General features: G+C 44.6%; 2 protein-coding genes across 3 annotated transcripts; one reads left to right on the top strand and one right to left on the bottom strand.

Moving 5' to 3' along the window:
• Positions 1–20,698: 20,698 nt before the first annotated feature.
• Positions 20,699–64,524, top strand: SUSD5 (sushi domain containing 5). Of its 2 annotated transcripts, XM_052793949.1 has the most exons (5): positions 20,703–20,976; positions 29,242–29,419; positions 42,360–42,478; positions 51,108–51,296; positions 61,072–64,524. In XM_052793949.1, the coding sequence occupies exons 1-5, from the start codon at positions 20,883–20,885 to the stop codon at positions 62,352–62,354; spliced, it is 1,863 nt and encodes a 620-aa protein (XP_052649909.1). In that variant the 5' UTR covers positions 20,703–20,882; the 3' UTR covers positions 62,355–64,524. The 2 variants fall into 2 exon arrangements, with proteins under 2 accessions (XP_052649918.1, XP_052649909.1); XM_052793958.1 differs by lacking the exons at positions 29,242–29,419; positions 42,360–42,478 and having other exon boundaries at positions 20,699–20,976.
• A 6,369-nt stretch (positions 64,525–70,893) lies between these two features.
• Positions 70,894–92,880, bottom strand: CRTAP (cartilage associated protein). The gene is given in 8 exon segments (XM_052793969.1): positions 70,894–71,576; positions 81,364–81,447; positions 83,876–84,021; positions 85,587–85,715; positions 87,937–88,108; positions 88,730–88,879; positions 92,358–92,555; positions 92,557–92,880. Coding segments are annotated over 8 exon segments (1,182 nt in total). The 5' UTR covers positions 92,800–92,880; the 3' UTR covers positions 70,894–71,516.
• Positions 92,881–118,506: the final 25,626 nt, after the last annotated feature.

Genomic DNA, 118,506 nt, shown 5'->3' on the forward strand with positions numbered 1-118,506 from the left:
CCCAAGGGATTTCTAGAAATTATCAGTGAAATGCTGTCTGCTTTCATAGAGGTTATCCACTGCAATACGTACTTCTTTGGTACATGTATTATGATGGTGGTTTAATTTTCTGGAGGACAAGCTCTTTGCAGGAATAAAGATTTTCCAGAATTACAATAAATAGACACATTGTGCCTCAAATAGAACAAATCTTTCAACGATACAGAATGGGACAATTACTTTAATTAGTCTAGGGGCAAGGTCCCAGTTTCATTAAATCCATTGGAAAGATGACACTGACATTGGTGGATCAAGATTTGGCACAGTTTAAGATTTCCTTGGAAGTCCATGAACATTTTGCATTCAGTGCTAAGTGGTGTAAAAGCATGTACCTTATGCGTGGAGAGGCCCTGGTCTACTTGAATAGCTGCTGTTGGTCCCATCTGATGCTGCAGTGATGTCCCATGACTGGGAGAAGGCAAACCGGAGTCCTCCAGGTTGTTCCTTGAAGAGCTTGAACATCACCTGCCACTACAGGAAACATATTTATAAGTGGCATCCACGTACAACGTGGATGCTAGGTGCCAGGTCTCACATTCTCATGGCTAGTCGATTCAAGTGTAATGTCTCCTTTCTTACATCGATTAATGTATTATTTAAGGTCACTTGCTGGAGCGTGCCTTACCTCCTATGTTGTTCATCTGTAAGAATATTACCAAGCCTGTGTATTTTTTTGCATCCATTGTGCATGTTTTCTGCAGCACAGTGACTGGCCTATGTGTTTTCTCTTCCTATCAGTCACAGTCTGGCCGACACTGAAGGCAGAAACCAGTCAGAAAATGAGCAGGTGTAGGATCTCTGAAACTGCAGGGAGAAAAGTCAGAATTTGGAGGAGAGTGAGGATGGGTGAAAAATAAGTGTTATACAGAGGAGTGATGACAGCTGGGTGGAGCAATAGCAAGTTTCAAGCAGAAAGAGTTATCATTGTTTAAAGTATGACATTGATGCTAAGCTATTACTACCAATAATGTATACTGTGACTTCATGTAGTATACTCTTCTGAGAAAAAGTATGAATCCTGAAGTGATGGCAAACAAGCTAATCTTATGCAAGGAAGGTAAAGAAAGCTTTTTACATACCAGTTCAATTACTTTGTTGCAAATGCTCCTTTTATAACATTCTGCAGCTTTATCTCTTCTCTCTGATTTTACATGGTTGCACTGGAGTTACCCGTGGTCATCCTCCTGCTGTATTCACTGACTACTGCAGCAGTACGGGGTTGAGGTGTGGATTTGGGAGATAGGATGCGGGAAGAAAAAACTCAAACGGTAGACACCAGAAGTCTCTACATTTCTCAGGAGTGAGCCCTATAGAGCTTATCAATTGGGAAGATAACCATGATTTTAGACTAGCCGTAAAATCTTTCAGACTGCAACACAGTATTCTTCTGAGCACAGAATGTCAGACAGGGTAAAACCAACACCTAAGAGGTAACTAAAGTCACCTTTTCCAGCAGCTGTTTTTCTGAACAGCACGCATAATGATTTAGAATTAGAGAGTCACAGAATGATTCAGCTTGGAGGGGATCTCAGGCAGTCATCCTGTCTGACTCGCTGCTCAGAGTAGGATTGGCTCTGAGATCAGAGCAGGTGGCTCGGGGCTTTAGCCAGTTTGATCTTGAAAACTTCCAAGGATGGAGATGGCACAGTCTTTCTGGGCAACCTATTCCACTGCCTGATTATCCTAATAGAGAAAAAGGTTTTCCTAATATGAAATAAAAACCTCTGTTCTTTCATCTCCTGTCTGTTGTCTGTTGTCCTCCAATCATGCACCACTGTGTGAAGAGCCTGGCTCCATCTTCTCAACAGCCTCCCAACAGGCACTGGCAGGCTTCTTTTGGGTCCACCCAAAGTCTTTCCTTCTCCATGCTGAACAAGCCATGGTCCCTCAGCCTCTCCCCACAGGACAAGCACTCCAACCCTCCCTAACCGTCTTCATGGCCCTTTACTGAGCTCACTCCAATTTATCTTGTACTGGGCATGCAAAACTCTATGCAGTATTCCAGACGTGGTCTAATGAGCGCTGAGTAGAGGGGAGATAATAACTTTTCTGGAACTGCTGGCTGTGTTCCTGTTAATACAGCCCAGGGTGCAGTTGGCCGCCTTCGCTGCCAGGGCTGATGTTCTTTGCTGCTGGCTGATGCTTTGGCTTGCAGACCCCCAGGACCATGAGAGTCTTTTCCACAGAGCTGTGCCCCAGCCAAGGGGATGCCACTTTGTTCTGGCTTTACATCTTCTACTCACCTCTTCTGTTGACATGGTCCTGGAGCCTGAAGGTTCCAGCTGTTCTGCGGATGGATGAAACAAAGAGGGTTTCTTCTCAGAAGGGATAAGGTAGTCTAGGGCTGCAGATTTTGCCAGATGAGCTGCAGCCTTTGTGTAATGGATGCTGTGGAAGTACGTGTGTTGTATGTGTTGGGTCTACAAACAAGGTGTCTGCGTTCCCTTTGTAATGAAGGGAGGCAGGCTCCTGGCTCAGTGAGGCAGGAGTGAGGTGGTGACTATTGTAACAATTTCCACCATCAATCACTTTGCTCCCATGATTTGCTCTTCCTCAGCTGAGGAAAAGTCTGGGAATCTTAATTTCACACCTTCGTTGCATGCCGTGGAATCTGAGATCACTAACAAACAAACATTATCAGTTCCAGTTCCTTTATCAGTCTTTATTTCTGTAGGCATATTTGGTTTTCTTTGCTTGTCTTTTTACCTTTTCCAGATGAAAATGACACTTGACAGCAAGAATGACCATTCCACGCTACAGAAATGAACTAGAAAATGATACTGAGAAGCAAGACATTTGCGTGAGCATATTTGTAGAGGATTAGGCTTCGGGTGGATGGAATGTGCCTGTTGCAAAGGTTCTGTGGTAAAATTTACTGGAGCATAACATTAGGGATTTGAAAGACATGGATAAGCCAAACCAACATATGTGTTTGCAGTGTTTAGAGTGGCATTTACAACACAGGGTGGTAAACCAACCTCATTTCAGAGCAAACCAATTCTCCAGGCACCACGTAGATCAGCAGGAAATTGAAGCCTATGCTCAGAAAAAGGCCAGAAGAGAAACTAGTACAGTTTGATGGACAGCGCAGCACTGCACTAAGGTCATGACAGGAGGTGATGAGGGAGGAAAAGCTGGAAGAAAGTCAATGTAATTAAAGATCAGAGAAAGAAGAGCAGTGGAATTGCCTTTAGATCCCATGTTAAAATTTTTCACCTGCTAAAAATGTATTTTTCAGTAATATTACATTGAAAACAGTAAGTTATTGTGGTGACAAAAATTTATTTCCTTTATTCAAGTTATTTCGTGACAAAAATAAGGTGTTTTCTGTCAATTTTAACATAACCAAAGATTAAGTCAGCTCTGGACTGGCACTTAACCTAGTCTGATGTCAGGGTGTGTCACACTTCAGCTCAAACCAAGTGTGGTCAGAATCAGGTGTAGCTGTAATATATTTAATTGAATTTCACCAATTGAGGCTGACATAATTTGGAATAATATCTTGGCATCACAGTAGCTGTTTAATTGCAGTGTTATTAAAAAATTCTGTAGTCATTCAGTGTGCCACAGCTTTATACCATACATTCATATTCTCAGAGATACTAAATTTAACAGTTGTTAATTCCCCTGTAGTTTGAAATAATACAAATAGTCCAAACTTCTGCTGCAAATTATACATGAAATTACCTAAACCTGTCATTCAAATACCTTTTTAAACATCTACAAACCCAACAGTTGTAGCCCCATAAGATTGTGTGTGTAGGATCTATGCGTGGACGTTTAGGCTAGAAGTTTTAAAACAGGAGAAACTGCAGAAGTAGATATTGAGACCTCTGAAGTTTGGAAACATGGCTAGTAGGTAACTGAACAAGTACTGACTTGTGAGTCAACCTTCTCACCCCTCCTGCATGTTGTTAAAAAGTGGTTTAGTGCTGGTGTTTCAATAGCCATGAATTGTAATTAATTCCAAAGTGCAACAGAACGTACATGCACACAAAGAGAGTTTATTTTGCAATGATAAATAAAGTGAACAGCTACTTCACACTGGTAATTATGTGGCACTGTAAGCCTAGGAAGATAAAATGCTGACTTCCTAGCACCATTATTTTCTTTGAGAACCACTATTTTCTTTCTCTCATTCACTCTTTCTCATCACCCAGATTGTTTTTTTAATGACACAGCATACGTGCATATAATGCTTTTCATCCTGAACAATGCCAAAGTGCCATACAGACTCTGTATTGTATTAGTAGGGCTTCACAACAAATGCATTTTTCTGTATTAGCACTCTCTAGAAAGAAGAGGACCCTGTGTACATGACAGAAAGTACATCAAGAAGACGAGAGCATGTATATTCACATATGATATAAATTGTTAGATCGAGAATGAAGATTAATGTAGAACCTCCAATACTGTCTCTATTCATTTTCTTTTTAATAGTTCAAGTATTTTAATGGCATATTAGTTAAGGTTTCATGATTTGTAGGATAATCAGTAGATATATCCAGGCTTCTCTAAGTTATGGAAGAGAATGAAGTGGGAAACATAAAATGTGCTATAAAAAACTGAAAAATGTCTTTCTGAATTTAATCTCACCATATAAATTGAGTTTTCATTTCCATTTCGCTGCTTTTGTTTTTGATAAATAGATGTCTACCACTCTCCTCCTTTTTCTGTAGCAGGAAGAAAAACACAGATTTTTTGATGATTCTTTTGTAACTATTATTGAACACTTTTTGTTTTGCATTTAACATCCAAAACATTGTAGTAGCATGTACATTGTAGTACTTTAAAGCATACGGTATTACATATAGTAAGGCTTGCATTTGAGGTAAGTGTTACCTATATTTTCTCATAATTAGTTATGAACCTTGCCCTTGATAAGTCCTCTGGGATATAAACCAGCTGAACTTTGCAGCTATTTATTGTCTCTATGGGGGTTTAAATAAAAATTCTGCATAATAGTCTCTCAATCTGAGGGAATTTCAGTTCTAACTTTGACCCTAGCATTTCAGCAAGGTCTAAACCAGGTGGATTATCTATCTCCATAATTACGGTATTAAAAATGCAACTCTATATCCTCGTAATGATGTGAAATTTTTCCTTCTTTGCTTGAATCTTAAGTAACAGAGCTTCTCATAGAAACTCTGCTTTGGTAGGAACCACTGAATAGACCTACCTTTTCCAAAACTGCGGGGACCTGAAAGTGTAACGCCTCTGCAACTTCCATTTCAGTATACAACAAAAAAAATGGTGCACGCTGTATCTCAGTTTCCTCTTTGAAAGGATTTCTGAGCTCTGGGTTTTTTGTGCATCATGTCTAATAGTTCTTGCATACCTCTTGTGTCTCACCCTGTGCCATTGTGTGCCCATGAATATTGGTCGTTGTGTGAATAACACATTTCCATGTGCTCATTGAAACACATCATAGATTTAAATAGGATCTTAACAACAGCCCTATCATGCTGGAAGGAATTCTCCCAGCAATGCCCATTGCTGGGCAAAACTCTGAACTCCTCATCCATAGTGGTAGCCCTACTGATACAAATACAAGGTCAGGCATTCAGCATTGTTTCCTCCTCCCCCATGAGCAGAAGCGCTCAGTGGTATAAATTTAAATTCTCTGTCACAAGTGTGACAAAAGTGGACCTACTGTACTGTTCTCTGCCTTGTGGTTTAGATTATTTGCTCAAAACTCTGGTGACCTTTGCAAGGGTAAGAAGGTGCTCTACTGTGGCACAATGGCAGCCGTCACCGTCATCCTGCTTAGTGGTTTGCCTGGAAATTGCTTGCAATTTAGAAAAGCTTTCCTTTTAATTTAGTGCATATGTGAAATAAATTATACTATGGAATGGTGCTGTCAAATATTTATTTAGTATCTCAGTACTTGAACTCACTTGCCAATCAGATAAAATTAGTTTTGAATTCTTTTATACTGACATCATTTTCTTAACTTACAAATTCACTCTCAGACACAGAAGTAACGAATGTTTGCATTGGCCTGTTGTGAATAGCAGCAATGTTTAGGAATTTTAACGTACAGTTTAGTGTTTTCATAATGTCACTGTGAATCAGTGCTTAATTTTAGCTAGAGACAACTTTGTCCTTAAACTACTTACTTTGTGTATTTCCCTATTTTCTAATTCAGCCTGAGTGTTAACATTGGCTCCTTTTAGATGATTTGCATAGGGTTTCAAAGGCATAGGATTTCCCAAGACATTACTAAGCAGCAACAGTGGCTGCAAAGCCAAGTGTATATTGCTGGGTCAACAAGATTGGCTTTTAACAATCAAATAGAAAACATAATTGAGAATAATGACTAGTATTTTGAGAATTGTTTTAGTATATGTGTTACTGTACCAACATCTTTCCACATAATCCTGATGATTATCTCTCATAAAAATAGTGTATTAACTTGTGAAGTTTATGAAAATAACACCTGCTCTAAAATGTGCTGAAGTCAGTGCAACTAGTTTAAAAATAGCTTTAGTTCTCTGATGTTTGCTTCATATAGGATGATAAATTGTTGTGTTATGCTTTAAGCACTTAGCTGAAAATTTTGTACAGAATAAAGCCAACCATGTAGTATACAGAAGTAGCATCTTATTTGGATTCATTTTGTATTGCTAGAGGTTGGTCAAAATTCAAAAACTAAACACAGACAAAAATGGATCTGTATGGTTTTGCTGAATTTGCTTGCTGAAATGTAGTAAATCCTGAAGATGTAAGAGCTCTAACAACATTGCATTCCCATTGTGTATTTATCTTTTTTCCATGTGTTTTGCATGACTGAGAATTTTATCACTGTCAATTTTCAGTCAGAGAATAGAACACATTTGAATAAGCTTTGCATGGCCAGTGTAAAAAAAAGAAAACCATGCATGAAATGATGGGGAGCAATTAATTCTGAGTCTCCAGTTTTTCAGGTTTCTGACTGGATTTTGTTCCTTGAAGTCTTGTCTGTGTGGCTGCATTACTGATGCCTACATCACTACTGAGGGATCCCCAAAGCAGCTGGGTTCTTGGGAGCATGGGTGGGAATGTTGCTGAAGCCATTAGTGGTAAACAGTAGAAACATGGGAAGGTGAAAACGTCTCTGACCCTCATCTGCCAGGAGAGAAAGAGAATCTCGCTGTGTGTATGCTGACAGCCAAGGGTAAAACTTGAAGAATTAGGTTAATTGGACAGCTAGGAACAAAAAGATTACTTTCTTAAGTGTTGTCATTTTTTAGGAAGAGGCATCACAACAAATCTGTAATTCAAGTGGTTATTTTACTCTTTATTGATTCAAAGCCTAAACTGTGGTTTTATAAGGACTGCTTCTGTTTAACTGAGCCATACCAGCTTTTTACTAGAAGTTATAATGGAAACAGCAATTAGATATAACCATATACAGTCTAACTTGGTAATAGAGTCCAGCTTCTGTGGGGCTATTTACATCTGTGGTCATATAGAACAGCCTGTTAGGGGATTATTCAAGAACAAAGTGAGCTCAGGCTGAAGAAATCCCAAAGAGTACTTTTGTTCTCAGAATTTCTCAGTCATAACCAAGTATGCAGCTTTTTTTTTTCATGTCATGTTATGCACAACCAGACCATAGAAAGTATCGCTTCCACCATTTACGGTGAAGAAGGCCAAGAAAAAAGGCTGAGGAATCAAGGATCTGAAACAGTGGTGTGTGGATGGACTGTAGAGGTTTTTCTTGTGGTTCATTGAAAAAAAAACATTTTAGAACTATAACATGGTAGATTAAGCTACAGGTACCGGAAGGGAAGGGGGTCTGCGAGTAGATATTTTCCTTACGAAGTGGTCTGCTGACTGAAAATCTGGAGCACCATCAGAGTTCAACTAATTGAGCCAGACAGCTTGTTAGACTGTCTTATAAAAGCTGGATGTCTTGCTAGATAGCTTTTGGCACTTTGAAGAACAGGGAGGCAGATTTATGAACTGGACAAATGAGCATTACAGTCAGGAATTTTTCTAACAGTTTGGCTGTATCTCTGAGACCCTTTGACTTTCAAAATGATGCTGCTTCAAAAGCTAGTTTCTGCCAGCTCCTAAATGCACCATTCAGCCTCAGATATAACTGCTGATTTTAAGCACCTTATCTTCCTGTGCAGTTCACAAAAGAGCACGAGGATAAGTTTAGAGTCTGTTTTATCCCCATTTATCCAGTAACATGAAAGCTTCAAAATGGCAAGAAGGTTCAGGAAGGAGACAGGTGTGCCTCCACACAAAGGAGGAACAGGATGATGTTAACATGCGGAAAGAGCTTGATGGACTTCTGGAAAGGTGAACCTGAATCTTCATTCTCCTAGCATTGCTGAGACTTTAGAAACATTCAGCTTCCTCACAGCGTACATCTAGCCATAGTGGGCACGCATCTCTGCAATACACCCATAGAACTCTTGTGTCAGGTTCAGTTTGGACAGGAATTGCTGAACCCCTTCCATGGCTTACTCTCAGCAATTAAGCCCTAACTCACCGTGTCCTGAACTACACTGTCGATTAGTCTCCATATCCTCGCCACCAGCAAGCAGCCAACAGCAGCGCTGCCAAGATTTCTGCACTTGTTTCGGCCTCTTCTGTGTTGAACGTCATTCCAATTCATATCCATCAAACTATCCACCGCAGAAACTGAAACACCGTGGGCAGAGGAATATACACAAAATCAGAACTTCTTGGAAAAACCCCAGTCACTATAATTGTAAATAGCTGTTTTTCTTCTTTGTATGCTATTTCCTTTATGGATTCCACAATTTCTGATTTCCGAGCTTTAGATCAGCTTAGAGTGGAATAGATGGATTTGTGCCTGAAAATGATTGAAAAATAAGTTTGTAGCTGCACAGAGAGGAGCTTGTCATGTGGTATTTCCAGTACGACTTGTGTTAATCAAACCAGAAATATGGTGATACCTAGCAGGGTGCCACACACCTTAGCTACACAAACAGAAGGAAACAACTGAGAACAGGGAACACTGTCAGACTTCTGTAATTTTTCAATGCTGCTACTCCCTCTCCTAACAAAACAAACCAGAAAATGCAAAGCTGATGAGAGTTAAAGACTTTTTCATCCATCACAAAGATCTGGTCAAGTTTGGAGAAGTTTCTTATTTAAGCTGAGCCATTACTGAGATGTCGTTAAGGCTATTAAAAGCAAAGCAAACCAAACACCCCAGACTCAAGAGGAAGACGATGCTGTGGCTTAGCATGTTCCCTTCTCACCCCTGGGAACCTGAGGACAAATAATGCTCACCACTTGCCTGCATTGTCACACTACCCCTCATTTTTGTCATTATTCACTAACTGTGGTCACAAGAGGACATGTGGCCTCGTGGACCAGCCCTAGAAATGAGGCAGAAGAGTGTTTTGGTTTCAGAGCCAGACTCAGAGCCCATCCTCATTTGGGAATTGAGAAAAGAGGGAGCATGGCAGTCACAAAATTCCTCTATTCCCTGTTTTGATTGCTGCTACTTCTTTTCACCAGTCTTTAGGGTGCACACTGCTCTTTTGCTAGTTTGCAGGCAATAGATTTTAACCTTCAGTCTTCAAAAATCCTGCACTAATAGGTAAGAGTAGAAGAGGAAGCAAATGTATGGAGGAAGCTCAGACTGATTTTTGGCAAATCCTCCACTTGATCCGTGTTGCAGTGTTGCCAGTGCTAAGTGTTCCAAAATCATACGTGATGAGGATGGCTTAAAAATAATCAATTTGGTGTTCCTTTTTATTTGCCTTCTGGCTTAAAAATAATCAATTTGAGGTTCCTTTTATTTGTCTTTGGTTTCTTAGCCTTCAGGGTACGCTCGGATAATGTTTTCTCAGAAACCACGTGTGCTAGAAAGCTGCTTTCTCTTTTCCAAATAAAAATTACTATTTCTTAAGTCAAGCCCCAGCCCTATGCTAAGACTTCACATACCAAATAGCATGAGATGTGCAATAAGCTTACTAGAGTTGCAATACTTCATCTTGTTCCCCTCATATTTTGTTTTGTTTGTTGTAGTCCAGGGTAGAATGACAGAGAAAGAAGAAATTGGACAAGTTAATATGAATAAAAACATGAGAACAGAGAGAGAAGGAAGGGCAGCAACTTAATAGATGAATTAGAAAACAGAGAAAGGAAAGCAAGGGTGGAAACAGAGATGAAGCAGGAGGGTGTCAATATTCACAATGGGGAAGATTTAGGAGGAGAAAGCAAAGCAAACAAACAGAAATATCATTCTGCATATACCCATCCTTTTAGCGTGGCAGCTGCTTTGGGGCTCTGGAAGCTCTCATCAGGGCTATAAATAGCTATGCATCTGTAATTAATGATTTGAAGCTGTGCCAATATTTAACCAAGCATTAGCACTGCTAAAGCAAATGGGCAGCAGCATGTGGACTTTTGGACACCAGGTATTTTAAAGCTTTTAAATGCTGCACATTCACGTGGTTCTGCTTATATGTGTCTTCCGGAGGGCAACGTTGACTTGAAATTCAGAGATCTTTAAGAGTGTTGGGTTGGAGGCAGACTCTTAAAATTCTTAGGTCTGTAATTAAATCTGCAAAATTTGTTTTCTTTAGCAGGTATGTAACTCTGCTGAGGCCTGTCGCAGTGTGCTTTTCCATAGCCTAAATGTTTGTGATGCCTGACTTTCAGAAGGTTTAAGGAATAGTCCAGCAAAACACACCAAAGTCTAGCTACTTCTTCAAAGTAGAAGGTTGTTCTTATTTTTAAAATTTGTTCCCCTTTTACCCCCTGTATATTTTTTGCTAGTGTGTCTCTTGTAGCATTCTTGTCCCTTTCATCTGATGTAGAATTGTCTTTTAGTGCTCTCTCTTCTATTAGACTTTTTTGTGTTTCTCTCTCTGCCCCCAAAATCTGAGTTGTCCTACTTAATGTACAGTGAACCGCCTCCCATCTCCTTTTAAATCTGTCATTGAATTTGCAAGATTTCCAGCTGTAACATGCTCTCTTTGTATCCATCTACTCTTTCTTACAGCTCGTGAAATAGATGTGTCATGTTTAGTCCCTGTTTAGCCACTCCATGTATCCTGTGTCCCTATGGAACAAAGAGCAATTAATAAGTTACGTAGTTCAGGAGGCTGGATTTACCTTTGTTGTAGTTGGTGAGCCATACTTAATCTAGGGTAAATGTCAGAATTTTTTTTTCCCAGATTTCAAATGCAAAGCCCAAATTAAAAGAAGTTTCCTTGTACGATCTACCTGGATGGAAGTGTTTTCACTGAGGGCTGAATACAAAACCAGGGAACACTAAGGATAACCATAGAAGTCCTGATACTGTGTCTTGGATGGGAAGCTAAGATTGCTCTTGTGGTACAACTCTGACTAGTCAAGAAGGTTGAAACACTGAAGAAAACAAACTTCTCTCTATTGCATTCAGAGGCACAGAATATTTGCACTTGTATTCATGTGCAAAGCTCTCATGCACTCATCTCACCTCCCCTAAGACTACTTGTGGCAAGTAGTAGTCTTAGTAGTAAGTACTGATTGTGCTCCACGAGGGCAACAACTAAACTGAAAGAGACTAAAAAAGATCAGTCAGATAAAGAGAAAAGATGGATTGCTAAATATGCTATGACCATAGACCAAGCCAGAATGAGCAGGTCTTATTTTAGGCACTATCTATTGGTCAATAAGTCATCATTGATTTAAAATTGGCTTTTGGTAAAGAAACTTGGTCAGCAATGCCTCAGGTAATGAAATTAGATCATAGTTATTTTATAATTAAATACTGGTTTATTTATTCAAATATCTTATCAGATACCTTACTAATTAACCTTCCTATTCCATAACCTTTTTTTTTCTGGCAAATATTGAGCTTTAAATCTAGCTTCATTTCATGCTTTAGAGCGTCTTTTTCATACATTTACTGAAACATATCATATGCTCATTAGGTGCACAGAAAAAATAGCAAAGTTCTCCAAGTGGGAAGCCTTAGCCACAAATCTAATTTTGGATGTATCAGCATATGATGAGGTCTGCAACATTAGATCCATGTCTGGAAATCACCTGTTGCCAGGTCCTGAGTTGCAAAAAAAAAAGCAGCAAGGAAAACATTTCTCCTTTTTTCTCTCCCTCCCTCTTTCTCATACACCCGCATGAGCACACCCACCCACACATGTGCGTGTGCATGCACGCTTGCACGTACACACAAAAAGCTTCTGTTCTGATTCAGTTCTCCCAGCTTCTTTGTACAATTACAAATTGCAGATGTTCCAAACTTCAGGGCAGGGTTCAATTTCATTTGCAAATGAAATATATGATTTATATATTAAAAAAAAAAAAATTAGTCATCTTCCCAATAGCAATATTCAGCCCCTGGACTGGCCTGGGAATCCAGAGTTATTACAAATTTCCTCCTACTTCTAGAGCTAAAATGATCAATTCTTTGAGGACACACAGTGTTGATTTTTCTTTTACCAAATGAGGAAGAATACTTCTTTTCTTTTAAAAATAAATATTTTAATATCAAAAATATACTGGCTACTTCCACTGCTAAGAGTGCATGTTTTGATGTCAGTTTAAATTTAGTGTAACAACATATATGTATTTTCAGTATTTTTTTAGCTAATAATAATCCACTACTATTTTTGTAGCAGGTAATAAAAATTGATGTTTGCAATGTTTGTAGCCTTGCATTTGTGGATACACCGATTACAATTTCTCACGTTATTCAACAGCTGGCCATTTCAAGGGGCTGACATTAAGTCATAGACTGTTAAGACCAGTTACTGATTTTGGTACACAAATTATGTTGTTGCTCAGCCCCAGTTGTCATGATGGCTTGTACGGTGTACTTTAACAGCTGTTCAAGTGTTAGTCAACTCCGGACGATTGGACTTACTGCAAGGATGGAAGTGTAGTGAACTAGATGTTTTGCATGGTATTTGGCGGGTAGTGTAAATATGGTTTGAATATTGTGTATTCACTTTCCCTGACACAAACTGAAGTGTTGCATTGAAAGGGAGAAGACGCAAGGTGGTGTCCCCAAAGTGTAACCTAGCCATTGTAAAACTGATGGCAGGTAGGTCTGCTGTTGTAAGTTGCTTAGGTATTTGATCTTCTTTGAAACAACATTCTCAGTATTGTCATACAGCCCAACCCAACTGCCCCCTGCTCATACCTTTGAACCCCTGGTAACCATCGCCTTGCACAGGATCCTGACACTGGCTTTGAATCAACTGCACTTTTCTTGGCCCTGTGTCTGTCCAGCAAATTGGCTCTGCTTCTTCAACCTTCCCCCAACCCCCTGGAAGAGGTAAGTGTCAGCATGAGACTCAGAAGCTGAAGAGTTGGAGAAAAGATGCAGGAGAATAGATTGAGAGGAACCTGATAAACGTGTTTTCTGAAAAGATGGAAAGTCACACTGTAGGCAGGGAAGTAGGTGGGGGATTGAGAAAAGAGAAATTAGGCTTCCCCAGCCTAAGAGCTAAAGAGCTTGATCTTTTTCTTTCTGTCCTTCTCTCCATGCTTCAGTGCCCCCAACTCCCACAGTAGCTTGGTACCATCTGCATCTGCATTATCTTTTCTGAACTACTCTCTGTCATGCTAATTGCTCCAGTGATCTTTGAATAAAACCCTGCACATATCACTCAGCACCTTTATACTCCCAGATGCTCAGATCCACTCTCCTCAATTAGCCGCATATCTAGGAGACATCTCAGAGACGTGAGAATGAGGTAGGACTGTGAAAGCTAAGTTTGCTAACTGGAGGAAGGGAAGATGGGGAGTGTGGAAGGGTATTTCCTTCCCAAGTATGAATGAGGGTCTATGACAAGAAACACTCAAGGCATTTGCCTTTCTCATATTCTCTATTGTCTTACCAAAAAGTTATAGTGACTTTAGTCATGCTTGGCTTGTGCAAGGAGGAAAGGCATTTCAAAGATTGATATCAACAGCCATGCCTTCATCTCCCTGTACTCAGTTCTGCTGAGTTAGGAAACATGACAACGTTATCCTAACTGCTTCAGTGTGTTTGAGCAATGTCATTTTCCCCGAGTGGAATTAGGAAGACACAGAGCTTTGGAGTTTGCATAAAGCTGCACTTAAAAATACTACTGTTTAAATGCAAAGCACTATCAGAAGTTCTTGCATACGCTTTGCAAACTGCAAAGTGTCCAGGCTGAAACTCACATTTCATGACTATACCATGTCTGGTTACTGTGACAGCCTGCCATAAAACCCTTTTGCTTCAGCATAGCCCTGTGCTCTCTTTGGCTCAGCTGTTTGTTCCACCTTGACCTTGAACTCCAGGCATTGAGGTGAAGAACTTTCTCAGTTGTGCTTCGCTCAAAGCAGCACTTGGTCACATCCCCAGCAGCTGAGAACCTGTGGGGTGGATCAGAGCCACAGGTTGAGCTGCATAAGCATGCAATAAATAAATTTCAGTTGAACCAGTTGGTATCATAAAATGCTGGGGTTTAGGTGGGCTGTATTTCAGAGGTCTGTTGTTTAAATGATTACAAATGGACTGGTAACCCACTCCCAGGAGGCACAAAAAATGTCAAGTCAGTTTAGTCAACATGCAGATTTTTGACCATTCAGCATTTGACCAGTCAGCTTTTAAACACCAGCTGGGCTTTATGGCAAAGCTATGGGTGTATAACACAACATCCAGTTCCTTCACATGCAGCACTAGAGGGCAGAGCTAACAGCTAATGAGAAATTAAGGGTGCCTTAAGGTCCAGGGAACATACATTATAATGCAGTTAAACAAACTTTTAGGAAATAGTTGGAGAAGGAGGCTGAGACACAAAAGCCAAAATATTAGGTGACTGGTAAAATAAATGGTGAATTAATTGCTGGAAGCATGACAAACACTACAACCATGGCCTTGTGTATTCCCCGCGGCCCTGGTTGGGAGTGTTTGCAGCCTGAGAGACGCCGTTTCCAGCTTTCTGCACACCTCCTTCTCCCGTATTTGCAAGGGTCTTTTTGCAAATGGAAGGACTAGACGTATCCCTTTGAAAGCCAAAGCTGAGATGCTGGAGCACAATTCTGCCACACGAAGAAAACTCCATGCCAAATGCCACGTGCCAGAGAGGTGGTACCTTATAAATTTGCTGGCGTGGAACTCTTCCTGCCACAGGCATTCTGGCCCTCCAGTATTAACTGGGTCTCCATGCAATGGGGCTCACAGATGGGTGGAAGGACTCAAGGTCGGAGTGGATGGAGAAGGTGTGGGGATCTGTGATAAATGCTGAAGTTCTAGCTGTCCCTTGTTGGTCCACGTTGACCCAGTGTGTCCAGGTGAAGTAGAGCAATGCCTGCAGCGTGGCACCCTGCTGATGCAGGTACGGGTGCTGGTGTGGGCACCCCGCTTCAGAGGAGACTCCCAGCATCAGTAAGACTCCTAGAAAGGGACTGTCTTTTCTCTGGCTGTTGCCCAGGGACCATGAGAAGATGAGTCACATCCCATGCTTGCTCATGCCTCATGTCCCCGGTCAGCAGCTATAGACCAGGTAGATGCAGGTAGCCTTGAATTTAATTTAACTGCGCTCTCTCATCTAACTGAAGACCATGACTGGTGAAGGTTAGACGGTGGAGAAAAGGAGGGCAAAACTGTGAAATGGGAGTGGTTCATCTGCAGGCTGAAGAGGGAAATCCAGGCAAGGTATTAGATTCTGTCTCTACCCAGACTTTTACGGATGCCCACAGAGACCAAAGAGAAACGATTTGGCTAAACTTGAGTACTTTTTTACACTGCTACCTAATTTTCACCCATTAAACTGCTGCAAGGTTTTAGAAAAAGAAGAAAGTAAAAATTATCACCCTCCCCCTGGCCAAATAACACCAACCAAAACCAGTCGGATGTTTGGTTTACCTCTGTTCGTCAGGGAAAAAATTGAGTTAATTTTGTATATGACTAATATTGCGGCTGCCATTTTATGGCCAGATATCTTCATTCTTTTCTTGAGACTGCTCAGTCTTCAAGAAATGAAGTGTGATTTTTTACAGTTTACATGGCAATGATTTATATGAGGGTCATGGCCTGTCACATGGCAACGCCTGACTCCACATAACATGATGTAAGTGTAAGAATCACAGTCTTTCTCAGGGTCAGCAGCACCATGACACAGGTCCTTGTGTTCGACACACCACCCAGAAAGTGGGGCATATGCCTTTTCCCTTTCTTTTTAATTTTATTTTTTCTTGTCAGCTCCCTGAATTACTTTCAGGTAGTTCTGCACGTTTCTACTTTTTCATTTAATTAGGTGCAAACACTCTGTATAAATAAAATAAAAAGTTCCCTGCAGCTATTAGACTGTTGCAGACTGCCAGACACTGAAAAATGTTTGTCTCTGTTACTGTTGCTTAATAATTCACGTTTTATAAACAAAGAAATCTTTCTCTCCCTCTTTTTTCTTTCCCTTTACCAGTTGGCTTTTGGGGGTTAGAAGCTTGGATACAGCTGCAGAATAAGTTTGGACCCCAGTATACAGTAGGTGTACTATCCACGAATACAATAGGTGTACAGTACTACCAAGGTTTCCTGCCTGCCTTTAGGTCGCACAGACTCCATATCCTTCAGGAGATGTCAGTCATTGCAGTGCTTGTATGTAAATGCTGTGTCGTCTATTAGGTATTTCAGATCCCTTTACATGGTCCTTGGCAAGCCGAGCCATAATTCTTTATGTCCTGTTTCTAGCAGCAGCTCAAGTCATAGACTTCAGGGAAGAAGATGATATTACAAAGGTATCTATAAAGAAGCTTACATTGATTTACTAAGAGTATATCAGAATGGTGTGTAAAGTTGGTTATCTCCATTTATATGTGAAGAGAGAGAGTCTGAAGAGGTTGTGCAGCCTTACAAGTTGACATGTTAGTAAGCTGCTGAACCCAAATCCTCTTGGTTTCCACAGTTCTCACTACTGTATCCAGGGACAGCCATCGCCAACATGTCTGGCCTGTAGGAAATCAACCATTTCATGATATTTACATATATCAACTGGTATCTGAAAGTTTGGATATGATAACTCATACCTGGGCATGGATCACCACAAATGGTTATGGAGTTACCCAGTAGTGCCATCATTTTATGCAGGCTCTGCAGCTGAGTGTAGGGCACATAGCAAGCTGTATGCCTCAGTTATTTCTGTATTTATCTCCTTTCCACTTCATCTGGAGACAGTACTTCAGAAGTTCCAGACTGCATGATAAATTCTAATAATCATGCTGGTTAGAGCAATTTAGTCACCACCTTGCTCACACATTAATGTAGATCTCTTTCTTTAAAAAAAAAATTAAAATTTAAGATGATAAGTAAACCTAAAGCCTATTTTGCATTTAAATTCAGTTCTTCAAGCTGAGTTATGCAGACTGTCAACATCTGAAGCTATTGCATTATGCAGAGAAACAAGTTAAACAGAATGTCATGCTTTAGTGACAGAGAGGTATCTTTTTTCTGAACAGAAACTTCATTTCTATTGTGCTTTATTCTGATATGAAAAGTGACCTTTCCTATGACTTTCCAGCATTCTTCAAAGACCAGATTCTTTGCCAGCTGCAGCACTTTAACAAATCTGCCAACATCTGCCCAGCTTGGCTTGAGATAGCAAATGTTTCTGAGAATGTCTATTTGCTCAAGGCTTTAGGATCCTAGGTCCTTATCTTGCAAAGACTTAAGATCATGTGTTAGAATTTGCAGAATTGGAGCCTTTACATCTATAATGTTTACAGTATATAAATTTTTAATCGCAAAAAATAAATATTCCTAGCAGTCGCTATGAAGAGACCAAATACAATAATCTCTATTGTAAATACACATGTTCCTGTTTTCAAATACGTCTTAGTTCACTTGGATTTCTTTTAGGTGTTTTATTTAGTATTAAAAATCCACTCTAACTTGAATGACATATTCCAGATGTAAATGTATATAGATGCTCTTCAGGTACTAGATGCCCGGTTTGTGTCTGTACATTCATATGTGTATGTATGTACTTTATGGCCCAGTGCCTTCAAATGTCTTACTCCCTATGTAAGAGTTTGCATATAGTGAAGCACTGTTTTATGAAATACCACCATTGGCACATTCACTACTCCCAAGGAAGGCATGATCTAGGAGTTGTGTAAAGCTGCACGTACAATTAATCTTCTGTAATGTGTCATAATACATTGTACATCATACACTGAATAGTTTGACCAGTGTGTTACTGTAGTGCTATGAATGCCAGAGGTTCTGAGCAAAAGGTTATATCTGTTTCTAACCATCTTAACTTCCAGATCTCATTTGGAGTTTCTGGTTCCAAGAAGCCCAATATCTCAAGGCAGGGTTTTTGCCTGATGAATGTTGATTTCAATGCAAAACAATGCGTACATCAATTCAGTACAAAAACTACTCTGCTCAGCTTTATGTAAATCTTCCAAAATACACTAGGAGCAGGGATTTTAGCCGATAGAAATATTGGATTGGAAGGACAGCATTTGGCAGTGAGGTACTCACCTTCCAGGAGTTAATAACTGGTAAGTGTCCTTACCTTTCCACACTTACAGAGTTACTTTACAGTTGAGATGGGATGACAAGAAGCCAGGTCACTCTACAAACAGTTCATGCCTTCAAAAAGGAATAGATCCTGTGGTCTGTCATAATTCTTTAAAATCAGTAAGAAGTTCTACTCAAGAATACAAGCTGAGATTTTCCAAGACAGGAGCCAGAGTGGCAACATGCCTTTACATATATCAACACAAGGAAATGATCCAATTATAGCAAAACTCATCCAACAGACCTTTGGAATTTTAGATGGAAATCCGGAAGATACTGTCCTTTCCTCCAATTGCCTTGGCCAAACTCCTGAGGACAGCAAAGGGCCAAAAAAGTCATCAGTCCTATGACAAGTGTCAAGGAAACCTGGAGCTATTGCTGTGGTCACGTCAAGTCTCTGTTAATGCCTGTGTGTCTTGCTGTGATTACTCATGCAGTTTCATGGAATCTCTTTGCTCTCATTAAAAGTGTGTAGATTCAACATCTTCTCTCATCTTTTTGTATCCACTGATACTTAAAATAGGGGTAGAACTATTAGCATATCGGAGGGTTAAATCTGCATTTTATGCTATTAGCTATGTCACTAGTAAAAGAAACACAAATAAATTCAAAGAATGCTACAATTTTCTGATTCCTTTTCTGTCATGTTGTATGTTAATTTCTGTTGTACAGAGCATACAGTTTCCGTTGAAATAAAATGCAGTTATGTAGTTACATTATGCCAACCATCCCATGTTAAGGATGGAGTAAGCAAGAAACTGCCCATCCATCTAATTCTGGAGGTGTTCCTTACAAATTAGGCTGGCAAGGCAATGTAAAGAAACCTGCTGCCATCCCTGTTCTCTGAATGAACAGAAAATTCAAAGCTACGTGTCTGAAGGCTTTCAGTACAATCATGTGCCATGCATGGGTATAAAGTAGGGGAAGAAGGCTATGATTCTTTAAAAGTCAACAGGATCAGAGCATTATCTGCCTGAATTGCTCAAACGTAGGTGTTTTTAACACTTCCAGTATTATGGTGTCCCTTGCTTCCTTGAATATCGTATACAGAAGTTCCTGAGCCTGAGTCATTTCAGATCGAAACCGAGATTGGGCAGGTTCGTCATTATCAGAAGATGCCTGCAACTACCTACCAGCCGTGTAGGACACCAGGGCCTCTGGTAGTGAGGAGGGTCAGGTCCTTACTTCTGTTCCAGATGGCTCACAGTTTCTAGCAGGCTGAGCATTTTTTGCCCAGCTTCAAATTTCTAAGGGAAAAAATTTTAAGAAGCTGAAATAAAAGCAAAATAGGATGGGAATATGAAAACAACATTTCTGAGCCCTGCTCAGTTCCAACAGCAACACAAAACTATTCCGTTTATATATTTAGCGAAATAAATCCTGGCATCACCACCAGTATGTTTCCTCTTATTGTGGGGGTTTCTTTTGAGTTCTGTTGGGACAAATATAGAATGAGAATAAGGGACAGATGTCAGTGCTGTAAGAGCTAGCGGGAGCTGGAAAGTCCTTTCATCAGCTGCTTTCAGAGCATTCAAACCTGGCCAGCACCATTCATCTGGACCAGGAGCACTGACAGAGACCAGCTCACGGACTCCCGCTTCGACCTTCAGTTCCTCATGCCCGTCCCAAACCCAAGATCTGAAACAGCAGGATTAACCCATCCCAATCCCAATCTTCAGGGAGGCTCGGCTGCCAGGGTCCCATGCCGTTTGTCACCTTTCCTCAGCCTTTACCTGAAAACTGTTGCTCTTGCTGCGGCAGCCCCTGACCCGCCACCCTCAACAATGCACCGCTGGCTGATTTCAGGTTGCGGAGAGAAAACACTCCCCACGTCTGAACCCATCCCTCCGGAGATGCACGGCTAAGCCCACAAACTCACCGCGTACCAGCGCAGCTACCTAGCTGCCCTTCTCCTCTCAGCCAGGGATTTCTTCTGCTCGTTGCTCGTCCTCCCCCCCACCCACCCTTTTTCTCTCTTCCTCCTGGCTTTTACATTTTTTCCACTGTGATCCATTAGGTATTTACCGACAGGGTAATGTGACTTTTCACACCGGCTCTCTGCGTGCACTGCCCTGCAGACAGGGCTGGATAAAGCCTCTCCCCAACCCCAGCTGGCTGGACATCTCCCCCCCCCCAGCCTTCCCCTCCCCTTCACACTAGCCAAGCCAAGGATTCCTCTCTCCCTCCCTCTTTCTTTTTCCACCCCTCCCGCCTTCAGTGCAAACCCAAGACGCAGGATCCTGCTGAGGGAAAGAGCTCCTTGAAATCATCACTGCAGACCCCGCTGCAAAAGTGCAGAGGAGGAGAGAGAAAAAGCCTCGGCAGCCAACCTCCTGCGGCCGAGGGATTTGCGAGCAGGGCAATGGCTTCAGGCTCTCAGAGATTCTCTCTCACCTTTCTCCAGGGCGTGGGATCTGTCTTCTTCATCCTTCAGATCATCTCTGTTCAGGCTGATGGTGAGTCCCCCATTCAGTTTGGGCTGGGTTGCTATGGCTGGAATGAGACCTGTATGTTGAAATGTGTTATTGCAAAAAAAAAACCCCAAACCTTTTTTTTTTTTTTTTTTAATAAGGAACTTAAATACATGCCGCAGTTTGGGTTAGGAAACATCTGATTCAGAGGTTTTTGAGACTCTACAAATATCCTGGGGTTAAGCACAGGAAGGAAATAAGATCCCAGAAGGCTAAGATTATTTTATTACAAATGACAAACAAAATGACAGGATAGTGAACTTTTCCAGAGGAAATAAGAATAATAAAACAAAGCCAGAACATGAAAAAGAAGACTCAGCTATATTTTAGGAGAGGTCTCCTTATAATTAAGAGTATCTTTTCTCCAAAGAACTTCCCCATCTGCCTGCTTCAGATGCTCCCCAAAGTCAATTTATATGGGCAGGTACTTGAGGAAGGGAAGACAAGAAGTCAAAGGCATTTGTAACCTTTTCTGTTCAGTACCACACACGCTGAAGATGACTACTCACCTTTCTGCATGTGAGTTTTGTCTGCACTTCACTGCCGAGGGATGTGATCAGGACATGAATTTGGCTGAAGCACCAGCCACCAGTTACTCTGAAATGGGACTTCTTACTCGCTGATGATAATCCTGAATAGCTGCATCCCTTGAAAGTTTCCAGTAGCCTATTGCCCTTTTAACGATTAAGCCTGTAGTAACTATGACCAGCTTGCCTTAGCAAAAACACGATTTATTTTTGAAACAACTGTGTCTTTTCCTGGGAGAGCAATGCTGAATGGCCACATTTTTTCACTTTCACAGCTGCGATAGATTTATGCCTGAACTCAGGATTTTTTTTATTTCGATACACTAATCCTTTACCATCAATGTTTGCTGCATTATTCCAGAAAACAGATCTTAAACATTATAGGGCAATAAAACCCCCTTCTTTTTGTTCTCAGAGTATTTTTTCCTCTTTAACCTAAATTTATTTCAGCTGATGACAAAGTATGGCAAAGGAAAGGGAGAAAATTAATCTTGCCTATATGTTTCTATCACTTTGTGTAAAATACCATTTATACAACAGAACCCTGTCTTGTAAATTTCAAGAAAATTATTTTTCATTAAGAATAAAGGAAAATAAATGTGTCAGGCAACTACACAGTGTTGCAGTAGGCAAAACTGCAATTCTGATTTTAGGAAACACTCCTTCCCTAGCAAAATGCCTCTGAAATGAGGAAAAAAAATGCATACCCATGAGAGAGGGTTCTCCACAGAACTTAAGAAAAGGGGACAGGACAGGAGTAATTAATTTCCCTTGCTAAGAATGCTTCATCTGAAGAATTCCCTTATCTTTTCAAGAGCAGCTCCCACCTGGTATTATTTCTATAGAATTAATGGCATCTTCTTTGTTCCTAAACAGACATCCTGTAAAAGAGAAAGGGAAAAAAATGTTGGACATCATTTTAAGGCAGAGTTTGTGACAGATTTTAATTGTCACTCAACAGTTTGTCAAATTTACTTCACACATGGTAAAACAATTATAAGAATTAAAGGGTAGAATTTCTGAAGTACATTACAATTGTAGAGCATTATTATAATACTGTAGTATCCATTTTTATATAACTTCTAAGTATCATTGTGAAAAATGTGCAAGTCCTCTATTAACATGCTCTTCAGTGTGTTCTCCTAATATTAATATTCAAGCAAACAACAATAACACTGTTCTATAAAGCGTCTGGCTTATTATATGTTGATACAGAAGAAAACACTTTATGTGAAGTTTAAAATTTACCATGACATCTAGGCTTACATATTTAGGAAGATCTGAGAGTACAAAACAGGATTAATACTTTCTTTTATAACAGATTCTGGCCTGATCCAGACAGGAAACCACCTTCTCATTTTTGTAAGTTGTAAGTGAAAATACAATTGTGCTACTCTCTAATACATGCAAATGTGACTTAAGTGCCAAAGGACCATTCTGGGTGACACATATGTATATGTGTATTTGTTATTTTTAACTAAAAGTTACTGACTGTTTTTCCAGCCTCTGAAGGGATTTTGAATTCGCCTTGTAAAAACTCTGTGAAATTCAGACTGGCCCCTGTTACAGGCAAACCTCCGAAACTGGTTACAATATATTTCCCTAAGGAAGACTTTCACTTTATTATCTTGCACATAAATAATGACAGAGAGCAGGCAATAAAACTGGAGACCATCGAGGTCTGGTGAAGGTGTAAAGCCTCGAAGCTTAATTGATCTCTTTTGACTAGTATTTACCACAGTGCATATTGCTGTAAGGCAGCTAGACTCCAGAAATAGCAAGGTAAATGCCGAAATAAAAGATAGCTTTGTTTCACTTTGCAGTTTTTTTACGATTGAAATGTGCTTGCTCATAGCTGTTGAGGTGGGGGTCAGAGGGACAGAAGGCTCCTCAAGGGCTTGTTCCTGCTCTGATGTACCATGGTGTGCCTCTACTATTAGAGCAGTTACTGGAGGATAATACAGGTTATTGTGATGGGTCTCAATCATACCAGTGCAGATGCAGGCTTTTTAAAATTTCTTTGCATTTGTGCTGGAATAGGAGAACAAGGATGCGGCTTCATGCATCCTGCAGAGGAGTCGCCTCTGCTTTTTTTGACTCCCTCTTTTGTCTTTTGACGGCTGTTAAAATATCCATACGTATGAACCATAGTTTTCTGCAGAGTACTTGCTCTGAGACAGAGCATGTCAGGAGAGAATGATGGCGATTAATCTACCTTACCGAGACACTCCTGAATTGAAAAAAATGTGCTAATTACAAAACTTTACTAATTGTTCCAGAGTGGAGTTGTTCTGTTGGCTAAATTTGGGTTACATGGAAGACCTATTGGTCAAGCCAGTCATCTGGTAGTGAGCATGCATACTGACCGCAGAGCTTGCAAGTGGAAGGATGCTGAATCCAGAAAGCTAGGCACAATTAGGTGAGGATCTAAGATACATACTTCTGACCTAGAACCAGATGTCTGATGTCAAAGGTAGGAAAAAAACCCTACTATACTTTTTCCTTTGGCTTGCTTTGCACCTTTTTTGTAAAGAAAAGGAAAGAAGTATGCTTTTTCTCTTCTGCTCTCTCTAGACACTTGCATTTGAGTAGCAGGTGTCTAAGCATTTCAGGCTCCCACTTGCAAAACAGCACATATTCTTGTATGTTGCAAAAATAAATGCATAAACGATTCCAACTATTTGATGCTAAAGCATGTAGTAAAATTAAAATTTAAGCTCAGACTGAATTTAGCTGAGGAGGAACTCAAAGGTGACCTCCCAATTTTGCTATTTTTCTGATGATGTAATATTTTAAGCAATTTGAATTAAAGAAGACATCATTCACTTTAGTTTCTCGCAGAAATAAACTCTACATTCATGAGCACTAAGCAGAACTGGTAATTACCCCAATCTCTGTCTGTACTTGTACAGTTTTACTGAATCCTCCACCCATGCTATTACAATCAAGTCCATTGTTACACACAGCCATAGAAATGGAAATTAAATTGCTCTTGAAGTACAGAAGTGACCTTCCCTTCCTCTGCTCTCTTTTACCTCCATTTGAAGTTTTTAACAGTTACATAAAAATAAAATAGACTCCACATTTGCACGTCTTTTACCACATTTATTTTGTTGAAGCTGATTAGGTTTTATCCTTTGAACCAGTAAGTATCATGTCATGAGATCAGCACACTGGACATGCCTTTTAAAGTGCTTTCATTTTATGTTATTTGTGAGAGACATTTTTATTTCAAAGTATATTTGGCTATGCAGTGTTATGTTTCTTCTCCAAGCATGATACAAATCCTGCTGAAGACATGGTGAACTTTGAACCCATTTCAGTGGTCTTTGAACCATACCTATAGGTCTCAGAAGAACTTCTTTTATCTGTTACTGTATTAGAATAAATTAGCCAAACTCTGTCTTCTTGGTAACCAAGAAAATTTGCTAATTTCACTGCAATTCCTAAAAGTATGAAGAAACAGGTTTCGGACTGGTTTTATTTTTGAAGAGTCCCTTTCTTGTGCTTCCATATATCTGATTGTCGACAGCTCTTCAGTCTCAAAAGCATATTAAGGTCCAGTTGTTAGAAGCTGAGTTTAGCAAAAATTTGGAAGTGGAAATAAGGTGGAGTGAGAGTAATGAACCATTGGAACAGTTTACTATAAAGTGTGCTGTAAATTCTCCATTACTTGGAGTCATTGAATCATGACTGGATGCCTTTTGAAAAGACATGGTCTAGTTCAACCATGAATTTTTGGACTTGATGGTGGAATTACTGGGGGAAATCTACAGTCTAGTTATGCAGGAATTAAACAAGGTGATAAAAATGAATCCTAGAAGCCCTGAGATCTATGCTTCTATGAGTATGTTTTCAATCAGAATATATTGGGGAACTCTTAAGTAAAAACTATATTCAGCTATTGCTTGTTTACAAAATTTTCATGCCAAACAATAATAAAAATTATTCTTTTATTGATATATCAAATTATAATCAATACTCTGTAATAATAGTGATCAGATGATGGGAGAGATTAGTGATATAATATAGGTGAGTTATTAAAGACTGTCTTTGGCTTCAAGTGTGAATTTTTCTTCAGAACTATGAATCCAGCTGTTAATTAACAGTTGGAAGAATTATCTCTTATCATTTATGTCTTACCATTGAAGTTAAAACTTTTTCACTAGCTTCAAAGGGGAACCTGAAGAAACTTACTGTGACAAGGGCATTTTCCATTCTGAACCTGTTAAACTCAAGATGTGCATTAAGCCTCCTGAGAAAGACTACTTTGCATGGATTTTTAGCTTGATCTTGGAACCAAAGGGACTAGCTTTGATTAAAAAAGGCTTCAGAAAAGTACGTAGACTTTTGGGAACAAATTTCCATACCATCTGTCCCATCATCACATTATGGGAAATAAGTGTTATGGGGCAGAAATTAAGGGAGAGAGTTGAGAGGGAGCTCAAACATGGTGGCTCTTCAAAGGTACCACAACCAAAGGCATACTACGTTCTTCACACAAATAAACACAAAGACATGATCCTTCATCCTGTGCCTTATGGAAATATGGAACAGTCTCATATTTAAAATTGCATATTTAAAACAGAATGACAATACATCTCTTGATACTATCTCAGAGATAAAACTGATTTCAACTACTCCACACTGTCATAATGTGCTAGAGAGAAAGGGGATACCATCTGAATGTTTCACAGCCCCAATACCAAAAATTACTATGATATCATCAAGTCTGAGAGACAAACCTTTTCTAAAAAAACTTTCATTAAAACTAGCAGTGATAAAAATTTTACAAATATTTATCCAGGACCCTTAGATCCCCAGCTTGAAAATGATACCACTTTTGCAATAAAAAGTGAGAAAAATTCAATACTTTAATATCTCAAGCATGTTAGCCATGCCACTGCAAGGTGCAGAATTCAATTTCAGTGTTGTAGTCTTACTTATTTAAGGGGATTTCCTGCTTTGATGTGCTTTTGTATTTTTCCTATTACTGTGCTAGCATGTCTCCTGTATTTTTTTCCAGTAAATGCCCCTCAGTAATATGACACAGCTCAGGATACTGGGGATCCAGCTATTCCAGTGGTCAGGTGTCCAATAAGTGAACCTTGCATGCTATTATATTTTCTAAGTAAGAAATTGGGCAAAAAGAGAGTGCACATCTTAGAAACTGGACAGATAGCCATAGAGCCTCTAAAGCTTTGGAGAAGATTCATGGGTCACTCTGGTAAGCAGGTCAGCCTCTTCATCCACTTCTGGCTAACCAGAATTTCCTATAAAGCAGTTCACTGTAATTTTCCCAACCAGTAAGTCCTTCCTAGCTTACCCTAAAACCTATTTGTCTAGATAATTTGGACATCCCAGATACCTTTTAGAAGGACAAGACTCTGTTTTTAATCAGCATCTTCATAGCTTCTAGTAAAAAGTTAATTTATCTTAAGTACTAGCAAACACATAACAGTAGTTAAGGAAAGCTGTCTCAGCCTCAGTCTTGGCTAGCTAAAACTCCTTTAAAAATGTAATTGTTACTTACTGGTCAAAAGACTAAATGATGAACTTAATTTCTTCTTATTATATCTTGATGGAGCTCAATCCTTAATGATTTTCCTTTCTCTAAGTCTTCTAACTGAAATACTAATAGCTGGAAAATAAGGGTTACTGCCATGTCAAACTAACGTTTATGATTTAAGTCAGATGCTATACAAACTTGTCCTATATGTCTTTGATGATGCATCTCAATCCTGACAGTCAAATGGTAAAATGTAGAATATGGACAAGTTTTTATTTGGGACAAAGCCTCAGTAAAGCATTACACTTAATCCCTGCTTACCTTTATGAACGGAAGTTGTTCTGCAACTTAAGAATGGTTGTTTAAACCCATCATCTTTCTGCTTATATTATATGTCTCCCTACACTGTGCATACCTCACTATGTCTATTCATGGCTTTGGAAACAGCAGCCTACATTAGTCTTGTGCATTATTTGGGACATTTTACAAAAAGAATCCTGGCATTTCGGTACTTAGGACTGTAGAAGCTTGCTTTTTTCACTGCTCTGTGTAAATTCCCCTGTTCTAATTACAGTTCATGGTGCTGATTATAGTTGAGAATCAAGAGACAATGTAGTCTAGTGGTTAGGACACTGAGCTGTGCTTCTGGGTTGCATTCCTTGGTCAACTACTGTTAACTGCCTGAGAAAATCACTCTGGGTACTCTGAATTCCTGTTCCTTCTCATTGCTGCTTGTCCCAGTCATTTAAATTGCTATCTGCTCAAGTCAGGACGACTTCCTATTGTGCGCATGTAGAATTCCCACCAAAGTAGGCATCTTCATCAGGACCCATTTGCGCTTGCTAGCTAATGTAAACACAAAAGACATATTTACTTGAAAGAAACTTTGCAATTTTTGCTGCAAGGACTGTGATCCTTCCAGTGGGTTAAACTGTGCATGGGTGAGAACAGAAAGCTGTGAGGCACAGACCTACCCTGTATCAATCAGTTTCCCATATTTAGGGTTAGATTCAGATTTATCAATTTGTTGAAAGAATATGTGGTGGAGGTAGCACTTGGTACAGAATCAGGCTGAATTAGTCTGAAGGATTCCTGATACTGGTCAATATATCCTATGAGTGTGAAGCTAGCTACATAGCGAACACTCAGTATGTGCTGGAAGCTATGCATTCATATAACCACTACCACTAATCTACTTTTGAAATAAGACATACGAAGTGTTAACTGACTGAACAGTGCTTAAAAATTGTCTTCCTGCACCTGCAAGCAACTTCAACCTGTACCTTTGAAATCTAGGAGATATCCTGGGGGATGTTATCTTAAGAAAGAAGAGACTTACAGCAATTTAAATGTCAGCACTGTAAACTGTCTCATCGTTTATTTCTTTTTCTTGAGACATCTAGCTAATGTGTTTAGTCCATAACCCAGGAACTTCTCAAGCTTCATTGCCGAAACCCCAACTGCCCTGTTCCCAGTTGCTAAAACCTCTAACTTTCACCCTTACACCTTTCACAGTGTTAGATAAATTAAAGTGAAATAAATGGAACTGAAAAGAAAAATAACACAAGAAATTGTTATGCTAAATATGTTCTTATGCTCATTCAAAAAAGCCCTCCATTAAGAAAAAAATTGTCTATCTTTCCAGAAAGATATGAAAACAAAGTGGCTTTGCAGCAGCATTTAGGAACAAGTTGCCATAGAATTACATCATTTTGACTTTAGAGAATAAGTATAGTTCTATTTCTGACAGGGAAGACTGGGTTGCAATACTGGCTTTTAGATTTGTGCTTACTTTATAGATGTAGTTGTTATAATGCAACTGTAAAATGCTTAGTAATGAATTCCAGTGTTAGAGCCTACAGGAGATGTTCTGACTTTGACTATATGTGTGCATATGAGAGAGTGTCGTGCTTTCTCTCTCCAGATCTTAAGCACAGACCTATAGAGGCAAGACAAGCTTCACATATGGGCTAGGAATGAATAGGGACTTAGCTGTACTTGCTTTTTTGTTGATGAACAAAACTAAGAGAAAAGCTAAGACAAAGATACTTAACGGTGTTGATAAAATTACTCATTCCAAGGAGTAGGTTGCTCATTAAAATGTACTTAGTAAAAGCAAGAAGGCTTTATTTGGTGATAAATTGCAATACTTTTGTTGAATATGTATTGAGTACAGTACCATGATGAGTGACATGTCCTTTCTTGGTGCTGCAGGGAAAGTGTTTGCGTTTGAGTCCAAGAACAAGTCTCAGGGTCTGGATCTAGCTGAAGCCGAGAAAGCTTGTGTTGACCTGAGTGCTCGCTTAGCAACTGCAGAAGAACTGAAAAGGGCTGTTCTGGACTGTTCTTTTGCTGGCTGCACCACGGGATGGCTCGCCAGTGGCTCTACTGGGTAAGGACAACAGCATAACCCTTCCTGAGAAGTATGAATGACAGTCAAGCAAGTTTTCCTCCTTGACTAAGAATATTACTGAAAAACACTGGCCACAATTCAAGCACCGTGACATATAGCTAAATATGCCACTCTCCCCACAAAATCAATTTTGTACAGCTAATGTTGCAGGGACACAAATATTTAGCAGTCTCAGATCACATATTTTACAGACCTGAAGCAATTTCCTCTTCCTCTTTCCTTCTGAATTATGTGGTTCCTTTTCACCTGTGCTGAGCCCTAAAGGAGCTGGGAGGCTGAGGACACAGTGCTGGAGTTAGAGTCAGTGCTCCCACCGACTCTGTTATTCCCTACTCCATAAGAAGCTCAACAAACAGAGCTTCTTATGGAAACCACGTATCTGTCTCAGGTATTTACACATGTCTGAATAGACAGTAGGCATGTTTGAATAGGTATGACTTTAGATGTGCTTAGATATGATAACGCACACGTGGTAGAAGGTTTGCTGAGAAAGCTCACCAGGGAACTGTTACTGTCCCTCAATGTGCTGAAATGTATTATTTGACGTAGCTCTGGTGACTGAGCTTTGCCTCACATTACAGATAGCATTGCAAGATGTACTGGCCTGCCACAGCCTCGCTAGGAAGCATCGTTGCCTCCATAGAGACTGGTTCAAAGCAGGAATGCACAAGTGTCCTGTAGTGGAAGCCGCTTCCCTCTGTTGATCATAGTTTCAGGAGGCCAAAGTCAGCCTTCATGAGTACTCTGGAAGTCCCAATGACTTTCAGTGAAAGTTAAGATTTTGAGAACATATGTCCACATAGGTGCTAGCTGTATGCCAGAAGCAGCATGGCCCTGTCGCCATGCCACTCTGTTGTGGCTGATGAGGGCTTCCCAAACTCAAGCTAACTCAGACTCATTCCAGTCTTGCACAGGTCCAGCTATGTGACACTGCACTGGGCCAAGCACCTACATCCCAACTGCCCAGTCTCTTCCAAAACGGAAGTCTTCACAACATGCCTCAGGAACAGGTCGACAGGCTTCATATTTGACAAAGAGACCAAATCACAGAAAATTCAGTTTAAAAAAAAACAAAAACAGAATGGAGAAGCTGAGGGTTGGCATGAAAGTCTCATGTCACTGAAGCTGGGACCATACAGGACTTGCCCAGAAGGAGGATGAGTAGATCCAAAGCCCCTTCTCTCTTGAATCTTTCCTTCAGCAGGCTTACCAGCCACAGCCTTAGCGTAATACGTATATTCATTCTCCTGAGGTGCTTTACAGAGTTCTCATGAATTAGAGGGTAATATCTAATCTATTGTCAATGTTCAAAGATGATAAAGTTTTGTTTTGTCAAGGTACTGTTTCCAAGTTTCCAAACTTTAGTGTATTGCTGGATTTTGTGGAAGTTATCAGTTATTTAAGTAAGCATTGGTGTTTGTGTATTTTTAGTGATGAAGTTTCCAAAGGACAGAAAATTGCTACTGTTAATGAAAGGTGATATTTAAACAACTTCAAGAAAAAGCAGCTAGTTCTAGTGATCCTTTTTTTACCAGGTGAAAAATTGTTTGAAAAATTGTATGTACTTTTGGTCATTAAAAAAAGTCCAGAAATCTCTCAGGATATAAGACAGTGATCTAAACCCTAAAAATTTTATTCCTAAGCCAGCTGCTGAGAGGTCATGCAGGCTGAAGAGCCAGGAAAACTATTCGTCTCTAAGATGTGCATGGCAAAGTTGTTGTACAGGTTCTTTTATACAGCCTCAGTATTATGGAAGTAAGGAATGATGATGAGTAGGAGAAGAAACCGTCCCTTTTTTATCTAAGCAATACCACTAGTTAGTCCTGAGAGATCCTCAGTTAATTACTGCAGGCACTGGAGCGACAACTATTAATAGACTTGTTGTGGACCTATCCCTGAATATCTTCGATATCAAAATCAGATACAGTGATAGTATTGTACACATCACACCATGATGATGTGAGAATGTACCCATCATCATACCAATGGAAAGGAAAGGAAGATATCTCATCCCTTCCAACTTTCCGTACTCCATTCCTCCAGTAAACCTGTCTTTAATATGGAAGTCTCTAAACTTTATTTATCAGGAAGGACATTGTGGGGGCACATCAGCATGCCATTGACATGCAGTCACCACATCTGACCTTCACTGGAGAGCTTTGCCAGAGAGAATAGTTCTTCAGAGCTGGAATTTGATACTCTCTTCTCTGTGACTATTTTACCCATGGCTGGGCAAGCACCAGAATGTATGTTACTTGGTTCGCTGAACTGGGTATTTTTGACTCTGGGGAAAAACAGGAAAAGTATAATGCCTAAAAAGGCTACACGGGTTTCACTGTTAGTTAATGCAGCTCTGGAGAAAGAAATGAGCAGTTGAGTGCGAAGTATGCAAACGAGACACAGTTATCCAAGTTGGACAAGCTCAAGTAGAATATAAAGATTTTCAGAGGGATTTAGATGAACCGGCAAAATGACAACAAATGGAGTTCAATGATAATACATGCAGGAGGAATACGCAATCTACTTGAAAATATCTTACAGGGTTCTGATTTACCTCTGTCAGCCCAGGAAAGATATAAGGACATCGCTGTGGACAGCACAACAAAAACCTCTGTCAAACTGCAGCTGTAGTAAAAACAAAAAACCAAGCAAACAAAGAAGTTGCTAGAGTGCTTATGGAATGGGATGGACAATATGAAAAATACATACATATATATACACATATAGGTCAGCCTCCTTTGGAATACTATATATATTACTGTTACTACATCTTAAGAAAGAGACTAAAAGAGGCTCAAAAAAGGGCTCAAGAATAATTAAAGGAATGGAAAAGCTATTAAGAAGAGACTCAAAATACTTTACTAAATTAGTTATTTAGTTTTAAAAATATACCTAAGGTTACCTATTCAATACTTTGGGCATTTACTTCATAAATGGGAACATGACCGCAAGGATAAAGGATAGCTGGTAAACAGAAAAACCTCAATCCACACTCAGATGATTTAACATGGAGAGGGGAAAGCAGGCTCCACAGCATGCCCAGAAGGTTACAGAAGTAGGGAAAATTATTTCCAAAATAAAGGTCTCTTTTCTGGGCACACCTTTTGTTATTTATCTTGATGGACCTCTACATCTTTGAATCTGATGGAGTGGCCCAGGGAAAGGACTGACCTCCCCACATTTGCCAGGTCCAAAACTGTTCAGGACTTTATAGGTTGGATCTAAAACCTTGGAATCCTCCCAGCAGCTGACTGATGTCCAGTGCAGATCACAGAGCTTTAGTCTAATATTCTCCCATATCCTCTTGGACTGTATACATCAGAAAGGAGACGAATAGGAGGGAACATGATAAAAGAAGTTCCTAATTTCAGGAAGAATGCAGTTTGGTTTATTTATTTGGTTCCTGGAAAGTATCCCAACCTTTCCCCTGAGGAAAAATGGATTAGACGTTGGCAGCAGAAGTAAACACAAGCAAATGATGTGAGTGATGTCATTACAGTGTTGCAGATTTTCTGACACGCTTCAGTCCTCCTCCCACCAGACTCAAAACTGAACAGGAGTTCTAGCAGACATGTAAGGACTTTTTCACCTCTAGATCAGTTTTCCACGTTTTGCACAAGTCAGTGATTTGTTCACTTCTGATGGCTATTTTATGGTCTTAGTGAATAATTACAATCCCACTCCTAGTAAATATATCCATCGCTGTTGGCTGTTGTGTCCTTATTATCATTTTTATAGCCAAATCAGGGCTGGAAACCCATGGGAGTTTCTCCTGTTACGACTGAGGCACATCACTGACTCTGCATGAGCGTGTTTATATTGCCTGCTCTCTGGGCTATACCTCTTAAATGGGCAAAGAGGAGAATTTGGTCTGAAGAACTAGCCCAGCCTGGGTGACTGTCAAATTTCTGATGACTCGTATGTAAATGTGGGTCCATATGTAAGTATGCAAAGATTTTGAGATTATAATCCAACATCCTTTGTTGGATCCAGTGAGGTTGTGGCTGCCCAGCTCACTCCAACCTACTTCTTACTGACCCACTGCAGTGACTGTTGCCTCCTCAGCTGTGATGGTAGAGGTGCTTGTCTCTTGTCTATTTTAAGTCAGAAGTGAACAGAGTGGGCAACCAGCTACTAGTTCGGGTGTTAAAAACCATCGTTCTGCAGAGAGTTATGCTGGTGGAAGAAGACGCCAATCTGCTGGTGGAAATGCTCATGTTGTGCTCTCTAATCCACTTTGGTCCCTGCAAACAGGGCTAGCCCAAGCAGCAGTTCTCGACAAATATGATTCAGTTCAACTGATGTAGGATGGAAATTGCTTAAACAAATAGATCTCTGCCAGCAAATCCAAAGAGACAATAAACTAGGTGGTTTTGTGGTTTGAGCAGCCTGGGACAGAACCTCTTTCACAGGCATAAGGGGATGTTTTTGTCTTCCACTTTCAGTTGTTCTGACCAACCCAATTCAGAGTTCAGGGCTGCTTGCACAAGCAAGTCACTGGCAGGTCCAAGAGCTTGGGAACTTTTAGAGAAGAGCCACTGACAAGAGGATAAGGGGTAACTTCTTCCAGCAGGCCAGAAGTAAACCATTTACAAGTCAGTCCTGACATATGTAATTTACAAAGCCTTACACATTGTTACATTTCAGGAAATGAAATGTCGTTAGGCAGGTCTCATTTGTCAGATGACCCCTAATAGCTATTTATACTAAAAATGACACTCTTACGACTTATTTGTATGTCAGACAAGTGAGTCAGTAAAACCAGCAAGCCATGTGCCAGAATATAAATGAAAAAAGGTGGCAGAGTTCTCTGAAGGGCTCTCACTACTATCTTCGGAATTCAGATGTCATACTGGGAAACCTTGTGTCAAGTCCTCCAGCACTGGGCAGCGTGTCCTGTAGGGTCTTACGTTCATTTCTGGGGTTTTTGAAATTTGGAAAGTGAATATGACACAATTTTTCTTATGATCAGCCCTGTGCACAGAGTATTAGAAAGCAGCTATTTATTTTAGAAATTGTAAACATCCTCAACAGCTTGTATTAAGATATTCATAGCAAATTTACTCATTTCCATCACTTTTCTAGGACTGAAAAGCTGAAGCTGTCCTATTCCCTATCCTATTCCTTATTTGTCTACAAAAGAATGAAGCCGTGTATCCCTTCTATAAGGGCTTTGAAGCTCTGCATAGACTTTCTATTCTATGATAGACCTCCTGCAGGGCTGTCAACCTGTTCCTTTGCATGAAATTGCCCTGGGCTGTTTCCTACCCAGTCCCTGGAGGATTTATTTCGGAGGGGATAAGTCTGGAGTAAGCAAGCAGAGTCAGCTAGAATAAGCCTTGCTGTGGGAGTCAGAAGACTGGGGTTCTTTTCTTGGCTGACCACAGACCAGATGTTTGCTGCTAGGAAAGTTACTTCATCTCTATTTTTCCTTCCTTTTGTTAGCTCTTAGGGTTTTGCACTGACTCCTGTTGAATGCTTCTACAGTGTCAAACATAACAGGACCCTCACTGCAGATGACACCAGTGGGAAATGTAATAATAAGACTCAGAAATGACATTTCACAAGACTACCTACTTCTTTTTCTGCCTACTGTGTGGGACTTGCCCAGCACCTGGCAGTAGCGTAATAACAACACATTTCTTGGGAAAGAAAAAAGCAATATCCAAGGAATGAAATAAGGGTCGGTTGCTAACCCTTGCCAGTCCTCTCATCTGTGTGTGTAAGCCCTTGAACTTGTGGGCCCTGTGATATCTATCCAGGTGTACATGCTATAACAGACCCACTTGCCTATTTGCAGAGCAGCAGTCCTAATGATATGTCAGTTTGGCAACCTCTCTGTTTTATTTCAAGGCTGTGCTCTGCTGCCTGATGATAATGCACATGAATTTGCTCCCAGACATGTGTATGAAGTAGGTCAATTAATTCCCTTCAAAAGAAAAATCCAGACATAGCTGACAGGACACGGTCCAATTAAAAATGTTAGAATTGCTTATGAAACTGCCTGAGCAGGTCTTGCACTCTGAAATGCCTTCATGTCACAAACTCTAGTCCCACAGCCCACAGCTGGTGTCATGCTCTGCTAGAAGATGACTTTGTCTTCTCATTGTTTCTTGTCAATCATCTCAGAAAGTCTCATACAGAGAAAAAACAAAGTAATTGTGTTTCAGGAATAGGGATTTCTACATGAAGATCAGTCAAGAGACTTGAATTTAATGTATGGACATGACCAGTTTACTCCAAGGAATGATATCACTGAGCAATGTGGACATAAGCCACTTTGCATCAGCTTTGGGGGTGTGTGTGTGTGCGAAGCTTTTGTTGGCACAACCTGTGAAGGCAACATGGGCAAAGTATGACAGCCACGGTTCTGTGAAGCAGAAGAATTTTTTAGAAAATGTACTTTTTCAGGAAAAGCATCATACAACAGAAAATACATTTTTGTTGTATTATTTTCTAGGACAAGCACCCAAAACACCATCTGCTAAACTATAGCATCACAGTCCTTAGAGTAGCCATTTACTTAGCTGGGACTTGCACTTTTAAATTGTATTTTTACTGGGAGGGTTTTTTAACAAACTTTGAGGGCTTTAGCAAAACTTTAGCAAACTTTGGCACGAAAGGTAGGGGTATGCTAGTGAAATTAGTTAATGCCAGAAGGTTAGAACTCATTGTTAAGACCAAGGAAAATCACAATATTGAACAGGACAGTAAGCCTGACTTCAGAGATGGTGTAAGAGAAATGGGGTGCAATGTAACAGTATTACATGAAGACTGATAGGAATTTCTGCCTTAAGCTAGCAGTTCAGCTGGAAAAGGCAGAACAGGAGAAAGAGCTGGGTGTAGTCACAGAACACAGTGAGCCTATCGTAAAATAAAGTAACTGCCATAAAACTAATGAAAAAAAGGAAATGCAGTCCTCCTAAAAGACATCCAGCAGCTCTTCCAGGAGAGAGAGGGCAGTACTGAAGGGCATTGATGAGATACCACCTGCAATAATGCAATGTAATTCTTGGCATCCAAGCTCAGAAGGGATGAGTTCAGGCTAGGATCAGTCCAAGAAAGCATCTCTCTTATCAGAAGTGATTAAAGGTGATCAGTTTGTTTAGCCTAGCAAAATGAAGAGGGAAAGGGGATACGCTTATTCTTAGCAAATACACAAGAGCGACTAATACCAGGATTTCAACTTGCCGGTTAGTCCTAATGAGGTTGATTTTCTAATTTTCAAAAGAACTTCACATATTTTGCCCTTTTCTAATGTTTTGTCCCATCTGAAAGCCTTTTGTCTGAGAATTGAGCTTCTTTGTAAATTAATAGCATTCAGCAAATATTTTTGTATTTTTTTCTGAAACCCTTTGGTAACTAATCAATAACATCTGTTCTGAACGCCATGATTAAAGTGGAGCCCATAAAATGAAATTGGGTAAAACCAACTTTCTAGTGACACTTGACATGTCTCTGAGCACCCAACTAGTCCAGGCCAGGAAGCAACACGATTGTCCTCTACGTGCACTAAGAATGCTCAAATTATATATACATAGTGATAATATAGTAAAATGGCTATATAAAATCTTTCATACTAGGCTACAGTATGAAAATCTGCATGAATGGGCCATATTTATTTAATGAACAGAGGCCTTACTATTTCAGTAGTTGTATGTACAATTTTAAGCACAAAAGGCTGCATTTTGGTGTATATTTTTGAGAATCTAAAGGATATTGGTTCTGCCTTGGTAAGAGCTCCTTTTGACATTTCCAGTGGCAGTATTGCTGTTGGAATGTCTTCATGTCACACTTAGCAGCTGCTTTCTTTGGGTCACATCCAGCCAAAATTAGCCTCTATAGTTCCCAGTCAATGGACTTTCCAAAGCCCACCTGTGCTCCCCTTCATGACTTTTCAGGGAAATTTTCTTCCCTTCAGTAATAGTGAACATGTCATTTATATTTTATTCCTCATCAGAGCCAGCTTTATAATTTGCAGTTTCCCAAACTACAGAAGGGAAAGACTAAGAATAAAAACCCTCTAGTTTGGCTTCCAGACTACTGATTTTTTTTCCTTCACCTAGTTACTGAAACACAAGTGGTAAAGCTGACCCATGAAAAAATTAGCACAGGATATTAAAGATTTATCTTGACTAAGATAAGTGATGAAGTTTTTAGCTTTCTAATTAGGGGAAGGTTTGTTATAGTCATATTATGTTATGAACCAGACTTTCCCAGTGCCTGAGCTAACACATTGTTGATGATGTTCTTCTGAGTTGAATATATTCATATGCAAGTTCATACTACTATGAATAAATGTCATGAGACCATTCTGACTCAGTTCAGTGAATTTATTGACTAAGACTACAAAACTTACAATCAACTGGCAGATACAGTAGCGACTATAAAACATCCCAGTCCCACCTACTTGTGCTGATGGATCACGCTATGTCATATAAACTCAGCTGTTAACTCCATATGTTTTAACTTGGGTTTACTGAAAAATTTTCAAGTATTACAAAATTGCTATGTAATTATCTTAGAAAGTAGAAGTACCAGTGGATACTACTATAAACAAAATTTATAATTTATATATAAATATTATCTGTTTATTATATATATCTTTATTATACATGCATATATACAACATATAAAATTAGATATCATTACTATGGATCGAGTATATCATTATGATATATTTAATAATATATATTACATAATGGCATATTATGGCATATTGTGAAATAAATACTATTCATGCCAGCTTTTCTGCTATTTCCTGCTTTGAACAGAGCAATTAGAAGTGCAAAATATACCAATTACTCATTGGTTACATAATAGATTAGAAAAAATTTAACCAGCACAAGAGTAAGTGCATGGCTTCTAGGAAGTCTGGTTCATACCTTATTGTGCTATGTATTAAATTTTCTCCTCATGTGTGCACATGATAAATGCAATATCTGAGTCATGGCACAGGAAAGCAATGATCAGCTTGGCCAACCCTGATCTTTCTTTCAGGGTAGGTACAGAGGAAGGACTGTTAATTGTTCTTACTTGGATGATCATATCATGCAGCAGGAATTAAGCTGAGGTTCAACATAGTGCAAAGTCTCTGTGGTCTCTTGTTTTCACACTTGAGAGGAGAAGAGGCATCATGAAGCAGGTTGTCCTTCTAGGCTGGGTAGCAGTGGACTGAGAAGATTCTCAGTAGTTTTTGGCTTGGCTTGTCAAGGAACCAAAGGAGACACCATCAGGCACGTTCCCACTTTCCATCAGAGAGCAGGGGCTGTTGCCAACACCGCTAAACCCCCTCCTTTCCCAACTGTATTTTTACCTTACTGACAGTATATGGTACTTACGTGGTCTATAGTGATAGTATATGTGCTTGATTTTTATGCTGTGATTGTGAGTTCATCGCTGTGTAAGAGTAATTTTCAGGGATGCATGAAACATTCAAGAAGATGTGTATTAAATATAGAGGATTATTATGGATGATCTGCAGTCTGAACTCAGTATGTTTCTTCTGAGCATGTCTACTTTCATCAGAGATCTCCATAGAAGGAAAAATGAAATTGCATCTGTTTCTTAAATACAAGGTACAAAATCATGCATTACACTGCTCTAAGAATCAGATTACAATGTATGCCAAGATGAGTAATGAGCAAGTCTGTTTAAGTTCAATTATTACATGAAAGTAGCAATAAATAGAATTAAAGTTCCCTGCATGACTACGTTCTCCTAAATGGCTGGGTAGGTGGATGTATCCCTAAAAAAAGTATAAGGTTTATGGCATTCTCTCAACCATGTTGCATGCCTCAGTGCAACAATTCAAAATAGTAAAGAAATGAACTAGGTGACACATTTCTACAACCTCTCAGTGGGGTGCTGGAAAGAGTAGGAAATATTACAATTTTTTGTTTCTTATTTCAGCATGGCAATGCTGCTGCTGAAGAAATTTTAAAATACGTTGAATTCTGAATTCATAGCCATTTTTCGGTCCTCAAATGAAAAATGTAACAAAGTTAAAAGCATCAAAACCTGCCTTTTAGAATCAAGACAAAAGTGTACCTATGTATTTAATCTATAACTATAGATGAAAACCTAGCATTTTAGGATTTAGGAAAACATATACCCACCCTCAAGTACTCAGAGAAAAGAGACTATCATTGTATATTTTTAGTCATACCTGGAGTCCTACTGACTGCAAGGAGACTATTTCTATGCCAAAGGCATTGCAGATCTGATCATTAGACCCACTACTGAGAAATGCTGAGCACTCTTGAAGCTCCTTTCAGCAGCGGTAATAACAGCTTACTGAAGATGTTTAAAGCTTGCAGGATTGACCTCATGGTAGGAAACCAGTGACAGAGAAGGAGGAATGGGAGAGATGAAAGAGATTTTTTTTCTTCTATTTTTTGTATGTGTACAAGACATGATTTCTTTCATCTCAGCATAATTACTTTAGAATGTTTGCAATTTTAATCAGATCAATTTTAATATGACAAAAATCCTATTTAAAGTCCTAAACAGAAGATTAACCAGGGCCTAGTCTGTTGTAGGCAAAAAAGAAATAGACAGGAAGAGCAATTTTTAAACTTGATGTAGGAAAAAACGTTTAGGGAGAAACACATTTAAAAAATCTTAGTATCATTTAAAGCCTTTCTTTATGTATAATGTTAAAAATATATACAAGATACACGTTTGTAAGTTTGGTCTCATTGCAGCTAAGAAATGCTCTTAAGATTAATTAACTAATCAATATATTTTATTAACTACAAACTTGTAATTCACTGTACCATACTTGAAAAAAAAAAGTAAGAAAAACTTGCTCTTCAAATACACAATGTCACCTGTAAGCCAGGTATCCTGTTTTGGAGATGACTTGAATATACCAAGGATTTGTCACCCACACACAACTTTTTAGCCTACTGAAGAAATTATAAAGAAATTACAGTGCTTTGGGCAGAAGCAAAATATATTGGCTAGAAATTGGAATTAGAAATCAGAAAATTCAAGATAAGATTTTCAAAAGTGGCTTCCAAGTATCAGGAATTTTATTCCTTGATAGAACATAGAAATTAATGTGACCTGATTTTCAGAGACCAGAATTTTATGATGGCAACAATCTTCAGAACTGTCTTTTTTAAGAGAGTCTGAAGTCTTAAGTACACAATTACAGACAAAAAGCACAAATTTTTAAAGACATGTCAGTATCTGTCCACTTAGTGTTGCAAGGCATAACTGATCTGGTACCTGAGTGAGTAATTATTGGAAAGATTAAGGTTGGTAAGTCACTTTTTGAAGGGAGGCATAACTGTTTCATTCACTTAGGCCTTGTAAGACCTAGTGGAAAAATACGTGAATACATACAAAAATTTTCTAATTGATTGCCTGATTCTCCCAGTGATCTGAATTCAATTTGGCATATCAAGTGACTTTTGTCTAGGTGCCTGATTACTGACTTAGAGGACTCGGACTTTAAATGCATTAAATTCTGAGAACTTGATTTTAAAATTGTATGTACAATATTGTCCTTCAAGTGACCCCCCAAAAAATCAAGGGCTGTTTTCCTTACAAAAGAAACATATTTGATTTGAAATCATGAAGGGGCTTTCAGTAGGGAATGACATGATGTCGTTTTCCAGAGCAGAAGTGTGGCAGGAACCATTCTGGTACATATGCGTGACCACCACCATATGGCTTGTTTCATGTTGCTTTTGTTCGTTTACATTAAAAGAACATTAAAGTTACATATTTAACTGCTCAAAAGCTAACACAGGCCAGAATGAAGATGGTCTGTACAATCATAACTCAGCCCACTTGTGTAAATCAATTGTTATACAATATTTAAGTGCATGATCAAATATTGGGTTTCCACTGCATCTTTTCCACACTCAGTGAATGGGCAGTTAGTCAACATTTACTTTATTCTCCAAATTGAGTGCGGGACTGACAGCAAAATTGATGGCATTGCACAATACAAAATGATAAATTTCCTCCACTGGAAGGATTCCTGTGTGGAAAGCATTTTTTTCTTGCTTTCACTAGAATAGCTGACTGTGCAACACTTCTACAGACCTGCTGTCCACAAAAAATAAAACACACACCATTAATATCCAGCTGCAAAAATTTGGGCTGAATTCGCTTTCCCAGCCTTTGTAACCATCAGTAACAGTAAAACCAGTGTTTTCCACAACAAACTGTCTTCTATTTGTTAGTTCTAAGCAGCCAATACAGCTGAGAGAAGAGATAATTAGTAATCTCTTCCCTCATGTTCAGCATCGACAGAGTTGTGAAACCAAACACAGATTTATTACCTTTGTTCAAGTCTATGAAGGGCAACAGGGTGGATTAGGTACTGCTGAGTACCAAACCAGAAGAAATGGAGTTACACACAGGTGTGGAGTTACTGTTAAAAAGAAGAGAGCAGTTTTTCTTCCAAGAACTCAAGATGAATTTTCTGAGCTTGCCTGTGTTAGCTTTTGAGCAGTTAAATATGCAACCTTAATGGTCTTTTAATGTAAAATGCTAATGATTTATAATCTTTCAGATCAAATCTTGAGTTTTCTATTCATTTTTACCCAGGTGCCATTGGTGGAAATCTGTATTGCTGGAATGTGAGAGTAGAATGTGACCTTAAATACTCTGGGACTTGGTCTGATGTTTAGAAGTATTACTGCATATAATAAGATAAATATTCTTTATTGCTTCCTATGCCTTGAACTGATCTACAGCAAACATTTTTTTAATTACTTCTAATTCTCCCTCAGCTTTTTTCATAGATCATCTCACACTAATGCCTTATGTGCCAACACTAAAACAGTTAAGCTGAGGCTAAAGCCTGTCCACTGTGATAAAAGATCTCCAAATTTCATCTGCATGTACAACTCCAGAAGATTTCTGATTATTTTTTTCTTCTTCTTCTTCTTTATTTTAGGACAATTATATGCAGAAAGACGGGCAGCAAACAGCAGAGCGTGAAAGCCATTGATGTTAAAATTGAAACCGAGCCCTTTGTGAATGACCAATATGATGCTTTTTGTGTAAAGGATGAAGGTCAGCACTGATATATTATTAAAATAATGCACAGTCATCACTGTCTTGCAACATTAAAAGTTTTGCCTTCAATTTTTCTACTGCTGAGAGGCAAAGAGGGAATATTAAGGAATAAATCATTATAGGAATTGCCCGCTAAGTGAGCCAACTGCACTAGCAAAGACATTGGTTGCAGGAAATAAATTGCATTATCTTTTGTCTTTGCTGCAGTTTAGCAAGTTCAAACAGCACTACTGATCTGGAAGAACCCATTTTGGTGTTCACAGAACATCATTTATGGAAAAGAATATATCTGGCACCAATACAGCTGAGATGCCTGAAGCATCTCCCATTCTCAGCACTGTTAACTGAATGTAACTCAGAAAGCTGACTCCCAGACGCAAAACACCACACTGTTGCATATCTATCAGTATACAACATTTGTATGCAAATAACTTCATTGCCTCCATTTTAGTTTGGTTTGTTTTGTTTTGTTGGGGGTTTTTTTGTTAACAAGTGTAGACCAGCCCGCTAGAGACTCTGATATATCATGGATGATTCTGAAAACTGAATTATTTCCAATTTAAGTTGATGCTTAAACTTTTTGATATTCAAATGCCAGAACCCACAAGCAAAGATGGATTCTGAAGGCACAAAGTAAATTGTTACTGATAGGCAGGGTTGCGTAAAGAAGTTTCGGAACCCCTGAAACATATTGTTGATGTCCGCAGTGAAGTTTCGCATCTCATTTCCAAGAAAAGCAGGGGCAAGCAGATGGCATTTACTGAGAAACAATAAGTTCACAACACAGGGGGGCATTTTGATAAACAGTCAGTGACAGCAGTGGGAATGAAAATATGGTTGAAGTGAAATGTGGCAGAGGTGATGCATATTTGATGTGCGCCCAGTCATTCAAAAATCATACAGTTTGACCATCCTCTCAAGTAACCCTCATGATATCAACGCCAGGCTCCGTGCTGCTATGAGCGATGCCAGCTCCGTCACCCGGTTGCTAATGTTGTCACACAAGCACCTTTGTGCTTTCTTCCATGCTGCTCCTCACATATAGGAGCAGCTCCCTGTAAACATCTGCAAAACTCTCTCATTGTCTTCCTTCAAATCTCTCTTTTGTCACCATCCCCCCCTCGAGAAAAACCTTGCGGTGGGTGGGACAGCTGTGGGATGCTGAAATCATTGCTCTGGCCACTATTGTTCCATTGTGCCCTTGTGCTCCCCTGTCTCTCTCCACCTGCTGCGTCTGAGCTTACACGTAGATGCTGGATTTCGGGGAAGGAACTGAATTTGCCTTTTGCATTTGGTCACTGCTCGCGGTAAAGGTGAAGCTAAGAACATAGTCTGACAATGCTTGTTGGAAAGGAGTACTACACAGGACTCAGAAACTGCATACTTAAAACTCAGGGGAAAATTTGGATCTTTTGCAAAGAGAGACAATTGATGAACATGTTTTGTACAAGGCAGGGAGTTTCCTGATGACATAATGGGATGATCATGCCAATGCACTCACCAAACAGTCCTTACACAGAGAAACATTTCTGGATGACAATAAGGTCCCCTCTTCTTTAAATATATAAAAAATGTTGGAGGCAGAGTCAATGTTTGAATAGAAAGGCTTAAGCGAAGTTGTGTGGCAAAGCCTAGCCTGTAGTTGGTATGAAAAGAGCAAAGTCCAGAAAGGAAACAGCCTTAACATACAAGTGTAGCACACGATAACACACAGGCCAGCACAAAACAGTTGACCAAAGAAAGAACATCCTACACCTCAGGGATGCCGCTTTCAGTTTTGGGAAGTAAGTATCCAGTAATAAGCAGCAACAACAAACCCTGCAACACAGACTCAGACACAGCATATCTGTTCTGCTGGTTTGTACATGTGGCTAATATCTACACATCTAAGTTATGATGAATGAATTGTTTCTTACTTGAAACCTCCTGAGTATTTTTTTTCTTTTAGAAAAGTGGACACTGCTTTTAATTGATACAATTTCAACTATAATACAGTAATACATTAGTATTAGGACCTGTGTATTGAAATCAAGGACAAAAAGCAAGTTGTTTTGCCCTGCCCAAAATCCCAGGTTACTTACACTGAGACCTATGTCCCCATACACAATAACCGCAAGCCCTTTTATTTCTTCTGTATCCATCCAACCAATAATCTGCAGTCCCATATGAAATTCATTGGGTTCTTTCTCCAGTATTTCTTAACCTCACCCTCTACCCATCATCTCCCTGCCTTCGGGACACTCTCAGCTCCTTGCTGGGTCCGGGCATGGCTGGCTGGGCAGGGGCGGCACGTGTTGTGGCTGCCTTGGAGGTATGAATACGCTGTTTTGTCCATCCGTATGCAATGCCGATCGGCTGGCCAACGCTGCTTGTGGGAATGCTTGTAAAAGCTGAGTCTGACCTATGCCCATCCCAATGGAAAAGACGCCCAGCTTTGGCTCTTTCCTCTTTTAAACTCATCTTACCAAAATGAGCAGACACTCAGCAGCTTTCCCTCTTTGTCAGACTTGGCTGAGATCAGGCAAAGGCTCAGACAGACTGACAGGTTGAGGACAGACAGAGGGAACAGTCACATCAGCCTTCTCTTCTTCAGAAACTAAGTTGATTATAGTAACTCTTCACAACTCTATTTTAGAGTTGTGCAAAGGGCATCTCGAACCACCATGAAACTTCTAGTACAAACCATCACAAAATTCCCTTCTTAGGCCTTGATTTATAATTAATCTTTATTCAATTAACATTTAGTATGTGAATGAGTTCAGTCGAATTGCTTTAGCATACACCTCAGCATGCCTCAACAGCCGGGGCAGCGGGCAGATGCTAGCAAGAGCTCTGGGTGTGCTTACAGGATTAGGCTTTTACAAATAAAAATCCTGAAGAGAGAGAGACCTTTTTTTTTTTTTTTTGTGCTTCTGAAATGAATTTTGTTCTGTACACACAGAAGAATCACAGCAATCTTTGATACTGAGTTATGTTTTACAGGCAATTCATACTAAGAGTTATGTTTGATAGGGAGAGATGTAGCTGTAATGTTTTATGAATGCTGTGAGTATAGCTGCTGTTTTTGCAGTACAGAAAAATGTGTCTTCTCAGTTTCTTGTAAATAAATGTTTTATGCAGCGGTGAGAGTGAGGAAGAAAACTCTGTACCAGCTCAGGATCTGCTGAGATCAGAAAGTTTTCTCTTAGCCCTGAGTGCTAAAAATTACCTAAAAATGTATTAGAGTCTGCCTATTCTGAAAATGGAGTATCACACGTAAGTCAGATCTGGCCCGCAGAGTGTGTGTTTATTCTCTATCAAAGCTCCTAAGAAAATGCCCCAAAGAATGAAAGAGATAAAGCAAGAAAAACAGAAAGCTGGAATTTTTCCTACCAGTCTTTTTTTTTTGTAGGACCACATACCATTCAATTTCATATATATATATAATCCTCTCAGTTCCATTTCTTGTATTTTTTTTTAAATGCAACAAAGGAAAGATCTCTTTGTTAATAGCTCCGAAGTTTTACTGGTTCTTTCTTTTGGTGACCCACTGATATTTACAGGCAACAAGTAAGATCTCTATTCCATATGGCTTTGATTTGCTGCCACCACAGAAAAACTAAACAGGCAGCAACTTGTAGTAGCATACAGCATAAATGCAAATCAAACTTTGTTAAACATGACTGCTGGCTCCAGATACCCATCAAAGCTTGATGGCTTATGTACATATTTCAGTTTGCCTTTTTCAGCAGTAAGAAAAACAGAAATTAGTGTGTTCTCTACAGCAAATATATTAAATATACTTTACAAGAGCAATCAAACTGCAATTTGCTTTATGTAGTATTTGGACCATTTCATTGTATTTGTCATGCTTTGCTGTGGATATGAAGTTTTTCATTTTTTCATTGCTACAGCTTTCTTTTCCAGAGCTTTGCATATAGCTGACAGTAAATTTCCAGCTACCTGGTGATGTCATTTAAACTAATAAATTCTTACAAGCCCTATCTGATGAAAGAGGTATTGGCATCCTAACATTGGTAGCTTACAAGCAGCACTTACATTGGCTATGATTGAGTTTTGGTTCTTTGTACTCCATTTGTACTCAGTATTTTTATCCAAAAAGAAAAATTCTATATACTTCAGTGTCTCTGCAATCAAGAAGTAAAACAAACATCCACACTCATCATTCATAGGGCTGAGTGTTAAGAGTTGCATTTTCCAATTTCTTAATGGCAAGATGACATCCTATAAATTCCAGCGGTCTCTCTGGAAAAACTCTGCTGAATTGGATGGTTGTAACAGGGGATGTTTTATGTCAAAGGGGATGTTTCATGTCAGTTTTCAGAGCATGGTACACAGTTAAATTAGCAATTTTAGGTAGACAAATTTCAGTAGATTCCCAGTTCTGCCAGATGGCATAGAAGCTGGTCTGCATCTTTTTCATGTTGATAGGGTTTTTTTGCATTGATCTTAGGCTGTTTTTTCTGTAGACAGTATTTTATAAAAACATCTCAAAAAAATCTATACAAACTGATGGGACACTTGTAGTTTAAATCAAGAAGATGCTTCTGGAGGAATCTGGGTTGGGGAGGAGGGGTGCTGTGTTCTTAAAGTGACTTGTGTCGACTCTTTGCCAGAAATCACCTGTCACAAACTCCTTTCCACACATGGTTTGGAGTTAAAGTTATTCTTCAGAGGGGCCCTAATTCCTAAAAGCCAATCACAACTGAATGTGCTAACTCAATTAACAAGAGGCGTCTTCAGTCCCTTGTAAAAAATAGTTACTGAGTCTCTAAGAAGTCTGTAACCAGAGTCATCTCTAGCCCTAACGTATCTATGCTCAACACCTATCTTTGCTGTGCCACATATTCCCATTCAGTTGTCAGATGTTGACTCTATCCTGATTTCTACCCATGTATATTGAGTTCTTTATTGACCGTGGTGGTGATTTTCACTCCAGGAGACAGTGTCTACCAAATTACTGCTGACATGAGGATCTTCTGTGTACTTCAGCATTGCCTTATATCTGTGCCGTGCTGTCTCTCTGTGTAACCCAGTCCATCCTTGCTTACTGGAGGTCAGCCATCAAGGTATGGAGCCCTGTTAGGTGTTTGGCCTCACTGTCAATATGTGGCAAACTCAGGGAGGATCATGATGTCCAGAACTGGATTCCAAGTTTCCAGGTTTGAGATGTGACCTCGCACACAAGCAGGCAGAGCATGGGATCTGCTGGATGGAGCCCGAGTATCAAGCACATCAGGCTCTTCTACTGGGAAGCATGCATTTGGTTCATTTTTTAGCAAGCATGAAGAAAATATGCTGGTTTATGGGAGGATAGATGAGGGGAAAAGCAGTGCTGCAGACAGAGAGTTCAGCACTGGAGGAGCCCCGTCCTCATCTACTGGCGTCACCACTCCAGGCAACCCCTGTGGTCGCCTTAACAAAGAGCACTACTGTTCCTCTACATGACAAGCTGCTGCCAACACACCCTCTGTCACGCTTCATGGCCCAGATCTGCCTCCTCTCTTCCAGCAAGAAAATGGCCTGAATGCCAGCCCTGAGCACAGGCTGTTGTTCCAAACAAGCCCATGCTTTTCCAGCTCCTGGTACAAAGGCTGCAGACAAAAACCTGAAGCCTGTCCCCAGAAGTGGCTCAGTGTGATGAGCTGCTGTGCCAGTGTCACTTCTGTACATGTACCAGAAAGAACAGGTTTGGCAAAAGGCTGAGCAGGAATTGTCATAGCAACTGAGACTGCAGCAGGACGAGGATCTGTAAGATGCTGCAACCCAGAAAATTCCTGTACATCTTACACAAGAGAGGACGGCAGCAAAATGGATGTAGGAACTAGAGTATGTCTTTGCAGGGTATCAGCTTTCACTTATGTTTTTCTGTGCTGCCACTCAATATGCTCTGCAGCAAAGACGTGACCTTACAAAGTTTCATATGAGAGAGTCAAAAGTTCCCCATACAGTGTTCATCCATGAACGTCTTTAAAATCTCTGCTTTTCTTCCTATTCACACTTCAGCCAGATCTCTCTTTCAGGATCTCATTTCAGGATCTCTCTGTTACCACATCTGTTGCCAAATTTTACAGTAAAGCTCCCTTCAGCTTTCTTGTTTCCTGGAAGGTTAGAGTGTGCTTTTTGAATGTGTTTGCCATATTTAACTAATGTAAGTGTTACTTTTCTGCTTCCTCTGGCTACAGGATTAAGAAGCAAGGCTTTGTAGGTAAGAATACCCCCTGACATATAATTGTCCCATATAGCCTTGGGATCAATACTTCCCTCAGAGCAGATACACAGCTCCCATTTGTACCGATGGAAGTAGCTACATAAATAAAGTACATGAAATGCAGGACTCTGTAGCTTTCCTATGAGGCAATAAAATATTTTTTTATTCCTTTCATCCACATCAATCTCTATTCATCCAACCAGTTCACAGGAAAGGCATTAGCTGCTAACTGCTCCTCACTTCCTTGGATGCCAAGCCTCCATAAGACCGTACATAAACTGAGCTTTGTGTAGCCTCAAAAGCTTGTTTTTTCTGTCACTGTGTGTGTGCATAACTCCCACTAACTTCTGAAGGTGTTAGGCAGTATATATGTATGTGTACAGTACGGAGAATAGACTTCAAAGCTTTGACTTCAGTAGAGTGTCCCTTAAATTAGTGGCAGATGTTTTTCAGCATACCCACTTGAGAAGTGGTTAGCCAGGTCTATCAGACAATTTCTAAAAACTTGATCCAAAAGAACTTTCACAGAGTATGGCTGTTTATCATAGGATTTTAATTTCACTACCAGGTAAACAACTGGCAACATAAATACATCGTGTTTCTAAATAAACATGTATTTACCTATGCCTGGGTCAGAAGTGGGTAGATGATGGGAAAAGCTGCAGCCAGGACTCACAAGGATCTTGCAGAATGTCCCTGGGGCAAAAGCAGGAAAGCCTGAGCTTTTGCAGAAAGTAGAATGAAAAAAGCTTTTCTGTCAAAACTATTGCCCACTGAAAACCCTGGACATGAACTGGTGTCAATGGAAATGTCGTTTGTAAGGTCTTGTGCTGATGCTGTCCTAAAAGTAGATGCTAGCAAAGTAGCAAGGGTGCTCTCTGAAGATGTTTCTCCTTCTGCATGTTTCAGAGCATAGTCCTGGAGGTCACTTTTTCAGCTTCCAAACAAAAGACTTTCCGAGGAACATAATCTTTGCTTAGCCAACTAAGTAATTAGGTTTTTGTACCAAGGCAAACTGTTTCAACAGGAGAGATCAATACTAGAGCACAGACCTGGCCCTAAGTTTCCGTTATCCCATATAATTACCAGAACTCCTGAGCTATTACCTATTAGCCTTTTCATTTTTGGTTGTTCTGTATCAGGACAAAAGCAGGTTTTGAATCTTCAGTTACTTTGGCAAGTGGAACAGTTGTTTTTTCTTCTACAGTCAATAAGGGCTCTAGAACCACTGAAAAACATCCAAGATTTGAGAAAGAATATATAAGTGTTGATTTATACCAACACTGCACACTTTGTCCATTGGGTTTCTTGGTAAAATCATGTTTTTGCATTATAGGTTGTTTGTTTGTTTTGTTTTTCTGTAACAAAGAGATGTCTATTCCAAAAGGGACTGTAAAAAATCTGGAGGAAAAGGGAACGTGGCAAACCTCTCTTGAAGAGCACTTCTGAGAGAGGAAGACTTTTGAGAGAAGAGAAACCGCAATGCCTAGAAGTTCTCTAGAAGATTTTGGCCCACCTTGTTCACAATAGGCAAGATTGTTCAAACCTGAAAAAGAGGGTTAAAATTCAGTTTACACTGATGTTGGGGATTGTCTGTCTGCCTCCTCTCTGCACTTCTTTCATGCAACAAAAAACTCAAATCAGTTTTGTTATTGTTTATAGTAATTTTTGCTTCCTGGCTTTTAGTGTTGTCAGCAGAAATATTATCATACATCTTGTTAGACTTTATATCCTGATAAATTTAGCTCTTCAGATTCTCACAGAGACCAGAGCTATGTTACCCCCTGGGTGTTGTTAAGTTGAAGAGCACAAGTCACCCTTTATTTTAGGGTGTCTCTAACCTAAAATAGGGGAAATTTGAGTATCTGGGAAGAAACTTTTGATTTTGAGAATGACTAGAATATTAGACAGAGTCTGAAAAACGACTGGCGTCTACCTGGACCTTTTCTTTCTGTGAACATGGACTGGGTCATTGCTCAGTCTCTGCCTGCTTGCTACGGTGTAGTAGACATTAAAGTGCCGGTCTTAAACAATTTCACAAGGTTTTCTGCAGTTCAGAAAAATTACTGTGTCCAAGCTTTTGCTTTCCAGTACCAACCTACCCAAGCCTTTGTTAGCCTTTGTAGAAGAAGGCAGAGAAGACAGCTGTAGCTTGATGGCCTGGGCTGACTTGTTGGAAACAAAGCCCCTCTAGATGCATTACTGTTACACATCAATAACATCACAGTTATAGCCCAATATATACCTTCCCAATTACAGCTGAAAATAGTTATGAAGGAGGATTAGGGCAGGAATCAGATGAGATGTATGAGTTCTGTGGACATGTGGACGTCTGTCCTCAGAGTAACTCTTTTAGCACTGCCTTTAAAGACTACTGCAAGGTCTCTACAGTCTCATTTCTTTTTTTCTTTCCAGACAAGCCCTGCGGAGACCCGCCATCCTTCCCCCACACGATCCTGCACGGCCACACCGGCTTTGAAATGGGGGATGAGCTGCTGTACGTTTGCACCCAAGGGTACGTCATGGGCAACAAGGAGACGGCGTTCACGCTGCTCTGCGACAGCTGCGGGGAGTGGTACGGGCAGGTTCAGGCCTGTGTCAAAGGTAAGCTCACCCAGCACACGGAGCATCCCTCTGGGATGTTGCAGCCTCCCATCGGCCCAACTGAGACAGTTTCAGGCTTACAGGGGTGTCTCCTGGGCATGCGCAGTCCCTGTGAAGGTCTTGGTGACTAGAGCATCAATGTCTCAGCTGGCCCAACAGGGCTTTTACAATCAAGCTTTTACAATTTTACACATCTCCAGTAAACCACAGGGGAGGATAACTTATTCATACCTACATGAGCATAAAGTTTCTTTCTGGGTAGCAGGATCCATTCAAAATAAAAAATTGGATTTTTTTATGCCGTATTTACTTTTTCCATATCTGCTAACCCCATTTCAGGGATTCACTGAGTCTTATCCCACGGTTGCCATCCAGCTCCTGCCTTCCAGTCCACCGTCTTCCTTCTTGTTCCCCCAATACCCTTTTTCTTTAGTATTGAACATAATTTTTAGTTACTGGAAAATAGCCTTTGAGAAGATCCTTCACCTGCGTATTTAGTATCAGAACCAGTCCCGTTCTGGAAGTCAGCTGTTGATAATCTTGTATGTGCTCATTCTGATACTGGATGAGGTTTGTAACTTTTCAATGTACTTACTTTGTTTACTCAAAGAAAGGGATTACTACGGATGTTACAAGAAATACCGGAGGTATTTTTTTCAGAGTAGTTCAAAAGCCATGCCCAGACAGCGTTAGTGAGCCAAAGACATTGTTTACCAGATAGAGTGTACAATGCAGGTTTTTTATATCTTCTGCTATGTTTATTTTCACACGAAGCCACAGAGTTGCTACAGAGCAGGCTACTGAAATGAAAACTTGGTGTTTGTTCTCACTTTTGGGAACCTAGAGCAAGTACAGAGAAAAGCCAGTGTCTTTCTGTAGGCGTGCACTAAGCATGGCCTGCATGCAAGTAACATCTTTCCTTACCATAGACGTGCTGAGGCTCTCCATGGCTTTATCACCCGGTCACCAGCCTTATGTCTTCATGTGATGCTACACACCAAGGCCCCTGAGATAGAATCCTCCTTACAGAAAAGCTGAGATGCCACAGTGGTACTGTGGCCCCATGGAGACAGGGGTCAATACCTCTCAAGGGCACAGCAGACCCATGTGCAACTCCCTCCGCTTCTTTATATTTTGTAGGTTGAATTGAGCTGACCATCCTTTAGATTCCTTTGGATTTTTATTTGGGATGCAAAATGGGTAATACAATAGCTGTCCATCTTTTAAGCCCTAGGCTTTCTCCACTGGCTTGTAAGAAGCTAGTTTGGCTCATCTGAGCTTTTACTAGCCCTTTACTACTAGCTGCTTTAGCACTTTTGAACTTCTGGCTTTACATACGTGAAACATCCTGCTTCTGTTTGATAGGTTAGGAAAATTAAAGACCTATGTAAGTTAGAAGAGCTGCCTGTGCCACAGAAGAAGTCTGTGACAGAGTGACAGAAATACATTTTGGGTTAGAGCTAAGGAGTGAGATGGAAAAGTTAAAAAAAGTGTATTATTTTTTAATTTGCCCCAGTAAAAAGGCATACAATTTTTCTCTTGTACCATGCTTTCAGGATTTTTGTCTACAAACAGAACAGTAGCTACCCAAATATTTCTCCATTAAAAGGAATGAAAGTGGATTTTCTTACCGAATAACTTGACTCAAGGAATTAGGCTTCTATTAAAAAAAATCCAAACCAAAATGTAGAAGCTCTGGGAAATTATAATAATTTGATTATAATAATGACATTTCCTAGATCTAAACCTTCAAGAAAATCCACCTTTATATGTTAGTTAAATTCTGCAGCAAACTTTTAACTTTACCCTTGTTTAAACATAAGCTAAATACTGTCATGAGTTCAGATTTGGATGCAATCTGAATTCTGCTTTCTCATTCTCTTTCTCACGTTACCCTGCTCAATGCATAAAGCTCACGATTTTTCCAATATTTAAGAACAGTCATTAGAATATCTTACTATTTTTTTTCAGAGAGATACCACACCTTTAAGATGATATTTCTGGCAAAACAGATAAATTTGAAGCAAAGGAATGGGCAGCTGTCGGGTAGCTGAGCTGTCTATATGGGCTGGAGTTTGCATATCCATTTCAGAACCTATATATGCCTTAATGCCCAGGGGTTTGCAAGGAGTTATTTTTACTCGTGAATATATACCACCAGGCAGTGGATAATCATGAGAAAAGGTCAAACTTGTTCTTAGTAGAAATGGGTCAAGTCTGTGCACCAGGGAACCAGACACTCAAAACCATGCAAATGGTATAGAGATAAAAAAAAAAAAATAAAAATTCCAACATCTTTCTGAACTATTTCAGCTTCCAGAACTGTTCTTACAAACAGCAGTTCAGATGATTAAGTGAAATACTACAGGGAGTGGAGGAGGAGCATGGAGGGAGAGAAGGAAAAAAGAGTATCTACATCTGATAACCCAGTGGGCCTGAATCTCCTATAATCTGCACCAAATTGATACTTCTTTTTCCTTCACTGAGGTTAGTGAAAATGCTAACTTTATCACACATAGAAATAAAACTGTATTACACCAAAGTATGAAAGGGAAAGAATCAGGCCATTTAAGTTGTGTGTGTTTCACTGTTTCCCCTGGATAAATAGGCTATTTCCCCTGTTTTGCCTCAGCCTTTCACACAGCTGCAGGGAAGAGAAAAATATTTTTAAAACAAATAGGAAAGTGTGGCTGTAAAATCACAAACACCAATACTGGAACTTGGGAGCAGATGTAATATGGTGGATTATGATTTTTAAAATTATTTAAATGTAGATGTCATGCTGAGGGGCTTCCTTTTATTAGTGTTTTTCGAACACTTTAAGGACCTGCGATAGAAAGTACAATACATGTTCAATTAATAATTATATATTCAGTCCTCCTGATCACAATTCTTTAAGAAAGGAGGCTTTACAGGAAGACTGAAATGTGTGATATTAGGGTTCGTTATTTTTTAAAAAGTAGGAATTCAGTGAAAAAGAACAAAAAAAAGGAATTTAATTAAAAGAAACCTGATTTAGCTGATGGATATTTGGGGGTCATAGGAGAGAGGAGAAAAATTATTAAGTACTCCAGAAGTCAGCACACACACTGCTTTTTAAGCGCTTTGAGGCAAGAGAGTAACTTCCCTATCCTGAAGGTTAATGATGGGACTTAACAGAGAATTTATATCCTTGTTGTCAGAGGAAAGATGGTCATGAAGCCACTTCAGTGAACATTTAAGTGCTGTGTTTAGAGAGTGGTAAGATGATATGATTCTCTTGTTCTGCATCTGCGCCGGGTTAGCAACTGGAAATGTGAGGTGGTCCTGATGCTCTTGCACCAACACAACTGGACCATGGGGAGAAAACTCCAGTCAGAGGATTAAAAGCTATAAGGCCAGTTCCTACATCTTGGACCATCTCCAAGACTGGGGCAAGTCACTATAATACTCTCTGCTGCTTACTCCACCTCATCCATGAAAGAGTGATAATGTTTATCCAGCTTCATAAAGCTTTCTGAGATTTGCAGATGTTACAGCTGTGTATTGCTGTACTACTTGGTAACTGCCACATTATAATGCCCAGCTGTCCAAGCAGAATATCAGACTAAACAGCAATAACTGGGTTTTTCTCTTGTTTGTGTAAAAGCATTGAGCCTGCTTTACATTCCCAGTTGCTCACCCAGAGCAAAAACGGGGTTGAAGAACTATCATTGTAGCAGTGTCTAAATATAGCACTTAAATGTTCTTTGAAGTAGCTTTATGATCATCTTTCCTCTCTGTTTTGATGCAGTTAGAAGAGATAGGGTCCGTTCTGGCACACAGGATGTCAGTGTACAACCATAGAGTTGGCAAATTCATAAATGAAATGAAATTAAAAAAATATATTATGCATCAATATACATATAATCCAAAATATGTGGCAAAACTTGGCTATGGGCATAACTGAACAAAATCATTTCAGGGTTATATTAAGCGGATTCTGGATACAGTAAAGTATGTTGGAAATTAAGAAAACAGTACATTACAAATGGCTTTAATGTGCATTGTGCACACCCGGTAATGGACTGTAATTTGTAATCAAGATGCTTTTTAAGAAAAAAGTGGCTCTGTATAGTTAGTGTTTCCTGAAATTTCTAATCATGAAAAGAGGCTGTGTTCTAGCTGGAAACACAGGGATATTCAACCCAACAAAGCAACTTTAAGCAGAGAACAAGGAAATACATGTTTTTTGCAGTTTATTATTTTTTCTCTTTCTGTGGAGAGAACATATTTGTTTCACAAAATATATCCTGAATTTTGGCATTGTAGCAAGGTCTGAAAGCAGATGTATACATGACATGCTGTGGCTGTCCTGCAGGCACAGAGACTAAAGTGACCATTGCCAAATGATGGGGTTTTTTTTTTCCCAAAATGAACCATAGGTTCAATATCAGAAGCACTAATACTACCATTTCGGGCGGAGGCGGAGGAGGGGGGGAGGTCAGGGCTGCATTGCATTAGGCTGCATCTTCGAGAGTTTGCTTTCTGAAAGAGAAGGCAGATTAGATGGCTGGGAAATCATGTCACATCTCTGCCCTAAAACTGGCTAAGAAGAATGAAATTTATTTATCCTTTTCCCTTGCCTGCTTTGGGTTTTTCCAACCAGCTTGTGGCAGGAGAGGTCATATCTTCTGCACATCCAAGGAATCTCTCCAGTGTCAACACTTGGATACTTGTCTACTGTGTTCAGAGCTGGTCTAACTTTTCCACACTGAGGACCATACTTCTCATTTCAGTGTAAGGAGGAGTCGGCTGACTTTGACCACCTCTGAAAGCTTCATCTGCAGCTCTGTCTTTTTGCCTGGTTCAACTATTCTCATTGCTTCAAATGTTGCTTTCTGAGTTTTCAAGAATAGTATTGATTCACATTCATGTGGTCTGTAAGCATGACTAGCCAGCACCATTTAATTCTTTTTCTTTTCTTTTTTTTTTTTTAATGGGGAGATTAAAAGAAAATCTCTCTGGCTTTTGGTCTTATTTGGGAATGCTTTTTTTTTCCTTCTGAGAGTGCAAAGGGAGAGTTGTGACAGACAAACAAAATCAGCAACAAAATATGTCCATGGCCTGTCAAAACAATTGTTATGACAAACTTTGGTTCTCTTTTCAGGTCTGTCACTTAGCAGTTGTATTAGATTAATGCAAAGTATCAATTTGGCATGAACTGATTCTGCCAAATCAAATCAGTTTAAAAAATTATGATGGGTTATTTATTTATATTAGCAGGCTTTCTGCTAGAACAAAAATCATCTTCGTTCTTGTAGCTGTTGCAAAAGACAAAAGGCAACACAATTTCTGTCTAGTGTACTCCAGTTGATTGGCGAGGAGTATGTTCGTGTGCCTGATCCAAGTCAAATGGTTAATTCTTCAAGATGCTGTAGTTCACAAATCTGACTGATCTTAGGCAAATCGGCCTACATCCTCTTTTCCTTCCCAGCCTTAAAGACAAATGCCACCTTCTTAATGTTTGCTGTAACTACTCTGAGATTCTTAGAATAAAGATGTTTTTATACAGTAGAAATGTTTATGATGATGGTCTACATAGAATCAAGTTTCAATTTCCTGTACTCCAAAAATACATCCACAAAATATGCAGTGCACTTTATGGTTGTCCAAAATAGCAACACTCAAAATAGAGCTCGGATGCCAATATGCTATCTAGAAGAAAAATTAAACTGATCCTAGAGTGTGGAAAACCAGACTCTTTGGTTTTGCCTGTCTCTATGTTTGGTCACTTTTTTCACATTAGAATCAAAAGCTGAAGGAGAGGAAAGCTTTTTAGGACTGGATGCTGCCCAGAAAGGACAAGGCTAAATTAAAAGGATTTTACATTTTAATTGAGCTTCACATCTTTGGTAGTATGCCATTTCAGCATCTGTAGCTGTAAAATGTTCATTTCAGCCTCAGTAATCCCTCAGACAGTGAATCAAAACTCACTGATCCTCAAGTCTGCCAGAGGAGGGTAGGGGTAAGATGTAACAATGACCAAATATAGAAAGATTTTGGTCTTGGACTAATTAATTTCAGTGCTGGCTCTTCTTAAAACCAGACCTGCCTGGATAAGAAGGAAGATGCAACCACTTTTAAATCAGTTGCTAGCTGTTTTTAAAAAGTGTATAAATAAAGGTTACAACTATTTGGATAAGAGGTGGAGCTGAATCTACTTTGGTTGTTGCTCTTCAGTACTGAGAATAAAATTCAGGGAGCTGGAAAGCTCAAGAAGGTGCTGAGGAGGTGAGCAAAAAGAAGTGCAAAAGTTGTGCAATCTGTTCCTGGAAAATCAAGCTCACGACTGACTTAAAAATTGTCATGGTAACACAGACTCACTAAATACTAAGTCCAAGCCCCATTTGAAGGTCTGAGGCCCAAAAGAAAGAATAGAGTATTATTACTGTGTAAGTCGATTCAGGATCATATAAATCAAAGCTTCAGAGTAAGGGGGTCTGTATTTCCTTTGATGGTTAGAGAGTTCAATAGTTGCTTTCATTCTGGCATCCCATAAGCTAACATTAGTTATGTTGGTAGTCTTTGCTATAAACTGTACAAATATGGGAGATTGCATATGAAAATACATTATAGCAGCTTTACAACTTGGGCTACAATCTGATTGTCAGAAGGAACAAGACTCCCTTATGTGGTGACGAGCAGTGCATAATGAGCTCTGATCTCAGGCTCTCTTTAGATTATAATGGGCTTTTTCTTTCCTCAACCCAGCATTAAGAAAGCACCAATTCATTTCTATACATGCAGGATCAGGCCCAAAGACAGCAGGTTTGATGGAGACTTGATTGATGGTTCAACAAACCCTTAATATGTTCTGATAGACTGAGGACTCTTATTTTTCTAGGAGCACATGCTCTTTCCTGATGTGCCTACATAGGACTTTCTTCTAAAGGGCTGAAAGTACGTGGCAGGGGAGGCACTAAAGGGGAAGAGCTTCAAATTCTATAAAAAACATATTACTATACTTGTTAAGCATTCACCAATGATCCAGACTGGTCAATAAGATGAATACTAGCTGCCCATTCATACTGCTAACTAAATAATAGGTCTGGAGGAAACAGTACAAGCACAGGAATGTAATTTTTCTTCATGCATATGTGTGCGTGCAAATGTAAAAATCAATGTTTCGTCCTCAGCTGGATTACTGTAGTCTGAAAAGTAAATGAGTGGCAAAAATAGAGGTACAGGAGACACACAGATGAAGACAGACCGGTGTGATGATTCATCTCAAAAAAGAAAACAATGACCATCACAGTTGGTAAATGGTGAGTTCTCACATTACAATGTCCCAGTTCATATAAATCCAATAGACACCTATAGGCTGTCCTGAGAGACACTGGACTTCAGCGAAGCAGGCATGGCAGACGTCAACTTTTAGCAGGAGTCTGGATGATAAGAGGACAAAATGGCTCAAGGCACCATTTCCATGCAAAGAGAGCGCCAGGTAGAAAAATTCTTAAGTGAAAGCGAGACAAGGGACAAAGTGAGACTAGCAATTGATGGCTATTATAAGCGCTACATAGCGATGGTCAGTGCCACACAGAGCTTCATAAATACATTGCTAAAATGCTTTGGTATTCAGAGGCACCCACCAGTCATTAACAAAAGGCTGGAATACTGTTGGAAATGATTTTAGGATGAATTAGAAAAGTGACAGTCCTACCAGGAAGCTTTTCACTCTGAGAACTGGATTCCCCTGTCTGTTAAGTCGTCTTTACACCAAATGGAAGTTTTCCCTGCTTTGGAGAGGACAGAGAGGATCTGGAGGGTTACACAAGCAGATGAGGACACCAGGTCCAGGAGGGAGAGAGAGATCTGTTGTTGGCACTGGTGTATCATGCACAGGTTTCACCCTACACCCTTGCTGTGAGACGAGAGGACCTGCTGAGAACATCCAGTTCTCCAGCATGATAGCTTTCACAGAGGTATTAACTCTCCACAGGCTATGTCGCACATTTCGGTTTCCTCAGCATAACTGCTTTGGTTTCTGGTAGATCCGGATGCTATTCCAAGAAAAATACCTTTTGCTAATACTCATTCTGTTCTGGCACCTGGCTTAAGCTGTTCTGGCAAAAAGTAAGCTGGTGTGAGCTGTATCACCACTAAGTGTTTTTGGTCAGACTGGTTTGACAATATTTCTAATCTTTCTTAAGAGTAGACCAAATATGGCTCTGCCAGAAGTCTGGGAAGCAGTCTCCGAGGAGAATGTGACTCATTCGGAAATTGAGGTGGGCCCCAGATGAAAATGTGATTCAAAGTTGGTTGAGTGTAAAAAGGCAAAAAAAGATAAGGCTTTATGAATGCATTGATTTGTAATTCAGCTTCTATTAATTTCTTGTTTCCCATGTCATGCCAGGTCTATTGCTTCACTGTCTTCATGAAAGACTAAATGCTCTCTTAAAAAGAAAAAAATCTCACCATGATTCGGTTTGGTTTATTTTCCATATCCCAAGGCACTATTTTCTAGGACTTTTAATGCCAGCATAAATCTCAGCAATTACATCAACTTTCTATGGAGTAAAAATTGTGTGAGCTGAAAATCAACCACCCTGTCTAGTTTGGAAAATTTTTCATTGAGCTGAGGTTTTAGAAGAGTGGAAGAAATATAAATTACAGTGCATTATTTCATTCAAATTCAAACATTTACTTTCATGCTTTGAGTCAAGCCTATTTTTCTATGAGTGGAGGTTTTAGAAGAGTGGAAGAAATATAAATTACAGTGCATTATTTCATTCAAATTCAAACATCTACTTTCATGCTTTGAGTCAAGCCTATTTTTCTATGAGTGGCAGGTCTGTTGAGGCATGGGGAGTACTTCTAAATCAAACTCAAACTTTATGATGAATCCGCCCTTCTGTTGCACTCAGTTATTTTTTTGCCGGTTTGGGTTTGGTTTTTTTTCTCTTTTCTTTTTGGTAACATTTAGTTTCTTAAAATTGGAAGCCACAGAGTTGATTGCAGATGGTATTATCTTGATACATAGGTGTTAGGCTTTAAGTGTTGGAGACAGAGTTTTCTATCCTTGCAGTCATGGGTGCATCTTGCTTTCTTCAGATGAAGATGAGCAGAACTCAGTGTCAGCTTTGGTGGTGGGGTCTTCCTCGGGCAGCTCTGAAGAGCTCTCATGGAATGAGAAATACCATTCAGCTCACCTGGCCCCAGGTGTCGTATCACTGCAACACCAAGGTCATTGAAGAAAAGTAATATAATGACAAAAAATTGAACACAAGGTACTGGAATATAATCCTTTAAAATCAGCTGGCTCAAAAGGATTGAAGTTGCTGTAAAACTTCTAGTTTCGGGGGGGGGGGTAAGTCCAATTAGTAATTGATTACTTTTTGCTATATGTTCCTCTCCACATCCATTTCTTGCTTGAATATGATGAAAATTTTTCCTCAAGTCTGGCAAAAAGAGTCATGTAAGGGAGAGCAAAGGTTTGAGAAAACAATAAGCAACTGAAGAAAGTCCTCTAACTGCAGACATTAAGTTATTTATATACATTTTTAAATCTGGAAAGATAAGATATTAGCGGTTAGCATTGACACCTATCCTGATTTTTTAAAAAAACTTGATATTGACTATCAGCTTATGGTGGACCATCCCCTTTTAAATAAGCAGTAACACTGAATGAAAAATACTTTCTAAAAGTCACTCCTCATTGCACCTTTCTTCTTGGCTTCTTATAACAAATGTGCCCCGTGCTTTTCTGGAGAAATTAAATGTTGGCTTTTGTGGATTTTTGTAATGTTTCTAGATGAAACCGAGGCACACATTGACTATGAAGATAACTTTCCTGATGACAGATCAATACCTATTGTTGAGAATGAACATGTCAATGGCAAAGAGGAAATCAAGCAGGAGAAAGAACAGCTTTCCTTCAGTAAAAGTTCAGAGGAAGGAAGAACTGGAAGTACCAAAGGTGTTACTCAGGTCACAGACATTTCTGAAAAAGGAAGCAGGGCACCAACTGAGTCCCCTGTGTCACTCCTAAGCCAAAAAAACTTGTTTTGGTTTCCTTCGGAGGCTTTCAGTGAGCCTGAATCAGAGAAAGAGACAGATGATTCCACTAAAGCACAGTTTTCTGAAGGTGATAACCACATTGGAGTGAAGACAGCCTATGATGAACTGGGTACCAAAATGTTTTATGACAGTGAGGATTTCCCCATTGGACCCATTCTTACAACTAATGATACAAAGGCAGAGATAGATGCAGTTGCCATTACCGACGAGTCATGGTTAGATGGCTATCCAGTAACACAAGAAGTGGTAGAGGATGATGATGAGGAGGGGGATAAAGTTGATGGTTCGATGGGAACAGAAGATGACATCGTCCTCACGATGGACCAACTGAATCACGTTGAAGTAAGAAAATCAGGCAACGGTAGCCCAGCTCCAGAGGAAGGTGTAACACAGATCATGGCAGCAACAACAAGGATAGATGATGAAGGGGCCAAAGAGACACCGGTACCACTTACGTCAGTGAGTGGTCTGGAGCACTTAAGTGTGAGCAGAGGTTATGATGATGCTGCATGGGACCACCCAACTACATCTCTGGAAACTGTGACTCAGGAGCCCGGTACGACGACGCTGTTTGACATAACCAGCTTAAAAACATCCATGTCAGAAACCTCTGTGATAGTCAGCCCCTCCGATCACACTCTGTATGCAGAACCAAAAGAAACAACCACCTACCCAGCACAAGTAGCAACCACTGCACTGGCTCCAGATATCATTACTGACATGTCGTCCCAGGAATTAGCTGAGCAAGAAAATCTAACCCAGAGCCTTGGAGAAAAGCCTGTCCCCACTTCTGAGCCATGTGAGGGAGAGGATTGTCCCAAGTCCAGTAAAGGTGCTATCATAGCAGTAATTGTGATTCTTCTCTGCTTGTTACTGGCTGCAGCTGTACTGGCTCTGTGGTTTTTCAAAAAACGGCAGCAGAAAAATTCTGTCTATAAACTGAATGGAAGGTGTCAACCCAGACATCATTGCTACCACCACTACCACCACCAGCACATCGAAATGCAGAAAGTCTAACCAGGGGTCTTTTGGCAGAGATGCTAGGAATCAGAAGAAAAACATATTGATGCTAGAAGGATGACATGACTCATGGATGCTAAAATCCAGCAGTGCAGAAAGCAGAAGAAAAAAAGAATGCTAAAAGAACATAGAAGACAGAAAATATTTCATCCTTTCAAAATCACAGTTTAGCATATTTGACCTTTCAGAGCTAAAGAATATATATGTTTTTATCACAAGGGTCTTTTGGAGACATCAGCAGGACACAGCGTGCTTGGTAGTACATCTACAATTTGTTCCGCTTTTACATTTTGCTCCTATTAATAATAAATTAACTGATTAATTTCTGTGTTACCTGGTTATAATGTAATGGCAGGGCTGGTCAGGCCTTCTTGGTCTATTCTCAGTGGAAGAGGGAAAGAAGGAGGGAAGGAAGGGAGAAGGATGTTTTTGGAGCAACCACACATTTGGTGTTTGTTCCTTTTTTAGAACCTGCCCAGGCTGGTCAGGATAAGCCACTGTAACAAATTATTACCTGACGTGTCTTAAAAAGAAAAACTATTTGCTACCATACTTTAATGGATAGTATTGCAATGATTACTAAGGTAGTTTTCTTCAACGTTGTGAATTTAACAAGCCACAAATGTTGGATCATTACACTATTTTTCTGGAAGGTGTTCTTTTAGCCTTAGTGAAGAAATGCCATTCTTATACTAATCTTTTTATAGAAATAATGTCTCCCTGGAATTCAGAGAATACTGTAAGTGCCATTCTTCCTTGACTATCTGCAGGAGAGGAGTCAGAGCACCTTTGATTCCAGGTGTTATGATGAATAGCCTCTTATTACAGAGCCAAAGAGCATTGAAGCACTTTCCAGGGGAACCGTATATAAAGTCAGCTGCTTTTCTGAACATGATACCAACTGACCAAGATACTGAATTTCAATTCACAGCCAGTAGTACCTCTGGCAACTGAAGCCATGTATAATACTTCTGCCATATGAACTCTGTGGAAGGACTGATTTTCACCATTCTGGTCTCTCGTCAGCTGGAGGGGTGTCTGGGGTGGACATTGGCTATGGGAGATGGGTATCCATTTTGAATGCTGCTTATTGTGGTTTTAAAGATAAAGAATACCTGGGAAAGAGAGAAATTGCATCCAGCTGATAAAATGCAAACACTTGGCTCTTTGAGTGTTGGTGTAAAAACACAGAGGCTTTTCCAACAGCATGTTCCGTTTCCAACAGTTCTGAACATAAACAGGGAGAGAGGGGAGGATGTTTTCTAGAATCCCTTAACATAGTTCTGATGAGTTTAGTACGAAATACTCTTCCTTGCCTTTCTGAATGAACAGGAGAAAGACTGGCAACTGTGAATAATCTGCAGGTCAGAAATAAATTCATTTGCCACTCTATTGTACAGCCTTAGCCAAAATATGCCAGTAGTTCAACACATTGAAATATTGGAGTAAGAAAAGGTGACTGGGTGGTGTTCATCTGTTTTTATGTTCTGCCTTGAGTGACAGTAGTAACCATCTCTAACTCCATGGAAGGTAGACTTGATGAAATGGAGTGCAGAATTGGGCCCATCATAGGCACAGCCATCAATCTCAGCGCTGGTAAGGAAAACAAAGCATTGTTAGATGATGGCTATACGTTATCTTGGCGAATTTGACCTCAGAGTGGTAAGAGTTGAATCTAATTGCCTGGCAAGAGCCACAGTAAATAAAGAAGGACAGAAACTGTACAGATTTGTAAATATTGTGTTCTCTGACATATGCATGACTTTATGCTTTTAATGCATTCTAGACTATGAAATAACCTAGAATTTCTGTTGTAAACTATTTTTTTATGCAGTAATGTTTTTAAAAAAAACCACGATGGATTTCGCACTAAGCAACTTTATGGAGACTGTTAACTCAACTAAAACATACCGTCTGTAATCTCATGGAAATATGCTGAAAAATAAACACAGGAACATCCATTAAAAATTTTGTTTAACTGAAAGGTACAAGTACGTGTTACAGTTCCGTGTAGCATCCTTCAAAATGAAAAGTCAATACTACTTGGCTCTGAACATCTGAAAATGAGACTCAAAGTCTTATTACAAACAAATTGTACAGGGATCTTATTTGATACTTAGAAAGACTTGTTATTCATGAACCAGAAGAAAATGTACATTAACATAATGTTTTGGAGGTATTTAAATAAAAATCAAATCACAAAAAAAGGGAAAGGAAGTGCTTGTGTGTGTTCTTGTGCAAATCATCCAGTTTGCCCACATGTTTATGGAGAAAAGATAGGACTGTCACTTGGATAATCCTTGTAGAAGACACTTTTGATCCTAAAAAGATTAGCTGCAAATTGTTTAGCTTAGGCTGCCAGCCCAGTTCTGCTTCAGAAGACCATCTACCCCCTTTGCAGCAGCATCTGTTTGTACTCATGGTTTTCAGTTTACCGGAATGATTCAGGGAGTTTGGGAAAACTAATAAACAGATGGGGATAAACAGCCCATGAATGATACATTTGACTTAGATCTCCTTTTGTGTGCAAAACTTAGCTAATCAAAGACAATAGGCATGGCAAACAAAAAATATAGTACAGTAAATACAAAATCTGAAGATGATAAGGTCAAAATACAGTCAGGGATGAGTTACTTATTACAGCAATTAAGAGCTGAAAGTGCCAGCTGTGGGTTGAAATTGGGAAAGAAAAAAGGAAAGGGGGAAATATCGGGAGCGATTTTGTGATGGTGACATCCAGTCATTAAGACATTGATCTGTTGCTCTGTGATGAAAGTCATGTATTGTCCTCTTCTAGGGAAGCCACGTGTTACAACAGGCTGGTCAGAACCAGCTCACTGGTGTTAAGACTGAGATACGATCTCCCGTTCCTCTCCTTTCCTTTATTAACAACTACCTATTAACTGGGCCCCCATCTCATATAGATCGTGTGCTGCTGCATCTGGGCAGAGCCCTGCATAAATTTTCTGTCAGGCAGGCTGAGAAGTGACACTGTGGGGTGTGACAGTGAAGCTGCTGGCAGCGTTTGGGGGTTCAGGCCCTTGCAACCAAAAGGTGTTTGCTCCCCTTTGTATGGAAACACTGGGATCACAGATTTTAGGTATTTGGGAAGTTCTCAGGCTGAAATCCCCTCAATTTCTGTGCTTGTCCTTGCATTTGCCAGCTAGATGACGATAGATGGTTTATTGTGCTGTACTGCCTTATTGCATACAGTACCTTAAAAGCTATTATGTTGGGGATTTGTTGCCACAGGCATTGAAGCCAACATAGATTGATTTTTTTTTTCTTCGATGAAAAGAATTTACAGGTTTTTTTATATCCAATAATTTCTACTGGATATAAATAAATCCAATATATCCAATAATCCAATGCAAAGACACAACATAATACATAGCTGTGAAAGATCAGAATACATAGCTATGAATGACCATTGTAAAAGTTAGAAATTATTAGATAGTTGTAAGACTTGGCAAACTACAGGGTTACCACCAGCTCAGGATAACACTTAAATGTTTAATCCCTTTTCAGATAAGTGATAGTGAGAATGGGGCAAAGGCAGAAAGAATCAATTTTTTTTCTTTAAAGTTAGTAGTCACATAAAGTTACATCTCTGACCCCCATATTCCCACTTGAAAGTAAGCCTGTTCCATTACTTTGCAAAATAATTAATCAGGAAAAAAGCACATTTGTTACTTTATGCCACTTAAAAGGCCTACCCATGAGACACATCAAAGGGAAGAAAAAGTTAAAAATAATCAAAGAAACCTTAGAAAGTTTTTCTACAGAAAAGGTTAGCATTTATAAATTTAAAAATTCAGAGCTCTCTACAGAATTTAGTTTCCATATATCATCGGTACTCTAAGGACAGAGAAGAGGGGAGGGAAGAGAGATGGGTGTCTAAACCACTGAATATTTCCTTGCCAAAAATAAATAAATAAAAACGTGTCTATTTATTTTAATATTTTTTCCTAGGCACTGAAGAGGACTTAAGATACAAACCCCTGATTTGCTGGGGTGTGCAACCCAACTTACTTTGGCTATTTCTTACTTAACTTCTTTTTTGTATATAGCTTAAACTCTCCACACTAGGTCATTCAAGTCTTGAGTCACTAAGAAAAAGAAGTTGCTGTTTAAAATATGGCAGACAACCAAAAGTTCAGACAGCTGCAATGAAGGATTAGTTGTGGGTTTTTCTCACTGCCTTGCTACAAACTGCATCACAGCTCTATGTTCAAACATTATTAAATGGGAATGTTTTCTCTGGCACTGACTACTTCTCCCCACAGTTTAAGTATTGAATTTTTTTAACTGAAGTAGCTTTGGTTTACAGCTCACATTAGAACTTAAAAACATATTTCCATGGTAGCTGGCATATGCAGACAACTGTTTATTCTCAGTACCAGCCATAATAAACACTTGTACTTTTATAATCCAACAAATCTTTGTCTAATCACAACTCCGTTTCAGAGCTGTAAAATTTGCATGCTATTTAAACAATTTTTCATGAAGACTCTCTAGAAATTGAAAGCTTTTCTAAGTCTGCCTTCATTATCAATAGAGACCAATAATTCACTGTAAAAGATGTGAAGATACATGGTGGGTATTAACAGCAACAGCCTATTGAGAAAAAGCTTTGTAAAGCAGGACATGCTCTAGGATTTTCAGGGGAATAGCTCGTCTTGAGGAGACCCACCTTTATTTCTACCTTAAACTTACTCCTCTGGCAAGTATGAAGAAATGGCACCTCCTCGGTCAGACAGGCTTTCCAGGTGAATTGAGAACAGCATCTGACTAACTTTCAGGTTTATATTTCAGCATTCCAAAGCAGTAAAGCTCTGGAAAATAGAGCAATTTGAATGTGCTTTTGGCTCATGCCTTGTCAACAGAAGTAATGAAGGTCTGCTTGCAGAATCACCACGGTGAACGAAAGGGCCCAACAGGACATTTGAATTCCCATTGAATTTGCCAGAACTGATCATTCTAAAAGTATTTGTTTTTCATAGCTGACTTTATTGGCTATCAGAATCGCTGAGACACAGAAGTATGGAGCCTGCGATGATGTTTTATGAGAACAGAATTAAACTTCGAGGAGAAAAATCACTACTACCCTTCTTCCTTTTTTACTGAATATTGCTATTTATGAGGATGAATTAGCAAGAAGCCAGTAATACATGAAGAATTACTATCAGTAAGAGCAGGCATTAATTTGAAAAAGGTCACATACTTAGCATAGTTTGTCAGATACAGTGATTTCCAACCTGTGAATCTCTTCCCTTGCCCAAGCTTTGGTTCTTATATAAGAAAGATTGTCCCAACAGCCAGCTGTAGTGTTTTTCACATAACCAAATATCCACTTCAGTGCACCAGCTTTTGTGACTCAGTTTAATCTTCAGCTTTCGAGCAGTTCCCCCTCACACAGAACCCCATCCAACAAGAGATCAAACACAGGACTCGTGTGCAGATCCTTGTGCTAGCCATCTGCCAGAAGATGGACTTCACCCACCGTTCACCTCTAAGTGGTGATGAAATGACATGCTCAGAATTATTGCAGACATGCTTGTGGGCAGCAACGGAGGATCAGAGGCCAACAACAGCTACCCAAATAGCCAGCTTTGTTACTAGAGACGTGAGCAATTATTAAAAAGCATAATTGTACAGCTCTACAACAAGCAATACTACCGAGGTCAGCATGAATATCATCTCCAGGGTCAGCAGACACATGGTACCGATGCTGCGGTGAAGGCAGTCACATGAACACAGTGGCTTCAACAAAATGATGCTTCCCTGAGCATCAGCACCATATTGTAAGCCTTGTCAAAAAAAAAAAACGAAATGGAGACAAAATCTAAATATCACTTCAGGTTAGGCAGAAGCTGCTAACATCTGAGGCAGACAACTCATAACTACAAGAATTTGGGGAGGCAAGAACCATATTCCTGCAGCCTCCCAAGAAGAGCTGGCAGGATCAGAGAAGTGGAAGAAAAGACACTAATTTATTGCAGTCACTTGTAAATGTTGGCATTTAACAATAGCAGCAGCAAAAGAAAAATCAGTTGAAAGAACCTGAGAATGCTGAAAAAAGCCACAATAAATACTGAACTGGAAGAGGAGCTATTTCTCATTAGAAAAGAACAAGGGTTTGAGAACTACTTGTACTTATTAAGATCGAACTGGCTTGGGACCATATGTAGTGGAAATTAAGAAAGCCAGAAAAAATCCACAGACACTTGAACAAAAGGAAAAAGGGATCACAGTGCCATTTCAGGAGGCCACAAGAGTATCATTTGCCTCCTCAAGTTAAACGGAATGGTAAAGGACATCAGACTTACTTAATGTAGGCTTAAGAAAAATAAATCATTGGCTAATGGACATCTTGGTAAATCATGAAATCCCCGAGAAGGCACAATGGTAGGGGATTTTAGCTGTAAGGTCGAGAGTTGATGAAATGACTGAACATGAAAAGAGATCAGCTATGGAAGCCTTAAAGGCAGAATCGCAAGCTTACGAGAAAATTGGTAATACCCGAGAGACTTCCAGTAGTTGAATAACTGTTTGACGAAGAGGAAAAATTAGGGTTCACAAGTGCTAAATATATCCCCAGTGTAAGCAAGCCATTGAAGTTGAATCACAAAACAGGTTAACTCTGGTGCTCACTGTTTTACTGGTGGAATGAAAATATTCCAATATTTTACCACATACTTTGTTCTTTAAAAAAGATTATAGCAATCTCTGACAACTAGTGCTGGAGAGGGGAAGGGAGTTCTTTAACTAGAAAGAAATAAGTCTGGGTGGCAAACCAAAAAGATCCTGGAACCGATTTTCTGTTGTCTCATACCTACTGTAGTCTATGCTACTTGCTTCACCAACAGGCAAAATTCGGTTAGAAGCTTTACGCACACGCTATTTCCACACAAGATGCATAGTTATGGAAATCCTCAGGCCCAGAAACTTGAATTATAGGCACCTCTCTTGGAAGTCTTTAAGGTTTTGCATTGCAGTACCTACAGACAGCACACAAGAGCTAGGGCACCACAGAAACAAATAGCCGGACAACAGTTGGTGCTTGGCAGAGCTCCTAAGTCAGTTTGGTAAATGGTGACAAGAAAAAAGTAAACTAAAAATGTTGTAAAACAAAGGCAAGGTAGGTGGATACATCAACCTCCAACCAGCTCCATGCCCTTTCTTTAACGGCGGGATTTCTGGATTCGCAAGCTAGAGGATCAAAGATGATGTTATTTGGGCATGTGATGTTAACATCAATGGCTGAGTTCCTGAGAAGGAAATCTGGAGTTGTCCTATGCAGGTTGGAAAGCAGAAGGACAAAAGAGGCCTCCAGAGCAGTAACCTCTCCCTTGAGCATACACACACCTCCGGCAAGAGACAACTAACGGGAGAAGCTACCCCAGCTGTGCATTATATTACATGTATTTCATGGGGAAGTAAGTAATGGTTTACAATCAACTGCTTGTAAGTTTTAAAAGCAAAGTTAAATTCTTACATAAAATTACAATACATGGAGTGCTAATACTGTGTGGAACAAAAAGCGCAAGGAAATCTGATACACCCTCTATATGTCCAAGACATACAGCAAGCCAGATTCTGGTCTCGTTACCACAAGTGGAGCTGGGTAAACCTCCTAAAGTTAAAAGGCTCTTGATAGATTTGCATTTTGAGAATAAAATGGTCTGCCCATCAGCTTCAGCGGATTAGTTGTGATTTATATTAAAGAAGCTAAAAAACCCAATCTGATCTTCCAAACATCTTTCACACACAACTTTAACATTTAAAAATGTTTTATTGCTGTCATAGGCTGGAGGACACTTGAACCTGATCCTGTGGATTCCCCTTCTTATTCTCTGTAGACGCTCAATAATGTAGACGCCATACTTCTAATAGCATACACAAGCCATAGCAGCAACCAACACAGCAAGGTAGTGTACATCGTGTTTTGCCTATTCAAAAACCTAAAGCAGATTTTGGTTTTGCAATTCACTTCCATTCAGCTGAATTAGGGTTCAGTCCTAAAAGCACTGAATGCTCTTGTCTCCCCTTGATGTAAGCGGGATGAAACCACTTGCAGGACTTGATCCTTAAAAACAAAAGAGGAAAGCAAAGGATGAAATCCTCGATCCTCCTGTGAGGTCAATGGGATTTCTGCTCTTCAGTAGTCTTGTGCGCTAATTCACTACTCCTCTCTAACGCAGTATTTTTTGGGCCTTCAAAGTACTTCTGTATTGGATTCTGCCATATAGTTAATAAAAATGACAGGAATTCACATGCAAATATTTTTCATGATTCCACTTAAAATCGCCTCAGTGTCCACCAGCACTTGCTTTTGGATGAAAACTATGCAGATAGTCCCACCAGACTGAAAAAAAACCCAAGCAAACTGTTTTCCACAGAAGAGAACACTAAATACATCAATCATCATTATTTTATACAAGATTGGCCCCATCTCACACAGGAACCACACGTTGTTTCAAGAGTAAGAATTGGTAGGAAGAAGGAATTACTTACTATTCGGTTCTAAGTGACCTCAGTTTCACATCATGGAATTTAATTTAGTTTTTTAAGAAAGATCAACGCTGCTTACAGAATTCTTGAAGCAATTCTTACAAGATCACTAGTTGTGCTTTGCTAATCATCTTACTTAAATGTATCTTAACATCTTTCAGGTACACTGGGATTCAGTATCACTTTATTCATCATCACACAAAAAGACATATATAAATAGTACAATACATAGCTCAGAAAGTCTAGAGGAACTATTATGTCTTCTGTGGTTCATAATCTCACAAAAGTTCTTCGGAATGTAGCTGTACTGTTATAACTTAGCAGAACAGCACTGAAATGAGGAACCTTAGCGTTAGCCCAGAAAATACAAATAGTCTGTTTTGTTATGTTTGTGTAAAGGAAATAAAGCTCAAGAGGGAAATCCATATGCACCAATTTTGTAAATGCACAGTGAAAAGCCATGCTCACGGAAGAGTCAGTGCAGCATGGAAGTGATCTTTCAGGAGTGGATCTTGTGACATAAGGTAGAGTTTAAAGGAGCAGCTTTGAGGTATATCTAACTGGAACTACAGGTGACCAAAAACAATAGTAAGGAGCAATGGTGAGTCTTCACTTTTGTAAAATACTTCGTGGTGATTTCACTCATCAGGATTCCTTCTTTTCCTCCACTTCTAACAGCTCATCAAGGAATTCCACAACTTCACCCTAGAAAGGATTAAATTTAACAGAAACAAGTTAACCCTGTACTGCAAAATCAGTAGAAAATTTTAACTATTTTAATCAAAACATAAACTGTCATAATAGGTGCCTAAATATTTTGTAACACCCTTCATACAGAAGCTAGCACAACAAGCCTATAAAATGCAAGTATATGGCCCATACGGGGGTAGCACAAGTACTTGCAGTGACATACAGACCTTACAAGAAGGAAATGTTACACTTCACAGTAAACCTCTTGTACTTTTTCAGGTATTTAAATAGACAATTAAATCCTCAAACTTAGAAAGTAGAGGCAAAAATGTTTAAAGCATTTAATTAGGAAATTGTTAAAATACCATAAAACATTAAAGAATTTTAGAAAGCTTCAAAAGTCAAAGTGTTTTGTAGAACCGTAACTTTGACTTTGCATCTGTCTACTCTAACCGTTTATGTCCCCTGTGACACCCTTCAACACACACCTCCATTTTCAACCACAGATCTTCACATGCCATGCTTCAATGTGCAAAAATGTAAAGAACCAGAGATACCAGAATGTTTTCCATACTGGAAACGAATACGTTGGGTTTAGATTCAGACCAGAAAATACTGTATTTACAAGCTCCACTCTGCTAATACAGGGTACCAACACAACATAACAATCTAACTTTATTTAAACTACTCCTAACAGAGTTATAAGTCATACACCATAGTCAAATGTCTTCCCGCAGTCAAGCCTGAGTACTTTGGGATGATAAAGCCCCACCGGCTGGAATTTACTGCCTTGTCAACCACGCTACAGTAACTGAGCTAAAACCTGTGGTAATCACTTTCAGCCCAAGGTAACACCTTCAGTAGTGAAAAGCAAGGAGCTAACAGTGAACGTGCAGCAGCATCTCAGACTATTGAAAACTGACTGTAGCAGCCCCCATCTGTTGGCACCCTCAGAAATACTAGTATTTTCCAGTTTGCCTTCCATGCACAGTTCAGAAACAACACTGCCTGAGATGGGAGGCCCCGCGGGAATGCCTGTGCATATTTTCACTGTTTGATACAACTCAAAATACTGAGCTGGAAGAGAGATGTGGATGCTCAATGTTACATTTCCAACCTTTTATTCTAATAACTACAATGTTCTGTTGAACTGTTTTAACTGGGTTTTTTTTAAACTTTCCTGACCTTCCTTTCTTGACATAAACCTCTGTTCTAAAAAGGTCTTAAGATGTCATTTAGTTTTTTTCCAAAACAAATCATCACTTTCTGATAGGAAAATACTCTGCTGGAGAATCTGATCAGCTCTTACTCACTCTCATGTTTAAAATAATGAGAATTTATAACAGTTATTTTGAAAGCAAGTCATCCTTGCTTGGATGCTCATTCTCCCTCTTCCCTTCACCCCCCATTCCAAGTCTTTGTGAACTGTATTAGGCTTCTGAGTCTGCTCAATGAAGACTGCAAACAGTATTTTACAATCCTAATTAAATTTTAAGCACATTTTTGTCTAGAAAGGTATTCCTTAGGAAGACAGCACCTTCCAGACACACGCATTTTGAGACTCAAAACTTTATACAGTTTTCTATTCTGGAGAGGAAAGGGCATTAAAACCTCTGTCAGTGAAAATAATAAAAGGAAATAGGGAATTTTTGTCTATTTTGAATACAACAACTGTATTATGGATATGGTGATTAAAAATATTAACATCACATTTTTCAGAAGTGTGATTAGCAAGGAGAGAAATAACGAGAACCAAGCAAACAAAAATAAAAGCGAGAGGAAAGCTGGCTGAAATAACTGCTGCTCTTGTTCCCTGCTTCACAGCTCCATCTCAAAAGACTGCTGAGTTTTTGCAACTATGAAGTGGTTTTAGCAAGTCCTGAAGGATGGCAATTTATTTTGCTTTGAATTTGTTCAAAACATCTAAGTATCCAATTCAATAAAAACACAAGAAAAAATGCCAGCACTTTCATATTCCCTACTTGTCTTCCTGGTTGCAGGAAATCTGGCAACTGGAAAACAGGAATTTGGCATTTCTGCATGTTTTTCTTTGTTAGAAGTATTTTGATTGCCTAAGGAGCCCAACTGTGGGAGGAACTCAATACCACTTCATAAATGCACACGAAGAAAATAGCCACTAGGTCCAACAGTCACTCTGCAAGCAGCTGAAAGATACAGAAATGGAGGCACAGAGGACTTCAGGTCAAGTTTTATAGCACAATCCTAAAACTGTGGGCACAAGCATTTGGGTGCCTCTTGAAGGACTATAGACAGGCAGGTCCCATTAACTCTAAACAAAGTTAGCAGACTGGGATTACAGGTGTCCACTACAGAGGTCCCAGATCTAATTCAGACTGATTCTTTTTACACCTCAAGATCATAGTTTAATGAAAGAATAACAGATATCAAAAAGGATTTCCCTCCTCAGTCTACCTGCAAAGACAACCCTCAAAAGGTAAGAGTCTGAGAGGTAGGGTGAAAGGCATAAACATCTGACTGGATGACCCAGAATTAAGTATAAGGAAAAGATGGGAATTTCAATATTGTACCTTTAGTAACTCTACCACACGGGAACTTAATTCATACTATTGTCACGGTCATCACCAAGATAGGATATTTCAGAAGACACAGAAGATCTAGACAGAATTCAGGATTTTAAATTCTGGTTATGTTTTCAAATCCAGAAACACATAAGAAGCCCAAGTTTTAAATGGAAAAGGATATTAAAAGCAACAGTTTTTGAAACAAATTTGACTGAAATCTGAAATCTCCAGTGCCTAAAATTGACCTCTAAAGGAAAGTATGACAGAAGCTGTTGTGGTCTAATGAGAAGTACTGGGGATCAAGAGAAGTTGAAATATGGCAAAAATATAAAAATAGTTGCTGAAACAATATATATGCAGAAAATAATGCTGTAATGCAACTCAATAATTGCGTGGATGTTGGTTATTTTTGAAAAGGCAAAAATTCCAGATTACAGTTAAAGACAAACAAAACCCGTAGTTAAAATATTGTTGCTTGTGCATTCACAGTCAGAATGTAAAACATTTGCAAGTTGTCCATAGTGTGGTTGGCAGCCAAATGAAAAGGTTACAATGCTACGTCAGAAGAGCTGATCACATTGTCACACTAGCAGCTATGACCAGATTGATCACTGTCCTCGCCCCGTTAGCACTCACTTGACACAGCATCAGGCATTTTGCATGACTGAAGTCAGCAAATATTTCACAGGTGTTCATTCCAAGGAAAAAGCCGCCTGCCCACTGATATCTAATAACTTCATGCTGGCCTGCAGATCTGGATTCTGAAAAGATTCTCTCATATGATTTAAGCATTCAGTGTGACAGTTCCTCCTGTTATCTGGTATGCTCTTTGGCTCCTACCTATCTTAATAGGAAGGACATAAAGTTTTACATGCAAAGTCAGCTGCAAACCCGTAATTCTTTGTGCTGCCAGCTACTTGAGGGGACAACAGCCACTCAGCTCTAATGCAGGTGACATAAACATGCTGCTCAGCCACAGTGCTGATGTAAATCAGAGTTGAGCAACATATGGCCCAAAGCCTGATGTAGCTGTCTGGCTGGTAGCTAGCAAATCATTATGTGAAGTCTGACTAAGCTCTGGGAAGAGAAGGGTTTGGTGCCAGACCAGTACATGTCTGATAGTTAGGCAGCCAACAACTGGAAAGTACACACATGTGGACTGCTTGGTCAGCTGCAGTGAAGCATGTCCTCTTTAGCAAGCTTGCCCTCAGTCCACAGTCATTGCCTGCGGGTTTGCACTGGAGGGCAGGTATGCGTGGCAGGTATGACCTCCCTCCCTATGCTACCAACCTCCTCCCTCTCCCAGTGCAGGGACAGTCAGTGGAAAGTGGGAGTGATGGAGCAAGGATGTATGGGAAAAGATGGGACAGGTATAGACTGAAATACGGGAGGCACAATATCAAACAGCAGAAGGGGAACACTCCTGAGCTGGTGCGAGTGGTAGGAAGAATCAGAGGAGCTGATCTGATCAACTGGAGCCTCTAATTATCTGCCAGATATGCAAATTGAGCACCCTTGGCTTAGGTTAACAACTGAACAGAGGCACAAACAGAAAGAACAAGTTTTATACCACAATAAGTCATTCAAGAAGGCTTCACAGAGCGTACATGTGTAGGTGAATTATAATAAAAAATAATTTTAAAACAGAGTTCTTGATCAATTCTGAATAAGCTAACCCAGGCTAGTCAGACTGGTGCACTATTATAAGCGAAGCCAGAGCATTTGAAAAAATAAGTCCTAAAAAGGAGAAAAATGCAGAACTCCTCACTTCTTATACCACAAGCCGAGTGTCCAAGACCAAGGTACACGTTGGGCCAGGGATTGTTGCTGGCCCTTCCTTATGCAATATTAAGTATTGCATTCACACTTTCAAATCACAACCTTTTAGAAGAAACATCTGTACTTTGCAGACTCCTAGCCAGCTATTAAAATAAACAACAAAGAGGAAAAGTTACCAATACATGGCTCATTTATGGCCCACTGGAGTCTGATGGTCCAGCACCAACTTTTCTTTCAACAGCAGCATTTAAGAATAGTAGCAAGCAGTGACAGTTGTACTGCTCACTGACAGACCTCAACGCTTTGCCGTTGGTTGCAAAGACTAAGCATTGCCTTCTGTGTAGCAAATATTAATCATTCATGGGGCCTTGCCTCCACCTACAATCTGTTCTGTCCTTTCTTAGTGTGGACTGGAAAAGTTCTGGAAAAAAATAAGCTTTCTTGCAGTAACCCATACTTTCCATGCAGATCTGCTGATGCCCTTTTCTATAGGGATTCCATATGCACTGCAGTGGGATAGCCTATTCTTCAGGGAAGTAACAGAAAATATTAAACTAATAGTCTTCTAGAATGAATTAAGATCTACAGAAAAATATTATTATAGACATGCTTTCACGCATGATTATCCGTGTGAATGAATAAGAAACAGTCGTTATCCTAACTCATCCAACAAAGAGACAATACACAGAGCGAGAAGAATTGGCTGGATCTTTGTTTCCTTATAATCTATGACCTAGAAGGAAAATATTTATCCCACAAAATGTCGCCTGGCTGTCCTTCACAGCAAAAATTCAGATTTTGCTAAAGTTCAAAGATCTTAATGACTGGAAACTTGAGTTCAACAGTGAGAGTAACAGATCTGATTCCCTTACGTGTTGGGTGTAGGTGGCAAGGTTGTGGTAGTGGGAAGGGTTGCAGGGATGGCCTCTGTGAGGAGACGTCAGGGCTGCTCTGTAACTAATGAATAATTGTCCTGTAACTGCCGTGGTAACTAATTTGAGTAACTAATGGTAGTAGAGACAAAGAGTAAGGTTATGAAAAACAGCAGATTTTGTTCAGGGACGAATAACCATCTCGCAAGAGTGAAGACAAAGGTTGGATATGGATGACTGTGGAGGATACATGCTCCCTGGGCCTGATAGAGCCTGCAAGCGCACACCACAGCTCACTGGCCAGTGATATTTTGGGGGGGGGATGACACATTATTTCGGGATAACAGTAAGACATGTGTCAATGGGGGGCTCAGCCTGAAAGGTTTATTCAGCCTTCGACCAAGAAAAAGCTCCTTGATCTAACCTTCAGTTAAAACACGAGAGTTCACTGTAACCACCTCAAAGCCCTCCCAGATCCTCCACGAACAGTACAGACCAGGCTGGACATTCCTCACATTCTAGCAGGGGAAAAAAAACCCCCTCAATTCTTTCTGCAGAAAAACTACTTGGCCCTTAACTTGTTTATTTTTCAGATACTTAGTCCACAGTGTGACCCACTGTCACATGCTTTTAGGTTTTTTTCCCCCAGTATTAAAAGAGCTTAGTTGTTCTTTACATGTATGTTAACTACTTTCTCAAATATTTTTTCATTTCGTTTTTAATGATATATTCTGAACATGTAACTGTTCTCTTCCCATACACTATGGGAGATTGCAGTACACTGCAGTTATTACAACAGGATTTTACAGCAATCCAGTAAACATGCTTTCCTCTTAACATTTTTATAATGCCTATAAAACACGAGTCAACCCAGTTTCAGAGCAACTTCAACATTGCTTCTAGTGGCTTTGTTTCTGAGCTCTACTTATGCCCTCTTGCCTGCTTTATGCTGCACACAGAAACTGAAGAAAACCTCGGCAGGTAAAAATTCCTCCTAATGGCAGTACCTGCAACTTGAAGACATCCTGCCATTTAAGCCCAACCATGCTTGCAGCTTCCCATGGTAGGTGGTTTAAATGGCAGGAGGAACACTTTTGACCAAGATACACATCCAACAGTAAAGAAGCAAGAGGGGAAAGCAGGAAGCTGCTGGAGAGCCAGCCACACAGGCAGCATCTCCACTAGGAAATGAGGATGAAAAAAAATCTCCTTTTCTTTTTTCTTGAAAGAAGCGTATGTTGAACAGGGACCAAAACAATACCAATTAGCTGCCAACTCTCTCTGAAACAGCTGTCACCAGCTCTTCTCAGTGTAGCGGTGCTGTTGTAGCCGTGTTGGTCCGAGGTCGCAGGCAGGGCAGGGTTTACAGGTCTGCAGTTACAACTTGCCGTTACAAGCGTACTTGTATAAATCACTTGAACATATGCAAAAAGTTAATAAAGCTGAAAATATGTTCTTAGCGATTCCTGAACAGAAAAATAGGCTGAATTCAGATTATTATTTGCTATCAGTAGTCCACTGGGCCCTCGTGCTTTGATGCTATTCCGTATGTTCTCTTTCCACCAGTCACTTGAGTTCAACACTTATTCTCCTTTGCATCACTCTTAGGAATGGAGCATTTGAATTTCAGCTACTATACAAACGGACACACACGTTATATACAAACAAAAAGAACAAGATGCCAAAAAAGCGGGACAAAGCTGCCAACAGTTTTCCACCTACTGATTAAGTGCTGAAAGAAAAATCACATTACAGGATCATCCCAGCCAAATACTTGTGGTTCCTATGTAATTTAGAACAGCTAAGTAGCTATTCCTGAAAAATAATTCCTCAAGAACACTGATTTTATGGGCCAGAAACATGTCTCATACAATTAGTGTAGAGCTGAAGTTATATCTACACTAGCTGAGTATCTGGCTCTTAATGGCATTTCAGTTTGCTATTTAAATCTCTGCAATACTAGTCGTACCTATTATAGACTCTATGCATTACATATCTAAACAGAAATCACAAAGCTTGACTATGCATGGTGGCTAACTAAGATGACAACACTGTAATGTTCTTTTAACTTCACTGTGGAAAACGGTAAGGATATTTAATAATAATTACTTTTAAGAAAAAGTAATTTGTAGCTAGCTGGCGCTAATATTCTCTGTCACCTCTACTGTGTTAAATGTTTGAACTAGAGTTTTTAATTTCCTTGTGGAAAAACATTAATAAAGTAACACGAACAGGACAGTATTTCTTGTAGTGACATATGCAAAAATCATTACTGCATGTTCCAGCCTCTGCAATTACTGCAATGTATTACTGGAAGAAGCCACATGTTCTCACTCGCTTTGCTAATGGGATTTAAAAAGACACATGGATGATCTGGGATACGGGAGCACTGAGAAGTCTGAATAAAGTGAGATTCTCCACTTGGGAATGACATATTCGCATAGGAAGAGATCCTTTTGCCACATCAATCCTTTTGCTCCATTCAAGGAAAGAGAATTATTTTTTTCTGCAGATTATTTTATGGGCTTGTTGGCCCACAAGCAACTTCACAGACAGCAAACATGGGCCACAGAAACTCACAAAAGGTATGGCCTATGGCCTGAGAAGCACATGGTTTAAATAAAGTGCACTAAAAAGACAGCTTGCCTCCATCCTTAACAATTTTTAATAAAGCTTTTACTATAACACCTTATCTGGGTTTTTCATCAGTTTTCAGCATTCCTGTGGAATAAACTTTTCTATCTGTGCCAGAAGAAATATTAAAAAAAAAAATCCACTTGCACCATGAGGCCCTGCCCATACAGCAGAAACTGCAAGGTAGCGATTTTACCTTTGTGCTATTCCTGCTCTGTCTGGACTCCCTGGAAGGCTCCTACAGCCAAAGACAAGTTCTGGTAGCCAGGGATTTATGAGTTCACTACCAAAAGCTTGAGCCAAGCCAGAGGCATGGACAGCCTCCATCCTTCCCAGGTTCTTCAGCCCTAGGAAGGGAGGGCACAGAAGCCCTTCAGCTTTTCCCTGGGAGAGGAGAATGGTAACTTTCCTAATATGATCAGAGTGTGGGGTAGGAATATCTGTGGCATGACCAGGCCCAGTAATTTTGGTTGTTTAACCCAAACATATAATCCAGTGTAACACGACTTCCTTGTCACTTCCCCAAAAGTTTAATTGATGTTTCCACTGTACTTCCCCCCTGCAGATGGCAAGGTCATTTATAATTGCACTGGTGAAACAGGCTACAGGAATGAATGCCAGCAAATGAATGCTTGTTTATTCCATACACAGTGCTTGAGGGTGAAGATGGTTTCTATAATCCCTTCTTGTAACAACACATGGGGAAAGCCCTCACAATGAACTGCTTCTCCCCTTCCTTAATTACTCATCCCTGTGTTTTGAAGCAGCAGGTATGAAAGAAAGAAAAAATGACAAATTAAGTTTATGCCTAACATGAGAAAACATTATGGGCAAAGCATAAACCAACAAGGGAATATAAAAAAGTGCTCAAGTATTTCACACCCTGATGAAAATGCATACAGACCAGTTCTCATCCAAGCTTAACCTTACAACCAGCTTATTCAACTGTCTTTCACAGAGTTTTATCACAATGGAAACTCTTCCTAAAGTCTGGTAACCTTGCAATGGAATTTTACGTATAGAGTTGTTTTCAGGTCACTAGCATACTGAAGGCAGCACAGACATGTTATTACTTCTCCACTATAAAATATTCTCTCTCCCTATGTGCTGGCTAACATAAAAATTGCAAAGGTGATTTCATCTTTTAACATAAACCACTTTCTCTTTTCTCTACTAAAAAAGACCTCAGCAGTGCTCATAACAAGTCACTGCCCCATGCCATAACTGAACACAGCTCTTTGCCAATGCCAGCAATGAACTACTCCATCATTTGAAGATTTTTTAAACATTTAAATGAAAGGTTCCGAAAACAAAGCAAAACAAAAGGCAATCCAAAGCCTCCATGATTTATACTTTAATTTCAGCTGTGGGAGACAAAGAAAAGCCCTTTCAACAATTTAACTGCTTTTCTTGCACAAAAAATCCACTTTACATATTTCCAGTCTAATAGTAGTCATTATATGCTATTTGGCCATGAATTCCAACCATTTAAGAAGCAAGACTGGGTGACCAAAATGTTACTGTGCAGAAGAAAATAACAGATAACAAGACTTCCTTTTGACAAAAATTACAATTTAGGTGGTTACTTCTAGACAAAATTATAAGGAACTTTAAATCTAATTTAAACAACATTTCAGAAAAAAAGCACAGAAAAACGTTGGGCTTAAATATACATATACCACTTCTCTGCCCCCTGGTGTTACAGCTTGCAAAGTGGATTTTCTTTTTTTGTGGGCTCAGTGCATTATATTTACCTTTGTGTTAATACTGTCCATATTTTTCTAAAAGGTACGTGATGTTCTTTGGGTTTGTTTCTTACATTGCATTTAGCAAAGAAAAATTTATGATAAATTGGTCATGGTTACAAGAAGATTTTTCCATACTACCTAAATCCTGGAATTCCATCTATGCCTCACCTTCACTTTAATGCGATTGCTGATTTTTTGACCACTATTTCCTTTCTAGAAAACTCACCTCATCATCATCCATCAGATGTTCCTTTGCGAATTCATACATTTCCAACTGGAGTGTGGTTATGTTGTGGTATCGAACTGCCTCCTATCAAAAACCAAAATTTCTATGTTACTTTAGGGTGGCAAGACAGGGGAGCGTCATCCCATATCACCTGAAACTATTCTAGTGAAGTCAGACCCAGACTTAGGAGAAGGTAGATCCTGGGGGGGGTTATAATGTTTGAGAAAGTAAACAGCAGAACAGCAAGCAGCGTATCCAATGTCTTCTGTGGATCTTTCTAAGCGCAGGGTCCATCAGCGTGAGAAGAACAAAGCACTCTCCTCATGTTTCAAAGCACTGGCGAGTCTGAGAGCAAGGAATGAGACTGCCAGAGCTAAGCAGCAGCCTGTGCCTGCATTCCAGCAGGCTTTGGACACCAGAAAGCCTCTGTCTCCCTGTGCGCTGGTGTATGGCAGCAGGCAGTTCTGGGAAAAACAGACACTAAGCTATTTTGCATGAAAATGACTCACCATCCCAGCCTGCGTCTGGGCTAGGGAAATTCTGTACGGTCACCCACCTGTCCCTCCTTGCTTCCCCGGCTGTTTGCCTGGACAGCACAGCTTAGCTCAGTCACCTACTCTCCTATTTGTGAATACCAACAGTAATCTACTTTGATTATCTCGTTTAACTCTTTTTGGGGAGGAACACAGCAGAGTTCCTCTTTCACAAGAGCATCTAAAGCTTAGTGCTAGTGCCAAATGCTGCTGTCACCCCATTACCACTTTGTGAAAATAAACCAGAGGCACTATGGTTTTCATGGCAAGTGATTAGGACACAGCAACTTCTATTCATAGTTACACGGATCAAAGTACAAGAAAATACAGCTGTGTGCATTTAGTATTATATATGTAAAAATTAAATTATCTGTAGTCCCCAGCTCCTGAGAAGTTACCAATGAAACATTCAGAGTTAATGTGCAGGGCCCTTGCTCTGTCCTCTCTGCACATGTATGCCAAATCTGTCTGTGGTTTGCAGTTTTATACTGTTGCTACCCCTCACCCCCTCCCCCCCATCAAACATTGTCTCCAATATGGCTATAAAGCGCAGTTCTGTTCCCAAAAGCAGTGACAAAGGAGTGGTCCCTTTTCCCCGTGAGCTCAGACTTGCTGCTGCTGCTGCCACCTGAAAGAACCAAATTTTCGCTGTCTTCTGTCCCAGTTGGCCCTGCAGGGCATGCCTGGGTTTCCAGTGTGCGGGTAAGGTATGTTGCACTTAACTCAACAGCTGTCCACAAATAAAAAACCACTTAACTCAAATGGAGTGGTATTTTTGACTTGAACTGGCTGGCCTAAGAGGAAGGAAAGTGTAATTATAAAATCAGTGCAACCTATAAGGTGCATACATGAACTCCTCTGCAGTGCTGCTACAGATAAGCCAGTCACCTAAACACCACACCGATGTACCGAGTTTCACACAGCATTAAGAATCAAGGGCTTTTGGGCCAGTACAGCTCTTGGTGGCTGAGGTGTCTGAAGAAGCAACATGGAAAGGGCAACTGGAATGTTACCCTGCGGGATGCCCGCTGTTGCTTCAGCTAGGTTAACTTAAATGACTCTTCCACAGGGAAGTCATGCCCTACGAGAAAGACAAGGCACTAAATTTCATTTGCGGAGCATGTATTGCTAATGACCAGTTACTTGTACAGCACATACCACTGATGCCTAAGGTGACACTCAGGTGTCACAAAGAAGTTAATTCAGTTGCATGGCATAAATCCTGGTAACAAGAAATGACAAGTTTGATTGTCAGAGTCCAGGCTGCAGGAGTCCAGAAACACAGCAAAGATGCTTTTATATGTCAAATTTCCTTGGACGTGGAAATTTAATAACAGCATAGGAACCCATTTTTAAAATAATTTTTCAAAGCCACACACATCGTTGCTGGATGGACTGATGTTTACTGTGGGTTCTTTGCAGCAAGTATTCTAACTGAGATAATTAGAAACAATATAGTCCTGAGCCTTTTTGCATCCTCATCTACCCAACTATGTTCTAAATGGAGTAAGTGCAAAGTGAGTTTAGCTGGGGTTATTGTATCCGAACACATTTCAATGCCCACAGAACCTGAAATAACAAGCAGGTAGGCAACTACATGTTGGCAAATAATAAGTGATTGACAAAAGCCCGAATGTTACTGGGGTGATCCTTTCATGAAGAGATTTCAGGGGCCAGCTGCTTTATTTATTAAGGTAGATAAAGATATAAATATGCATAAGTGGCAGACAAGTACCAGCATGAATTTACTTGTCATCATATCATATTATATCCTATTGTAGCATATATAGTGACATTCACTATCGACATTACAGAGTACCTGTACATGTCTGTGTACAACCTTCTAGATGGTTTTAATAAAACAGTATGTGTTTAACTCCAGAACCAATAGATAACCCCCATTTTCCCAACCTCTGACCCACTGAGTTTCAGGGGAATACCTGAATGTGTCTAGAAGGCATTTTAAGTAATTCACCTACCGATCTGGGCTGAAAATCCTCTTCTTTAAGTCCCCATTTGTCTTTGTGGTACTGGTAATAGACCATGTTCTGTTTCATTACTTCATCTTTCCGGTCAAACAGAAGGTAACTAGCAGCACAAGAAGCTGCATTCTTCATGTCATTCACTAATTAATAAATACACACAAAAAAAATCCAGATAAGGCAAATGAACAAATTCCTACTATTATCTAAGTCTGAAAAACTCAGATGGAAACAGAACTTTTCTACCTCCCCACCAGCTACACAGAAAAAAATTGCTTCCCAGAAAGAATATGCTATTTTTGTGTTCTGAAACAGGTAAGGCCATGATTCAAAAATGGGGACTCACCTCTGATGGTTTTCTATGAAAATTCTAGCCAAACATCCCTCCCAGGTATCCCAGTATCAGTGAGGTATCAGCCCACAGCTTGGTGATCCCCATTGGGGCACTTATTAAAAAACCAAACCAACAAACTAAAAAAAAACAAACCCATTTCTTTGTACTAGAATTGAAAAAGAGGGAATAGTCAATGTATAAAATGTGTAGTCAAGTAACATAAGCAAAAGTCATTAATGGCTTGATACTACATGGCTGGATGTGTCTTCCCTTTATGTTGGAGCCTGCAGGAGTAGCTATAAGGGCTACATCTGTTCTTTACAGTGCAAGCACCTCCTCAAGAAACCACAAAATTCACTGAATGATTTACCCATCAAATATGTAATCACTGAGAACCAGAACACTACAACTTCTGTTAAGCGGTCCCCTCTTTCTTCAAACCCATTTAGCCCCATGGACCCCATTCTAACAGGATTATAGGAATCCACTAGGAAAAAGCAAATGGTATGAAATACTCTGTAGGTTTATCTGTGGAAGAAATTCTGAATAATAAATTGAGTATTTATTCAATAGAATAAGTGGTGTTATATTAAATGTGTTGCCTTAAAGTCACAAGCTTTCTTCTCTCTAACTGAATGAGTTAGAAGTCTAAGAAAAAATTTCTTGTTAGGGCTATGCACATTCAGATGCCTAACAACCATGTGGGCCTGACAGCCTGACCACCACGGCTTCTTGGCACACACCATGTTTTCTGGTGCACAGATGTACGAAATGGATCTGTGTCATTGCATGTGTTTCAATGGATAGGAAGTGGCTGACAGTGTTTACCCTAACATGAGTTACTTCAGAAAGGCAGAAGAATTGGTGTATCATTTAAACATCCGAAATACATACGATGAACATTGATCATTTATATGACACTCTGAAGGGTGTAAGCAACTTGTGCTGGCAGCAGGTATCATAAAAAGAACAAAGGGCAGCAATGGATCAGTTCACACCGAGGCTGTAACTGCCTCATTTTCCCAACACCCAAGTGGAGGCCAGTCACAACCATGCATAACTTAAACCAGTCGGGTCTGCCCTGGACAAAATCCAGCCCTTATAGGACTTAAGTTCAGGAATTTATTTTGTCATGGATAATTTTATGAGCACGGGCTCTATACGTAACGTTTACCTCCCATGCCTGTTAACTACAGTTATACAGGGAGAAAGACACCAGGCAGCTCACACGTTCTGCCCCAGAGCAGGTTAAAATGCAGATTCTGGGGGCCACTATTTACATTCTAAAGCATTATAACTAGAGGGAAAAGGTTATGAATGGAAACTGTCCCACATTATCCCAATGTTATTGAAGCACATTAAATCACTACTTACATTTATAATATGCAAACTGCAAGTAATGGTACATGGTGGCCACAAATTTCTCAACAACAAAGCCTCCTATAATGGGTGTCAGATTACTCTCACACTGCACTTTGCATGCAAGGACTTCAATATAATGATCTAGAATGGAAGAAAAAAACCAACACAGGATATGGATAGCATACAGTGAATTGTTATAAGCCCTCCCGTTAGCTACCCATTAAAGTTTGGCCTTATAATGCTCTCCTGGGTCCTGTGCATCTGCATCTTGCTGCTTGGAAGCACTGAGCATCTACAACTCCATCTGAAGTACATACCAAGTGCTGGTCTCCAGCCTTTCTGTAAAAGTCAATGCAGTCTGGACTTAAATGCATCAAAGCTGCAATTCAGAGAACTAAGCAGTTAGGTTTCACTGACACCTACAGGCAGTCTGTGGTCATAGGTTTTATATAGTGTTAGGGAGTATCACATTATTTCCTATCTGTGAACTTAATAGTGCTTGTTTGTTTTTTTTTTTTTAATTTTGAGAACCTTTGCAATTTCATTAAATTATTGCATGAATAAGGTCCACACGCTGCTGAGTACAACTTTGTCACAGAGAAATACAGCAGGTGATTGCAAAATAAACCTCCAGAGATGGCTGCATTTTGTGCCTGCATTTTGTGCCTGCAGTTTGGACGTTCTAAAAGAGAGGGCAGACACGAATACATCACTTGCTGCAGAACAACTGTCAGCCAGAAACATTTAAGTTCACAAGCTTACCCAGCCTACAAAAGCTTGCTGCAATGGGATAGGATGAGAGGTGATCTTATCTTCAGGAAAATACATTCCAAGAAAACCTTCCATCAAAGAATTACAAGTGTTTTCAGGATATATTACATTCGACACCACCACCAAACAGAAATATTTTGAAGCCCTAGTTTCCCTGTTAGCCACATTTGGCAGGTGAAAGCAAGTTATCAAAGCTTGTGCAGAAAGTCTCTGACCAAGGCAAAAGAATGGCAAAGGCCCCTTCTCCTGTTTTCACCTCTTACAGCTCCCAACATGAAGAATGCCGAAGCTAACTAAATATGATTGGCCAAATGGAATTACCAGACCCACCTTTTACAAGAGCAGTGGAGTCTCCAGACAAAGCAGTGTTCAATTCCAGCCAGCACTTAAAGCCAGAGACGCAAGTTCCTCTGAAGCAATCCCATGCAATGAGGACAGCTGGCTTCCAAACATAACTCGTAGCTCAAGGATAAATACATACCCAATGCAATCATCAAATGCTTCTGGTCAACATTTCTTGCTACATCTACTTTCTGCAGTAAAAACCTCAGAGGCAGAATATATCTCCCTGGAGCAAGAGCAAAGTTCACCCCAGGCAGTGCAAATTTCCATTTTCTGACCTCAGGAACAAAATATTTGAAATGCAGGCACGTGGCCGTGATGCCGTCAGGCAATACCTCCTACCTTTCCTCCTCACCACTGCTGCTGGAAATTGTCCTTTCCTTCCAAGGAGGAAGAGGAAGGATGACAGCAAGTGCCAGCCACAGGTAAGCGTGGACACTGAGCTCTTTGCAGTGGCTTGGGGGTCGTCCTGATGTCAGGGCTCTGACCCGCTGGGGAAGAAAGCCTATGTTTCTTCCTTTACCGCCTGTGATGTGACCTTCCCTCCTCACCTGCTCTCCTAGACACCTACCTGCTTTGCCCAAGAGTAAAGCAAGGCTTCAGGAGTAGCCTGCAATGGCTATTCCATGTCAGCTGTACTGGTGGATATCAGTTCCCCACTGGGAGAAACTGTGGAGCTGCTCTTGTACTTTACATTTATGTATCAATGTTTTTCACCGTTTTCCCCTCGTCAACGCATCGTATGGCTTTAGGACAAGAAGTTGGGCTGGTTTTCCTTCTGGGAACTTGGAAATTCTGTTGCATTTTTCATGGTTTTAAGTTGGTTGAGAAAACGCGCAGGCATTCCCCACACAAGTATCATCAACAACGCTGAGCCCAGAGCACTGCAGAAATGACTTGTTTCCTTCGCTACCAAAAAGCATAGGAAATGCGTATGCGCCATTTTGACAAGCATCAAAAGAGGTGGCGTCCCTCTTCCTTTGCAAAGCTAAGGATTTTTTGTAAGCTAAACACTAAAGAAAAAGAAATCTTATCTGCTAGTCAAACTCTACTGTAGGAAAGATGAAAAATAGGCAAGGGAAACTTCTCATATTTATAAGAGAGGAGGTACAGATCACCAGACATAGATAAACCATAAAGCACATTTTGAAGACAGGCTAACCGCTGAGCCTCAAAGGTGTCCAAACTAATACAGAAATGGTGGTCAAGAGACCAAAATGCGCTTTTGGGACATCTTTCCTACACTCACCTGCAATGGAAAGATAGAAGTCTTTAAAATCTTTGATCTCTCGGGAGCCTTCACAGGTTGCCGTACAGTCATCGTAGGCTTTGAAGAAATCAGGAAGAGCCAGTTCCATGTCCGAGATGGATGTTCCCCAATTGTCACCATTGTACGCTCTCACAGCCCTGACAAAGAGATTCTGAAAAATTGGCAAGAATGAAAACCAACAGTGACTGCCCTGTGGAAAGCTGTGTGTGAACTCAAATACAGTAAATGACATCTCTGCATTTCGGGGTTACTATATAAGCTGTTATCCAATTAATGTGAGGGCAACAAATACAGATGGCTAATGGATTTTACCAGATATTTTGTAGAGAGCAGAGTAGATTATTCCATTTCAGATCAACAGAAAAACCTGCTGGACAGAAATAATACTGTGAGTCTAAAGCACAGGTTTTGATAGTGATTTTCAATGGAACCCTAACAGCAAGCATCTGAGTTATTTTACATTGTGCTGCTACAGCACTCGCACATTTGAGTAACTTGATGCACCTGCTTAGCTCCATTAGTTATCTGCACGTAGTAGCTTTCAGGTATGTCGCTGTCTATGATTTACTGTGACTCACTGATGGACCAGTGAAAAAAAGCACGAGAGGTGAGAATTACTAAATGCTTCAAGAAGAGATGATTGAGGAAGACAGCAAGAGGGAAAGGAGAGTAAGAACTGAGAACATGTAAGCAAATGAGATCCTTGAATCCCACACATCAAGAGGAGCAATGGAACAGCTCCACAAGACCAGACTCTGAATAAAGAGCATACCTCATAAGGCTTTGTCTCCAAGTCTTTAATGTGCTCCTCAGCATCAGGTATGCTCTTATAGTAGGCCATATTTCTTTGCATCATTTCATCATCTGGATGCTTCAGAAGAAATGTGTGAGCTGCTGCAATAGCTTTTGGAAGATTATTAGCCTAAACAGGGATGGGGAGAGGAGGAAGGGGGGAAGAAAGGTTAATTGGAAAAAACAGTTCAAAGTTTCCCAGTTTTTGTCAATGAACTTTCCCGCAGCCTCTATATTCCCAAACTTAACTTCTACTGAAACCACAGTCTCAGCAGATACAAGGGTACAGTAAAACCGATAGAATTCTTTACTCCTAGCTGCATCACTGTGAACATTTTTTTTTTTTAATTTTAAAAGTCTGTTATTGTTGCAGATAGCATAGATGATGACCGTAAGTCAAAAAGATGACTTTTTCCTTTCCCCCTCCCCTGTTCATAAAGCTGACAAGGCACAAGATTATCCTGTTGCTCCTGTGTGGGATTAACCTCACAGAAATTACTGATGCTCATCTACTGCTACTGGTCACTTACCATGCTTATGTGGTGTTTATGTTGTTTATTTGCCTAGCAGCACAGCAGACAATATTACAGTAATATATCATCCTGATAGTGTTACAAAGTTAGAGCAAACAGCAGGGACTTGCTTCATAATCGTGTCCTAATGTACTATGTGATTTTCTGTACCCTTTTTTAAACTAACTTCAAACCCCATTAGAGATACTCTGTGAAGTACGTATTCCTCATTTACAACTGCATGTGCCAAACACATACGTACTTCTGGGTGCATGCATTTATACTTTTTATTTTTTATGTGTATATATATATGTTTTTATAAGCTATATGTATAGATTTACATATTTAGGAAGAGTGAGAGAGAAAGTAAAAGTCTTTTAAGTATTTCTGAAATGTTAAAACCTTTCCCCTTGTAAGCCAAGATCCACAGCAACCCGTTCAGTGTACCGGTGTGCAGGCGATAGAGCTCCACCTCACATCTGAAATAGCTTATGGAAGTGTACGTATGAAACTATGAGCAAGAATCACAAGCACGTATGCACATGCCCTCTTCTGTTTGCATCCATAGAATGTACCCTTTCATTTCAGAAAGAAACCTGATAGTCGACTACACCAAAGGAGGACTTCAGTCCTAACACGAGCTCTTGCTGCGGTGCTGCTCTAAGTGTCCCAGCACTGGAACTCCACCAGCTGCCCTTCCTGGCTGTCCCAAAACTATGCGCTTCCAGTCAGCCCAGATGGTGCTAAACACAAAGGGAGATCTCAGCTGCACTTTCGTCAAATGCCTGGTTTCTTTTCTGCTTTATGCTTAAACCCTGTTTGTTGGTAGGCTGACAGGTCTCTCATTTTTGCTTAGTTCAGAATTCACGCTGGGTTTCAATTTTCACCACTTAAAAAGAAAAAAAAAAAAAAAGTTTTTGTAGAAACGTGTTCCTGAGCAAACTCAGTGGCTACGAGAAAGCTCCCTCCAGAGGAGCAAGCAGCAGCACAGAAACACCTACTCCCAGGATCTAACACGTGGCAAAATTTCACTGTGGAACCCACCTGAATAAACACCTGGTCACTCTAAAAAATGACATAAAGCCTTTCCCTCTGCCTTCTTCCTACGCTATAAAAGCTGTTGGCAGGGTGGGGTGGTGGGCAAAGTGACATTCCTTTCTTCAGAAAACCCCCAGCCAGGAAAAAGTCCTTTGTACGTAGTACTCGTTTGTAGCTCTAGACACTAAAGGCAAACCTGCCAAACTGCACCGCACAAACCTCTTGCAAATGTGATTGAAAAAGCTTAACGAGAGAGGGAGAAGTTCCTCCAATTTCCCTCTCACATTCCTCCCTGCCAGTTACTTAACGGTATCAGAAACAGTAAGCAGGAATGATTTTTGCTGTGATCCATACATGGCAAACTTTGTACATACCCCAAGGGGGGAATGAATAGTTAAAGTAAGAAAGACAAGGAATGGAAACATTTCTGGTGATGTCATTTTGGTATCCCTACGTGGCTTGGAGAATACGAGGAGAGCCTGCCCAGGCTTATTCAAAAGAAACGTCCGCTGTTTGATACCTTCTGTTCTGTGCGTGCAGAGGCTTTAATCTATAAAGTTAAGTTCTTCTGTACGGTCTTAGGGATGGCTTTAAATGCACAGAATTATGCCGGTGTGATGCTGTGCATGTGGATACCCTTCCTGTTTTATGAGAACACATTTCCCTGCGTCTGTTTGTGTAATTTGGGAAAAGCACTGCATGTTTTCATGAGAAAACAGCACTCCTGCAAATAAGGCACAGCAGCAGTTAAGATGTGCGTTTTCAAGTAGTAATCTCAAAAGCAATGCACAGGCATACAACCCTACATAACGGACACTGGGGTATGTTGGGAGTGAATCCCGAAAAGAGAAAACAACCTAACCAAAGACTTCAGCTTGTTTTCTCCCCCTGCCCCAGACGTCCCATTTATTTGAAATGCAAGTAATCGCAGTGTCTGAGGGACTGGCGCGAGGGATGGGCCTTGATTTAGAGAATAGAAGATGAAGATGAGAAGGAGAGAGAAAATCGTCCATTAGATCCCGGACAGAAGGATGACAAGAAGCTGGAAAAACAGGATGAAATCTGTTACAAGAAGTGTGTGTCCCCAGCCTCGGCTGACCCAAGAGCAAAAAAGAAATCCCATTCCAGGGCCAGCATCAGCGTCACGCTTCAGCAGCCGATTTTTGCTTTATTCCTTCCTGCTAGCTCTAACAAAACTGGAGTTTCGCAGGCATCAGGCTAGCTGCGAGTCACAGCCTAGGGGCTGCTGTGCTTGAAAGACCTGCACCAGAAGAGAGCAAGCGAGGAAGATGGACAGGCTGAGGGAGGGGAAGCAGCGAAGAGCGCTTGCAATAGCGGAGCAGTGACATGAAGTGTCTGGAAAAGGTTTCAGAGAAGGTCAGAAGCAAGCAAGGCGGACGGAAAGATGAGAGGGACAGGGGTAGGAACAACGCAACTACAGGCAAGGAGGCAGGGTCCAGCGGCTGGGGGTCTGGGAAGAACTTGGAGGGGCCAATGTAGGGGACGTGCTGGATGAGTTGTGGCAAAACTGGTGAAGAGCGAGCTGGCCGGTGCCAGGTGGGCAAGCAGGGGGGCAAGACAAGGCACACTGGTCCCACTGTGGGTTACACGAGGTGGGTGGGAGGAAGGAGCGGAAAGACTTGCCAGGGAGAAGAGGATGAAGTGCAGGCAGGGCAGCCCGGGAGGGCAGGGACTGGGAGGCCCGACCACAAGACACGGAGGGGAGGCTGACGAAAATTGGCAGCTCAACTGGTGTGGAGGAGGCGACGGGGAATGAGGCTATGGCCCAGAGTGACCTACTCCGAGGGCCAGGCGAGAGGTCAGCATGACGAGAGGCTTTTCCAGTGCTGGGCATCGGGCGCACGAGGTACCCGCCTCCATTGAGGCTGTGCAGGGACACGCCACGCTGTCCCCCTCCACTGTGATACCGACAGGCACGCTCGGCTTGGCGTGGCGTGGCTTGGCTCGGCGAGGCCCGGTGAGGCAGGGGGGGAGCAGAGGCAGGGCCGAAAGATGGGACGGGACGGAAAGGAAGAGGGACGAAGGGCCGGGCCTCACCTTGAAGTAGGCGAACTGCAGGTACTTGTAGGGCTCGCGGCGCTGGAAGTCCTCGAGCAGGTCGCGGCCGGGCTGGGCCTGGCGGAAGGCGGGCAGCCCCTGCTTGCAGCGCCGCAGGCACTGGGCCCGCCGCAGCACCCCGGCCAGGAGGCGCAGCTCGGCCAGCGCTCCCCCGGCGGCGGGGGCGGCGGCGGGGGGGGTGGCTGGCGGAGCTGCAGTTGCGGTGGCAGAAGGCCTCGCTGTCGCGCAGCAGGCGGTAGAGCCGCATGCTGACCTCCAGGTAGTTGACGCTCTCGGGCCAGTTTTCGGTGCTGTACTGGTCCAGGCCGTAGCGGTAGGCGGACTCGAGGGGCATGAGCTCGTCCCGCGGGAAGCTGCGGAAGCTGTAGCGCTCGTACTGCGCCCCCGCCGCCGCCAGCAGCGCCGCCAGCGCCAGCCACATGGCTGCGCCTCCGGCCGCCGGCCGGCCACCAGGTCAGCGCCGGCGCGGGGCGAGGGGAGCGGCGGGAGCGGCAGCGGGAGCAGGATCGGATGCGGGGTGGAAGGCGGTCCGGCCCCGGGCCGGGGAGGGTGTGCGCCGGCGTGAAGGAAAGGGGGTGGTGGGGAAAGCGGGGCCGGGCCGGGGCGGGGCGGGGCGGGCCGGGGCGGGGGGACCAAGAGCGGCGCTGAGGCCGGTGCCGGCGGGGGCCAGTGTGGCGCCACACCACCCCTGGGGTGTCCGCTGTAAGACCTAAGCAGGGGCGGCCCTGGTTCCCCCTGGGAAGGGAGACCGCCTCAGACACTCCTTTTTCTTTTCCCTCTGCCCCTCCCCGGGGAGGGGTGGGGGCGGCTTCCCCCCTCCTCTCTTGCCCGGGATTTCCTCGTCCTCCTTTTCCAGCCTCCTGGCGCACGATGGGGCAATGGGCCGCAGGGCTGGAAATGGGCGGAGGGCCATCCCCTCTGCCCCCGCCTTTGGGTCCTGTCCCGCCAGCGTCGCGCTCTGCGGCGTCGGCGCCTCGGGTGCCGGCCTGCAGCCTGGGAGATGCGTCTTCCACCTCCTTGGGGCGGGTGGAGGTGTGCGAGGCCTTTCTGCCCAGCCAAGGCGGCGGGGGGCAGGGGCTGGGGGGCTCCCTTCGTCCCCTCGGAGGAGCTGGGGCAAGTCCCCGGACCGGGGCCGGCTGGAGCGTGCGGTGTAAACCTTGGGTCGGAAGACAGACAGAGAGAGGTACTGCTGCCCTGCCTCCTGGGGTTACGGCGTGCAAAGGGGATTTTCTTGTTTTGAGGGCTCCGGGCCCTTATCTTGACCTTTGCGCTAATATTGTCCCTATTTTTCTCTAAATGGCCCGGGATGCTCTTTGGGTTTGTTCCCTACTAGCTAAGTCCCGGAATTCCACCGATGCCTCGTCTTCACTTGGGCGCGAGCGCTGGCCTGAGTTTTTTGACCACCGTTTCCCTTCTAGAAACTCGCCTTGGTAGAGCTATACACGTTGCGATGCTTAACAACCCTGTGGGCCTGACAGCCTGGCCACCACGGCTTCTTGGCACAAACCACATCTTTTGGTGCACAGGTGTACGAAATGGATCCGTGTCGTCGCGTGTGTTCGCGTGGAGAGGAAGTGGCTGCCAGTGTCTACCCTAACAGGAGTTGCTTCGGAAAGGCATCTCGTCTGCTAGTGAAACTCTACTGTCGGAAAGATGAGAAACAGGCAAGAGAAAGTTGTCATATTTATGAGAGAGGAGGTGCAGATCGCCAGGCAGAGACAAACCAAGGCAGGCTAACCGCTGAGCCTCAAAGGTGGCCAAAGGGATACGGAAACGATGGCCAAGGGACCCGTCCGGACAACTATGGCTACCTGGACGGAGCAGTTGTTCTTACTCACACATGTATGTTAATTCTGACACACGGTTACATTTCCATGTTAACGTCAGAACTCTCTGATTTTCTGACAGCCCTCGTTTATGGTACGGGGATCAAAAAAAACCCAAACCAACAAACCAAAACAAAACCCCAACATAAAAAAACCCAGTAACCCCCAGTTCGAGCGGTTTTCAGTGCATCCAATAAACTCGTCTTGGCCCAGGCCGAGCAGGGGGCACCACAGGCATGTCACGCTGCAAACTGAGGAACAGGACTTTGGGAGGCAATCCCACGGAAAAACGGAAGTGCGCTTTTGGGACAGCTTTCCTACGCTCGCCTGCAATGGCAAGGTAGAAGTCTTTGAAACCTTTGATCTCTCGGGAGCCTTCCCAGGCTGCCGTCCAGTCCTCGTAGGCTTTGAAGAAACCAGGGAGAGCCAGTTGCATGTCCGAGGTGGCCGTTCCCCAGTTGTCGCCGTTGTAGGCCGCCACAGGCCTGACAAAGAGATCCCAACAAGCTGTCGGGAACGAAAGCCAGCAGCGACTGCCCTGTGGAAAGGTGCGTGTGAAGTCCGCTAGAGTAAGCGAGGTCTCTGCGTTTCGGGGTTACTGCAGAAGCTGTGATGCGATGAAGAGCAGGTGGCCGCCAGCGCGGGGCGAGGGGAGCGGCGGGAGCGGGAGCGGGAGCAGTCTCGGGGCCGGGTGGGTGGGCGGGGGAAGGCGGTCCGGCCCCGGGCCGGGGAGGGTGTGCGCCGGCGTGAAGGAAAGCGGGTGGTGGGGAAAGCGGGGCCGGGCCGGGGCGGGGGGACCAAGAGCGGCGCTGAGGCCGGTGCCGGCGGGGGCCAGTGTGGCGCCACACCACCCCTGGGGTGTCCGCTGTAAGACCTAAGCAGGGGCGGCCCTGGTTCCCCCTGGGAAGGGAGACCGCCTCAGACACTCCTTTTTCTTTTCCCTCTGCCCCTCCCCGGGGAGGGGTGGGGGCGGCTTCCCCCCTCCTCTCTTGCCCGGGATTTCCTCGTCCTCCTTTTCCAGCCTCCTGGCGCACGATGGGGCAATGGGCCGCAGGGCTGGAAATGGGCGGAGGGCCATCCCCTCTGCCCCCGCCTTTGGGTCCTGTCCCGCCAGCGTCGCGCTCTGCGGCGTCGGCGCCTCGGGTGCCGGCCTGCAGCCTGGGAGATGCGTCTTCCACCTCCTTGGGGCGGGTGGAGGTGTGCGAGGCCTTTCTGCCCAGCCAAGGCGGCGGGGGGCAGGGGCTGGGGGGCTCCCTTCGTCCCCTCGGAGGAGCTGGGGCAAGTCCCCGGACCGGGGCCGGCTGGAGCGTGCGGTGTAAACCTTGGGTCGGAAGACAGACAGAGAGAGGTACTGCTGCCCTGCCTCCTGGGGTTACGGCGTGCAAAGGGGATTTTCTTGTTTTGAGGGCTCCGGGCCCTTATCTTGACCTTTGCGCTAATATTGTCCCTATTTTTCTCTAAATGGCCCGGGATGCTCTTTGGGTTTGTTCCCTACTAGCTAAGTCCCGGAATTCCACCGATGCCTCGTCTTCACTTGGGCGCGAGCGCTGGCCTGAGTTTTTTGACCACCGTTTCCCTTCTAGAAACTCGCCTTGGTAGAGCTATACACGTTGCGATGCTTAACAACCCTGTGGGCCTGACAGCCTGGCCACCACGGCTTCTTGGCACAAACCACATCTTTTGGTGCACAGGTGTACGAAATGGATCCGTGTCGTCGCGTGTGTTCGCGTGGAGAGGAAGTGGCTGCCAGTGTCTACCCTAACAGGAGTTGCTTCGGAAAGGCATCTCGTCTGCTAGTGAAACTCTACTGTCGGAAAGATGAGAAACAGGCAAGAGAAAGTTGTCATATTTATGAGAGAGGAGGTGCAGATCGCCAGGCAGAGACAAACCAAGGCAGGCTAACCGCTGAGCCTCAAAGGTGGCCAAAGGGATACGGAAACGATGGCCAAGGGACCCGTCCGGACAACTATGGCTACCTGGACGGAGCAGTTGTTCTTACTCACACATGTATGTTAATTCTGACACACGGTTACATTTCCATGTTAACGTCAGAACTCTCTGATTTTCTGACAGCCCTCGTTTATGGTACGGGGATCAAAAAAAACCCAAACCAACAAACCAAAACAAAACCCCAACATAAAAAAACCCAGTAACCCCCAGTTCGAGCGGTTTTCAGTGCATCCAATAAACTCGTCTTGGCCCAGGCCGAGCAGGGGGCACCACAGGCATGTCACGCTGCAAACTGAGGAACAGGACTTTGGGAGGCAATCCCACGGAAAAACGGAAGTGCGCTTTTGGGACAGCTTTCCTACGCTCGCCTGCAATGGCAAGGTAGAAGTCTTTGAAACCTTTGATCTCTCGGGAGCCTTCCCAGGCTGCCGTCCAGTCCTCGTAGGCTTTGAAGAAACCAGGGAGAGCCAGTTGCATGTCCGAGGTGGCCGTTCCCCAGTTGTCGCCGTTGTAGGCCGCCACAGGCCTGACAAAGAGATCCCAACAAGCTGTCGGGAACGAAAGCCAGCAGCGACTGCCCTGTGGAAAGGTGCGTGTGAAGTCCGCTAGAGTAAGCGAGGTCTCTGCGTTTCGGGGTTACTGCAGAAGCTGTGATGCGATGAAGAGCAGGTGGCCGCCAGCGCGGGGCGAGGGGAGCGGCGGGGAGCGGGAGCGGGAGCAGTCTCGGGGCCGGGTGGGTGGGCGGGGGAAGGCGGTCCGGCCCCGGGCCGGGGAGGGTGTGCGCCGGCGTGAAGGAAAGCGGGTGGTGGGGAAAGCGGGGCCGGGCCGGGGCGGGGGGACCAAGAGCGGCGCTGAGGCCGGTGCCGGCGGGGGCCAGTGTGGCGCCACACCACCCCTGGGGTGTCCGCTGTAAGACCTAAGCAGGGGCGGCCTTGGTTCCCCCTGGGAAGGGAGACCGCCTCAGACACTCCTTTTTCTTTTCCCTCTGCCCCTCCCCGGGGAGGGGTGGGGGCGGCTTCCCCCCTCCTCTCTTGCCCGGGATTTCCTCGTCCTCCTTTTCCAGCCTCCTGGCGCACGATGGGGCAATGGGCCGCAGGGCTGGAAATGGGCGGAGGGCCATCCCCTCTGCCCCCGCCTTTGGGTCCTGTCCCGCCAGCGTCGCGCTCTGCGGCGTCGGCGCCTCGGGTGCCGGCCTGCAGCCTGGGAGATGCGTCTTCCACCTCCTTGGGGCGGGTGGAGGTGTGCGAGGCCTTTCTGCCCAGCCAAGGCGGCGGGGGGCAGGGGCTGGGGGGCTCCCTTCGTCCCCTCGGAGGAGCTGGGGCAAGTCCCCGGACCGGGGCCGGCTGGAGCGTGCGGTGTAAACCTTGGGTCGGAAGACAGACAGAGAGAGGTACTGCTGCCCTGCCTCCTGGGGTTACGGCGTGCAAAGGGGATTTTCTTGTTTTGAGGGCTCCGGGCCCTTATCTTGACCTTTGCGCTAATATTGTCCCTATTTTTCTCTAAATGGCCCGGGATGCTCTTTGGGTTTGTTCCCTACTAGCTAAGTCCCGGAATTCCACCGATGCCTCGTCTTCACTTGGGCGCGAGCGCTGGCCTGAGTTTTTTGACCACCGTTTCCCTTCTAGAAACTCGCCTTGGTAGAGCTATACACGTTGCGATGCTTAACAACCCTGTGGGCCTGACAGCCTGGCCACCACGGCTTCTTGGCACAAACCACATCTTTTGGTGCACAGGTGTACGAAATGGATCCGTGTCGTCGCGTGTGTTCGCGTGGAGAGGAAGTGGCTGCCAGTGTCTACCCTAACAGGAGTTGCTTCGGAAAGGCATCTCGTCTGCTAGTGAAACTCTACTGTCGGAAAGATGAGAAACAGGCAAGAGAAAGTTGTCATATTTATGAGAGAGGAGGTGCAGATCGCCAGGCAGAGACAAACCAAGGCAGGCTAACCGCTGAGCCTCAAAGGTGGCCAAAGGGATACGGAAACGATGGCCAAGGGACCCGTCCGGACAACTATGGCTACCTGGACGGAGCAGTTGTTCTTACTCACACATGTATGTTAATTCTGACACACGGTTACATTTCCATGTTAACGTCAGAACTCTCTGATTTTCTGACAGCCCTCGTTTATGGTACGGGGATCAAAAAAAACCCAAACCAACAAACCAAAACAAAACCCCAACATAAAAAAACCCAGTAACCCCCAGTTCGAGCGGTTTTCAGTGCATCCAATAAACTCGTCTTGGCCCAGGCCGAGCAGGGGGCACCACAGGCATGTCACGCTGCAAACTGAGGAACAGGACTTTGGGAGGCAATCCCACGGAAAAACGGAAGTGCGCTTTTGGGACAGCTTTCCTACGCTCGCCTGCAATGGCAAGGTAGAAGTCTTTGAAACCTTTGATCTCTCGGGAGCCTTCCCAGGCTGCCGTCCAGTCCTCGTAGGCTTTGAAGAAACCAGGGAGAGCCAGTTGCATGTCCGAGGTGGCCGTTCCCCAGTTGTCGCCGTTGTAGGCCGCCACAGGCCTGACAAAGAGATCCCAACAAGCTGTCGGGAACGAAAGCCAGCAGCGACTGCCCTGTGGAAAGGTGCGTGTGAAGTCCGCTAGAGTAAGCGAGGTCTCTGCGTTTCGGGGTTACTGCAGAAGCTGTGATGCGATGAAGAGCAGGTGGCCGCCAGCGCGGGGCGAGGGGAGCGGCGGGGAGCGGGAGCGGGAGCAGTCTCGGGGCCGGGTGGGTGGGCGGGGGAAGGCGGTCCGGCCCCGGGCCGGGGAGGGTGTGCGCCGGCGTGAAGGAAAGCGGGTGGTGGGGAAAGCGGGGCCGGGCCGGGGCGGGGGGACCAAGAGCGGCGCTGAGGCCGGTGCCGGCGGGGGCCAGTGTGGCGCCACACCACCCCTGGGGTGTCCGCTGTAAGACCTAAGCAGGGGCGGCCCTGGTTCCCCCTGGGAAGGGAGACCGCCTCAGACACTCCTTTTTCTTTTCCCTCTGCCCCTCCCCGGGGAGGGGTGGGGGCGGCTTCCCCCCTCCTCTCTTGCCCGGGATTTCCTCGTCCTCCTTTTCCAGCCTCCTGGCGCACGATGGGGCAATGGGCCGCAGGGCTGGAAATGGGCGGAGGGCCATCCCCTCTGCCCCCGCCTTTGGGTCCTGTCCCGCCAGCGTCGCGCTCTGCGGCGTCGGCGCCTCGGGTGCCGGCCTGCAGCCTGGGAGATGCGTCTTCCACCTCCTTGGGGCGGGTGGAGGTGTGCGAGGCCTTTCTGCCCAGCCAAGGCGGCGGGGGGCAGGGGCTGGGGGGCTCCCTTCGTCCCCTCGGAGGAGCTGGGGCAAGTCCCCGGACCGGGGCCGGCTGGAGCGTGCGGTGTAAACCTTGGGTCGGAAGACAGACAGAGAGAGGTACTGCTGCCCTGCCTCCTGGGGTTACGGCGTGCAAAGGGGATTTTCTTGTTTTGAGGGCTCCGGGCCCTTATCTTGACCTTTGCGCTAATATTGTCCCTATTTTTCTCTAAATGGCCCGGGATGCTCTTTGGGTTTGTTCCCTACTAGCTAAGTCCCGGAATTCCACCGATGCCTCGTCTTCACTTGGGCGCGAGCGCTGGCCTGAGTTTTTTGACCACCGTTTCCCTTCTAGAAACTCGCCTTGGTAGAGCTATACACGTTGCGATGCTTAACAACCCTGTGGGCCTGACAGCCTGGCCACCACGGCTTCTTGGCACAAACCACATCTTTTGGTGCACAGGTGTACGAAATGGATCCGTGTCGTCGCGTGTGTTCGCGTGGAGAGGAAGTGGCTGCCAGTGTCTACCCTAACAGGAGTTGCTTCGGAAAGGCATCTCGTCTGCTAGTGAAACTCTACTGTCGGAAAGATGAGAAACAGGCAAGAGAAAGTTGTCATATTTATGAGAGAGGAGGTGCAGATCGCCAGGCAGAGACAAACCAAGGCAGGCTAACCGCTGAGCCTCAAAGGTGGCCAAAGGGATACGGAAACGATGGCCAAGGGACCCGTCCGGACAACTATGGCTACCTGGACGGAGCAGTTGTTCTTACTCACACATGTATGTTAATTCTGACACACGGTTACATTTCCATGTTAACGTCAGAACTCTCTGATTTTCTGACAGCCCTCGTTTATGGTACGGGGATCAAAAAAAACCCAAACCAACAAACCAAAACAAAACCCCAACATAAAAAAACCCAGTAACCCCCAGTTCGAGCGGTTTTCAGTGCATCCAATAAACTCGTCTTGGCCCAGGCCGAGCAGGGGGCACCACAGGCATGTCACGCTGCAAACTGAGGAACAGGACTTTGGGAGGCAATCCCACGGAAAAACGGAAGTGCGCTTTTGGGACAGCTTTCCTACGCTCGCCTGCAATGGCAAGGTAGAAGTCTTTGAAACCTTTGATCTCTCGGGAGCCTTCCCAGGCTGCCGTCCAGTCCTCGTAGGCTTTGAAGAAACCAGGGAGAGCCAGTTGCATGTCCGAGGTGGCCGTTCCCCAGTTGTCGCCGTTGTAGGCCGCCACAGGCCTGACAAAGAGATCCCAACAAGCTGTCGGGAACGAAAGCCAGCAGCGACTGCCCTGTGGAAAGGTGCGTGTGAAGTCCGCTAGAGTAAGCGAGGTCTCTGCGTTTCGGGGTTACTGCAGAAGCTGTGATGCGATGAAGAGCAGGTGGCCGCCAGCGCGGGGCGAGGGGAGCGGCGGGAGCGGGAGCGGGAGCAGTCTCGGGGCCGGGTGGGTGGGCGGGGGAAGGCGGTCCGGCCCCGGGCCGGGGAGGGTGTGCGCCGGCGTGAAGGAAAGCGGGTGGTGGGGGAAAGCGGGGCCGGGCCGGGGCGGGGGGACCAAGAGCGGCGCTGAGGCCGGTGCCGGCGGGGGCCAGTGTGGCGCCACACCACCCCTGGGGTGTCCGCTGTAAGACCTAAGCAGGGGCGGCCCTGGTTCCCCCTGGGAAGGGAGACCGCCTCAGACACTCCTTTTTCTTTTCCCTCTGCCCCTCCCCGGGGAGGGGTGGGGGCGGCTTCCCCCCTCCTCTCTTGCCCGGGATTTCCTCGTCCTCCTTTTCCAGCCTCCTGGCGCACGATGGGGCAATGGGCCGCAGGGCTGGAAATGGGCGGAGGGCCATCCCCTCTGCCCCCGCCTTTGGGTCCTGTCCCGCCAGCGTCGCGCTCTGCGGCGTCGGCGCCTCGGGTGCCGGCCTGCAGCCTGGGAGATGCGTCTTCCACCTCCTTGGGGCGGGTGGAGGTGTGCGAGGCCTTTCTGCCCAGCCAAGGCGGCGGGGGGCAGGGGCTGGGGGGCTCCCTTCGTCCCCTCGGAGGAGCTGGGGCAAGTCCCCGGACCGGGGCCGGCTGGAGCGTGCGGTGTAAACCTTGGGTCGGAAGACAGACAGAGAGAGGTACTGCTGCCCTGCCTCCTGGGGTTACGGCGTGCAAAGGGGATTTTCTTGTTTTGAGGGCTCCGGGCCCTTATCTTGACCTTTGCGCTAATATTGTCCCTATTTTTCTCTAAATGGCCCGGGATGCTCTTTGGGTTTGTTCCCTACTAGCTAAGTCCCGGAATTCCACCGATGCCTCGTCTTCACTTGGGCGCGAGCGCTGGCCTGAGTTTTTTGACCACCGTTTCCCTTCTAGAAACTCGCCTTGGTAGAGCTATACACGTTGCGATGCTTAACAACCCTGTGGGCCTGACAGCCTGGCCACCACGGCTTCTTGGCACAAACCACATCTTTTGGTGCACAGGTGTACGAAATGGATCCGTGTCGTCGCGTGTGTTCGCGTGGAGAGGAAGTGGCTGCCAGTGTCTACCCTAACAGGAGTTGCTTCGGAAAGGCATCTCGTCTGCTAGTGAAACTCTACTGTCGGAAAGATGAGAAACAGGCAAGAGAAAGTTGTCATATTTATGAGAGAGGAGGTGCAGATCGCCAGGCAGAGACAAACCAAGGCAGGCTAACCGCTGAGCCTCAAAGGTGGCCAAAGGGATACGGAAACGATGGCCAAGGGACCCGTCCGGACAACTATGGCTACCTGGACGGAGCAGTTGTTCTTACTCACACATGTATGTTAATTCTGACACACGGTTACATTTCCATGTTAACGTCAGAACTCTCTGATTTTCTGACAGCCCTCGTTTATGGTACGGGGATCAAAAAAAACCCAAACCAACAAACCAAAACAAAACCCCAACATAAAAAAACCCAGTAACCCCCAGTTCGAGCGGTTTTCAGTGCATCCAATAAACTCGTCTTGGCCCAGGCCGAGCAGGGGGCACCACAGGCATGTCACGCTGCAAACTGAGGAACAGGACTTTGGGAGGCAATCCCACGGAAAAACGGAAGTGCGCTTTTGGGACAGCTTTCCTACGCTCGCCTGCAATGGCAAGGTAGAAGTCTTTGAAACCTTTGATCTCTCGGGAGCCTTCCCAGGCTGCCGTCCAGTCCTCGTAGGCTTTGAAGAAACCAGGGAGAGCCAGTTGCATGTCCGAGGTGGCCGTTCCCCAGTTGTCGCCGTTGTAGGCCGCCACAGGCCTGACAAAGAGATCCCAACAAGCTGTCGGGAACGAAAGCCAGCAGCGACTGCCCTGTGGAAAGGTGCGTGTGAAGTCCGCTAGAGTAAGCGAGGTCTCTGCGTTTCGGGGTTACTGCAGAAGCTGTGATGCGATGAAGAGCAGGTGGCCGCCAGCGCGGGGCGAGGGGAGCGGCGGGAGCGGGAGCGGGAGCAGTCTCGGGGCCGGGTGGGTGGGCGGGGGAAGGCGGTCCGGCCCCGGGCCGGGGAGGGTGTGCGCCGGCGTGAAGGAAAGCGGGTGGTGGGGAAAGCGGGGCCGGGCCGGGGCGGGGGGACCAAGAGCGGCGCTGAGGCCGGTGCCGGCGGGGGCCAGTGTGGCGCCACACCACCCCTGGGGTGTCCGCTGTAAGACCTAAGCAGGGGCGGCCCTGGTTCCCCCTGGGAAGGGAGACCGCCTCAGACACTCCTTTTTCTTTTCCCTCTGCCCCTCCCCGGGGAGGGGTGGGGGCGGCTTCCCCCCTCCTCTCTTGCCCGGGATTTCCTCGTCCTCCTTTTCCAGCCTCCTGGCGCACGATGGGGCAATGGGCCGCAGGGCTGGAAATGGGCGGAGGGCCATCCCCTCTGCCCCCGCCTTTGGGTCCTGTCCCGCCAGCGTCGCGCTCTGCGGCGTCGGCGCCTCGGGTGCCGGCCTGCAGCCTGGGAGATGCGTCTTCCACCTCCTTGGGGCGGGTGGAGGTGTGCGAGGCCTTTCTGCCCAGCCAAGGCGGCGGGGGGCAGGGGCTGGGGGGCTCCCTTCGTCCCCTCGGAGGAGCTGGGGCAAGTCCCCGGACCGGGGCCGGCTGGAGCGTGCGGTGTAAACCTTGGGTCGGAAGACAGACAGAGAGAGGTACTGCTGCCCTGCCTCCTGGGGTTACGGCGTGCAAAGGGGATTTTCTTGTTTTGAGGGCTCCGGGCCCTTATCTTGACCTTTGCGCTAATATTGTCCCTATTTTTCTCTAAATGGCCCGGGATGCTCTTTGGGTTTGTTCCCTACTAGCTAAGTCCCGGAATTCCACCGATGCCTCGTCTTCACTTGGGCGCGAGCGCTGGCCTGAGTTTTTTGACCACCGTTTCCCTTCTAGAAACTCGCCTTGGTAGAGCTATACACGTTGCGATGCTTAACAACCCTGTGGGCCTGACAGCCTGGCCACCACGGCTTCTTGGCACAAACCACATCTTTTGGTGCACAGGTGTACGAAATGGATCCGTGTCGTCGCGTGTGTTCGCGTGGAGAGGAAGTGGCTGCCAGTGTCTACCCTAACAGGAGTTGCTTCGGAAAGGCATCTCGTCTGCTAGTGAAACTCTACTGTCGGAAAGATGAGAAACAGGCAAGAGAAAGTTGTCATATTTATGAGAGAGGAGGTGCAGATCGCCAGGCAGAGACAAACCAAGGCAGGCTAACCGCTGAGCCTCAAAGGTGGCCAAAGGGATACGGAAACGATGGCCAAGGGACCCGTCCGGACAACTATGGCTACCTGGACGGAGCAGTTGTTCTTACTCACACATGTATGTTAATTCTGACACACGGTTACATTTCCATGTTAACGTCAGAACTCTCTGATTTTCTGACAGCCCTCGTTTATGGTACGGGGATCAAAAAAAACCCAAACCAACAAACCAAAACAAAACCCCAACATAAAAAAACCCAGTAACCCCCAGTTCGAGCGGTTTTCAGTGCATCCAATAAACTCGTCTTGGCCCAGGCCGAGCAGGGGGCACCACAGGCATGTCACGCTGCAAACTGAGGAACAGGACTTTGGGAGGCAATCCCACGGAAAAACGGAAGTGCGCTTTTGGGACAGCTTTCCTACGCTCGCCTGCAATGGCAAGGTAGAAGTCTTTGAAACCTTTGATCTCTCGGGAGCCTTCCCAGGCTGCCGTCCAGTCCTCGTAGGCTTTGAAGAAACCAGGGAGAGCCAGTTGCATGTCCGAGGTGGCCGTTCCCCAGTTGTCGCCGTTGTAGGCCGCCACAGGCCTGACAAAGAGATCCCAACAAGCTGTCGGGAACGAAAGCCAGCAGCGACTGCCCTGTGGAAAGGTGCGTGTGAAGTCCGCTAGAGTAAGCGAGGTCTCTGCGTTTCGGGGTTACTGCAGAAGCTGTGATGCGATGAAGAGCAGGTGGCCGCCAGCGCGGGGCGAGGGGAGCGGCGGGAGCGGGAGCGGGAGCAGTCTCGGGGCCGGGTGGGTGGGCGGGGGAAGGCGGTCCGGCCCCGGGCCGGGGAGGGTGTGCGCCGGCGTGAAGGAAAGCGGGGTGGTGGGGGAAAGCGGGGCCGGGCCGGGGCGGGGGGGACCAAGAGCGGCGCTGAGGCCGGTGCCGGCGGGGGCCAGTGTGGCGCCACACCACCCCTGGGGTGTCCGCTGTAAGACCTAAGCAGGGGCGGCCCTGGTTCCCCCTGGGAAGGGAGACCGCCTCAGACACTCCTTTTTCTTTTCCCTCTGCCCCTCCCCGGGGAGGGGTGGGGGCGGCTTCCCCCCTCCTCTCTTGCCCGGGATTTCCTCGTCCTCCTTTTCCAGCCTCCTGGCGCACGATGGGGCAATGGGCCGCAGGGCTGGAAATGGGCGGAGGGCCATCCCCTCTGCCCCCGCCTTTGGGTCCTGTCCCGCCAGTGTCGCGCTCTGCGGCGTCGGCGCCTCGGGTGCCGGCCTGCAGCCTGGGAGATGCGTCTTCCACCTCCTTGGGGCGGGTGGAGGTGTGCGAGGCCTTTCTGCCCAGCCAAGGCGGCGGGGGGCAGGGGCTGGGGGGCTCCCTTCGTCCCCTCGGAGGAGCTGGGGCAAGTCCCCGGACCGGGGCCGGCTGGAGCGTGCGGTGTAAACCTTGGGTCGGAAGACAGACAGAGAGAGGTACTGCTGCCCTGCCTCCTGGGGTTACGGCGTGCAAAGGGGATTTTCTTGTTTTGAGGGCTCCGGGCCCTTATCTTGACCTTTGCGCTAATATTGTCCCTATTTTTCTCTAAATGGCCCGGGATGCTCTTTGGGTTTGTTCCCTACTAGCTAAGTCCCGGAATTCCACCGATGCCTCGTCTTCACTTGGGCGCGAGCGCTGGCCTGAGTTTTTTGACCACCGTTTCCCTTCTAGAAACTCGCCTTGGTAGAGCTATACACGTTGCGATGCTTAACAACCCTGTGGGCCTGACAGCCTGGCCACCACGGCTTCTTGGCACAAACCACATCTTTTGGTGCACAGGTGTACGAAATGGATCCGTGTCGTCGCGTGTGTTCGCGTGGAGAGGAAGTGGCTGCCAGTGTCTACCCTAACAGGAGTTGCTTCGGAAAGGCATCTCGTCTGCTAGTGAAACTCTACTGTCGGAAAGATGAGAAACAGGCAAGAGAAAGTTGTCATATTTATGAGAGAGGAGGTGCAGATCGCCAGGCAGAGACAAACCAAGGCAGGCTAACCGCTGAGCCTCAAAGGTGGCCAAAGGGATACGGAAACGATGGCCAAGGGACCCGTCCGGACAACTATGGCTACCTGGACGGAGCAGTTGTTCTTACTCACACATGTATGTTAATTCTGACACACGGTTACATTTCCATGTTAACGTCAGAACTCTCTGATTTTCTGACAGCCCTCGTTTATGGTACGGGGATCAAAAAAAACCCAAACCAACAAACCAAAACAAAACCCCAACATAAAAAAACCCAGTAACCCCCAGTTCGAGCGGTTTTCAGTGCATCCAATAAACTCGTCTTGGCCCAGGCCGAGCAGGGGGCACCACAGGCATGTCACGCTGCAAACTGAGGAACAGGACTTTGGGAGGCAATCCCACGGAAAAACGGAAGTGCGCTTTTGGGACAGCTTTCCTACGCTCGCCTGCAATGGCAAGGTAGAAGTCTTTGAAACCTTTGATCTCTCGGGAGCCTTCCCAGGCTGCCGTCCAGTCCTCGTAGGCTTTGAAGAAACCAGGGAGAGCCAGTTGCATGTCCGAGGTGGCCGTTCCCCAGTTGTCGCCGTTGTAGGCCGCCACAGGCCTGACAAAGAGATCCCAACAAGCTGTCGGGAACGAAAGCCAGCAGCGACTGCCCTGTGGAAAGGTGCGTGTGAAGTCCGCTAGAGTAAGCGAGGTCTCTGCGTTTCGGGGTTACTGCAGAAGCTGTGATGCGATGAAGAGCAGGTGGCCGCCAGCGCGGGGCGAGGGGAGCGGCGGGAGCGGGAGCGGGAGCAGTCTCGGGGCCGGGTGGGTGGGCGGGGGAAGGCGGTCCGGCCCCGGGCCGGGGAGGGTGTGCGCCGGCGTGAAGGAAAGCGGGTGGTGGGGGAAAGCGGGGCCGGGCCGGGGCGGGGGGACCAAGAGCGGCGCTGAGGCCGGTGCCGGCGGGGGCCAGTGTGGCGCCACACCACCCCTGGGGTGTCCGCTGTAAGACCTAAGCAGGGGCGGCCTTGGTTCCCCCTGGGAAGGGAGACCGCCTCAGACACTCCTTTTTCTTTTCCCTCTGCCCCTCCCCGGGGAGGGGTGGGGGCGGCTTCCCCCCTCCTCTCTTGCCCGGGATTTCCTCGTCCTCCTTTTCCAGCCTCCTGGCGCACGATGGGGCAATGGGCCGCAGGGCTGGAAATGGGCGGAGGGCCATCCCCTCTGCCCCCGCCTTTGGGTCCTGTCCCGCCAGCGTCGCGCTCTGCGGCGTCGGCGCCTCGGGTGCCGGCCTGCAGCCTGGGAGATGCGTCTTCCACCTCCTTGGGGCGGGTGGAGGTGTGCGAGGCCTTTCTGCCCAGCCAAGGCGGCGGGGGGCAGGGGCTGGGGGGCTCCCTTCGTCCCCTCGGAGGAGCTGGGGCAAGTCCCCGGACCGGGGCCGGCTGGAGCGTGCGGTGTAAACCTTGGGTCGGAAGACAGACAGAGAGAGGTACTGCTGCCCTGCCTCCTGGGGTTACGGCGTGCAAAGGGGATTTTCTTGTTTTGAGGGCTCCGGGCCCTTATCTTGACCTTTGCGCTAATATTGTCCCTATTTTTCTCTAAATGGCCCGGGATGCTCTTTGGGTTTGTTCCCTACTAGCTAAGTCCCGGAATTCCACCGATGCCTCGTCTTCACTTGGGCGCGAGCGCTGGCCTGAGTTTTTTGACCACCGTTTCCCTTCTAGAAACTCGCCTTGGTAGAGCTATACACGTTGCGATGCTTAACAACCCTGTGGGCCTGACAGCCTGGCCACCACGGCTTCTTGGCACAAACCACATCTTTTGGTGCACAGGTGTACGAAATGGATCCGTGTCGTCGCGTGTGTTCGCGTGGAGAGGAAGTGGCTGCCAGTGTCTACCCTAACAGGAGTTGCTTCGGAAAGGCATCTCGTCTGCTAGTGAAACTCTACTGTCGGAAAGATGAGAAACAGGCAAGAGAAAGTTGTCATATTTATGAGAGAGGAGGTGCAGATCGCCAGGCAGAGACAAACCAAGGCAGGCTAACCGCTGAGCCTCAAAGGTGGCCAAAGGGATACGGAAACGATGGCCAAGGGACCCGTCCGGACAACTATGGCTACCTGGACGGAGCAGTTGTTCTTACTCACACATGTATGTTAATTCTGACACACGGTTACATTTCCATGTTAACGTCAGAACTCTCTGATTTTCTGACAGCCCTCGTTTATGGTACGGGGATCAAAAAAAACCCAAACCAACAAACCAAAACAAAACCCCAACATAAAAAAACCCAGTAACCCCCAGTTCGAGCGGTTTTCAGTGCATCCAATAAACTCGTCTTGGCCCAGGCCGAGCAGGGGGCACCACAGGCATGTCACGCTGCAAACTGAGGAACAGGACTTTGGGAGGCAATCCCACGGAAAAACGGAAGTGCGCTTTTGGGACAGCTTTCCTACGCTCGCCTGCAATGGCAAGGTAGAAGTCTTTGAAACCTTTGATCTCTCGGGAGCCTTCCCAGGCTGCCGTCCAGTCCTCGTAGGCTTTGAAGAAACCAGGGAGAGCCAGTTGCATGTCCGAGGTGGCCGTTCCCCAGTTGTCGCCGTTGTAGGCCGCCACAGGCCTGACAAAGAGATCCCAACAAGCTGTCGGGAACGAAAGCCAGCAGCGACTGCCCTGTGGAAAGGTGCGTGTGAAGTCCGCTAGAGTAAGCGAGGTCTCTGCGTTTCGGGGTTACTGCAGAAGCTGTGATGCGATGAAGAGCAGGTGGCCGCCAGCGCGGGGCGAGGGGAGCGGCGGGAGCGGGAGCAGTCTCGGGGCCGGGTGGGTGGGCGGGGGGAAGGCGGTCCGGCCCCGGGCCGGGGAGGGTGTGCGCCGGCGTGAAGGAAAGCGGGTGGTGGGGAAAGCGGGGCCGGGCCGGGGCGGGGGGACCAAGAGCGGCGCTGAGGCCGGTGCCGGCGGGGGCCAGTGTGGCGCCACACCACCCCTGGGGTGTCCGCTGTAAGACCTAAGCAGGGGCGGCCCTGGTTCCCCCTGGGAAGGGAGACCGCCTCAGACACTCCTTTTTCTTTTCCCTCTGCCCCTCCCCGGGGAGGGGTGGGGGCGGCTTCCCCCCTCCTCTCTTGCCCGGGATTTCCTCGTCCTCCTTTTCCAGCCTCCTGGCGCACGATGGGGCAATGGGCCGCAGGGCTGGAAATGGGCGGAGGGCCATCCCCTCTGCCCCCGCCTTTGGGTCCTGTCCCGCCAGCGTCGCGCTCTGCGGCGTCGGCGCCTCGGGTGCCGGCCTGCAGCCTGGGAGATGCGTCTTCCACCTCCTTGGGGCGGGTGGAGGTGTGCGAGGCCTTTCTGCCCAGCCAAGGCGGCGGGGGGCAGGGGCTGGGGGGCTCCCTTCGTCCCCTCGGAGGAGCTGGGGCAAGTCCCCGGACCGGGGCCGGCTGGAGCGTGCGGTGTAAACCTTGGGTCGGAAGACAGACAGAGAGAGGTACTGCTGCCCTGCCTCCTGGGGTTACGGCGTGCAAAGGGGATTTTCTTGTTTTGAGGGCTCCGGGCCCTTATCTTGACCTTTGCGCTAATATTGTCCCTATTTTTCTCTAAATGGCCCGGGATGCTCTTTGGGTTTGTTCCCTACTAGCTAAGTCCCGGAATTCCACCGATGCCTCGTCTTCACTTGGGCGCGAGCGCTGGCCTGAGTTTTTTGACCACCGTTTCCCTTCTAGAAACTCGCCTTGGTAGAGCTATACACGTTGCGATGCTTAACAACCCTGTGGGCCTGACAGCCTGGCCACCACGGCTTCTTGGCACAAACCACATCTTTTGGTGCACAGGTGTACGAAATGGATCCGTGTCGTCGCGTGTGTTCGCGTGGAGAGGAAGTGGCTGCCAGTGTCTACCCTAACAGGAGTTGCTTCGGAAAGGCATCTCGTCTGCTAGTGAAACTCTACTGTCGGAAAGATGAGAAACAGGCAAGAGAAAGTTGTCATATTTATGAGAGAGGAGGTGCAGATCGCCAGGCAGAGACAAACCAAGGCAGGCTAACCGCTGAGCCTCAAAGGTGGCCAAAGGGATACGGAAACGATGGCCAAGGGACCCGTCCGGACAACTATGGCTACCTGGACGGAGCAGTTGTTCTTACTCACACATGTATGTTAATTCTGACACACGGTTACATTTCCATGTTAACGTCAGAACTCTCTGATTTTCTGACAGCCCTCGTTTATGGTACGGGGATCAAAAAAAACCCAAACCAACAAACCAAAACAAAACCCCAACATAAAAAAACCCAGTAACCCCCAGTTCGAGCGGTTTTCAGTGCATCCAATAAACTCGTCTTGGCCCAGGCCGAGCAGGGGGCACCACAGGCATGTCACGCTGCAAACTGAGGAACAGGACTTTGGGAGGCAATCCCACGGAAAAACGGAAGTGCGCTTTTGGGACAGCTTTCCTACGCTCGCCTGCAATGGCAAGGTAGAAGTCTTTGAAACCTTTGATCTCTCGGGAGCCTTCCCAGGCTGCCGTCCAGTCCTCGTAGGCTTTGAAGAAACCAGGGAGAGCCAGTTGCATGTCCGAGGTGGCCGTTCCCCAGTTGTCGCCGTTGTAGGCCGCCACAGGCCTGACAAAGAGATCCCAACAAGCTGTCGGGAACGAAAGCCAGCAGCGACTGCCCTGTGGAAAGGTGCGTGTGAAGTCCGCTAGAGTAAGCGAGGTCTCTGCGTTTCGGGGTTACTGCAGAAGCTGTGATGCGATGAAGAGCAGGTGGCCGCCAGCGCGGGGCGAGGGGAGCGGCGGGAGCGGGAGCAGTCTCGGGGCCGGGTGGGTGGGCGGGGGAAGGCGGTCCGGCCCCGGGCCGGGGAGGGTGTGCGCCGGCGTGAAGGAAAGCGGGGTGGTGGGGAAAGCGGGGCCGGGCCGGGGCGGGGGGACCAAGAGCGGCGCTGAGGCCGGTGCCGGCGGGGGCCAGTGTGGCGCCACACCACCCCTGGGGTGTCCGCTGTAAGACCTAAGCAGGGGCGGCCTTGGTTCCCCCTGGGAAGGGAGACCGCCTCAGACACTCCTTTTTCTTTTCCCTCTGCCCCTCCCCGGGGAGGGGTGGGGGCGGCTTCCCCCCTCCTCTCTTGCCCGGGATTTCCTCGTCCTCCTTTTCCAGCCTCCTGGCGCACGATGGGGCAATGGGCCGCAGGGCTGGAAATGGGCGGAGGGCCATCCCCTCTGCCCCCGCCTTTGGGTCCTGTCCCGCCAGCGTCGCGCTCTGCGGCGTCGGCGCCTCGGGTGCCGGCCTGCAGCCTGGGAGATGCGTCTTCCACCTCCTTGGGGCGGGTGGAGGTGTGCGAGGCCTTTCTGCCCAGCCAAGGCGGCGGGGGGCAGGGGCTGGGGGGCTCCCTTCGTCCCCTCGGAGGAGCTGGGGCAAGTCCCCGGACCGGGGCCGGCTGGAGCGTGCGGTGTAAACCTTGGGTCGGAAGACAGACAGAGAGAGGTACTGCTGCCCTGCCTCCTGGGGTTACGGCGTGCAAAGGGGATTTTCTTGTTTTGAGGGCTCCGGGCCCTTATCTTGACCTTTGCGCTAATATTGTCCCTATTTTTCTCTAAATGGCCCGGGATGCTCTTTGGGTTTGTTCCCTACTAGCTAAGTCCCGGAATTCCACCGATGCCTCGTCTTCACTTGGGCGCGAGCGCTGGCCTGAGTTTTTTGACCACCGTTTCCCTTCTAGAAACTCGCCTTGGTAGAGCTATACACGTTGCGATGCTTAACAACCCTGTGGGCCTGACAGCCTGGCCACCACGGCTTCTTGGCACAAACCACATCTTTTGGTGCACAGGTGTACGAAATGGATCCGTGTCGTCGCGTGTGTTCGCGTGGAGAGGAAGTGGCTGCCAGTGTCTACCCTAACAGGAGTTGCTTCGGAAAGGCATCTCGTCTGCTAGTGAAACTCTACTGTCGGAAAGATGAGAAACAGGCAAGAGAAAGTTGTCATATTTATGAGAGAGGAGGTGCAGATCGCCAGGCAGAGACAAACCAAGGCAGGCTAACCGCTGAGCCTCAAAGGTGGCCAAAGGGATACGGAAACGATGGCCAAGGGACCCGTCCGGACAACTATGGCTACCTGGACGGAGCAGTTGTTCTTACTCACACATGTATGTTAATTCTGACACACGGTTACATTTCCATGTTAACGTCAGAACTCTCTGATTTTCTGACAGCCCTCGTTTATGGTACGGGGATCAAAAAAAACCCAAACCAACAAACCAAAACAAAACCCCAACATAAAAAAACCCAGTAACCCCCAGTTCGAGCGGTTTTCAGTGCATCCAATAAACTCGTCTTGGCCCAGGCCGAGCAGGGGGCACCACAGGCATGTCACGCTGCAAACTGAGGAACAGGACTTTGGGAGGCAATCCCACGGAAAAACGGAAGTGCGCTTTTGGGACAGCTTTCCTACGCTCGCCTGCAATGGCAAGGTAGAAGTCTTTGAAACCTTTGATCTCTCGGGAGCCTTCCCAGGCTGCCGTCCAGTCCTCGTAGGCTTTGAAGAAACCAGGGAGAGCCAGTTGCATGTCCGAGGTGGCCGTTCCCCAGTTGTCGCCGTTGTAGGCCGCCACAGGCCTGACAAAGAGATCCCAACAAGCTGTCGGGAACGAAAGCCAGCAGCGACTGCCCTGTGGAAAGGTGCGTGTGAAGTCCGCTAGAGTAAGCGAGGTCTCTGCGTTTCGGGGTTACTGCAGAAGCTGTGATGCGATGAAGAGCAGGTGGCCGCCAGCGCGGGGCGAGGGGAGCGGCGGGAGCGGGAGCAGTCTCGGGGCCGGGTGGGTGGGCGGGGGAAGGCGGTCCGGCCCCGGGCCGGGGAGGGTGTGCGCCGGCGTGAAGGAAAGCGGGTGGTGGGGAAAGCGGGGCCGGGCCGGGGCGGGGGGACCAAGAGCGGCGCTGAGGCCGGTGCCGGCGGGGGCCAGTGTGGCGCCACACCACCCCTGGGGTGTCCGCTGTAAGACCTAAGCAGGGGCGGCCCTGGTTCCCCCTGGGAAGGGAGACCGCCTCAGACACTCCTTTTTCTTTTCCCTCTGCCCCTCCCCGGGGAGGGGTGGGGGCGGCTTCCCCCCTCCTCTCTTGCCCGGGATTTCCTCGTCCTCCTTTTCCAGCCTCCTGGCGCACGATGGGGCAATGGGCCGCAGGGCTGGAAATGGGCGGAGGGCCATCCCCTCTGCCCCCGCCTTTGGGTCCTGTCCCGCCAGCGTCGCGCTCTGCGGCGTCGGCGCCTCGGGTGCCGGCCTGCAGCCTGGGAGATGCGTCTTCCACCTCCTTGGGGCGGGTGGAGGTGTGCGAGGCCTTTCTGCCCAGCCAAGGCGGCGGGGGGCAGGGGCTGGGGGGCTCCCTTCGTCCCCTCGGAGGAGCTGGGGCAAGTCCCCGGACCGGGGCCGGCTGGAGCGTGCGGTGTAAACCTTGGGTCGGAAGACAGACAGAGAGAGGTACTGCTGCCCTGCCTCCTGGGGTTACGGCGTGCAAAGGGGATTTTCTTGTTTTGAGGGCTCCGGGCCCTTATCTTGACCTTTGCGCTAATATTGTCCCTATTTTTCTCTAAATGGCCCGGGATGCTCTTTGGGTTTGTTCCCTACTAGCTAAGTCCCGGAATTCCACCGATGCCTCGTCTTCACTTGGGCGCGAGCGCTGGCCTGAGTTTTTTGACCACCGTTTCCCTTCTAGAAACTCGCCTTGGTAGAGCTATACACGTTGCGATGCTTAACAACCCTGTGGGCCTGACAGCCTGGCCACCACGGCTTCTTGGCACAAACCACATCTTTTGGTGCACAGGTGTACGAAATGGATCCGTGTCGTCGCGTGTGTTCGCGTGGAGAGGAAGTGGCTGCCAGTGTCTACCCTAACAGGAGTTGCTTCGGAAAGGCATCTCGTCTGCTAGTGAAACTCTACTGTCGGAAAGATGAGAAACAGGCAAGAGAAAGTTGTCATATTTATGAGAGAGGAGGTGCAGATCGCCAGGCAGAGACAAACCAAGGCAGGCTAACCGCTGAGCCTCAAAGGTGGCCAAAGGGATACGGAAACGATGGCCAAGGGACCCGTCCGGACAACTATGGCTACCTGGACGGAGCAGTTGTTCTTACTCACACATGTATGTTAATTCTGACACACGGTTACATTTCCATGTTAACGTCAGAACTCTCTGATTTTCTGACAGCCCTCGTTTATGGTACGGGGATCAAAAAAAACCCAAACCAACAAACCAAAACAAAACCCCAACATAAAAAAACCCAGTAACCCCCAGTTCGAGCGGTTTTCAGTGCATCCAATAAACTCGTCTTGGCCCAGGCCGAGCAGGGGGCACCACAGGCATGTCACGCTGCAAACTGAGGAACAGGACTTTGGGAGGCAATCCCACGGAAAAACGGAAGTGCGCTTTTGGGACAGCTTTCCTACGCTCGCCTGCAATGGCAAGGTAGAAGTCTTTGAAACCTTTGATCTCTCGGGAGCCTTCCCAGGCTGCCGTCCAGTCCTCGTAGGCTTTGAAGAAACCAGGGAGAGCCAGTTGCATGTCCGAGGTGGCCGTTCCCCAGTTGTCGCCGTTGTAGGCCGCCACAGGCCTGACAAAGAGATCCCAACAAGCTGTCGGGAACGAAAGCCAGCAGCGACTGCCCTGTGGAAAGGTGCGTGTGAAGTCCGCTAGAGTAAGCGAGGTCTCTGCGTTTCGGGGTTACTGCAGAAGCTGTGATGCGATGAAGAGCAGGTGGCCGCCAGCGCGGGGCGAGGGGAGCGGCGGGAGCGGGAGCAGTCTCGGGGCCGGGTGGGTGGGCGGGGGAAGGCGGTCCGGCCCCGGGCCGGGGAGGGTGTGCGCCGGCGTGAAGGAAAGCGGGTGGTGGGGGAAAGCGGGGCCGGGCCGGGGCGGGGGGACCAAGAGCGGCGCTGAGGCCGGTGCCGGCGGGGGCCAGTGTGGCGCCACACCACCCCTGGGGTGTCCGCTGTAAGACCTAAGCAGGGGCGGCCTTGGTTCCCCCTGGGAAGGGAGACCGCCTCAGACACTCCTTTTTCTTTTCCCTCTGCCCCTCCCCGGGGAGGGGTGGGGGCGGCTTCCCCCCTCCTCTCTTGCCCGGGATTTCCTCGTCCTCCTTTTCCAGCCTCCTGGCGCACGATGGGGCAATGGGCCGCAGGGCTGGAAATGGGCGGAGGGCCATCCCCTCTGCCCCCGCCTTTGGGTCCTGTCCCGCCAGCGTCGCGCTCTGCGGCGTCGGCGCCTCGGGTGCCGGCCTGCAGCCTGGGAGATGCGTCTTCCACCTCCTTGGGGCGGGTGGAGGTGTGCGAGGCCTTTCTGCCCAGCCAAGGCGGCGGGGGGCAGGGGCTGGGGGGCTCCCTTCGTCCCCTCGGAGGAGCTGGGGCAAGTCCCCGGACCGGGGCCGGCTGGAGCGTGCGGTGTAAACCTTGGGTCGGAAGACAGACAGAGAGAGGTACTGCTGCCCTGCCTCCTGGGGTTACGGCGTGCAAAGGGGATTTTCTTGTTTTGAGGGCTCCGGGCCCTTATCTTGACCTTTGCGCTAATATTGTCCCTATTTTTCTCTAAATGGCCCGGGATGCTCTTTGGGTTTGTTCCCTACTAGCTAAGTCCCGGAATTCCACCGATGCCTCGTCTTCACTTGGGCGCGAGCGCTGGCCTGAGTTTTTTGACCACCGTTTCCCTTCTAGAAACTCGCCTTGGTAGAGCTATACACGTTGCGATGCTTAACAACCCTGTGGGCCTGACAGCCTGGCCACCACGGCTTCTTGGCACAAACCACATCTTTTGGTGCACAGGTGTACGAAATGGATCCGTGTCGTCGCGTGTGTTCGCGTGGAGAGGAAGTGGCTGCCAGTGTCTACCCTAACAGGAGTTGCTTCGGAAAGGCATCTCGTCTGCTAGTGAAACTCTACTGTCGGAAAGATGAGAAACAGGCAAGAGAAAGTTGTCATATTTATGAGAGAGGAGGTGCAGATCGCCAGGCAGAGACAAACCAAGGCAGGCTAACCGCTGAGCCTCAAAGGTGGCCAAAGGGATACGGAAACGATGGCCAAGGGACCCGTCCGGACAACTATGGCTACCTGGACGGAGCAGTTGTTCTTACTCACACATGTATGTTAATTCTGACACACGGTTACATTTCCATGTTAACGTCAGAACTCTCTGATTTTCTGACAGCCCTCGTTTATGGTACGGGGATCAAAAAAAACCCAAACCAACAAACCAAAACAAAACCCCAACATAAAAAAACCCAGTAACCCCCAGTTCGAGCGGTTTTCAGTGCATCCAATAAACTCGTCTTGGCCCAGGCCGAGCAGGGGGCACCACAGGCATGTCACGCTGCAAACTGAGGAACAGGACTTTGGGAGGCAATCCCACGGAAAAACGGAAGTGCGCTTTTGGGACAGCTTTCCTACGCTCGCCTGCAATGGCAAGGTAGAAGTCTTTGAAACCTTTGATCTCTCGGGAGCCTTCCCAGGCTGCCGTCCAGTCCTCGTAGGCTTTGAAGAAACCAGGGAGAGCCAGTTGCATGTCCGAGGTGGCCGTTCCCCAGTTGTCGCCGTTGTAGGCCGCCACAGGCCTGACAAAGAGATCCCAACAAGCTGTCGGGAACGAAAGCCAGCAGCGACTGCCCTGTGGAAAGGTGCGTGTGAAGTCCGCTAGAGTAAGCGAGGTCTCTGCGTTTCGGGGTTACTGCAGAAGCTGTGATGCGATGAAGAGCAGGTGGCCGCCAGCGCGGGGCGAGGGGAGCGGCGGGAGCGGGAGCGGGAGCAGTCTCGGGGCCGGGTGGGTGGGCGGGGGAAGGCGGTCCGGCCCCGGGCCGGGGAGGGTGTGCGCCGGCGTGAAGGAAAGCGGGTGGTGGGGAAAGCGGGGCCGGGCCGGGGCGGGGGGACCAAGAGCGGCGCTGAGGCCGGTGCCGGCGGGGGCCAGTGTGGCGCCACACCACCCCTGGGGTGTCCGCTGTAAGACCTAAGCAGGGGCGGCCCTGGTTCCCCCTGGGAAGGGAGACCGCCTCAGACACTCCTTTTTCTTTTCCCTCTGCCCCTCCCCGGGGAGGGGTGGGGGCGGCTTCCCCCCTCCTCTCTTGCCCGGGATTTCCTCGTCCTCCTTTTCCAGCCTCCTGGCGCACGATGGGGCAATGGGCCGCAGGGCTGGAAATGGGCGGAGGGCCATCCCCTCTGCCCCCGCCTTTGGGTCCTGTCCCGCCAGCGTCGCGCTCTGCGGCGTCGGCGCCTCGGGTGCCGGCCTGCAGCCTGGGAGATGCGTCTTCCACCTCCTTGGGGCGGGTGGAGGTGTGCGAGGCCTTTCTGCCCAGCCAAGGCGGCGGGGGGCAGGGGCTGGGGGGCTCCCTTCGTCCCCTCGGAGGGGCTGGGGCAAGTCCCCGGACCGGGGCCGGCTGGAGCGTGCGGTGTAAACCTTGGGTCGGAAGACAGACAGAGAGAGGTACTGCTGCCCTGCCTCCTGGGGTTACGGCGTGCAAAGGGGATTTTCTTGTTTTGAGGGCTCCGGGCCCTTATCTTGACCTTTGCGCTAATATTGTCCCTATTTTTCTCTAAATGGCCCGGGATGCTCTTTGGGTTTGTTCCCTACTAGCTAAGTCCCGGAATTCCACCGATGCCTCGTCTTCACTTGGGCGCGAGCGCTGGCCTGAGTTTTTTGACCACCGTTTCCCTTCTAGAAACTCGCCTTGGTAGAGCTATACACGTTGCGATGCTTAACAACCCTGTGGGCCTGACAGCCTGGCCACCACGGCTTCTTGGCACAAACCACATCTTTTGGTGCACAGGTGTACGAAATGGATCCGTGTCGTCGCGTGTGTTCGCGTGGAGAGGAAGTGGCTGCCAGTGTCTACCCTAACAGGAGTTGCTTCGGAAAGGCATCTCGTCTGCTAGTGAAACTCTACTGTCGGAAAGATGAGAAACAGGCAAGAGAAAGTTGTCATATTTATGAGAGAGGAGGTGCAGATCGCCAGGCAGAGACAAACCAAGGCAGGCTAACCGCTGAGCCTCAAAGGTGGCCAAAGGGATACGGAAACGATGGCCAAGGGACCCGTCCGGACAACTATGGCTACCTGGACGGAGCAGTTGTTCTTACTCACACATGTATGTTAATTCTGACACACGGTTACATTTCCATGTTAACGTCAGAACTCTCTGATTTTCTGACAGCCCTCGTTTATGGTACGGGGATCAAAAAAAACCCAAACCAACAAACCAAAACAAAACCCCAACATAAAAAAACCCAGTAACCCCCAGTTCGAGCGGTTTTCAGTGCATCCAATAAACTCGTCTTGGCCCAGGCCGAGCAGGGGGCACCACAGGCATGTCACGCTGCAAACTGAGGAACAGGACTTTGGGAGGCAATCCCACGGAAAAACGGAAGTGCGCTTTTGGGACAGCTTTCCTACGCTCGCCTGCAATGGCAAGGTAGAAGTCTTTGAAACCTTTGATCTCTCGGGAGCCTTCCCAGGCTGCCGTCCAGTCCTCGTAGGCTTTGAAGAAACCAGGGAG

The sequence above is a fragment of the Harpia harpyja genome, chromosome 1 (assembly GCF_026419915.1).
Source record: "Harpia harpyja isolate bHarHar1 chromosome 1, bHarHar1 primary haplotype, whole genome shotgun sequence".
Lineage (NCBI taxonomy): Eukaryota > Metazoa > Chordata > Aves > Accipitriformes > Accipitridae > Harpia > Harpia harpyja.

What these genes read in the sequence shown, in the direction of transcription:
- SUSD5 (XM_052793949.1), top strand. Translation starts at nt 20,883, where the DNA reads ATGGCTTCAGGCTCTCAGAGATTCTCTCTCACCTTTCTCCAGGGCGTG. An exon ending in CTCGCCAGTGGCTCTACTGG is followed by an intron (nt 29,420 to 42,359) that starts GTAAGGACAACA and finishes TCTTTATTTTAG; the next exon opens with GACAATTATATGCAGAAAGA. An exon ending in GGTTCAGGCCTGTGTCAAAG is followed by an intron (nt 51,297 to 61,071) that starts GTAAGCTCACCC and finishes TAATGTTTCTAG; the next exon opens with ATGAAACCGAGGCACACATT.